At 41.7% G+C, this 144179-nt stretch overlaps 5 protein-coding genes across 5 annotated transcripts; 2 read left to right on the top strand and 3 right to left on the bottom strand.

The window, feature by feature from the left end:
* Positions 1 to 10: 10 nt before the first annotated feature.
* UCP2 (uncoupling protein 2) lies at positions 11 to 6856 on the top strand. The gene is made up of 8 exons (XM_055423652.2): positions 11 to 165; positions 957 to 1113; positions 3746 to 3969; positions 4126 to 4336; positions 5251 to 5445; positions 5527 to 5628; positions 5908 to 6088; positions 6410 to 6856. Exons 3-8 carry the CDS (start codon positions 3844 to 3846, stop codon positions 6522 to 6524), a joined length of 930 nt encoding a protein of 309 aa, XP_055279627.1. The 5' UTR covers positions 11 to 165; positions 957 to 1113; positions 3746 to 3843; the 3' UTR covers positions 6525 to 6856.
* Positions 6857 to 9895: 3039 nt separating this feature from the next.
* DNAJB13 (DnaJ heat shock protein family (Hsp40) member B13) lies at positions 9896 to 22348 on the bottom strand. Its single transcript, XM_055423651.2, has 8 exons — positions 22232 to 22348; positions 18264 to 18367; positions 17075 to 17236; positions 14071 to 14228; positions 12640 to 12753; positions 11164 to 11277; positions 10796 to 10872; positions 9896 to 10208 (listed from the first exon to the last, which is right to left on the bottom strand). Exons 1-8 carry the CDS (start codon positions 22297 to 22299, stop codon positions 10055 to 10057), a joined length of 951 nt encoding a protein of 316 aa, XP_055279626.2. The 5' UTR covers positions 22300 to 22348; the 3' UTR covers positions 9896 to 10054.
* An 8323-nt stretch (positions 22349 to 30671) lies between these two features.
* On the bottom strand, positions 30672 to 71837 carry PAAF1 (proteasomal ATPase associated factor 1). Its single transcript, XM_055423650.2, has 12 exons — positions 71740 to 71837; positions 70430 to 70470; positions 66346 to 66449; positions 62648 to 62737; positions 54005 to 54103; positions 53238 to 53388; positions 47077 to 47271; positions 43126 to 43217; positions 41662 to 41777; positions 40052 to 40134; positions 34202 to 34284; positions 30672 to 32183 (listed from the first exon to the last, which is right to left on the bottom strand). Exons 1-12 carry the CDS (start codon positions 71784 to 71786, stop codon positions 32106 to 32108), a joined length of 1179 nt encoding a protein of 392 aa, XP_055279625.2. The 5' UTR covers positions 71787 to 71837; the 3' UTR covers positions 30672 to 32105.
* Positions 71838 to 71916: 79 nt separating this feature from the next.
* Positions 71917 to 75301, top strand: COA4 (cytochrome c oxidase assembly factor 4 homolog). The gene is made up of 2 exons (XM_088843182.1): positions 71917 to 72068; positions 74677 to 75301. The coding sequence occupies exon 2, from the start codon at positions 74689 to 74691 to the stop codon at positions 74938 to 74940; it is 252 nt and encodes an 83-aa protein (XP_088699308.1). The 5' UTR covers positions 71917 to 72068; positions 74677 to 74688; the 3' UTR covers positions 74941 to 75301.
* Positions 75302 to 83246: 7945 nt separating this feature from the next.
* MRPL48 (mitochondrial ribosomal protein L48) lies at positions 83247 to 142316 on the bottom strand. Its single transcript, XM_055423649.2, has 8 exons — positions 142098 to 142316; positions 132067 to 132119; positions 130677 to 130714; positions 112260 to 112348; positions 96750 to 96919; positions 86978 to 87080; positions 85369 to 85458; positions 83247 to 83545 (listed from the first exon to the last, which is right to left on the bottom strand). Exons 1-8 carry the CDS (start codon positions 142116 to 142118, stop codon positions 83471 to 83473), a joined length of 639 nt encoding a protein of 212 aa, XP_055279624.2. The 5' UTR covers positions 142119 to 142316; the 3' UTR covers positions 83247 to 83470.
* Between the last annotated feature and the right edge of the window lie 1863 nt (positions 142317 to 144179).

The following is a 144179-nucleotide window of genomic DNA, read 5'->3' as shown; positions in this document are numbered from 1 at the left end:
GCAGGCCCCGCCCCGAGCTCTAAGTCTCACAGCACCCTCCTCCTACCTCTCTGCAAGCCCCGCCGGCCGCGCCTTCGGATCGAGTACTGTCTGCGCTCCGTGGACGCGCCCTCAGCCCGCCGACCGACAGAACTGCCTGTACCCGCTTGTTCTCCTTGCGGCCCGGTGAGCCCGGCCCCGGCCCGCCCCAGTCCCGCACCCGCAACACCTGCCCTCCTCCCGCTACTCCAGGCGAGGGGACCCACGCAGCAACTTTAATTTCCCTCCTCGCCTCCCACCCTATTTTGTATTTTACCGTTTTGTCTTTTTTTTTTTAATCTCTCTTCTTTCACTCTTTTCCTGTTTTGCCTTTGTTCTTTACCTCTCGCGCTCAAAAGGCTGTAATATAAGCCCTCTCCTCTGCCAGGGTGGGAGGCCTTCAGCGATGATCAGAAGGACCTCTCCCATTCCAGGCGGCTACAGGCCTTCCTAGGGCTCTTTCTGCTGATAGGAGGCTTTGAGCTGCTTGATGCGGCCTCCGCTGGGCCCACTCCAACCTCTCTAACCTTCTCAAGCCCTGCTCTGGGCCCTAGTCTCTGAACCATCCTGATGCCCCCCCACCTCACTTCCAGCACTCCCACTCACCAGAGTCTGCTGTGTTGTGGGATGCTTCCGCAGAGTACTGAATTACACTAAAGCAGAAATCTGAAAGAGCAATGTGTGATACTAAGAGATCAGACCGGGGAGGGAGGACTTCTGGGCTCATCCCTTCCTCCCATGTGTCTGCCCCTCTCCTCCACTGTGTGGACTTAATTAGTCCCCAGCTGCCCTGTGGGAAATGGACCCTGTTCCCTACCCTCACATCCCCCAGGCAAGGACTGAATATGCTAATGTGCCTTGGGCCTTTTACTTTTGCTGGGTTTGTAGTCCTTTTAAGGCCCATTTCCCTGTCTAAACTCTCTTCCTTTTCTCTTCAGGACACATAGTATGACCATTAGGTATTTCGTCTACCAACCATTTTCTATGGAAAACCAAAGGGATCAGGCCATGATAGCCACTGGCGGCTTTGAAGAACGGGACATCTTTAGAGAAGCTTGACCTTGAAGGCCTCAGTGTGGGACCTAACAAAGCCGGGTAAGAGTCCAGTCTAAGGGAGGAGTCTTCTACTGCCTCAGCCCTATGGTCTGGGGGCGGGGTCAGCAGGATATTAACAAAAATAACTAGCACCACCATCCCAGTAAAGTCACTCCTGGAGTTCACAAAGCACCTTCCTATATCCTTGGTCTTCTTCTGGCCCTTAAACTGACCCTGACAAGCCAAGGATGGTAATCCCCATGTTACGGAGGAGTTCAGTGATGCCGCAGTGGGACAGTGATTAGCTCCAGGAAATCAGCAGCAGAGGACCTAGTGTTCTAAATACATATTGTTGACTCAAGCTTTTGACTACCCTTGAGATTTCGATTAGGAGTCACCTAATTGATTAGGATGTATGTTTTGGACTGTTCCTGAGACTGCGATAATCAGGTGAAACTGGTTATTTGTTGGCGAGTAATACATGCGACGAGTTGACTCACTGGAAAAGACTCTGATACTGGGAAAGGTTGAGGGCGGGAGGAGAAGGGGACGACCGAGAATGAGATGGCTGGATGGCATCACTGACTCTGTGGACATGAGTTTGAGTGAACTCCGGGAGTTGGTGATGGACAGGGAGGCCTGGCGTGCTATGATTCATGGGGTCGTGGAGAGTCGGACACGACTGAGCGACTGAACTGAACTGAACTGAATATATGATTAATTCTTTCCAGTTAGACCTTAGTTTAATTTAATCTTCTTAGTAGGGTCTTTAACACAGGGACCTTTGCTTCCCATACCTATGCCTCTGAAGGACCTGACTGATGGCAAACCCAAGGCGATATTCAAAATGGCAACTTAGCCTTTGCACTTGTCTCCAAGATGGGCTGGGTCTTATATTTCTCTGACCCTAGATCAAGGTCAGGACATGACCTTTGCAACCTAGATCAAGGTCAGGACATGATTGACTCATGTTGTTATCATGTCTCCGATGCCCAGAAGGGATGCCTTTTTTGCCTGAACCACCCCAGAACTGTCATATTGTCACAAGAGAATTGGGATGTTGGACTTCCTCATGAAAGGCCCTGCCTGGGCCTGGGGCTGAGAAAACAGGAAAGAAATGACCTGGGCACCAGTGTAAAGCAAATTGTATAAGCTTTGGAGCCTGCAGACAGGACTTTTACTAAGTTCCTTCACAGGGCTGCTCTGAGAAGTAAGTGAGCTAATAGAACGTACAAGAGGGGTGAGGAAAGGTGTGGAGCACTTCCTGGGGGATGAGAATGTCAGAGCAGGGACTCTGGGGCTTCGGGAACACCTTCACCAACCCCTTCCGCTGCCTGAGTGCAGCCTTCACTGAGCCTCATGTGGGCCAGGCTCCAGGGAAACAGAATAAGGCCAGCAGCCGAGTCGTGAATAGCCTTTAGATTTCCCGTTTGCCCAGCCACCTGGGATGAGAGGCCCAGGAGGAAGAAGCCTGGTGAACATTTTGCTTCCATCGGTCTGTATGTTCACTACTGTCGCCACATCATTCCTCTGTTGGCCAGCTCTTTCCTCGCAGCCCCAGCAACAGGGATAGCCAATTAGGTGGAGCTCAGAGTAGCCACTCCTCGTCAAAGTAAACTCAGGGGAGAGAAGCAGGTCACCCTCCCCCACTGGGGTGCTGGGCTCACTTCCTCCCAAGGCAGGGGAGGAGGGTGTTGTTCCAGTTCTGAGAACAAAATGGAGGTTTTGGTTTCCTTTGTCATTCTTTATAGCTCTGACCTGCACCACTTCCCCATCCCCACCTCTCATGAAGACATGGCTCCCCCTGTATTATAGGAGGAGAGGAAACTGGCCAGAGAGGGAATAGTTTTCCCGGTGTTACACAGTAGGCTGGGAAAGGAGGAAGATAATCTTAGCACTAAGAACTGTACAGTATCCTTCAAAGCCCAGCTAAATGTTACCTTTCCTAAGTCTTTTCTGACTACCCACCCTTTCTTCTCTCACAGTGGAGGTGGATGTTCCCTCTTTTGAATTTTGAGAATATGTTTCTGCAAGCCCCAAATGCAGCTTGAAACACCTGCCAACCCCCAGTGCCAGACAATAAGCCTCCCTATAGGGTAGATACTCAGTGAACCAGCACCCGGCAAAGCGAACTCATTGAAAGAGTGACTCTAGAGAGCCCAAGCTGTGTGTGGGCTGGTGGGGAAGAGTGAGACCAAATTGAAGGGGCTGAATAGGTTTTGTTCACTCCTTTTCTTCTAGACTTAGACCATTCCAGATTCATAGGAACCTCTTCTGCTTAAGACATCCAGGGCATAACGCCTGTGGGTTTGTACCTGTCAGGTCTTAGTCTGGCTGAAACCTTTCCCCCTTATCTGCCTGCCCTCTAGACAGAGAACAGAATCAGGAACATGGGCATCAGTGAAATCTCTGTAGCCAGCAGACAAAGGGCTAGGCCAGTGCCTGTTTGCAAGGCAGTACTAGGGCAGCTGTGATCCAGACACTCCACGTGGTGAAGGAGAGGACTTCTCAGGCAGGAATTACTTCTCCAGCCCCTGTTTGAGTACCTGTAGAGCTCACTCCTATTTGCCCTCAAGGGACAGCTCTGAGCCCTTGCTTAGGGAGGTGATGCTATCAGAGAAGGTAGGGGCGGGATAGTAAGAGAAGTTCTGGAGGTTTGGCTGCTGATGGACCTTATCTCTCCTTGGCTTAGTCTTCGGCAGAGTTCCTCTGTCTCGTCTTGTTGCTGACAGAAGGTGCCCCCTTCTCCAGTTTTTGTTCGTCTCCTGGGAGGTTGCGGGAATCGTCATTATGGTTGGGTTCAAGGCCTCAGATGTGCCCCCTACAGCCACTGTGAAGTTCCTGGGGGCAGGCACAGCTGCCTGCATTGCTGACCTCATCACCTTTCCCCTGGATACTGCTAAAGTCCGGCTACAGGTGAGCGGATGAAGCCTGCATTTCTGAGGGTGGCTAGTCTGCTCCTTCCCCAAGATGCAGACTCCTCAAGAGCCAGTGGGGTTTTGGGGACCGTAAATTTTAGAGCACAGGGATAGCAGGAGATGGGGAGGGCAACCACCTGCCTTGGCCTTGCAGATCCAAGGAGAAAGGCAGGGGCCAATGCAGGCTGCGGCCAGTGCCCAGTACCGCGGGGTGCTGGGCACCATCCTGACCATGGTGCGCACCGAGGGCCCCCGCAGCCTCTACAGCGGGCTGGTTGCCGGCCTGCAGCGCCAGATGAGCTTCGCCTCTGTCCGCATCGGCCTCTACGACTCCGTCAAGCAGTTCTACACCAAGGGCTCTGAGCGTGAGTGTGGAGCTGGGCCATAGGCCTCTTGGCCTCTTCTCAGTGATGGTCGATCCTAGTTCTTCCAGCAGCACAGTTCCTTTAGGCCTCAAGACCTCTAGGAGGAATTTCAGATCAGAGGTCCCTGATTCTTCTGATGATTCCTGGGCTGAGTCAGGCTCTGAGCAGGCCATCAGCTCGTGACAGTTTTCACAACCACTTCGGGAGCAGATGGTATCATCCCCATGTTCCAGCTGGAGAGGCTGAGGCTTACCTGGGGTGGGGGAGGGGACTCGGCCAAGGGCTCACAATAAAGAGCCAGAAAACTCCCAGGACTTCTTCTTTCAAGGCCAGTGCTCTTCCATTTCACCTTCTCAACATGCCACGTCCACCCTCCATTCTACACTTGTGGAAACTGAGAACCCAGATCGAAAGGTTTCCTTGTTCCAAGATCACGTCAGGGAAAAGTAGATGAGGGATGAGAACCCAAGTCCTGTGAATCCCAGTCTGAGAAAGCCTTTCATGTTTGTCAAATGGAAATGATTCTTGGGAATTCCCTGGTGGTCCAGTGGTCAGGGCTTTCACTGCTGGGGCCTGGCTTCAGTCCCTAGTCGGGGAACTAAGATGGCACAAGCTATGCAACTCAGCCAAAGAAAAAAGTTCCTGATTTCTCAGGGCCATTTAGCAGGTGAAATGAAGGGAATAGATGCTTTATGAAAGAAAACAGCATTAAGCCTCATTTTGTCCTGTCCCTTGCTCTGTCCCAGTGCCCAGCACATAATAGACTCTGTGTGATGCAAGACATGCTTAGAGCAGAGCTGGTCTGGGTCTTATTAACGGGACAGTGAAGACAGATCAGTGATGTGGTTCTGGTGAGGAGAGCTGGACACCAGTGGCAGCCCAGCTGGCCACTGACCCCCATGGCTTTCCGACAGATGCCGGCATCGGGAGCCGCCTCCTGGCAGGCAGCACCACCGGTGCCTTGGCCGTGGCCGTGGCCCAGCCAACGGATGTGGTGAAGGTTCGGTTCCAAGCGCAGGCCCGGGCTGGAGCTGGCCGGCGGTACCAGAGCACTGTTGAGGCCTACAGAACCATTGCCCGAGAGGAGGGGTTTCGGGGACTCTGGAAAGGTGCGTACCAGCTGTTTTCTCTTCCCTGTCTTCCTCTTCCCCTACTCCCTGGTCTCACGTAGACACCCTTTCCTCCTGTAGGGACAGCTCCCAATGTCGCTCGCAATGCCATTGTCAACTGTGCTGAGCTGGTGACCTACGACCTCATCAAGGACACTCTCCTGAAGGCCCACCTAATGACAGGTGAATTAGGGGAGATGATGCTGGGTCTCATCCTTCATCCCATTTCCCCTTTGCTGATGCAGTGAGTTTCTCTCACTGAATTGAAATCAGTTGGGGTGAAGTTGCCACCATGCACCTTGAGTCCCGGAGGCTACATGGGCAAAACGACTCTCAGAGGCACTGGGAGAGGTTCCCACTGGAGTCTCTGGGTCTAAAACCACGAGACCATAGTTACTTCAGTTATCTCCTTCTGAAATTATCTGGGGAGGAGTCCTGATGCCTTCTGCTCCTCTTTGGCAGACGACCTCCCTTGCCACTTTACTTCTGCCTTCGGGGCGGGCTTCTGCACCACTGTCATCGCCTCCCCTGTCGACGTGGTCAAGACGAGATACATGAACTCTGCCCTGGGCCAGTACAGCAGCGCTGGCCACTGCGCCCTCACCATGCTCCAGAAGGAGGGACCCCGAGCCTTCTACAAAGGGTGAGCCTCTGACCTGCCCCTCCCAGTTCCAGGCCTCCTGCCCCCCGTACCTGTCACACAAATGAGAGACAGCCACTGGGACTGAGTGGCAGCCACATGTCAAGTTTCTGATTCCGGTCCTGGCATTCTCATGCTCTTACCTCCTCCCTCCTGGAGCTGCTATCATGCCTGTTTTATGGGTGTTAAAATGGAGACTCACAGGGGACTGTTGCCCACAGCCCACAGCTCCATTTCTTGGGCCATCCCGACTTCCTAGGAGACAGAACATCTGTCAGGATGCCAGGGTGAACTGGAGATGACCTGTATTTTCTCCCCCTCTAGGTTCATGCCCTCCTTTCTCCGTTTGGGATCCTGGAACGTGGTGATGTTCGTCACCTACGAGCAGCTGAAACGGGCCCTCATGGCTGCCTGTGCTTCCCGGGAGGCTCCCTTCTGAGCAGCTGCTGACCTAATCAGCTTTGGCTCCGGCTGCAGCCTGGCCCTGCTTCCTTTTTCTTCCTCCCTTTCTCCCCTTCCCTCTCTCCCCATCCCTCTCCTCTGCTCCCTTTCCCACCATCTCCCTTCCCCCTCCCCATGTTCTCACCCCTCAGCTCCCCGTACCCTCTCATAGTCCAGGTGGAGCTGACCCCAGCTGCCACTGTGGAAAGCCTGGCACCAGCCAGGATCTCAAGCCCCCAGTCCCCTAGAAAGCCCTCAGCCTGACTCTTTATCCTGCTTCCTGCCCCCGAGCCCAACTAGCACGTCACCCATAAAACAAGCTCAACCTTGGCATCTCCTCCCTCTCTATCACCACAGGTCTTGGTCTACTGGGCCCTTTTGGCACCTGGTGGGCAGGGGAGGAACCACTTGCCTTGGAAAGGGGGGCAGGCCCAATCTTCCTCCAGCAGTCCACTATAGGTGGAGGCCATCTGGTCCACCTCCGTCTCCAGACCAGGCCAGGGCTGAGATGGGAAGTGAAGGAGCGGCCTGGAGTCTGCAGTTGCCTGGCTCTCTCGCCAGACCACTTGAGCTTTCACTCACCAGCTCCTGGTACTCCAGCACCTGCCTCCAAGCCCCCAGCAGGCCCTGGGCCTATTATTCTGCAGAATGAGTGTTCCTGTTTGCCCTGCATCTCCTGTGCCGCTTGGAAGATTTAGAGGAACTTGGGGATCTTAGATGCTATGACTTATTTTATTCCACTTTACAAATGGGAAACCCACCTCCCCCAAGTCCCAGGCCTAGTGAGGGCAAGTCCATCCTCCACATTAACACCCTTAGGAGGCAGCATGGTCTATAGCAGGCTGCAGAGCAGACATCCAGCCTCAGCCTGAGGAGTCTTTCCATTTAGAGTCTCACCCTCATCCCAGGCTAGAGATCCCAGGCAGGGAGGTGGTGACAATGACAAGCAGGGGTGTCAGCCTCCCTGCCCCTCTTCCTGCTACCTGGCCTCAGTCAGGAAGACAGATGGGCAGAGCTATTCTGTTTCAAGGGTTTGGGGACTCTGAGGTTCCAGAATCTCGAGGCATCTCATGCACAGCTGGGCCCTTGGAATTAAGCCATCCAGGCCCGTTTTATAGATGTCTGAAGAAGCTGTCCCAGCTGAAGGCTGGGACAGGTCATGCAGGCAAGGACACATAGGAGATCTGCAGCTGAACTGAGTCTAGGAACCAGATTCCTGCCTCCCCCTGTTCACCCTTCCCCAAGGAGCCAGTGCTGGGGTCCTTCAGAAGTCCTGTTAGGCGGCTGTGGAGCCAGGCCCAGAGACCTTCCTGCTTCAGTCAGCTGGTGCTACCTGGCCTTCCCCACCAGTCAGAGTTGGAGGCTGGGCCCTTCAGTGCTCAGGCAAGGGGTCCAACGTGTTAGGGTTGTGGAGAAGGAAAGAGGGCCCAGGATTCCTCACCTGAGCTGAGGTCTCACAGTCCCCAGGAGGGACAAGGTTGGGTGTCATGAATCAGGCCAGGGTGGCAAGGGGTCAGCCTAAACAGGGGATCCAGTCAGTGTGCCTAATGCACCCTAATTCTCACATTAATTCTGTGAGACAGGCTATTCACTGTTTTGCCCCAGAGGAAACTGGGGCAGTTTGTTGCCCCAGGCGTGTCTGTCAGCTGGCACATTGACCAGTCTTGTGTTTCAGACACTCGCTTGGGCATGAGACCACCAAACTTCATTGTTCTAGGAATGATCCTGAGACAGGAGCTGGGAAAGGTTGTAGGAACACTGAACAGCATACCAGTAGGCCTCAGTAACTCCTCCCTCACTTCTTGTAAAATACCAGACAAAATAGCACTAAAGACCACACTGACCTAATAACAATCTCATAAATGGCTCTCATCAGGCCTGAAACCAGGCTTCCCTGAGAATCTCACCATGAGGAAGAGGTTAGGAGCAGGCCTTGCTGCTGGCCTAGAGGAGAGCTAGACTGCCAGAGTTTGCCCGGGCAGGTCCTCACCCACTCGCTGTCAAACCAGGGCACCTGGTACCACCTCTCCACCCAGGTCCTGCCTCAAGGCAGAGTCTGCTCCACTCCTCTGGTTTCCACTCATAACCTAACCCTGTCCTTGGGGACTATAAGACCTCAGCTCAGAAGTAAGGTGTGGAATCCTTGGCCTGCAAGATAGGGATTGTAAACAGCTTCAGAGAGGTGAAGCGATTTGCCCAAGGGCACACAGCTGGCAAGTAGAACCCCTGGGGGTGTACCTAACTCCGAAACCCACATTCTTTAATGAACCGTGGGTCAGATTCTACATCTCAAGGTCTGTGGCCTTCTTCCTGATGGTTTAAAATGGCTTAAGCTAATATGATATTTTGAATGGTGGAATCGAAGCAATATCTATTCTATGGGGCTCTCTTCTGGCCCACCTCTTTTTTTGGGGGGTGGGGGCTGCACTGCAAGGCTTGTGGGATCTTAGTCCCCCAACCAGGGATTGAACCCTCACTCTTGACAGTGAAAGTGGAGAGTCCTAACCACTGGACCACCAGGGAATTCCCTCTGGTGTCTCAAGTCACTCCATGTAAGTGGCCAACCTCTGTCATAAGCTTGAATCTCCTAGCCCAAGCCCAGACTTCAGTGAGGGGTGCCTCCGAGGCACAGAAGGCAGATGGAAAGCAGGTGTGGTCTGCACAAGCCCAGGTGTGCCTGGAGGCTGGCAGTCCCATAGGCCATATTGGCAGCAATGCTGTAACCCTGATACCTATGCCACGAGTTCACCAAGCACCTTCACATCAGTGAGCAGCCTGAGGAAGGTTATGGGTTCTGCTTTACTAACAAGATGGATAATAATGTCCAAAGGGGCAGGGGCAGGATTAGAAGCAGAGCCCAGTTCTGAGAACCTGCCTAGTTCTAGCTCGGGACCCACTGTACAGAACCAGCAATGGAGACTGGCAAGGCAGAAACCTAAGCCATTTCTGGCACTGTGTCCTTTGTGCTGCCTCTAAGCCGAGTAAAGTTGTGAGAAGTGGCCTTCAAGGTTCTGATGTAGCTTTGCCACTGAGCCCTGTGTGACCTGGCACAAGTGTTTTGCTCTCTTTGTGCTTCAGTTTTCCTGAGTACACTGTGACTCTATCACACTAGAGGCTGCCCTTCTGGAGAGCATGTGTCATGAGAAATAGATCTGGGGACCCTCAGAGATGATGCAGCACTGCACCCCACTATCAAGGTGGGAGCACAGAGGCTCTGAACCCTCAGAGACCTGGCCAGGCTCACATAGCCAGGATGGGGTCCCAGCTCTTCAATTTCTTGGGCCATGCCCTTGCCTCTGCTGCTCCACGAGAAGGGCTGTACGAAGCTCTTCTCCATCTAACACATAACTCACCTGGGTATAGCTGGAGGATAGGAAATAAAACTTTATTGTGTCAGTTTAAAAGTCCCATGCCATCCAGTCCTCATGTCCTGTCTGTGCAGCGGGCAGGCTCCCCTGCACACCCTGAGGCTGGGTAGGGGTGGGTCAGGCCCCACTCGCTCAGGCCCCAGCGCACCCGAGTTACAAGTTATGTCAGCAATGCCTGGCGCAGCATCTGCTTCTTCTGGGGTGTGAGGCGGGTGGGGAACTGGATGTCGAAGTAAATGAAGAGGTCCCCCTTCTTGGTGGGGTCCTCCGGCAGCGGCATCCCCTCCCCTGGCACCTTCTTGAAGTACTTGGGGCTAAGACAGGGGAGGATGAAAGAAGGGAACTCAGAGGGGACAAGAGCCAGACATCTGCCCCTGCTCACACAACCTCAGGCATGCAGCAGTCACCAGCTTCTAGAACCAGTGGCAGGGAAGAAAGACTGGCTTGTTCCAGACAGCTTGCTCCCTGGAAATCCATTTACACTGAGTCTCTGATTCCAGGAATCTCATTTAGATGGAAAACAGGACAAGGAGGGAAGGAAAGTGAGCAGACCCTGGGTTGGAGTGGGGAGTGCTCGGTTACCAAGCTTCCCACACAGAGGACCTTGCTGGGGAAAGGGCTTGGGGGATGCAACTCAGAGCTCTGGAAATACTAGAGGATGCAGACAACAGGGATTTCCTAACACTGGGGGCCTCTAGCCTCCACGATGACTTCATACAAGTAAGAAAAATGCACTCCATTTGTCAAATGAATGCAACACACAGCTTGGCCAGAGTGGGGGCTGGATTTCAATCCCTCTCACCCCCTTGTGCTGGGTGCCACCTGAACAACTGTACCAGGCAAGCCTCTAAGGACCAGGAAGCCCTTCTCCTGTTTGTTGGGGCCCAAGTAAATGACTCACTGGACAATGTCATTGATGGGGATGTTGAGCAGACGGTCATCTAGGGTCTTCACCTCTACGGTGCAGCAGGTCAGAGCCTAGGGGACATGAAGGCCAAAAGTGGGAGTGGGGAAGGTCCCTATGTCCATCCTGTTTAGTAGGTACTTTAGAAGAGACTATCTGACACCAGGCTCTAAGCTGGACCTCAAGGAGACAAAAGGATGTTCAAGGACTAACAGGTGAGTGAGCTGAGCAATTACCTGTCCTCAGGAGTTCACAGTCTGGGAGAAAAGAGTGACATTGATATATGTTATGATAGAGGGAGGTTAAGGGGTTGGTGGAGCCCAGGTGATCTGCCCACCCTTTGCTCCTCCACTTTGCCCACTCACCTTGCCCAAGGGGATGGAGTTCACAAAAAAGAGGTTGTCATTCTCCCTGCGGAAGCGAGGGTGTAGCTTCTCTTTTACAATGAAGATGATGTCGGCTGGGATGATGTTGGGACCCTGGGCAGGGGAGGGCAAGGGGTGACAAGGACTAATTGGCTATGTGACCTTGGCCAAGTTCCTGTCTCTATTGTCTCCAAATCTTCATCTGAACAACAAGGAGATTAGACCAGTATTTTCTGGAAGGGCGTTTCCATTTTGGCCTTAGAAAGAAACCTACCCCAAAGACTACACACACCCACTCCCCGCCCATCACCCTCCCCTGGCCATTACTCTGCAGCCCAAGTAGATGCAACATAGCTGGAGGGCAGAATACCAGGTTGGGGTCAGAGTACTGCCTGCAAGACTGTCCTGCCAAGCTTCATTAAGTCCCAGAACTCTGCTGGAACTCCTGTGGGCACTCGGAACAGAAGAATCAGACTGGCCCCTACCCACCAGGGCTTCCAGTCTGGGGGAAACAGGAACACAGTGAATCCTCAAGACTGGGATAAAGGGAACCCAGAGGCGGGAGCTCAGAGAAAGGTCAGGGAAGGCTACCTGTCTTGGGAGCTTTAGAACTGGGTGGGTTTCTTTTTTTTTAATTTTATTTATTTGGCTGTGCTGGGTCTTGGTTTTGCGACATGTGGAATCTAGTTCCCTGACCAGGGATGGAACCTGGGCCCCCTGCACTGGGGATGCAGAGTACTAGCCACTAGACCACTAGGGAAGTCCCAGAGGTAGGTCTTGAAGTGGGTTTTCAGAAGTAGGTGTTTCATAAATGAGAAAGAGGGCAGAGATATGGGCAGAGGGATTCATCTCTCTGGCTCCAAAGATACCATCATTCTTTCTCTTTTCAGAACTTGAGGAATCAGCACGTTTTGGACAATAATTTTATATTTTTATTTAAGTATTTAATTTAAAATTATTATAAATAAATGGCTTCTGAGTAGCTCCTACAGTTGGGCTTTACTCAGAGAAACACACAAGAAAATCAGGAAGGGTACTACCCTATGGTCCAGTGTCCAAGATTCCACATTCCCAATGCAGGGTCCCGGGTTTGATTCTTGGTCAGGGAACTAGATCCCACATGCTACAACTAAGACCCGGCACAGCCAAATAAGTAAATAATTTTTTGAAAAGAAAATCAGACACTGATGTTAGGACAGGGATCTCCTTTCTGCTTTGGTGCTCTTGCCCTGGGCAAGTCCCTTCTCTCTCTGGGCCTATTTCTCACACTGCAAAATGAGGAGAAGTCCTGGGTGACCCACTCACCGAGGCACTGTGGGAGGCTCTGTCCCTCAGAAGGGGCATTAGGGATCAGCTCATCTCCCCTGCAGACTGGTCTCCCTTCCAGACCAGGGCTCCCAGGGGCCTCCTCCCTCCTCAGTCTTCCCATCACACGAACCCAGGTAAATGACCTTAGACAGCTTTCCCAACCCTCACCTGGTCCCCTTCCTTCTCGAAGGTGATACGTGTGCCCTGCCTCCAACCAGGTTTTACGTCGATAGTGAGGATCTTGTCTTTGATGGTAGAGGAGTACCCATCCTCGTTCAGCACCTGTAGCAAGATGATGGGGAAGCAGGCAGGCTCAGGATCTCCCAGCTGGCTTTTATACACGTGAAAGATGCTCCATGGGATCTGTGTGCAGCTCAATCCTCCAGCACTGGAGAGAACCTGTCTGAGCCATCCCCACTCCCATCCTATTCCACTGGAATCAAGAATTTATGATTCCAGGACGGCAGGACATGTCATGGGGTTGGGGCCTGAGGTGCCAAGCAGTCCCCATGAGTTGATCAAGGTCACGACTCCAGCCCGAGAAATTACGTGGTCTTAGTGACTAACAGCGGAGAAGGCAATGAGTACTCCAGTACTCTTGCTTGGAAATCCCATGGATGGAGGAGCCTGGTAGGCTGCAGTCCATGGGGTCCCTACAAGTCAGACATGACTGAGTGACTTCGCTTTCACTTTTCACTTTCACACATTGAAGAAGGAAATGGCAACCCACTCCAGTGTTCTTGCCTGGAGAATCCCAGGGACGGGGGAGCCTGGTGGGCTGCTGTTTATGGGGTCACACAGAGTCAGACACGACTGAAGTGACTTAGCAGCAGCAGCAGTGACTAACAGACACACGGTGAACACGCACTCACTTGCTCTCTCACCCCAGAAGCTCTGACTTGGAGCCTCTGGCAGATCTCTTAATCCCAAAGGGAGAAAAACAACAGAGGGCAACATGTCTTGGCCTCTCCCGAAGCAGTCCTCTGTCATCCATCTATTTCCCAGTCACATGCCCAGATGGGTGCCCTCCCTCCATGGAAAGCATGGCTGCAGCTGGCATCTTCTCTGCTGCGGAGAGGTGTGAGGGGTCTTGCTTGGGTGCCTAGCACAGGGCTGGACCAAGGGACAGGGCCAGGGTGGGATCTGGGACCTGAGGCACTGAGGGTCTTCAACCAATCCCCTTGGGAAACGTGCCCTGGCCCACCCTCCATGCCCACACGGCTCCTTCTTACTCCTGAGGCAAACACCCAGATGAAACCTGGAGGGGACCATCAGGAAACACCCAGAGGGCAGAATTCACAGGAGATTCCTCCCGTCCAGAGCCTTCCCAATTCCCTCAGGGATGGGGCTGAGCTGAGAAGGAAAAGAGTTGGTCCCAGTTAGAAAAGCACACAGAGGGGATTCCTACAGGAGGAAAGAATCAGGCTAAAACCCTCAATTGTCCCTTCCAAACTTCAGATTTTAGAATTCGACCACCCTAGGGCTCCAAATCTAAGATTCCATGCTTCTGTGAGACCATAGCTGAGGTCTCCACTTAGGATCAGGGAGGAGGTGACCAGTAGGGTTGGAGGGGATAGGAGATGGCTCCCAAGTACTCACCCTTCGGGAGATCTTAATTTTCTTGGTGCAGCCAAAAAATAGGTCCTCCAGGGACAGGTAGAGGTCTCGTTCGATTGGAGGGTCCTGTTTCTTGACCCCTCGGCCCCGGAGCCCCCCAAATTTCAAGTCTACCTCGTTTCCTTCTGCATCAAAAAACTCTGCAGGTGGGGAGAGGTGAGGAGTAAGAGAAATTGTGTCCAGAAACTCAGATTCACAGACTATCCCTCACCTCTTCAGTCCCCAAGTGTAATACCTAGCCTCCCATTCCCACCTCGAAGACTCGAGGCCTGTTTGGCCAGGCCAATGTGCTGCCCTTGTAATAGGGGAGCACCTTTGTATTCTATTACAAGGTAATCACTAAAGGGATATTGCCTATAAGCTTAAATTATACATAAAGGCCCATCTCTGGGAAAAGGAAATGGCTACCCACTCCAGTATTCTTGCCTGGGAAATCCCATGGACAGAGGAGCCTGGTGGGCTACAGTCCATGGGGTTGCCAAGAGTCAGACACAACTTAGCAACTAAACAACTGGGAACCCTGCCTCCCAGGTGATGAACATTAAGCTCACAGGAGACATGCTGACTAGGCTCACCTATGAATGACTGCAGGGAGGAAGAAATGAACACATCCTCTCCTAAGACTGACCGAAACTAGGAGATGTTTGACTTTCAGTTCAGTTTAGTCGCTCAGTCATGTCTGACTCTTTGCGACCCCAAGAACTGCAGCACGCCAGGCCTCCCTGTCCATCACCAACTTCCGGAGTTTACCCAAACTCATGTCCATTGAGCCGGTGATGCCATCCAACCATTTCATCCTCTGTCATCCCCTGCTCCTCCTGCCCTCAATCTTTCCCAGCATCAGGGTCTTTTCTAATGAGTCAGTTCTTTGCATCAGGTGGCCAAAGTATTGGAGTTTCAGCTTCCAATGAACACCCAGGACTGATCTCCTTTAGGATGGACTGGTTGGATCTCCTTGCAGTCCAAGGGACTCTCAAGAATCTTCTCCAACAGCACAGTTCAAAAGCATCAATTCTTCAGCAATCAGCTTTCTTCCCAGTCCAACTCTCACATCCACTGGAAAAACCATAGCCTTGACTAGACGGACCTTGGTTGACAAAGTAATATCTCTGATTTTTAATATGCTGTCTAAGATGGTCATAACTTTCCTTCCAAGGAGTAAGCGTCTTTTAATTTTATGGCTGCAATCACCATCTGCAGTGGTTTTGGAGCCCCCAAAAATAAAGTCTGACACTGTTTCCCCATATATTTTCCATGAAGTGATGGGACCAGATGCCATGATCTTCGTTTTCTGAATGTTGAGCTTTAAGCCAACCTTTTCACTCTCCTCTTTCACTTTCTTCAAGAGACTATTTAGTTCTTCTTCACTTTCTGCCATAAGGGTGGTGTCATCTGCATATCTGAGGTTATTGATATTTCTCCCGGCAATCTTGATTTCAGCTTGTACTTCTTCCAGCCCAGCGTTCCTCATGATGTACTCTGCATATAAGTTAAATAAGCAGGGTGACAATATACAGCCTTGACGTACTCCTTTTCCTATTTGGAACCAGTCTGTTGTTCCACGTCCAGTACTAACTGTTGCTTCCTCACCTGCATACACGTTTCTCAAGAGGCAGGTAAGGTGGTCTGGTATTCCCATCTCCTTCAGAATTTTCCACAGTTTGTTTGATCCACAGAGTCAAAGCCTTTGGTATAGTCATGTTTGATTTTACTCCTCCCCTTTTAGTATAAAGGAAGGCTGAATTCTAACTCAGGCAAGATGGTTCTTTGGGACAATGGGTCCCACCGTCTTCTTGGTCTGCTGACTTTGCAAATAAAGTTGCTATTCCTTGCCCCAACAACCCATCTGTCAATTTATTGGCCTGTCCTGAAGTGAGCAGTACAAGCTTGGACTCAGTAAATCCTCAATTGCAGATCCAAGGATAACCGTCTCTTGAGGCTCTCCACTGCGTCATCCTCCACTTTAGACTCCCTTCACCCACACTTCCCTACCTCCCGTCCCACCCCTCCCCTCCCCCAACTTCGGGCAATTGCTCCTCAACTCTGGCTGCCTCAGGAGAGAGAGGAGTGTCCTCTGGTGGCAGTGGCTGGTAGTGCCAGAGATGATGTGTTAGCTTTTGTGGAAGACGGGTCACAGCATGCCGTCCTCCCTACTCTCCCCCAGACTTCATTTCTCCTCACTGTTCAGCCCAGCTCAAGACCACTACAGATCTCAGACTCAAGTTCCTATAAAGTCAGCAGCTGAGACAGGGGAGAGGCAGGGTTAATCACTAACCAGTTAGAGAGGTCACCAAGATGTCCCCAAACGCCTCTTTCCTCAACTTCTTCTACCCCTGCCCAGCTCTATGCTGTACAATGGAATTTTATATGCAGCTATTAAATAAGGTAGATCTGTATGTAATATAAAGTATAATAAGAGAATCTCTAAGATATAAGTGAAAAAAATCAGTATAAACAGCGTGGTCCCATTTCCTTAACACGATGAAAGACTATGTGAAAATAAATATAAGCTCATAAATGCACAGAATATTTCTAGAAGGATACATAAACTGTAACAATGAGTGGCTACTTCTGGGGAAGGAATGGAGGGCTGAAATTTATTTCTTTTTCAATAAATAGGGTTTTTTTAAAATACCATGTACTATATATATGGGGCTTTCCAGGGGGCTCAGTGATAAAGAATCCACCTGCCCTTGCAGGAGACAACAGGAGATGTGGGTTTGATCCCTGGATCAGGAAGATCCCCTGGAGAAGGAAATGGCAACCCACGCCAGTATTCTTGCCTGGGAAATCCCATGGACATAGAAGCCTGGTGGGCTACAGTCCACAGGGTCACAGTCGGACACGACTTAGCGACAGAGCATGGATGAGCACGCACACACACTGTATATATATTTCTTAAAGTAAACAAAACTACTCAAAGAAAAGCATCTTCTACAGCTACATCCTTCCCTAGTAAGGCGGAGGGGCAGGCAGGGCCTCTTACCGTTAAAGGGGTTATCTCCTCCAAAGAACTCATGGAAAACTTTTTCTGGGTTGCCATGGAAGACGTAACCAGTTGTCCATGGGGTCTGCGATCCAAACTCCAGAGGAATTCCGCCCTTCAGACCCTCCTCTCCAAACTTGTCATAGATGCCTCTTTTCACAGCTGTGGATATGCGTCACCTCGAGAGGGTGCCAGAATGGGGCCGAAGAGAGCTGGAGGGCTGGGGAGCCAGAGGATACGGGCAGAGAGGAAGAGGCGGGGTGCAAACAGCCTTATTTCTAAAGTGCCTGCTCTCTGGAAGTCTTTGGAGGGAGACACTAGAAGTTAGGGATTTAATTTCACCCTGGGTGGACCTACATATGGCCCCATAGACCAGAGGAGAGATGAGAAAAACTGAAACCTGCTGGGGAGGGTTGGGGATTGGAGAAGAAACCAAGAGACTGAGGGTCGGGCTATTATCCTAGGATTTGGTTTAACTCAGTCATTACAGCTACTGTCTTATGTGGGTAAATACAATCCTAGTGCCTTGAGACTGTAGGATAGAAGAATTCAAGAGCTGCCAAATTCTAGAGCTGGGAAATCTTAAGAGTCCAAAATCTGAAAACTTGGGGCTGGGGAAACTTTAGTGATCTTCTGGCCACTCTTCTGCACAGTATCTACACAGCCTCCAGGACAGTATTTAGGGAACCCATGTGGGCACTGCACCCCACAGAGGCAAGGATCTCTTTCCCCAGGCTTCAGGTTGCCACAGCAGAGAGAGATTTCCTAATCACGGACCTCTCTCCATCCCTTGGTACATATGCTATCCTCAGGGAGAGAGAGATTTGGCTTCTTGGTAATCTGGGAATAACTGGGTGTGTCTTCTAGGAAGAAGCCCTAGCCTTCTTCCCTGGGCAGCAAGCATCTCACTTTGCATCCCTGCAGGGGACAGGTGAGGCCTGGTGGGTGTTGGGGAGCCCCTGCCCTGGGTCCTGCACTGCTGAGACTCGGGAAGCAGGTCAGCCTAATCTGGGTGCTCTCCACACCATGTCCTCCACCTTAGCTTAGATTCTGGATTCTGGGCTGGGAAGAGGAATGCTTGTTCTCCATTGGGCCCCCCCAGAAAGCCTGACACTCTTCTGAGTGAGGAATGACATTAAAAGGGACGGGGGACAGACAGCCGCCCTCATGCTCAGCCCCAGTCACTCACGGTCGCTCAGCACATCGTAGGCCTCTGCTATTTGCCTGAATGTCTCCACTGCACCTGGCTCAATGGACCTCAGCGGGTGGTTCTTAAGGGCAAGTTTCCGGTACCTAGAGAAGAAGGATTAATACCTTGAGGCACAGTCCAAGGCTCAGAGCTGACTCTGCTGTCGGCTGCCTGCCATTTGTACAGAACCTGAAGTAGAAAAGCTGAGTATCTTTGGCTCCAAGTTTTCCTTTGTCCCTTACACCCCTGTTCCAATGAAAACTTACACTGGCTTTTCGTTCTAGATAATGTTTTCTTTTTGCCTCTTCATTTCCACAACTATTGCAGAACCATGTCTTCCTATTTCCAGTGTTCCCCCCACTCCAGTTTACTCTGTGTGCTGCCACCAGTTTGATTTCTCTTTTTTTTGTTAACTTGCCCTTTAAAAATGCTCCCTGACCAAGTCACTCTCCTGCCTGAACCCTTCACTGGTTCCTCCTTTGTCTTTTTTTTTTTTTCTTCTTCTTCAAGGAGTCAGGATTCAAATCTCATGCAGCTCCAGAGCTTTTCTTTTTAAAACAAAAAAAAAATTTTTTTTAAATATCTATCTGGCTGTACTGGCATGAGAAATCTTTAATCTTAATTTTGGCATTTGAGATCTTTTAAATGATGCTTTCAAACTCTCAGTTGCAGCCTATAGGATCTAGTTCCCTGACCAGGGATCAAACTTGGGCCCCCTGCATTAGGAGTGTGGAGTCTTAGCCACTGGACCACTAGGGAAGTCCCATAAAATCTTAAAAAAAAATTTTTTTTGGCCATACTGCACAGACCAGGGATTAAACCCAGGCCATGGCAGTGAAAGTGCTGAATCCTAATCACTAGGCCACCAAGGAAATCCCCGCCCATTGAATCTGGTATAAAACCCGAGTGTCTCTCAGATTCGACTCCTCCTCACTCTGCCCTTCTCACTCACTCCCCTTCCCTGCTGCCACAACCTCTCCGGTTCTTCTCTCCAGGCTCCCTACTCTGCACACTGCACTGCTCATGCCTTCAACACTCTCCCACTTTTACCTGGAATAATCAACCCTCTCCAGCCCCCTTCGTCTCCTCCTGGCAAATATTTATTCATCTTTCCACATTCAACTCAGGGGTCCGCTCCTTAAGGATGCCTTCCCTGACTGCAGCCTCCATTCTAGATTAGATTTCCTTTCCAGCAGCGCCAGTGCCTTTGATGCTGGTATTTAGCACACAGTGCTCCAGCTGTTTGATGGGTCTGTCTCTCCCACCAGCCTGTGAGTGAGTCCCTCCAGCTTCTGTGTCCAGTTCTGAGTCCTCAGCGCCTCTCACCAAGTGCAATGAGTAAATGAATACAGGAACTCAGCATTCTGCTATGGGACCACTCTGACTCTTAAGTAACACTTTTCTCTTACTGAGCTGGGTCTGCTGTTCTGCAACTCTGTCTCCATCCACAAGGGTCATAGTTCTGCCCTGGGGCCTTGCAGAGAGAATCTGCTCTACCTTCAAAGACTTGAAGGCAATTGTCACAACCTCCCTGAAAGTCCTAAATCAGCCCTTCTCACTTACAAAGGTTGTAGTTAAGTATGAGAATTGCAGTAAAACTCTAACAGTGAGTAAAAGTAATGAGGTTTGAGAAGAGTTCAGTTTTTCATATAAACTTGAGGGATTTTAAGATGATTCTTGTGGCACCTGCTTTCCTGAGTGGGAGAGAAAGGGGTGAAGTCACAGCCTAGAAGTGGCAGCCTAAAATGAATAAGAAGTTAATAGCTGGGTGATTATGAATCACTTTGGCACTTTTCTTCATTATATGTTTAGTCTTTTGGGGGTGTGTGTGTGTGTCAAAATCTAGGTACTCCCATAAGGGAGTGTCTCAAACAAGTGATTCATGCTTTAAGAGTTGTTTCAGGGAAGAAGGGTTAAAAACTGTTGTTTAGAACATAAATTGTTTTTTTAATCACTCTTTATAAGACATGGTTTCAGATGCAAATGATTGCTCTGCATTTTCATCTCATTATCTCATATAATTCTATTTCAGTACCACAACTTTTTTCTTTTTTTTGAGAGATGGGAAGACTGAGGTTCAGAAAGGTTAAGTAATGTGCCCAGGTCCTACAGCTAGCAGGTACGAGAACCTAGGATCAGACCTGGATTTTTCTAATGCTTCAGTCAGTTCAATTCAGTCACTCAGTTGTGTCCGACCCCATGGACTGCGGCACGCCAGGCCTCCCTGTCCATCACCAACTCTCGGAGTTTACTCAAACTCATATCCATTGAGTCGGTGATGCCATCCAACCATCTCATCCTCTGTCGTCCGCTTCTCCTCCTGTCTTCAATCTTTCCCAGCATCAGGGTCTTTTCCAATGAGTCAGTTCTTCACATCAGGGGGCCACAGTATTGGAGTTTCAGCTTCAACATCAGTCCTTCCAATGAATATTCAGGACTGATTTCCTTAAGGATGGACTGGTTGGATCTCCTTGCAGTCCAAGGGACTCTCAAGAGTCTTCTCCAACACCACAGTTCAAAAGCATCAATTCTTCAGCTCTCACCTTCCTTTATAGTCCAACTCTCACATCCATACATGACTACTGGAAAAACCATACCTTTGACTAGACTGACCTTTGTTGGCAAAGTAATGTCTCTGCTTTTAAATATGCTGCCTAGTTTGGTCATAGGTTTCCTTCCAAGGAACAAGCATCTTTTAATTTCACGGCTGTAGTCACCATCTGCAGTGATTTGGGAGCCCCCCAAAATAAAGTCTCTCACTGTTTCTATTGTTTCCCCATGGAAACAATGCTTCTAATGCTTAGGTTGGGCTTATCTTTCTACTTTCCAGCTGCCCTTTCTTATTGTGATATTTCCCTAGACAGATCTCACTGGCCAACCAAATGTTATGAACAGTGGGTGACATCACACTGATTGATTCATGAGTTTGTGTCTTGTTTCTCAACCACACTGTAGACTCTTTCCAGTTAGCTCACTGAGATCCCTTACTGGATGTGACCCATGGTAGGCAACAATAGTAGGCAAGGTGTCTGAATACTGGTTCATGCAGTTACTAGGCACATGATCCTGGGATAATAATGGTTCCTACAACTCAGGCTGTTGTGAGGATTAAATGAAATGATAGAAGGTTCTCAGAACAGCATCTGCACAATTCAGTGGAGTGCAACTATTGTCACTAGTCCATTAAATTATCCTAGATTCCTCCCTTTTTCTTTGCCTACGATGATCCAATTAATAACTAAGTCCATTCTCTCCTCTCTCCAGCTAACTGCCCTGCTTCAAGCCTCATCTTTTTGCCTTGATTATCGTGACAGCCACTGAAGGGGTCTCTCTCCTTCCAATATAGCTTCCACATGCCCTGTATGTTCCCTTTTATAACATTCATCAAGCTTACTGTGACTTATTCAATATCTGTATTCATCAACAAAATTAAGCTGCACGTCTGACTCACAATTGTATCTCCAGCTGCTGCGACCACACTGAACCCACATAATATTCACCAAAAAACATTTTTTTCAGAAAAATGTTCTGATTCCTGCCCCAGATTTCTCAGAAATACCACAAAGTCCCTGAGACTTGATGAAACTATTCAGAGATGGGATTTATTCAATATCAAAACCCCAAGTGGCAGCAGAATAAAATTTGTAATACATCTATCTGGCCAGGTCACACTCCTGTTTGCAATCATGTGGGTCTCTACAATATTCAGGGTAAAGTCTCCTTTGTTCTCATTTTATTGCTAGGAAGACCACCGTACCCAGGAGAGCAGACAGGGCATAGAGGGTAAGGGATGATGAATTGGGAACCCTGACCCAACCCAAAGCCAGGATGTGGGTGTGCAAGAAATAAGAGAAGGAACATGGTTTACCTTGCCTGCCCTAAACTGTGCAGGAAAGTTCAGTTTGGAAGAGATGAGGGTGGGGCCTGTCCCAGCACAACCTAAAAGCTTTGCTCCTGCCCCAACTTACGCATTCTTGATCTGAGCATCTTCTGAATTGCGAGTGATCTGGAGCACAGAGTAATAATCCTGACCCATGGCTGGCTGGTTGACAGTCGGTGGATAGTCCTGACTCCAGCTGCAGGTCTGTTAGTCTGCATTCCTTGGTTGCTCCTGACAACCACACAGGGGCACTCTGGGAGTTGTAGTCCTTCCTTCCTAAGCAAACCCCCTTCTCACCTGAGCCTGTAGAGGAGGGATTGAGAGAACTAGGACTGACTCTGTGAGCCTGATAAGAAACCAGAGTTTCTAGGGAGAATAGAAATTGGTTTTAATTAAGTTTTCAGAACAAACAGATTTGGCTATTTTTAAAAAATAATCTTTATTTTAGAATGTTTTCAGATTTTCATTTTTTTTTATTTTTTTTCCTTATTTATTTATTTATTTGCATTACAATAGTTTAATATGAACAATCAGAACTAATTAACAGTATAACAATATTTTACAACTGAAATAATTAAACTATAAAATTACTACATAAAACAGGTCTGATCTAGCTTATTTACTTTCTATAATCTCTTCAGTGCTGCAAAACCATTTATTTCTTTTTCTTTTTTCATGTTTTAATAAACACTTCATCTTTTTGTATTGTTTTCTTTTTCATCACCAAATATAACACCATATATCACTGTAAAACACATTTCCACATAAATGCTGATAAGCACAAAATATTTTTCATCATTTACATTTTAACTGTAATAATATATGGCAGGATTAAAGCTGCATCCATCATGTGTCTAATGAATTTTTTTTTTAACTTTTAACAATATATAAGACTGTGCTGTTTATTTTTTATTTTTTTTTAAATCAAATAATCCAATTTTATTTATTTTTCTTTTTCAAGTTGAACAGACTAAATTTCTTTAAACAAATTTACTTATACTCCAGAGTCCTTTAAAAACTTAATAGCATTTATACATTGAAGGTATTTGATTTTCTTGTAACTAGCACTTCAAATGCAACAAGCATTTGAAGCAACAAGCATTTGACCCAACAAGTAAAACTTCCTACAGTTCATAACTTTAATAAATAAAATAAAACAAATAAATAAATAAAAGTTTTCAGAACAAACAGATTTGGCTATTTTTAAAAAATAATCTTTATTTTAGAATGTTTTCAGATTTTCAGAAAAGGTGTGAAGATAGCATTCTCATATGCCCCATACCAGGTGTCCCTTATCATAAACACATTACACAAGGATGGTACATTTGTCAGAAATAATCACCCATATCCATTCATAATCTATGGGGGCTTCCCAGGTGGCACCAGTGGTAAAGAATCCATCCACAAACGTAGATGACACAAGAGAGGCGGGTTCAATCCCTGGGTCAGGAAGATCCTCTGGAGTAGGAAATGGCACCCCACTCCAGTATTCTTGCCTGGAAAATTTAAATGGGCAGAGATGCCTAGTAGGTTACAGTCCATGGGGTCGCAAAAAGTCAGACATAACTGAGCGATTGAGCACATACATAATCTATAACGTAACTCCATACTTTATTCAGATTTCCTAGTTTTCACCCTACTGAAAAAAACCCTAGGGTTTTTTTTTCCTCCTGTTCCAGGATCTGATCCAGGAAATAACATTACAATTACTTGTCATGTTTCCTTAGGCTCATCTTGTTTACAGTTATTTCTCAAAATTTCCATGTTTTTGATGACTTTGACAGTTTAAGAATATTGATCAAGTATTTTGTGGAATGTCTCTCAATTGGATTTGTTTGATGATTTTCTTATGATTTAGACTGGGGTGGGGGTGCTTTTGGAAGGAAGACCATGCAGATAAAGTGCTATCCTCATCACATCAAGTCAAATGTGTGTACCATCACGACTTATCGCTGAAGACGTTGACCTTCCTTGATCACCTGCTGAGGCGGTGTTTCTCAGGTTTACCCATTTCTGGCTTGTACTCTTTGAAAGGAAGTCATTTCATAACCCACCATTAAAGAGCGGGGAGTTCCATTGCACCTCCTTGAGGGCAGCAGTGCCATTTTCCTCTCAGTCACCCACACCCAGCCACCAAGCTCAGATCATGTTACCTCCTAGACATCTCTCAAGCTCCTGCTCTGCTTGTCCTTCTCCTAGCCATGGCCTTGCTTTGGCTTTCTTCTCTCAGCAAGACCACCACGACTTCCTCGCTGTCCTGCCACCTTATCTCACTAAGACCTCACTCCACTGACTGCCCAGTTGATCCAAGCTGCGCACCCTGGCACAGACACTGTGATCTGCCCCCTCATGCTTGCTCTTGCCTCTCACACCCACCTGTAGCACCAGCAGTTGCCGAACTAGCCATTCTCTCTCATACTCATGTGTGCTGCCACCTCGGCTCAGACCCTCCTCACCACACCCACCATGGACCCTGGCTTCAACCCAGGTATTTCTTTCTTATGAAATAGTCTACATGCACAAGAGTAGCATTAGAGCATTTGTTATTGAAGGACAGTTGCCCCTGTGTTCCCCTCCTTACTTATCATTCTCTTGCTCTATTATTTTATTATTGAGTTGGCCAAAAAGTCTCTTTAGGTTTTTCCAAATCATTGAAGAGAAAAACTAGAATGAACTTTTTGGCCAACCTAATACTATGCCTTGTATCTAGTGGTGTACTGGTAAATGTTTAACAGGCTTTCCAGAAAGAAAAAAAAAAAACAGCCCTGAATTATAGCACTTACCAATTCCTCTCAGGTTGGCACAAGCCATCTCCACATGCTGCTGCATGGATCCCAAACATATTTACCTTTTCCTATTTTTAAACTTTCTAGAAATGGTATAACCTATGCAAATGGAAGGACTTATGCTAAAGCTGAAATTCCAATACTTTGGCCATGTCATGCGAAGAGTTGACTCATTGGAAAAGACTCTGATGCTGGGAGGGATTTGGGGCAGGAGGAGAAGGGGACGACAGAGAATGAGATGGCTGGATGGCATCACCGACTCTATGGATCATGAGTTTGGGTGAACTCCGGGAGTTGGTGATGGACAGGGAGGCCTGGCATGCTGTGATTCATGGGGTCGCGGAGAGTCGGACACGACTGAGAGACTGAACTGAACTGATGCAAATGGTATGTGTGTGACATCTTCATAGTGGCTGTTTAGCATTCACTGCTGATCCTGAATGGGCATGTGTGTCAACTCTGCACGATAATGTCAGTTTTCTGGTGTGGAGATTCTAATTTACAGTGGCAATGTAGTAGTATGTGTGTGTTCCCTTCTGCTCCACATTCTCAAAATTCTTGGTGTCAAAGTTTTAAATGTTTGCCGATATAGGTGAGATATAGTGAGATACAGCATCTTACGGTGGATTTGAACTTGCATTTCTTGGCGGAGGTCTTTTCATTTTTATTGCCAATTTTTTTCTTCGTTGTGAAATGCCTATTTACATCTTCTGGCCATTGTCTTTCTGGGCTGTCCTTTTTTAGAAAATTGATTTGTTACTCTCTATGTTTTATGTCTCTTTGTTGATAATAGAAAATACACACCCCTTCCACCTTGGAGCTTGTCTTTTTACCATTTTTTTTAATGGGGTCAAATTTATCAATCTGTTTCTTTTGGGTTATACTTTTTATGTCTAGTTTAAGAAATATTCCCTATACAAGGCCATAAAGATCTTCACCTGTATATTCTTCCAAAAGTCCATTTGACTTTTAAATCTTTAATCCACTTAGAACTTATTTTTCTGTATATGGTTCCATGTAGGTTTTTTTCTTTTTATATCCCATTGTTTCAGAACCATTCATTCAACAGTCTGTCCCACAAGTCTGTATGACTGCTGTGTTATATACAGATAATACATAAATGTATGGTTTGTATCTGGACTACTGCTACTGCTCCATGGGTCTGTCCCTGGGTCAGCACCTCACTACAGCCCTTCCTCTTCTCCCCCATCTTCCTCAGGAGGAATTTCTCTAGGTACTTAGCCTCCTATTCCTCTCAAAGGGAAGTGTATTCTTAAGAAAAGAACTAATATCAGTCATACAGGGAAAGACAGGTGCTACATTTTAAAACTCATCTCTCATTGGGGATGGAAAATCTTGATGGTTCCCTGATGACATTTCAGATACTAATGACTGAAAGAACTCTCCTGGGTCCTCTGAAGCCACACTACTACAGAGGAGGGCCTGCCTTAAAGTATTATAGAACTTTCATGTTGTTTGAGGCAAAAGATCTACTTTAGGTATATTTGGAAGTGACAAAACAAACTTTTGGAATTGGGTCAAAGGACAGAGAAATCAACTAGAAAGCTAAGAAGTAAAGTGTAGGTGTTGTGTGAGTTGTCAGAGTGACCATATCTTGATGTTGCTGAGCTCACATGCCATCTGTGTGACTTGAAGGAGGTTTACTTAGTGGCTCCAAGTTTAATTTTACTTGAATAAATGGGATTATTACCTCCACCACTGAGTTGGTGTGAAAATATAAAACTATGCAAAAGCATGTATCACATGGAAGATGCTCCCTTAGCACTGATGCAGCAGAGTCAGAGCCAAATCCTATTAGCTGCTAGTTTTATGACCTTAAAACAATCTAGCTATAGTTGTCTGCTTGTAAAATGAACATACAAACATACATACAAATATACATAGTTGTCTACTTGTAAAATGAAAATGTGGAATTACTCTTTATATTTTTTGCATTTCTGAGCTTTCTCATGGATTTAATTTGTATTTTTATTTAACTACTAATATTGAACATTTTTTCTTGGGTACTGGACATTTACCTTTTTTTTTTTTTTCTGGTCATGCGGCTTGTGGGATCTTAGTTCCACAACCAGGGATCAAACCTGGGCTCCCACAGTGAAAGCACTAAATCCTAACCACTGGACTGCCAAGGAATTCTGTTTTACTCTTATTACCAGAAAAAAAATGTTATTAAACTCAGAGGGTTGGGGGAAGGCTTTGCTTTATCTGGGACTGGCTGAATGGAGAGGAAGGAGACTCTACAGGAACACCAGGGGTGCAAGGGCTGTGGTGAAAGGGAAAGAGATGACCTGGGTGGGTGGAAAATTGGTTACTCACAGTGGTATTGAGCAAATAAGTGAATATACTGAGAATTATGAGAGCCAAGCTTCTCATTGTTGGAGAAAGGAGGTATATATGTAGAAGGTGGAGTTGGATTGGAATTGTTGACATCAGTGTGAACTCATGATTTTTAATATATGATGGACGATCTTCTGACAGGGCCTAGAAGCAATAATATCCCAGGAGTAAAGAGCATATTATTGCCCAGATCTTGATTTCTGAATACAATTCTCCACTAAAAGAAACCAGGGCTATTGAGACAAATGACTGACTCCAGGCCTGGAGTGGGAAATCATAAGTTGAGGCCTGACTATCTTATGGGGCCAGAGAATGTGCAACAGCTCAAAGAAGGATGGAAAAATGTTAAAAGGACATAAGATACAGCTTGGAGGAGCCTCCACTGGCCCAAATGGGACAATTTCAATATCAAAATAAATCACAGTAACAATGGATTATAATCTATAGAATAAAAGATGAATCTATCAGTTATTTATAATAATATATCTATGACAAATGAGTGAGTGAATGAATAAATAAATCAGCGAGAAGGGAAAGTTCTTCCTTACAGTAGAATGCTGATTATAAATGTAAAGAGAATAATGGAATTAGAAAATCACCATTTGGCAATTATCATAGGAATAACTGATTCAGACAGAAATCATTAAAGAATGCTAAAACTAGTTGATACAAGATTGTTGAGGAATAGGATATTTATATAGTCTCAAAGTAGCTCTCCCTCAAATACGTATTAACTTTGCTGTGGAGAAATCTCATAGATACCATTTTAATTGAGTTAACATTATCTGACTAAAATAAAAGGGATGGACAAAAACAAGAGTTGGCAAGGACATGAAAAAATTAGAACCCTTATGCTGGTGGGAATGTAAAATGGTGCAGCCACTTTGGAAAATAGTTGGTAGTTTCTCAAAACATTAAACCTAGAGTTACCATATGACCAAGCAGTCCCACTGTTAAGTATATACCCAACAGAACTAAAAACGTATGTTCACAGCAGCACTATTCATAATAGCTAAAAAATGTAAACAACCCAAATGTCTATCATCGGATGAGTGGATTACAACACTGTAGTATATCCACATACTGGTGTATTAGGATTTTCCAGAGAAACAGAGCCAAAAAGATATGTTTGCATGCATATAGAGAGATTTATTTTAAGGAATTGACTCATGCAATTATGGAGGCTTAAAGAGTCCAAAATCTGCAGGACAGGTCTGCAGTGTAGTAGGAGACCCAGGGAAGAGTTGCAGTTCAATTCCAAGGCAATCCACTGGCAGAATTCCTTCTTGCTTGGTGGAAGTCAGTCTTTCTCTATTAGGGCCTTCAACTGATTGGATGAGGCCTTATATTATGGAAGGTAATCTGCTTTACTCAAAGTTCACTGACTTAAATGTTAATAGCACCCAGAAAACACAGAAACATCCAGAATGTTTGACCAAATATCTGGGCAACATGGCTCAGTCAAGTTAACACATAAAATTATCCATCACTAGTGGGTTAAAAGAATGAAGTACTGATGCATGCTATCAATACAACATTGATGAACCTTGAAATTTTTATGCTAAGAAGCCAGACACAAAAGGTCACATATATTCCATTTATATAAAACATCCAGAATAGGCACATCCACAGAGACAGAGTCCGCTGATCAGTGGTTGCCAGGGCTGGAGCATGGGGAGTGACTGTTGAAGTATATGGGGTTTCTTTCTGGGGTGATGAAATGTTCTGAACTGGTGGTGATGGCCGCACTACCTTGTAAATAAATATACTAAAACCCACCAAACTGTGTAATTTAAAAGGGTGCATTTTTTGGTTTGTGAATTATATCTCCAAAGGGAAAAAAAAAAGTTAACATCACCAGTAGAGAGACAAATCAACATTGCCTGGCTCCCAATATCATGCTCTTAGGATGGAGAATTACTCTGGGAATATTCCTGCCCAACTATATAACCTGAATCTAATCATGAGGAAACATCAGACAAACCCATAGTGGCCTATGTTCCAAAAATATCAGGGTTATAAAAGGAAAAACTGAGGAAGTACTCCAGACAGAAGCCAAATAAACACAACGTATGATCCCGGATTAGACCCTGGACCACAAAGGAAAGAGTGATTATAAAGGACACTGTTGGGAAAACCAGCAAAATTTGAATGGGGTCAGCAAATTGGATGGTAGTATAGGATTAATGGGGTTTCCTTGTTTTGATAGATGTACTGTGGTTATACAGGAGTGTGCCTGATTTCAACAAATGCATACTGAAGGACTGAAAGCTGACAGGACACAACATTTGTGTATTAAAGTGATTCAGAAAATATATATATAGCATATATAACCTGTGTTAAAATATATATATAAAGAGGGAGTGAGAGGGTGATAAAGCAAACATAATAAAAAGTTAACATCTGGGAGATCTGTGTGGGGATATACTGCAATCCTTTGAACTATTCTATAGCTTATCTGCTAGTTTGAAATTATTTCAAAATAAAAAGTATATTTAAAATATATCCACAAAGAGATCTGTTCAAGAAAAATAAAACTTTACAAGGCTATTGTGAGGACTGTGCCTGGCACACAGTATACACTCAATAGCCACTGCCACTGCCAGTTTTTCAGGTCTGCGAAACAGTGGTACTTTTCACAGGAAGTCACAAGGGGGCATCTGAAAACCAAGAAACAAAGTCTAAGCACAGAGCTCCCCTGGGCCTGCAGTGTTCCAGATGGGGGTTGTCAATACTTCCTCACCCAGAATGCACTCCTTGACCCAAAAGAAAAAAACCCTGCTGCAAACTGGGGATGACTCCATTCACAGTAAATAAAGCCTGGGGTACCTGAAAGCTAGCCTTTGCTCCTTCTGTTTGGGTTTGGATTTCAGAACAGCTATCAAGAGTCATTGCATCCATCACAATCAGGATGTCAACTCTGGAGACCTGTGAAAAGGGGTTCGTGAATGTGACGGTAATAAACAAGAATGAGTTCTCGAATGGGAACTCAAGAGACACACTTGCTGTGTGAACTCAGTCAAAAACCTTCCTCCTCCTGTTTTGTTAATCTGACTTCTTAGAGGTTCCCCCAGACCTCCTAGCTTTCAATGTTTCTGAGCTCTGGAATATGTCCTCGAGTCTATCTGACCCTATCACAAGTCATTCCATGAATGAAACTGCTCTAGTCTCAGGTTTCGTGACCACACGGTGTAGTGGAAGGAGCACAGGCCTTGCAGACACACTGAGAAAGGTCCAAATCAAGGCTCTGGTACTTCATTTCTTGAGCCTCAATTTCTTTATCCTTTAAACAGGAATAATACCATTTTCTTTTTAAGAGTGTTATGAGGATTAAGTATCTAAATACAGTAACTAGAACAGAGTAGATATCCAGTAGATATTCAATGAATTACAATATTTTATTTTCAATTTGGTTTAGGTAAAAGCAACCAGAAGGAAAATATAGAATTTAAAGTTCAACTGTGTTCAAGTTCCTACTCTCTATGACCCTTGGCTACCACTAGATCTCTTTGAGTTTCACTAGCAGTCTTTTTTTTTTCTTTCTTTGGTTGCACTGGTGCAGTATGCAGGATCTTATTTCCCCAACCAGGGAACAAACCCATGCCCCCTTGCAGCAGACATGCAGAGTCTTAACCATTGGACTGCCAAGGAAATCTACACTTTTTATTAAAAAGAATGAGGAAAGTCCAACTGTACTGAGATGGAAAGAACTCAGAGATACTAAGTGAAAATAAACCATGGAATACATATAATTATGATTCCATTTTTATGTTTAGGGAAAAAAAGAAGTGACCACGTCGTACCCTTGCTTAAAAAAGTGTTCTGTGATTCCCCAATGCCAACCAAGTGAAGCTCAAGCTCCTTACCTGGCATTTAAGCCCCTTCACTATTTGGACCCTGTCAACCTCTTCAGCCTCATCCATGAGCACTGAGTTCCATCTATGACTGAATTGCCCTTCACTATCTCTTTTTGTCTCTCATATTTTAGCAGGAATTAGAATCACCTGGAAATCATTAAAATACTGATTGTGGGACCCATTCACAGGATTTCTGATTTAAGTCTGAAAAGGGGAGGCAGTTCCCATAATTTCTAACAAGTTCCTGGGTGATCTGATACAGCTATTCTAAGAATCACACTTTGACAGCTGTCACCTTTACAATGATGATTCAACTTCATCACCTGTATAAAGGCTGACCAATCATATCAGTTTGCCCTGGACAGAAAGTCCCATGTAGCAGAAAACCCCTTAATCTGAGGAAAACTGGGATGGTGGTTACTACCCTTCCTGTATAAGAATCTTTCCCAGGTTGCACATGGGATACTTACTGCTACTGCTACCTTCCCTATAGCCAGGCTGATAGGAAGTGCCTGAGAAAGGAATCCCATCACCGTGACTGACATTTTGCTACAGCAAGAATATTTAACAAAGTTTCTCAAATTCAGACTCCTCCATATTCTCTTGATTTCCTCCAGAGAACAGGTTTTAGTCCTCCAGTCCTTGTAAACACTGAACACAATCGGTGTGGAATCACACTATAAGCATCCATTTCCTTGCCCTATGTTGCTGGGCTAAGTTTAAGGGAAAAGTTGGGACAAATGCAGCAAGCACATGTGAGCTTCTTACTCAGTTCAAAATGGGTCTTGTCATGGAATGACAGCTCCACATGGGCCAAAGCAGCTGATTTTCTATTGTTTCCAAAGGGTACCCAATACAACAAAGGTCACTCATGGTCCTTCCGTGGTCCCTGATGATGTTTCTGCTCACTGTTGATCAGAGTCAATCTTTTTCATTGACTGGGACTCCTCTTCCCAAGGGGTCAGAGGTCTGAGAGCTGATAGCGTCGGACAAGACCATCTCGACAACATGTGTAGATCTGCTTCTCCCATGTGGCTACCTGGAACACAAAGAGTTCACAGCTCAAAGGAAGCCTGGGATTCTTCCACTTCCAAAACATAAGTCTTGTCATTGACCCCTACTAGTAGAAGGGAGTCTGAGAAGATTTACTGACTCCAAAGACAAGAATTATATCCATGTTATATATTTAAAAATTAGCTGACCAGAATCAAGGGAGCTCATGAGTACAGAACAGAGAAACTATGTGGCCAATTGGAGAGAAAACGCCCTAGTGCTGTGCATGGCTTAGAGCAGAGGCCCACAGAAAAGCCTGGGTAGAAGGGAGTGGCAGAGGATGAGATGGTTAGACAGCATCACCAATTCTACGGACTTGAGTTTGAGCAAACTCCGGGAGATGGTGGTGAACAGAGGAGCCTGGTATGCTACAATCCATGGGTTCTACAGTCAATGGGGTCATAAAGAGTCAGACTCGACTTAAGGACTGACAACAACACTGCCTCCTCCAGAAGAGGGCGGTGTCACATTAAACCCTAAAATCGCCTTTGACAGAGCTTAGGAATAAAGAGGGGGTGCAGCTAAAATTAAGTTGGTCCCTTACATCTGTTATTAAATTATACTTGGAAGCCTTGGGGGGAGGAAAGAAAAAAAAGGAAGGCCTGGGTATCCCCGAACCTCATAAAATCATATGCAAAGAAGTTCTCAATATGTGCCTTTTTTTCCTGATGATTTCATCAAATTCTCCAAGCAGTCTCAGACAAAGGAGATTAAGAACCATTAATTTAACGCAAACAGCATGAATTCTGGAGTTAGCTTTAATCACAGGTGTGCCAATATGTAGCTGCGTGATCTAGGGCAGCTTTCTCAACCCCTTTGGTCCCGTTTCTTCATTTATAAAATGAAAATGATGTGTTAATTCACAATTTAGAACACTATGCAGGAATTTTTTTAAATGAAGTATATCTATAAGCATTTGTCTGGAAAGAGCTCTAAAATGTTAAGTAAAATAACCCAAGTCATACAGCAATACAAAACAGAATGATTCCAATTATATATAAAGATAAAACTATATTATTTATATAACTACATAAACAAAGGTCTAAGTACAAATTCTCCAAAAACAGTCTTAAAAGATACACGACAAACTATTAATGCTAGTTACTTTAGGAAACAGTGGAACCAAAAGTCTTAAAGCATACTTTTAAGTCTGCACAGTTTGAATTTTTATACATGTGCATAAATTATAAATTTTATTTAAATATAAGAAAATAATAGGAGTAATAATATCTATACCTCAAGGTATTATAACAACTATTAAATCTGATATGTAAAACAGCTAGAACAATATCTGGTCAACAAATATTATTTCCCCTTTCATTTTTCTCTCTTCAGTTCAGTTCAGTAGCTCAGTCGTAGCTAATTCTTTGGGGCCCCATGGACTGCAGCACACCAGACCTCCCTGTCCATCACCAACTCCCGGAGTTTACTCAAACTCATGTCCATTGAGTGGGTGATGCCATCCAACCATCTCATCCTCTGTCGTCCCCTTCTCCTCCCGCCTTCAATCTTTCCCAGCATCAGGGTCTTTTCAAATGAGTCAGCACTCCGCACCAGGTGGCCAAAGTATTGGAGTTTCAGATTCAACATCAGTCCTTCCAATGAATATTCAGGACTGATTTCCTTTAGGATGGACTGGTTGGATTTCCTTACAGTCCAAGGGACTCTCAAGAGTCTTCTCCAACACCACAGTCTAATCAAATCAGTCTTAAACTTATAACAACAACAATAAAAGCTAATATTTACAGATTAGAGTTTTCATATGCGTTATTTCACTGTTATCCTCATTTTATAGATAAACAGACAGACTGAGGAAGTAAAGTGACTTTTTCACTTTCCAGAGCCAGTAAATGATGAAGACACTCTGACTCATTATTTCTTTCTGTCCCACTCCTAAGTATTGTATTACCCCTAGTAATCACAAAGTTTCTGGATTCAGTTCCCACCAAAGCCCTGGTTCCCAGGTGAAAATCACCCAGGCCTGGTTTTGTCTCGGGTCTGTACCTTGTACACAGGGTCACAGTCAGCCCCAGTGAGCTCAATCACATAGTCTAAGTCTTGCTGGACAATGAAACAGCTTCCATCACCTAAAAGACAGAAAGAAAACTTAGATAACTAAAGAGAAAGTTGCATGCAAAGTTACTCTCAATATTTTAATTTATTTCTGTACATCACTCAGTTCAGTTCAGTTCAGTTCAGTCGCTCAGTCGTGTCCGACTCTCCGCGACCCCATGAATCACAGCACGCCAGGCCTCCCTGTCCATCACCAAATCCCGGAGTTCACTCAAACTCATGTCCACAGAGTCGGTGATGCCATCCAGCCATCTCACTCTCGGTTGTCCCCTTCTCCTCCCGCCCCCAACCTTTCCCAGCATCAGAGTCTTTTCCAGTGAGTCAACTCGTCGCATGAGGTGGCCAAAGTATTGCAGTTTCAGCTTTACTAGCCTAAAGAAAATTGTCTTAAGACCCAGAGTGGCAGACAGGACTCATGGTGGGCCAGATATGAGGTCCTACAATGACTCCCTAAAAGGCTGGGCTCAAAAGGATTTGAAGGCCAAGTGCAAGCTCAGTGGGAAGAGTTGTCTTTGATTAGCAATAACTGCCAAGAGCACAGAACAAGCAACTACAGGCTTATACAAGTATTTGCAAACTTATCCTAAACAATGATGTTAACAGGGAATTTCCCTATATAAATGCTTTCTTTAACTATGCTCCCAGGGACTTCCTTGGTGGTCCACTGGTTAAGAATCTGCCAATGCAGGGGATGTGGGTTCAATCCCTGGTCAGGGAACTAAGATCCTGAGTGCTGAATGGCATGGTATCCAAAAAAATTAAAAAGAAAAATGAACAGAAGTTTAAAAAATCATTCATATTTACCACTCAAAGATAAATACTATTCACAGTTTAGTGTATTTTTCTAACCTTTTCTGTATAAATTTTTCTTTTATATGGTTGAGAGCACATTCCCCTTTCATTTTTCTCTCTTCAGTTCAGTTCAGTTCAGTAGCTCAGTCGTAGCTAATTCTTTGGGGCCCCATGGACTGCAGCACACCAGACCTCCCTGTCCATCACCAACTCCCGGAGTTTACTCAAACTCATGTCCATTGAGTTGGTGATGCCATCCAACCATCTCATCCTCTGTCGTCCCCTTCTCCTCCCGCCTTCAATCATTCCCAGCATCAGGGTCTTTTCAAATGAGTCAGCACTCCGCACCAGGTGGCCAAAGTATTGGAGTAGAAGAATATTTTTATGCATAAAGTTTTTTCTATATTAATACTATGACTTTGTATAGAACTCTAGAAAAGAATCAAAAGACATTAATTACCATTTCAAACATTTAAAACTTGAAAAACTGCTTTCCAAAATTATATATAAGTTAATAAATTTTATCTGTTAATCAATCTATACTGGAAAATTCTGAAAGAGATGGGCATACCAGACCACCTGACCTGCCTCTTGAGAAACCTGTATGCAGGTCAGGAAGCAACAGTTAGAACTGGACGTGGAACAACAGACTGGTTCCAAATAGGAAAAGGAAAAGGAGTACATCAAGGCTGTATATTGTCACCCTGCTTATTTAACTTATATGCAGAGTATGTCATGAGAAACGCTGGGCTGGAGGAAGCACAAGCCTGAATCAAGATTGCCGGGAGAAATATCAATAACCTCAGATATGCAGATGACACCACCGTTATGGCAGAAAGTGAAGAAGAACTAAAGAGTCTCTTGATGAAAGTGAAAGAGGAGAATGAAAAAGTTGGCTTAAAGCTCAACATTCAGAAAATGAAGATCATGGCATCCGGTCCCATCATTTCATGGCAGATAGATGGGGAAACAGTGGCTGACTTTATTTTTCTGGGCTCCAAAATCACTGAAGATGGTGACTGCAGCCATGAAATCAAGACGCTTACTCCTTGGAAGGAAAGCTATGACCAATCCAGACAGCATATTAAAAAGCAGAGACATTACTTTGCCAACAAAGATCCGTCTAGTCAAGGCTATGGTTTTTCCGTTGGTCATGTATGGATGTGAGAGTTGGACTATAAAGAAAGCTAAGCGCCGAAGAATTGATGCTTTTGAACTGTGATGTTGGAGAAGACTCTTTAGAGTCCCTTGGACTGCAAGGGAGATCGAACCAGTCCATCCTAAAGGAAATCGGGCCCAGGTATTCATTTGAAGGACTGATGTTGAAGCTGAAACTCCAATACTTTGGCCACCTGATGCAGAGAGCTGACTCATTTGAAAAGACCCTGATGGTGGGAAAGATTGAGGGCAGGAGGAGAGGGGGACGACAGAGGATGAGATGGTTGGATGGCATCATCAACTCGATGGACATGGGTTTGGGTGGACTCCAGGAGTTGGTGATGGACAGGGAAACCTGGCATGCTGCGGTTCATGGGGTCACAGAGTTGGACATGACTGAGCGACTGAACTGACTGTACCCAGCAGTATACAGAAGATCTTCTTTCCTGCATTCTCATTATTACAAATAATCTTTTCCAAAAAAGAATCCTTATATTTTAGAGGTATAGGGAGGTAAGAAAGTACAATTACTATAGCTCTTCCTCTGCATTCAAGTTTCCACACTGCAACCTACTTGATAAGCCCAAGCTTCATTCCCATTCTGTCTAGGAAGCCATCTCTAACCAACCCATATAGTAAACCCTTTCTCCCATTGACCTCTTGTAACACTTATTATTGCTCTGACACTTCCACATATCTTTCCCTATACCATAATTCTAATTTTGGTGAGTGTGTGCTCCGCCACTGGATCATGATGATCAGAAACACTCTTTTAGGAGGGCATAGGGCCAGGGTTCGGAGAAGGCAATGGCAAGCCACTCCAGTACTATTGCCTAGAAAATCCCATGGATGGAGGAGCCTGGTAGGCTGCAGTCCGTGGGGTCGCTAAGGGTCAGACACGACTGAGCGACTTCACTTTCACTTTTCACTTTCACACATTGGAGAAGGAAATGGCAACCCACTCCAGTGTTCTTGCCTGGAGAATCCCAGGGATGGGGGAGCCTAGTGGGCTTCCGTCTATGGGGTCACACAGAGTCGGACATGACTGAAGTGACGCAGCAGCAGCAGCAGCAGCAGCAGGGCCAGGGTAATGAGCAAAGCTTTCCTGATAGCTCAGTTGGTAAAGAATCCACCTGCAATGCAGGAGATCTGGATTCCATCCCTGAGTTGGGAAGATCCCCTGGAGATGGGAATGGTTACCCACTCCAGTATTCTAGCCCAGACTGTAGAGTCCCTGGGGTGGCAAAGAGTCGGACACGACTGAGCAACTTTCACTTCACAAGGGCAAGGGTTAGTTACAAGAAGAGTAAGAAGAAACTATCACTCACAGAATATTTACTTTATGTCAAGTACGTATTTTATCTCTAAGTAGAGACTTAGAAAAGTGAACTGGTTCACCAAAGATCATAGGATGATTAGATTAAACCATACACAACTGCCATTTTTATATAAACATAAATTAACAAATAATAAATGAAGACCTATTCACTAGGTCTTCACTGCTGCATGCAGGCTTTCTTGAATTACAGTGAGTGGGGCTACTCTTCATTGCAGTGCTGAGGCTTCTCACTGCGGTGGTTTTTCTTGTCATGGAGCACAAGTTCTAGGCATGGGGGCTTCAGTGTTTGCAGCATGCAGGCTCAGTAGTGTGGCACATGGAGTCAAGAGCACAGGCTCAGAAGTTGGGGCACATGGGCTTAGCTGCTCTGGAGCATGTGCAATCTTCCCAGATCAGAGATCAAACCTGTGTTTTCCTATCCACTGGGCCACCAAGGACGTCCAACACCACATCTTCTTAAGCAAGTCACCTGCTGATGGACACTTGGGTTGTTTTTACATCTTGGCTATTACACATATTGCTGTTATGAACATGGGGGCACTAGAGTGCCCTAGACAAAAACTAGAGCTTTTGTCTTTTCTATATATATGCCCAGGAGTAAGTAGGATTGCTGGATCATATGGCAACTCTATTTTCAGTTTTTTAAAGAACCATCACACTGTTTTCCATGGTTGCTGTACCAATTTAGATTCCCACTAACAGTGTAGGAGGGTTCCGTTTTCTAAACACCCTCTCCAGCATTTATTCTTTGTAGACTTTCTGACTGGTGTGAAGTGACTCTTCACTGTGGGTTTGATTTGCATTTCTCTAATGCTGGCATTGCTGAGCATCTTTTCATGTGCCTGTAGGCCATCTGTATATCTTCTTTGGAGAAATGTCTATTTAGGTCTTCTGAGCATGGCATATATTACATAATTCTGATCAATGACGTAGGAGATTAGTAAGTCAGCCGGGTTGCTCCTGAGGAAATGTTTCTCATTCTTAAAAAGGATAACAATATGCATGTTATGTGAAGATAAGATTTGCTGCAGCTATCCTGCACTGTAACCTTGAGGGAATAAGCCTGAGGACAAAAGCCAGTATGCTGAGGAGGAGAGTGCCAAAAAACAGAGAGAAGCTGCGTTCTTGATTTTATTTCTTCTCTTCTTCTTAAAGCTTTCATTTATTTTTTTAACTCAATACTTTTTTGGATTTTACCAGTCTTTAAACATCCTGGATACAATCCAGGATACCACACTGAGTTAGCTGTCAATTTTTCTTAGTTTCTCCACTGAATTTGTTTTCAAATCACTAAATTAATATAATCTGGAGCCACCATAAATCTGGATGTCTTGTAAATGAAGTACTACATTTTCTGAATTACTGAAGCCATTTTCAGTTGAGTCTTCTGCTACTAACAGCCAAAAACATCCTAACTGATACACTGAAGTACTAAGGTAAGATGGTCCCTCCAGGCCTATAGGCCAGTCCTCCTCACCTAAATCATTCCTTTGAGGATTCAGTGTCCCTTAATGGACACCTTCTTCCATGCATTTCTCCCAACCCCACTCCCAAACTCCATTCCAAATATTCTGTACTGCTTACAACAAGGTACTCATTCTACCCAGACTGTCTTTGTAAAGAATCAAACACAGTACCTACTGCATGGTAGGTAGGCACCTAATAAAGGACAGATCCCTTCTTTTTGCCCTCTTTCACTCATCAATGACTTTGAACACACTACAGCTTTGGCTGTCAATGTGCATTTTTATATCTCCAGTTGGCAAAATAGTCACTGGATTACATGTTGCTTAGTCCATGAAGGAGCTTCCCAGGTCGCTCAGTGGTAAAGAACCTGCTTGCCAATATAGGAGATGTGGTTCAATCCCTAGGTGAGAAAGATCCCCTGGGGTAGGAAATGGCAACTCATTCCAGTATTCTTGCCTGGGAAATCCCATGAACAGAGGAGCCTGGCGGGCTACAGTCCATGGAGTCACAAAGAGTCAGACACAACTTAGCAACTAAAACAAGCAAACAAGTCCACAAAGACATGGCTGCAATACTCCTACCACTCAAGTTAGCTGTTGCCCACATTCCCATACAGTATTCTGCTGCAGTACTTATCAAACTGTATTCAAGCACATGTCCACATGTCTGTCTGCCTTACAATGAGCTCCTTTAGAGCAGAGACTGCAACTGATTTGTTAACTGAATTCTCAGTAATTTGTAATAAGAGCCAGTATATTTATTCTGACAATGTTTATTGAGCACCAGTTACATGGTGAACACTGAACTAAAATGGGGGCAACATGATGAGGCACAGTCACTCAAGGAGCTTAGATTGGAAAGGACACAGATAATTACAATTAGGGTGTTAAACGTTATGTGAAAAAGCACAATATGCCAAAGAATCATGGAGGATGATGCCCCTAGCCCTGCCACAGACCAGGAATTAAACCTGTGCTTCACTAAATGATATAGAACCACCTCCCTCAATTGGCCCCTGGACCCACCTTGGCTCGCAATGAATCCATCTCTGAAACTCAGCAGAGACATAACTGGTGCTCCTGATCTGTGGATGACTTGTACTGGAGTCCTAGGATATAGAATAAATACAGCGATTTTACTGTTTCCCTTAAAAAGCAATACTTGACTACATTCAACCTACAGTACTAACTGCGGAACAGCACACTGGACAAATGTGGACAGAGGTTAAACATTCACATGGTTTTTTTCCTGGCAAGATCCTTACTTAGATGGTGGATCAAAGTAGTCCATTCAAAACCACCTTGGAGGGAATCTAAACATGTCTCTAAATATGTTAATGAGCTGAATAAACTAAGTAACCACTGATATTTCCAGTTTTTAGGGGAAGTCTGACAAGGGTTTAAGATAACAATGTTAACAATATGTTAATCTCTTTATAGACAGAATTAAGTCAGCTGTGATATATTAACATTGTTAGGACTCTGTAAAATCAAACAGAAAGATGCGAATAAATTTTTATAATTGATGATTTTATAATTTTTATAGTTATGAGATTTTATAACAATGATCAGATTCCCTATCTCTATGGAAGCAAAAACAAGTACAAAAATAAAGTAACTTAAATTATGGAAGAAAAGGTATATGCTAGTCACTCTTTAGTCGAAATTTTTTCACTGCTCTTGGAATAAACTGCTTGGGATGGTATATAAGTCCTTTCTAAGCAAATTCCAGTTTTCCTGTCTGGCATCACTTCTCATCACTACTCCACTGGCAGGGTATATATTTGTCCTGTCAAACTACTTCAGAGATACCTTACAGAGCCATACTTTCACATGCCTTCATGCCTCTCTATATGCTATTCTACCTAAGGCAGGTCTTTCTTTTCTTTACTTGGTAACTTTCTGCTAGACAAGATCGATTAAAGCTGCATTTCCTCAGAGCAGTCTCACTTTTTTTTCTCTCTTTCTCGGTGCTTCCTCAAATTCTTGAGATCACTGATCACACTGTCCTAACAATCTTTTACTTGTCCATCTTTATTATTAGACTCCAAATGCCTCAAAGGCAGAGCCTTTATCTTTTATTTCTGTTGTATGGTGCCCTGAACAAAGCCTAATGCCTACGGGAGCCATTCAATAAGTATCAGTTGAACAAAGGAAGGAAGCAGAAAGAGGAAAGTGACAGTAGAAAATGTTAAGTCCTGGGACAAACAGGTTATGGATTCTTTTTGGATATTTGTAAGACCAGGATAAAGCCTGTATAAGATAGGTTATGATCACAGCCAAATAAAGAATCAGAGCTGGCTTACTTGAACTATAAATGATCAATTTCAGCCCAACCCAGATGTAATACCATGAAGAAAATTACTAAAAGGTTTTATACAATTATTTTGAGATGTTAGTTCATTATTTAAGCTTAATTTACAAAGCAATCATGACAGTATGAATCAAATTACCTTTCAATGTGATTCCAGGAATAATAAGAACAATCTGACAATTCACACTGGAAAGCCTTTATAAATGGAAAAATATACCCTTGATTCAACAGCCATCTATATGCCAGATTAAATCACTGTGAAAGCCAATAAAAATTTCCACTCTGCAGAAGACCTGTATCATGCAAATGAATGGTGACTCACCTTGGACTCCTTACATCCAGCTGATAAATGTTTCCATCCTGTGTCCCAGCCAATAGCAAGAAGCCAGAGAGAAAAGTACAGCAGTTGAAGGAATCTGAGCCAATAAAGAGGAACAGCTGGGAACAAGTAGGAGACAAAGATGCTGTTTAAAGGTTCATTTGTTTCCAGGAATAAACAGGCACCAAGAAAAGAAGAATTTCACTATTTTTAGTATAGAATTTCTTTCTTCTCCTTTTAAGAACTCCTGATCTAAACTAAGTATTCACCAACAACTGAGGGGGAAGCACTCCCAGGATTTCAGGAACCTGAGGCTGGCTGAGGACTTAGGCAGGTTATATAATATCATAGTCTAAGGCAGCAGTTTTCACACTATTTCCCCTCAACACATTGACTCATGGGATCCTCAACACCAAAAATCATTCTTTCCCTGTTTTCAGCACAACCTTCCATTTGCTAAACACTTGCAATTCACACATTTAAGTTTTGCTTCAAGACACTGGGGACAATCTTTTGAAGGTAAAGAAACATACTTAATGTGGCAATTTAAGAAATCACAATTTACCCATGTACTTAAGAAAATAAAAAACTATTAGATTTTTATTTCTTACTATTAGTTCAAAGAGTAAAGTTTGAATGTTCTAAAAAAAAAAGAAACAAACAAAACAAACAAAACCCTCTGACTTCCCTTTGGAAGTAAAAGCCAGCATGGAAATTCAGAGTGCAAAGGCAGTATGATCAAAAATAGCGATGCTCCCAGAATAAACTTTGAAAATGGAAACATCACCAGCACAACGAAGTAATGAGATGAAATGAAAATACAAAGTCTGTGGCCAAACCAAATCATTAATGTTGTCTGGGTGATGATGACAGCAACTGGAAAGAAATTTAATCAATCTAATCTCAAGGAACTCCAAGTTTAATTAAGAACATAGCCTGCGTGGCAAAATCTCAGGAAATGAAGGAAGAAAACCCCATTCTTCTATAAGAGGCATTCTTGTCACTAATTAATTGAGAGCCCTGAATGCATAAGACCTTTACTAAAAAAATCTCCACATTACCTTAGAGGAGGAAGAAAATCTATAGAACCTCATCATTTTACATGTAGCACACTAAGGGCCTGTGGGAAAGTGACTTAATAAAGGTCACAAAGCAGTAGGTCATTTAATATTATCACATAGCCCTACGTATAAGTCCTACTATGACAAGTTTAGTGATGAGGAAACAGGCTCAGAGAGGTTAAGTAATGAGTCCAATGTCATAGCCATTAGGAAGAGCTAGAATTTAAATGTTGCCCTTATCCCATACCACATGCTCTCAATTACTATACTGTACTGCCTTTCACACATGCAGCTTCCGCAAAAGGTGAATATACAGAGAAATCAGAAATGTTTTCGAAACAGCTTTCCAAGAATCAGCGTGACCCAGGTTGCCCCAGTGTTCAAAGGTCTTAGAGGAACCACTTGCCGGCTGCCTGCTCTGCAGTCCCAAGCACTGAAGTTTCTTATCTTCTCGAGCCAACAGCAGCATTTTCGACTCTGTTCCAACCTCTCGTTCACCTGCATGACAGATAAGCTATGTCAATAATGGGCTAGGATGATCAGCTGGCAGTACTCAGAAAGCATAGCTATTGACAGCTGTTTACTGAATTACTCTGCTAGTCATTCACTTAATTGTTTTAAAAAACATTTATTATGTTCTATATCTTGACACTGGTATTGTTTATATGACTGTACATATTTATCAAAACAGAACTGTGTGATTTAAAAAAAGTGACTTTTACTATATGTAAAATATACCTCAATAAACCCAATTTAAAAATATTATGATTATCAAGTCCTTTGTAATACGGAAAGATACCATACTTGGAACAATGTACAGAGTACAATGCTAAAAAAGTAAGGCCAAACATATGTAACAATATAAAAGGAGGCTGCTGGAGGAGAGGAGGGACACAGGAGAGTGATACAGCTCAATTTACCTTTTCTAAAAAGTAATTTTATTTATTTTTGGCTGTGCTGGGTCTTTGTTGCTGTGTGGGCTTTTTCTCTAGTTTTGGCAAGCAGGGCCACCATCTAGTTGCGGTACGTGGGCTTCACACTGCAGTGGCTTGTCTTGTGGTGGAGCACAGGCTCAATAGTTGTGCATGGGCTTAGTTGTCCCACGGCATGTGGGATCTTCCCGGACCAGGGATCAAACCTGTGTCTCCTGCACTGGCAGGTGGATTCTTCACCACTGAGCCACCAGGGAAGCCCTGAACTTATGTTTTCTAAATGAGCGTGATGATTCCTATGAGAATGGATTACAGAACAGAGCAGGCAACAGGTAACGGCAGACTGAATCAGGATGCTGGCAGGAAGAAGAGAGACCTGGAGGGAGAGGGTGAGGTGGAAAAATAAGAAACATTCTGAAGGCAGAGATGACAGACTTTGCTGACGTGGGACAAGAGGAAAGGTGGCGGTGGATCTTCAATGACTCTTAGGCTTTGGGTTTAAGCAAGGAGATGGTGGTATCATTAACTGAGATGGGATAAAACAGATTTTGGCTTGGAAAGAATCAAATGCTCCATACAATAAGTTCAAGCTGTCTATTAGACATTTAAATAGAGTCTAAAATGTAAGTAAAAGATCTATGCTTTACATATATTTTTGGAAATCACCAGCTTAAATACAATATTGAAAGTCATGGAAATGATAAGATCACCTAAGAGAGTAACTGCAGGGCTGAGTGCCCTCCATATTTAACAGTAGAAAAAAGGAAACATACAAAAGGAGACTAAGAAGCAGTAGCCAATGAGCCATAAAGAAAAGCAGTGTCGTGTGGTATTACAGAAGCCAAGAAAGAACAGTGTCCTGAAAAGAAGAGTGTACTATGCTGCAACCTATTGAGAATTTGGAAAGATAACCACAGAGAAGTAACACTGGATTACACAACATAGAGTCGCCGGTGACCTTGACAAGAGCTGCTGCCAGTTAAGTAGCTGGGGCACAAACCCACCTAGGACAGGCTGAAGAATAAGTAGAAAGTGAGGAAACAGAAAACAAGAATACCTTCGTTTAAATTACTTTAAACCAACTGATTTTTAAAAACTCAACCTTATTTTAAGTAATATCTGTGAAATCTTAGGTTTGAAGTGAGATGTGTGTGTATTAATATTTAACTTAAAAATGAGTACTGCCTGAAATGATCTTGTTTACCACTAGCTGCACATGCATCACACTTTGGGGAACAGACATTTCCTATTAATCCGTTGTGGCGCTAGTGGTAAAGAACCTGCCTGCCAATGCACGAGACACAGAGACACAGGTTCAACCCCTGGATCAGGAATCTCCCCTGGAGAAGGAAATGGCAACCCATTCCAGTATTCTTGCCTGGAGAATCCCTTGGCCAGAGGAGCCTGGTGGGCTACAGCCCACAGGGTGGCAAAGAGTCAGACACAACTGAAGCAACTTAGCACACGCACATCCCATGGCTATTCAGTTCCTGTATCTTGGATTTCCTTTCACAATCCATTAATTACCAAAGAGGGGCCAGGCTAGTAATCATAACCGTTTTGGTTCTTGGACCATGGTGCATCTATATGGGAAGTTTAAGAGAATGAGAATACCGTCTATAATGATGGGCAAAATTAACCCAAATATACAGAGGAATACTTAGAGCAGTTTTATTCATAATTGCCCAAACTTGGAAACAACTAAGATGTCCTTCAGTAGATGAATGTATGAATAAACTGAGGTACATTCAGACAATGGAATACTGTTCAATGCTTAAAATACTGTTCAATGTTTAAAAGAAATGAGCTATCAAGGCACAAAAAGACCCAGAGGAACCTTAAACGCATACTACTAAGTGAAAGAAGCCAATCTGAAAAGGCTACATAGTTTATGATTTCAAAATTCTGGAAAAGGCAACATCATGAAGACAGTAAAAATATCAGTGGTTGCCAAGGGTTATAGGAAAGAAAGGAACAAATTGGTAGAGCAAAGACAATTTTTCAGATAGTGAAATTTATGCATGATACTATAATGACAGATACATGACACTGTACATTTGTTCAAACCCACAGAATATACAACATCAAGAGTGAATCGAAATGTCAACCTTGAACTTTGAGTGTTAATGATGTATCAGTATAGGTCTATCAACATAACAAATTTACCACTCTGTGGGGGATGCCAATATCAAGGGAGGGTATGCATTTGTGGGGGCAGAGGGTATACTAGAACTCTGTACTTTCTGTTCAATTTTATGTGGACAGGGAGGCCTGGCGTGCTGTGATTCATGGGGTCGCAGAGTCAGACACGACTGAGCGACTGAACTGAACTGAACTGAACTGTTCTAGAATTGATGCTTTTGAACTGTGGTGTTGGAGAAGACTCTTGAGAGTCCCTTGGACTGCAATGAGATCCAACCAGTCCATTCTAAAGGAGATCAGTCCTGGGTGTTCATTGGAAGGACTGATGCTAAAGCTGAAACTCCAATACTTTGGCCACCTCATGTGAAGAGTTGACTCACTGGAAAAGACCCTGATGCTGGGAGGGATTGGGGGCAGGAGGAGAAGGGGACGACAGAGGATGAGATGGCTGGATGGCATCACCAACTTGATGGACATGAGCTTCAGTGAACTCCGCGAGTTGGTGATGGACAGGGAGGCCTGGCGTGCTGTGATTCATGGGGTTGCAAAGAGTCGGACACGACTGAGCGACTGAACTGAACTGCTCTAGAGGCAGAGATACTGGGAGAAAAACAGTCCTCTGTTTCCATCAGAGAAGCAAATATGTTATAATCACAGGAAAATAAGAAAAGAACACAAGTTGCCTTATCAAGATCTCTATCATTCTGACTCACCAGAACTATCCTTCTACTCACATATTTCCCTCTACGAAGCTTATAACAACTTCTGGCCCAGGCAAGCATACCTCTACCCAACGGATAATTTTACCTTCATACTGTTTTTTAATGTGAACTGACTACCTCTACCCCTGCCTTAGGTCCCATTCTCCCATCTTTCCCAGTTCAACTTGAATCCATCCTGCAAGGTTCAAGTCAACTTCTTTTGTGACTCCTTTCTCATCTATACTAACCTAAAACACTCTCTTCTTGAAAAAAAAAAACAAAACTTACTATATTTGCATTCAGTGAATCATTATTTTAGCTAAAACTGCATTGCTCTCTGTTTTACAGGGATTAGCCTCAACTGCTAAATTAAACTGTACTTACTCAAATGTAGTAACTATGACATATACTTCCTTTGTAAATTCAAAGCAACACAAACGTAGTAGATGTGCAATATATATTAGTCTTATGATGAAAACAGAAATACCTACAGAGCAGGAAAGGAGGAGGAAGAAAAGGAGAAACTAAGGCAAACACTGGAGGAATCTAAAGAAACAAATTCATATACTGTCATCAACTCACTGGGCATCTGCTCAGGGGAGCCGAGGTTTATCGAGTTGTCAGCAGCACCCACAGCCACTCCATTGATGGAAGAACCACAGTCTGCAATGACTCCCAGGCAGGCTGAGCGCCCACAATCCCAAAGTCGTGCTGTCCCATCACGAGAACCAGATACCACATTCTTCCCCCGATCAACAATGGCTGTATCCAGGATACCTGGCGAGAGAAAAAATAAAAGACCATAAGAAGGAGTAGATAGTAAAGGAACTAAAGGGCAGAGTACATGCATGGATCTGCATAAATGACTATTTCTTTACAAATGAGTACTGGATATGTACTACATGCTAGGCACTTTCAAGTGCCAGAAAAACAGAAATAAACAGAACAGAGTCCCTGTTTCAAAGACTAGCTATGAGAAACAGACATGGAAAAAGGAGCTTTGGATTTAATTTTTAGTGGCATGTCCTAGAGCTGTGGTTTTCCAGGGTTTTTGAGGGGTTTTTTTTTTGGCTTTAAAACATGTTTTTTAAAAACAAAAGTTAAGAAGTCATTTTAGGCAGTTCAGAATGAAAATTACTGTCTTAAAAGCTCCTGCAGATTCCACTGAGGAGTAACTAAAAGGGTTAGTCTCCTCTTCATAAAAAAGGATGTGACTTCTCATCTGGCCAAGATCAAATAGCTCCATTCCTCCCAGGTCCTTCCCTTAAAACTGAAAAAACCTGGACATAAGACAACAAGCAAGCTCAGGCAGGTTGAAAGATGTAGGAAGAAGGCAGTTCACCTGGGGACCTCAGGATTTGAAGAACAACAGGGAAATGAGTTTCCCTGCATTTCCTTACTGCCTCCCATATATCCTAGACAGGACACTGCTGAAGCCTCTAACATAGAACTGATTTTTTTTTTAAGTCACAAATTAAAAATAATAGCAAAAAACAAACAACTCCAAGGAAAGTCTGTTGCTTCTAGGCAGAAGATTGAGAAAAGGGTGGCCTAACAGAATAGAAAACATTTTGGCAATATCCATCTTCCCCAAAAAGCAAAAGAAAAATTGCTACCTCCCCCGCTTAAAGTTTCACTGGGGCTGAACAGGGAGAGATCTTCTATCCCAATCCCACAAAGAAGGAGACAGAACTCCAATTTTCCCCACCAACGAGGCTGAGCAGGTCCAACAGGGTACTGTCAGTGGGGAACTGAGCCTCTACTCTCACCCATGGGGGAAAGAGGTAATCTTTCCCGAGGGAGCAGGAAGTAACACTCCACTATGCCCAACCCCTCCCTTGGTGTCAGTCCGCAGGGAACAGAGTTTATAGGCCCACAGGGAGGCAAGGAAGTGGTGTAAAGTTAAGGTGATGCAAGTTGGTGCCCCACTTTCACCAGGAAGGCATCAGCACAGTCAAGGGGAAGCTGAGCTTCTACCTCACCTGTTTGGAAAGAGATAGTGTGAGCCAGTGCTCCACTTTTGCCAAAGCAGTGTTATTAGAGGAACCCAGCAGGAAGCTGAGTATATACACCTCCTGGGCCCTTGCATCATACCGCGACAGGGGACTACCTGCTAAAAAAGATCAAACAAGATCCAGAGTGTTATAAGATCCAAAATGTCCACAGATTTTATAATTTTCGAAGCCCTTGTTGCCTGTTATCTATTTGCTATGATGCCTGGCCTCAGGAGCACACAGCATAAAAAGGTAGAGACAGTCATGGACATAAAGAGCTACAATTCAGAGACATATGTGTGGTAACACAGGACTGCAGAGTAGAAAGGGAATCCGACCCTACGGTGATACAGGCAGGGCTAGTACTCACTTTATTAAAACCCATGTAATTATCCTATTACAGGTGCCCAATAAACACTTGCAGGCTGAGTGATGAGTACCTGACCAAAGGTTACTGAAGTAATAAACACATGCTCTTTGGCTTGTTCCTATTTCTCTCAAGATGAGATGACTTCATATATACAAACCTTGACAAAAACTCAACATAAGGCACAAGAGATGCATGACCCATGCAGTTAACAAAAGGCCTCAAGTCCTACTGAAAATTTTACTCTGAAAGCCTTTTTCAGAAAAAGATGTATTTATAAAAAATGCCACAAATTGAAAAAGTAGCCAATCTGGGGGCTGTTTGAGAAAATATGATTAGAGACAACTCAGGTAGGACTTAAGTCACAGGGTAAGTTACCAAATATATCCAATTTAAAATAAAAATTAAATACAACTTATGTAGCTGGTTATAGTTATCGAAAAAATAAAATGTAATCCTCATAATTATATATCACCTGGACAAGGGCCAAATAGTTAAGCTTTCAAAAGTAGCCTTTCCCTCAGAAGTAGATTGAAGGAGGCAACATGTCTTATTGCTATTTTACAGTTCTTACTTATAACATACTTTGTAAGTCACCTTTCCGGTCTATTTCCACAACACAGCATTCTAGCTAGAAAAGGATTTTAATCTTTTTAAGAATCATGGAGAATCACCAATAGGAACATAAGGAAGGGCCTTCAGCTCTTACCAAGAAATCAAAGATTTATTTATATCCTTATTGGAAAGTTCCAACCACTATTTAAAAATACTGAGTCCCATGGAAGTGATACAAACTTTAAAGAACAAATAGTTATGAAAAATATGTACCCAAGGAGGATGCTACTGTGGCTAGGGAGCTGTGAATGGTATTAACTGTGTACAAATTTCAACTAATACTCAATAAAGAGGTTGAAAGTCTTCCCTTTTTATGAAAAGTAGAATGGAAAACTATCACCCCCTCTCTAATAAAATGTCACTCACAACATAGAGGCATCTAGTGTGAGTCTCTTCACTCTTAGGTGGGAAGAATAAAAGAAAGAGAAGCCTTATAGGAGCAGGAATCTGTGAGGAATGACTTTAAGAAAAAGCTGTAAAAGGAGTAGGAATGTCTTTGTAGGAGGAGTAGCCATACATAACGACGTAACAGAGCTGCCAAGGCTTTAGTTAATCAAACCAAACAGAGTCTTCAACATATAAACCAAGAAGAAAAAAAATTGCATTCAAGAAAAGATTCAGCTGATTGACATAAAACATCCTAACCAAAGTCTGGGAAATAAGAATAAGATTAAACTATGCCTGAATAAATATTAGTAAAAAACAGAGCAAATTTCATCTTTCTATACAGGTTTCTAACAAGTTTAATCAATTCAGTTCTCAGAAAATAATGAGTCTTGAAGCATCTTCTATTACTTGGAGGCAGCATATCCTATTTCAGAGAAAGTATATTAGAGTTTGAAAAGAATGGCCCAAGTGCTGAAAATGTAACTTGGTTTCTAAAATGTAAGTATCTTTCCTACATTTGTAAGCAAAAAACCTCAAACAATCAACTGAAATGGCACTTCATTTTTTCTCAATATTTTCAAACATTATGAAAGATCTGGTGCTTACTACAAAAAGTTAAGATTATGAATATATATATCCAAATTCAGCAACCTTAATTAAATGGGCTGGGCAAGTAAAAAACTTCAAACTGATTAAAGTACACTTTAGAGCTACTTAGTAAATTCATACATTACAAACAGAACACTACTCTTAGTTTATTTTTTCATTAGAAAAATTTAGAAACACACAAAAATCTTACCTCTGCTTGTTAATTAAATAATGAACACACTAATCCCTTAATTAAATATAAAATATGTATCTAAAAGTATTAGAAAAGACCAATTACATAACAACTAAGATCAAAAATGTCTATTCTTCTATTAGAAATAAGTTTCTGCTTTTCACAATTGACAAGCATGTTACAACATCACAAGGTTCAACTTGCCTGGCAGAGTTTAAAGTGCAGTGTTACATTTTTAATGAACAACAATAATAATATTCACTGTGCATTTATCTTATACCAGGGACTATGCTAAATCGCTCATATGCACCATCTCTTTTAATACTACTATCCCCATTTTACAGATGAGGAAATAAAGACTCAGAAAAGTTAAGCAACTTTAAAAGGCTTCACAGGTTGTCAAGTGGAAAATTAAGATTTAAACCAAGATTTGTATGTCTCCAAATCCTAAGCTTAACCACTCTACTATACTGCCTCCCTTACTACCATGTTTCCATTTACTAGAAGTAATAAACAAGCCAGGGATTTAAGCTAACAAAAGATTATCCTTTATAGCAGATCTCTATACAAAGCTGCTCTATTAGTGTCCTAATGATTCTTGCAGTAAGCATCAGGTGATGTTCAGTCAAGTCTTCCTTTCATATCTTGCTTGCCAAACTTACCTAGGCAATAAAAGACCATGTTCACTTTTGATACTATCTTCTGCTTTTCTTATTTAATCACCAGCTGTGAAACTACTAAAGATCACAAATGCAGGTAATAATTCTTTACTCTGTTTTTTACATGGTAATCTCAGAAATAGAAAGACTGTAGAAAAGGAGTCACACAGAGCAATCTGGAAGTCAACTGGGTAAAGACAATGACACACATGCTGCTAAGTTACTGGAGACTAATCTTGATTTCGGCTCCATACTTTTTAAGAACTGGGGGTAGTGGTTTGTTCAGTCGCTAAGTTGTGTCCCACTCTTTGCTACTCCATGGACTATAGCCTGCCAGCCTCCTCTGTCCATGGGATTCTCCAGGCAAGAATACTGGAGTGGGTTGCCATTTCCTTCTCCAGGGGATCTTCCCAACCCAGGAATCGAACCCGGGTCTCCTGAATTGCAGGCAGATTCTTTACCAACTGAGCTATGAGGGAAGCCCTTTTTAAGAATGAGCAACCCCAAACCAGTCAGCTAAACAGAACTAACTCAAAAGGAGTATTCAAGACCTGACAGACATTAGCCTGGATCTGACAAATTTATGCTATTTCCCCTAAAAGTTTATTTCTGTTCAATCTAATTACAAAAAAAAAAAAAACCTCTCAAGGAAGAAGAGTCAGTGTTGTTATACTCTGGAGAAGCCCCCACCCCAAAACTTTTCTCTTAAAATAATGGAACAATTATACGAATAAAAGCTTCATTTAGATCAGTGAACACTCTGTATAGTTCACTCAGAGAGACATGTAAGGATTCTTAAGGAAAACTGGGAGACTTAGGATTCATATGGAGGGCACAGTCCATAACTGCAGTAATCCAAAGGTATTCTGAAGTTGAGCGTGCACTGATACTGAATATACATCTTGCTAAGTTCAACATGCAGGGCCATGCCTTGTTTCACTGGAAAGTTGCCCCGTGCCTCACATCTTCAAGGTGGCCAGATTTGAGGTGAATCCCTCAGTGTTCCTCTAGACTCCCCAACTGTACAGGCCACTTTGATGCTTCAGACCTGTCAGTTCTTTGGCCAAAGCTCTAAACATCCCTTCCATTCCCTCTCCACACCCATGTACTTGAGTCTAAGAAGAAAATTCATTTATTTGCCAAGGTTAACATATGTGTTTGCTAGATGATCTATATGTAATCTGACAAACCATTATGAAGAAAAATATTAAAACTTAAAAAATCAACACACAAGTTATTTATAATATAGTCAGATACACAAGGCAAAAACACTGGATTAAATACCATAAGTATAGAGTGATATACAACAAATTCTCAAATGGGTGATGTAGATGATGTGTCTTATGGTCCCAAAGGAGGGATCAAGGTAAGAAATTACTTGAGGATGTTTTTACAGTTTCAAAAATATCCAAACCCGTAAAAATTAGAATGACATATTAATCACTTTTTAAAAAAATATTCCTAATTAAGGATAAAATGTCTAAATATCTTTTTTTCCCAACAAACCAACCAATCATTTAAAGAGGGAAGATGTTCTCACTCTATCTCTACAATCTGATATCAGCAGGTTAGGACCAAGGTCTGACTCATATCTGGTGAGGCAGCCATTTGCAACCCAGCTTTAATTTCAACTCAGCCAAAGGACTAACAAAAACCAGTGGGCACACCTTTCTTTTTTCCCTGCACAAAGCAGATGATCTCCTGTGGTGGTTTTTTTTATCTTATCAATTGCGGAAAACAACTATCTATGTAGGGCAGTTAGTTCTAGATAGCAATAACAAAACTGGGTAGGAAAGGAATTTTTAATCCCTGGGGAAAATACCAACTAGCCAATTAGATAAATTATTTCTGTTTTTGTGAATAACTAGATTCTATCTTTTTGGTGCTTCATTTCTGGGGATCTAATTACAGAAGCCTTTAGGAAAAATCACTCTTCATACCTCCTTTGTGACCTTTGAAGGTCACCACACAGCTAGCATCTTCAGCTGACCATATCTTCAGCTGGGCATCCATTCCCCCACTCAGAACCACAAGGCCTGATGGGAAAAACCTGCAACAATTCACATCAAACACATGTCCTTCCAATACTCTCTGGAAAAACAAAAGAGAATTCCATGCTAGTTCTCCTGTCCATCCCTTGATGTCCTCTTACCTCCCATATCCTTGGTCCCTTAAATGATACATCTACATGCTGGATTTTAAGACAAAAGAGATCCAAAGAATCTGTTTAGTTCATCTGTCTACCAGGTAATGTTCTAGGAGCTGTTGGCTCTCTTTCCCAGACTTTGGCTGTAGATGTTGTGAATTTGAACTCCAGAGCTCTCGCAGCTATCCATAAGTCCATTTCTACACATAAGGAGCTGAGGAGGTTTGAGGGCTTTTTTACTTGAAATCCCCTGTACAGGTTGAGGGGCTCAGCCATACAGTCAGTGTAACAGCCTAGCTACTCTGTCTTAGAAAAGTATCACTGAAGGCAGTTCATATCAAGGTACCATCCAGACATTCACTACCGGGTTCTCCCACTGTTTCAGCCCCAATTTGTTCTGGCAAATCATCAAACTTGAGCCTGGTTCTCATATTACCAAGTGGAAGAACAAAGACCAATCAAAGTGTAGTGTTCCTACATTCTCAGAATGGGCCACTCTTCTTTCCATGGCCCAGTCTAAGGTTTCTCAGACCACCCTAAAAGTGTATCCAAAGCCTTTACTCTGAGCTCTCCATTGGAAGCCTGCCAGATCTTCATGCTCCCATCAGTGCTAGAAGACACACCAAGGCCTCCTCCGCTGGAAATGTCCAGGCATGTTATCTGTTCAAAAGACAAAACCAGTGTTGTAACCAGTGTTACAAATAATGAAATACTCTTCTTTCCTTGAAATGTTATAAACCTCTCTCAGTTCACACTCCTCTAAGACTTCTTCAAATCTATGCTTTCCAACACAAAGAACATGTATTTCACGTGAAGGCTGAGTTATCGTCACTGATCTCCCAACAAGGCTAGAGCCAAAACCCTTTATTTCTCAAAAGAAAAAGATATTCTTGTAGTCATATATAACCTCCTGCAGTTTATATAACTGTAAAGTCCCTTATTCCCATATCATTTCCATAGTTTCCACCTTTTGCTATTTTTAAAATACCTCTCCTGATTCTTAGGAACCCACTTACACAAAAGACAGACTTCCAAGATGCACCAGAAGGATTCAAGGAAAAGCAAAGATGCTTCCAATTCACTATTTCACACTGCCTCTGTAAAACCTTAATTGTTTTTGTGTATTTCAGAACAAGTAACAGAAAATTCAAATTGCCAACATCCCATGGATCACCGAAAAAGTAAGAGAGTTCCAGAAAAACATCTATTTCTGCTTTACTGACTATGCCAAAGCCTTTTGACTGTGTGGATCACAATAAACTGTGGAACATTCTGAAAGAGATGGGCATACAAGACCACTTGACCTGCCTCTTGAGAAACCTGTATGCAGGTCAGGAAGCAACAGTTAGAACTGGATGTGGAACAACAGACTGGTTCCAAATAGGAAAAGGAGTACGTCAAGGCTCTATATTGTCACCATGCTTATTTAACTTATATGCAGAGTATGTCATGAGAAATGCTGGGCTGGAGGAAGCACAAGCTGGAATCAAGATTGCCGGGAGAAATATCAATAACCTCAGATATGCAGATGACACCACCCTTATGGCAGAAAGTGAAGAAGAACTAAAGAGCCTCTTGATGAAAGTAAAAGAGGAGAGTGAAAAAGTTGGCTTAAAGCTCAACATTCAGAAAACGAAGATCATGGCATCCAGTCCCATCACTTCATGGCAGATAGATGGGGAAACAGTGGCTTTGGGGGCTCCAAAATCACTGCACATGGTGATTGCAGCCATGAAATTAAAAGACGCTTGCTCCTTGGAAGGAAAGTTATGACCAACCTAGACAGCATATTAAAAAGCAGAGACATTACTTTGCCAACCAAGGTCCATCTAGTCAAGGCTATGGTTTTTCCCGTGGTCATGTATGGATGTGAGAGTTGGACTATAAAGAAAGCTGAGAGCCGAAAAATTGATGCTTTTGAACTGTGGTGTTGGAGAAGACTCTTGCGAGTCCCTTGGATGGCAAGGAGATCCAACCAGTCCATCCTAAAGGAGATCAGTCCTGGGTATTCATTGGAGGGACTGATGTTGAAGCTGAAACTCCAATACTGATGCGGAGAGCTGACTCATTTGAAAAGACCCTGATGGTGGGAAAGATTGAGGCCAGGAGGAGAAGGGGACGACAGAGGATGAGATGGTTGGATGACATCACCGACACAATGGACATGGGTTTGGGTGGACTCCGGAAGTTGGTGATGGACAGGGAGGCCTGGCGTGCTGCGGTTCATAGGGTCGAGAGGAGTCGGACACGACTGAGCGACTGAACTGAACTGAACAGAAAATTCTCAGATTCAATATTCAATGCAATTTCAATATTAGGAATCACTTCATGAATAAGCCATGATTAGAATGCCAAGTCTTCTTCATATACATGCATATGTATTATCCCCTTTATATTAAAAAAACACCAAGTTGCAAATATTCCAGAAATGTAAGACTGAGATAAATAATTCCAGCCATATTCCCAGCAACTATGATTCTCATATGACCTAAATTATTTTTTAAAAAGTAGGAATTGTGGCTTTAATTATTCAACTTTCCAGTTTACATTTCTATGCCAATTAACCCATAATTAATAGGTGTGCAAAACTAGAGGGATTATATAGGTCAGCTCTAACACGAAGATTTTTTCTTCTTTATTTTGATTCCTCAATAAAAGGATTGTTAACTTAATTGTAGTTCTTTTAATTTAAGGATTATGACAATTAACATTTATACCATGATTCATCATTTATAAAACATTTTCAAATACACTGAAGCATTTGATCCTCATAATCCCATTCGCTCCTAGCTTCTCATTAGTGGATTCTGCTTTCACACTCATGTCTAGGAGACATTTCTCAGATCTTTCTTCTCCCACCGCTACCACCCTAATCCTTGGCCTGACAGTGACTAGGAGTACTGTCAATTTCAACTCTGTTCTGGCTTCCCAATTACATGATTAGCTTTATAAGTGTCAGAACCATGTCCAGCACCACTTTCTTACACAATTCATAGGCTATGTACATAGTAACTATTCAACAAATACCTAATACCAGTTTGGGAATAAGGATGAAGCACCTCATCAACAGGTAAGAAAGTAAAGCCATCTGACCTATATCAAGGAGATCAACTACTGTCCCCATTCACAGGGTCTCAGAAACAAAACATATTTAACACTTTCCTACTCACTCTTAAATCAATTTAATCCCTAAGTAACACAGCCAAACATCTTTCCTGACTCAGGTGGCATCTACCTTTGGCTTTATAAAAGACACCTGAAATTTAACCTGTCCAAACAGAACCCTTATTTTCCCCTGAAAGTGAAAGTCGCTCAGTTGTGTCCGACTCTTTGTGATCCCATGGACTATATAGTCCATGGAATTCTCCAGGCCAGAATACTGGAGTGGGTAGCCTTTCCCTTCTCCAGGGGATCTTCCCAACCCAGGGACCGAACCCAGGTCTCCCACATTGCGGGTCAATTCTTTACCAGCTGGGCTACAAGGGAAGCCCTCTGCTCCCTACCAATACAACTACTTGTCCCCCACTTAGTTAATGACACCAGAATTTACCTAATTCTCAGCCCAAATCTTTGGGATTATCCCAACTCCTCATTTTCTCTCTCTCATATCCAAGTCATTGACAAATCCTATCTGGTCCCACAGCCTAGTATATAGGCTCTACACCACCGTTCTATTCATTGCTATAGCTCCAGTGCCCAGAAGAGTATCTGGAATACAGTAGGTGATTAGTAAATGGGTGAACCAAATAATAATGAGTTCAAATAAGAGAAAGAGAATAAGAAATAGAATAAAGGAACAATTAATGTTTGTTTTTTTTTAATGACCTACTCTACAAAAGGTAAGTGGTTCTCCAAACACCTGAAGGAGTTCACCACTTCCTCCCCTCGAGGTCTTCAGTTCTATATTCACATATTACAGTGGCTGTCAACAAGGAGCAATTTGTTTCTGGGGGGACATGTGGTGATGCATAAACATTTTTAGTTGTCACAACTGGGCGTGCTATCTAATTGGCCACTTGTAGGCAGAATCCAGGGATGCTGCTAAACATCCTAGAGTGCACAGAACAGCCTCCTATGAAAAAGAATTATCTAGCTTAAAATGTCAATACTGCCAAGGTTGAGAAACTCTGACATACTGTTTGGTACCCTCTCAGTTAATAAACTCTCCCTGGAGGGTATGGGAACATTGTGTTATCATCTCAGTTATAGATCTTTGAGGCCCTAGTTCCTTGACCTAAAAGGTAATTAAGTCTTAACTATCCATTTCTTCCAAAGTGATAGAACACTGAAAAGTAGATTATAGATCATACCAGATGTCTTCTTCCTCCAAATTTTTATTAAAGGAGGAAAGAGAATTAACATTTATTGAACTGCTACTATATGCCAAACATGTAACAGACACTATTCTCATATAATCCACTCAAAAATCTTTTAAGCATTAGTGAGAAATCAGATGAGAAACCTGAGGTTGAAGAGGTAGTTAAGTAACTTCCCTAAGGTGACAGAGCAGAGCCAGGATACAAATCTAAGTCAGAGTCTAAAGTTAAACATTTATTCCAAAGTTACAGCAAAAGAATAGACAGATCAATAGAGCAATTATAAATATTGGATATAGATGACAATTCATGTCCTTGAGGTAAAGGATGGATTATTTTGTAGTACTGTAACATGCTAATCATTTCAAAAAGAATTGTTACAAACACTGTAAATCAAATATACTTCAATAAAACAATTTTTAAAAAATTAAATTAGACCCCTACTTCAAATCAAATAACAAAGTTTGAAATGTAAAAAATAAAACATAAAAATTCAAAAATTATCATACTTATAATTGTATTTAACAAACACTATTTATATTGTGTTTGCCAGGTTCCAAGGCTTCCCTTGTAGCTCAGTCGGTAAAGAATCTGCCTGTAGTGCAGAAGACCCGGGTTCGATCCCTGGGTTGGGAAGATCCCCTGGAGAAGGAAATGGCAACCCACTCCAGTATTTTTGCCTGGAAAATCTCATGGACAGAGGAGCCTGGTGGGCTGCAGTCCATGGGGTCACAAACAGTCGAGCACAACCGAGTGACTAATACTTCAGTTCAGTTCAGTCGCTCAGTCGTGTCCAACTCTTTGCGACCCTATGAATCACAGCACGCCAGGCCTCCCTGTCCATCACCAACTCCTGGAATTCACTCAAACTCATGTCCAACGAGTCAGTGAAGCCATCCAGCTTAGGCCCAATCCTAATTGCTTCAATCCTCACAACAACCCTAAGAGATAAATACTTTTACTCCCACTTTACAGATAAGAAACCTATAGCACAGGAAGGTTAAACAACTGGCCTGAGGTCATACAGTTAAAGTGGCAGAACCGAAATTCAAATCCAGGGGATCAAATCCAATGAGCCTGACTCTAGAGTCCCTGCTCTTACCCATTACACTGTGTAATTTAAAGTATGTGTGTGTATATATATATAAAATCATATATATAAATAAAATCATAGACTACCCTAAGCAGGATCCCAAAGGCAGTCATGATAAATTGATAGGTTTTATTATCTAGAAAATTAAATATTTTATATGTCAAAACACCATAAACAAATAACAATGAATGATAAACTATAAAAAAGCTATCTGCAAAATACATGGCAAAAGATCAATACCCTTAATATAAGAAGAGTTCTTATCAATAAAGAAAAAAATTCACTTAGAAAAATGGGCAAATGACATGAAGAATGGTCAATAAATATATGAAAAAGTGGTCAATTCATAATTAATCAAAGGAAATATAAATTAAAATAGCAATGAAACATCATCCCTCAATGGTAAAACTTAAAACAGTTTGAATAGCCAGCATTAGCAGAGAATGTCAAGTCAGACTGGCACAAAAGCGATATAGTAAAAAAAGTCTTTTTAGGCAATAGATAGGGCCCAGCTGTAGGTCAATCAATCAGAAAATTCAGTACAAGTAGAAAATAATAAAAAAGGATATAAAAATATCCTTACATTTTATTTTAACTCAAATACTAATATTTTCATGAGTCCACTAACTACTATAAAGACTTGACTTTCTTGTAAAAAACTATAACCAAAAGGTACACAACTTCCAGTTTCTTGAAAGCAAAGCAAATCTTTAGTCGCACTTACAAAGCAATCTAAGAGCAAAAATTTATCCAGGGTTTTTTAAAGAAATCTTTTCCCTAATACTGTACTACATTTATTTTGTCCAAACATACCAAAATAGCAGGTTTTAAAAAACTCTTCTTGGGAATTCCTGGTAGTTTAGTGATTAGGACTCCACTCCAGGGGGCACAGGTTCAGTCCCCAGTTGAAGAACTAAGATTTTGCATGCTGTGTGATGTAGCCAAAAAAAATCCTCTTCTGTATCAAGTCTCTATAAAGCAATCAAACTTAGTTTCCAAAGACACAGTCACTCTGCCTTTCACACTTTTATTTCATTGGCTTAACATATTTAATTCATATAATTTCAAAAACAGTACAACAGACATTGTAATGGACCCTTGGTAAGCATTCAACTTAACTGGTAGTGTCAGCATGCAAACGTCAAAGATCTTACAAGCTGCAAATGTGCTGTGAGCATGAATCAGAATGGTTTACAAAGGAAATGCAGAGCAACAGTTGACTCAATAAATCAGTTAAGTAGAAGCCAGGTAGAATATACCAAAAGCCTTATAATGTACATTCCCTGTGACTCAACAACATTTACTTTTATAAATGTACTCTAATTTTTTCTTACCTTTGTGAGTAAAGGGTTAGCTATAAATATATCATCAAAACTATGAAGTCACAAAATTAGAAATAAATGAGCCCAGTAATGTAAGATGAGAAAAATAAATTATAGTAAAGTCATACCCTGCTTATTTAACTTATATGCAGAGTACATCATGAGGAACACTGGGCTGAAAGAAGCACAAGCTGGAATCAAGATTGCGGGGAGAAATATCAATAACCTCAGATATGCAGATGATACCACCCTTATGGCAGAAAGTGAAGAGGAACTAAAAAGTCTCTTGATGAAAGTGAAAGAGGAGAATGAAAAGTTTGGCTTGAAGCTCAACATTCAGAAAACGAAGATCATGGCATCTGGTCCCATCACTTCATGGGAAATAGATGGGGAAACAGTGTCAGACTTTATTTTTTTGGGCTCCAAAATCACTGCAGATGCTGATTGCAGCCAGGAAATTAAAAGATGCTTACTCCTTGGAAGGAAAGTTATGACCAACCTAGACAGCATATTAAAAAGCAGAGACATTACTTTGCCAACAAAGGTCCGTCTAGTCAAGGCTATGGTTTTTCCCGTGGTCATGTATGGATGTGAGAGTTGGACTGTGAAGAAAGCTGATCGCTGAAGAATTGATGCTTTTGAACTGTGGTGTTGGAGAAGACTCTTGAGAGTCCCTTGGACTGCAAGGAGATCCAAACAGTCCATTCTAAAGGAGATCAATCCTGGGTGTTCATTGGAAGGACTTATGCTAAAGCTGAAACTCCAATACTTTGGCCACCTCATGCGACGAGTTGACTCACTGGAAAAGAGTCTGATGCTGGGAGGGATTGGGGGTGGGAGGAGACGGGGACGACAGAGAATGAGATGGCTGGATGGCATCACTGACTTGATGGACATGAGTTTGAGTGAACTCTGGGAGTTGGTGATGGACAGGGAGGCCTGGCGTGCTGTGATTTATGGGGTCGCAAAGAGTCAGACACGACTGAGTGACTGAACTGAACTGAGAATACTATGTGATTCTTAATTCACATAAAGTAAACACAGTATGATGTACATATTAAGAAATAAAAAGTAACTTATAAAACAGCATGTACTGTAAAAATCTATTATGGTAAAATATTTAAAGAAAAGACTGGATCAAGGAAAATAATGATATGGAAAGTATGGTGCTGGCACATATCAGGCAATCAATAAATGTTAGCTATTACTAATATGATTATTATTAATTTTACTTTTTAAATTATTAATTTTACTTTTTAAAGTTTAGATATAGTTAATAGACAATATTAGACAGTTACAGGTATACAAAATAGTGATTCACAGTATTTTAAAGGTTATATTCCATTTACAATTATAAAATACTGACTATAGTCCCTGTGTTATACAATGAACCTCTTAATCCCCTACCCCTATTTTGGCCCTCCTCACTTCCCTCCCCCTATTTATATCCATTAGTTTCTAAATCTGAGAATTTGCTTCCTTTTTGTTATATTCACTAGTTTGTTTTATTTTTCAGATTCCACATCATACAGTATTTGTCTTTTTCTGTTTAACATATTTCACTTAGCATACCCTCCAAGTCCATCCATGTTGTTGCAAGTGGCAAAATCACTGATTATTATTAGTAAGTGCCATATAACAAAAGCTCATGTTATCTTTATATTATAGAAATGAATGATTTTCACTTTCTTTTGTATTTCCTAAATTTTGATCACAAAATATATATTTGTTTCACAATAGAGTAAAAACAGCTATTTCTGAAAATGTATCACACAATAAGAAGCAGTAGGCTTTAATATAATCCATCATTTCTGCTTCCAAAAAGCCTATGGTACTAGAAAGGGCTTTATCACAAAGATCTCTGAAAATTATCCCTCAATATGCTGTCCCTGGAATTTAGAGAAAATGCCTCTTTCTATAGGCAAAGGGAGAGAAATTTAAGCAGTAGCAAATTACTCAAACATCAAGTACTATTATCATTATCCAAAAGGCGGTAAGTAGCACTAGAGTAAAGCATATTTAAGAAAATCTCAAAAAAAAAGAAAATTTCACACAATTCCTCTCTTGAAGATTACCAGTAATTGCATGCATCGCTTTGAATTATAGTTTTGTCCAGGTATACGCCCAGGAGTGGGACTGGTGGATTATATGGTAATTCTATATTTAGTTTTCTAAGGAACCTCCACACTGTTTTCCATAGTGGCTATACTAACTTACATTCCCATCAACAGTAGGAGGATTCCCTTTAATAATAATAATAATAATAAAAATTATCAGCGAGTGGATTTGTACATTTATTCTAAGGACCCAAGTACCAGTTTTGCCAAACATATAGCACTTAATCGGCTGTGTTATAACACAAAGTAAATGAAAACCACATTAATTATTAATATGTTTATAGCACTAGACAAGCAGATAAAACGAAAAACTAACATATTATTATGTTTTCTCCTCATTTTATCAAAATACTTACACTCTTCGTATGAATTCTGGAAAAAGTAGTATATGGTGCCAAAAACTTTGAAGATACATTTTCCTTTGGACATGAAACATGAATGCTTTTCTAAACAGAGAAGGAAAGATGAGATCCATCAGTAAAGCTACACCAATGAACTAAATAAAGATTTTTAAAGAAAACATTAGGATGAAAGAAACTCTAACCTTTTAAGTGTACCCTCCCTCTCTAACCCTCTTTCCCCAACCCATGAAACTATCACTCCCCTATAGATAAGCAGTCCCAAAGACTTATCTAAAAGTAAACTTGCCACCTACAAGAATTTTCAGAAAGAATGTTAGACTACTGACATGTATAGCTACCAGAGTAAGAAAGCAGGTAAATTATGGTATACTCATACAATGTGTAGATCCTGGTCAGGCTTGTGGTGTCCAATCCCATCTAGGCTTAAACTGATTATATATGTTCATAGACTGGTCATTACCAAATAACTGGTCATTACCACTGTCTTATGGTGTCCTATGTGTTCTGCCTAATCATTACAACATATATTTCAGCTACTGTAGCAAGAAACCACTAGTGACATAGTATTAAATTATACCTAGGACCAAACATAACCCACTCCAGTACTCTTGCTTGGAAAATCCCATGGACGGAGGAGCCTGGTAGGCTGCAGTCCATGCGGTCGCTAAGAGTCAGACAGGACTGAGCGACTTCACTTTCACTTTTCACTTTCATGCACTGGAGAAGGAAATGGCAACCCACTCCAGTGTTCTTGCCTGGAGAATCCCAGGAATGGGGGAGCCTGGTGGACTGCTGTTATTCGGGTCACAGAGAGTCGGACACGACTGAAGCGACTTAGCAGCAGTAGCAGCAGCAGGACCAAACATTAGATTCAAGTGACATGACTTGCTAAAGGAAGACTGTAACCATTTAAGTATGTTGGTGTTTCAAGGCCAAGATATAAAAGGCTTGGTAAACACTTCCTCAAGGATTCTTGCAACACAACAATCAATCTACTCTAACACTGTCCCCTAAGTGTGTATCTCCTACATAGAGCTGAGGAGCTGCTCTCACCAAACGGACCCTAATCTGTTATCCCTTATGCAATAGTACTTAAAAGTTTCTGAAAATTCTTCTGGACAATGAAAATGTCTTCAATAATCAAGACTTTCTAAACCTCTTTATGTATAAGCACAGTCCTCACAGTTCATGAGAAAGAATAGTTTTAAAGTTATAATATTCTCATCACTGAAAATCAATATTCTCTTATTACAGATATTCCATTCCTTTAAAAAGACAATTAGGTTATCTATATGGACCTTTCTTTCTTAGCTAGCATATCTATGCCTGGCTGCTTTCAGGCCTTTTATTAAATGAGTTTTTGCTTCTAACCGCATGACAAAGCCCATACAGCTGCAAGAGAGCTGACCTGGATTTGGAATTGTCTCCTGTACCCGAAACTAAAGTGTCAGCTAAACTTTCCTGGCTAAATATTCATACAAAGAAAGGACATGAGGAGCTCTAAAAGCTTAGTGTTCGAGCCTCTGTAAGACCTGGGTTTTCTCTCAGGAAATTTATTTCTTTGGAGTTAATTATATAAAAGATTTCAAGAAATGAGTGGCTTTCTCCTGCTCATCAATCCTGCAAATCACACTTTAATCCACAAACAGACTATGAAGGGAGATAAATGTTGAATTATCTTCCAGCAGTAGAAAATGTTCATGAGAAGATTTAAAAGAAAAGCTGTGGGAGGTATCAAAACAGACAAAATTCAGTGTGAAGGGGAAGAGTGAATACTTCACACTAAGATAAAAATAAAAGTAAAAACTTTTATCTTTCGAGGGGTTAGGTTTTTAAGCATAATGAGAGATCTGTTTTAACAGGACAATGCAGCAACATCAAATAGCAAAGTGACTCATGGTAGTTAGGAAACATGAATGTTCAACCATAAGCACGCACTGTCTGACCCAGCAGGTATTCAGCAATAATTAGCAATGATGTTGGATGGGCCTGAGTACAAAGGGAAGAAAGGAAGTCAGCATCCAGGCTGTGAATGGATACTGGCAAACCACCTGGAGAAAATGTAAGCTTGCAAGGTGGTGTTATACTTGAAGTTAATAGAAATGGGTTTCAATTCTGACACAGTCTAGCCAGCTTTGATTATTAAGGGTTAATTAACCTCTCTGAGTCTGCTTATCTGCAAAATGGAAATTTAAAATGCTAATCTGACAGGATTGTTACGATAAACAATAACTCACTTTTGAAATACCTTAGTTTCTTTTATATGCATTCACAATCCTCACTAATCAGCCTATGAAACAGAATACAGCCTCTGTTTTACAGATGAGGAAACTGAGGCTCAGGTAACCAAGTTATTTATCTAAAATTATATAGCTAGTAAATGTCACAGTAACTAAGACTTGGACTCAGATCTTCTGGCACTTTCTACAATACTGTTTATGAAAAACAAATATAAAAATATATAAAAACATGCAGCATATTTTGCACAGAGGGTAGTAAATGAACATTTACTAAAAATCTTATGTAAAAAAACAAAGTATTCTCTATTCTTGTCAGTACACCTGAAACATCTTATAACTAAGAAAGCTTAATTACACCAAAAAAAGAAAAAAAAAGGCTGTTTCACCCTTTGGGAATAATCTCCCTGGAGCACAATGACTGCAGCCATCAGAATGAGGAAGGAAAGTCAGATCATGAGTTCTGCAACACTTAGATGGCCATCTACTCATACCACTAATACAGGCCTTCACCAAGGTGTGGCCAAACACATAATGCTATATTGTACAATATGAGGTACTAGCTACATAAAGCTACTGAGCACTTGAAATGTGGCTAATACAAATGAGTGACTGAATTTTTAATCTTATTTAAAGTTTAATTTAAAAACTGATACTTGATCCAATTATTGGAAAACTTTTTAAGTATGTTTGGAGCTACTTAGGTACATGAACCATCTGTTTTCAACTGTAAATTTTTTTAAACCTAAATACATATCAAGTATTTCCAATTAAAAAATTAGAGTTTCAATTGAGAAACAATTATACAAAGGAGCGCAAAGACTTAATAAGAAAAAAAAAGAGTAAGAAGAAAGAAGTGTAAACTATTTCTAATAATTTTTTATATTAATTACAGGTAGAAATAACATTTTAGATATATTGGGTTAAATGATATATATTATTAAAACTAATTTCACCTATTATTTTTTTACCTTTTATATGTGGCTACTGGAAAATTTAAAATTACACATCCTGCTATATATAAAATAGATAAACAAAAGGACCTATTGTTTAATACAGGGAACTATACTCAGTATCTTGTAACAACCTATAATGGAAAAGAATCTGAAAAAGAATACATATATAATATCCATATACATATATACATAACTGAATCACTTTGCTATACACCTAAAACACTGTAAATCAACTAGACTTCAATAAAAAAAAATTACACATGTGGCTCACTAGTGAACAGCACTAGTATAAGGGAAGCAAGAGAAAGTTTGCATTTAAAACCATGTCTAAGTATAAAAGAAAAACTCTTGACATTCAAAGGCAGTAAAAATTATGATTATTATATGAATGGAATGGAGATGACAGTTATACACAGATGAGTATAAATATTTAAAGTAGATATATAAGATACTACCATAGTTTTGGACATGATGCCATCTAGAAGACATAAAAACCTACCTTATTTATTTCATTCACAATAAATCCTTCAGAAGCTGTAACCTCTGGGATGCCATCAAGGCCAATTCCTTGACAAGTTAGGCTGCCATACAAAGTTGGTTTCCCTATATAGACAAAGATGCATGTTTCAAAAAATAAGAAGAATTAAACATTTTTCTCATTGAAGGCCCAATTCAGGCATCTGTATATATGGGAGGAAACTGGCTCATGAAAGAAAAGCAGGTACTTGTGTTAGTAGTGAGGTGAGCAGAAAGAAAAATAGCCTAGATGAACCTAATTTGGAAGAAATATACTCAAGGGCTAAAAGCCAGGAACAAAGATTTTGAGAGATAATATAGTATTTGTAAAGCTACTAGAGTAATCTCAACCTCAGTTTTACTGCCTGTGAAATGGAATTTTCCCAAGATGTAAGATGAAGATCAACATGAACATACGCATTTATCCACCGTACAGACATATTAACACAGAGTAAAGAGTTAAGCTTCAATAACTGGGAAATCTGCTTAAGCAGGACACTGCTTTTGCAGTAACATGGGCTAAATAAGATATTATCCTGCACGTAAATGTTAAAATGTTCTCTTCTATCCTTCTTCTGCACTATATATATATATGTTGTTCTGTAACAGCCCACAATATGTTGTTTACATTTCTGGCCTCCCTACCAGACTATAAGTCCTTGAGTTCAGAAAACTAGCAAAGTGCTCAAATTATTCAGTAAATAACTGGTGCACGAAACTTAAATTCTAGGAGTAAGAGGAAAGTAAAATCATCATGCAAAAGTCATTCATGCAGAGTAGGAGAGCTTCCTAGAGAGGGTGGGACTTAAGTAGGATCTTGAAAGATACAACTAGGCAGAAAATAAGGGAAAGGAATGGGGAAGGAAATGGCAACCCCCTCCAGTATTCTTGCCTGGAAAATCTCACGGAAAGAGAAACCTGGTGGGCTACAGTCCACGGGGTCACAAAGAGTTGGACAGGACTGAGTGAGTACAAGGGAAAGGAAACTGTCAGGGAATAGCATGTCAAGAATAAAGAACAGTCACATAGGAATAAGGGGGGAGGAGGCATCAATTAATATACTAGTTTAGTCACTGAAAGATATTAATGGAATAACCTACAATCTAGGGTAGAAGTTTGGACTAGAGAAGATCTAGTGAAGAAGGTGTGGCAGGGAAGTGGCATGAAATGTTAGTTCAGAAAGATGCCACAAAAATAGGGTTGAGTGAACTCTGCTTTTTGTCCCACTCCATGATTCCCTCCTGGCTTCTAATTATCCTAGGAAGTCTGGCCCTTTCGGTATATTATTTCTACCAATTTCCTGTCAGCACTGTCAATGACTTCTACATTTACAAAGTCACTAAAACGATCTCAGTCTCAGTATCTTGTCTGTGTAACAAAAGTGGGATTAATCTAACCATTCACCTTTCTACATTTCTACATATAGGCTGCTGAGGACAGATACAGAACAGGACACAACTGTGCAAACTGGCACCGGTACAACTTACCACAGTTTTCAAACTCTGTATAGTTTAGGAGTCCTTTTGCCCCTTTTGTTCCCAGAGCAGCTAATTTTCACTATACCTAGCCTATCATCCGGAGAAGGCAATGGCAAGCCACTCCAGTACTCTTGCCTAGAAAATCCCATGGACGGAGGAATCTGGTAGGCTGCAGTCCATAGGGTCACTAAGAGTCAGGCACGACTGAGTGACTTCACTTTTCACTTTCACACACTGGAGAAGGAAATGGCAACCCACTCCAGTGTTCTTGCCTGGAGAATCCCAGGGATGGGTGAGACTAGTGGGCTGCCATCTATGGGGTCGCACAGAGTCAGACATGACTGAAGCGACTTAGCAGCAGCAGCAGCAGCCTATCATCAAAACCTTCTTCCTTCATAACAGCCAAAAACTGGAAACAATTCATATGTTCATCAGCTGGTGAACAGACAAAAAATGTGCTATGTCCTTACAACAGACTGTTGGCCATAAAAACATATGAATGCCACATATGGATGAACCTTGAAAATGTCATGTTAAATGAAAGGTGCAAAAGGCCACATATTAGGACTCTATTTATAAGAGATGTCCAAAACAGGCAAATCCACAGAGAAAGTCAATTAGTGGTCGCTAGGAGCTAGGAGGCAGAGAAGGCAATGGCAAGCCACTCCAGTACTCTTGCCTAGAAAATCCCATGGATGGAGGAGCCTGGTAGGCTGCAGTCCGTGGGGTCGGACATGACTGAGCGACTTCACTTTCACTTTTCACTTTCACACATTGGAGAAGAAAATGGCAACCCACTCCAGTGTTCTTGCCTGGAGAATCCCAGGGATGGGGGAGCCTGGTGGGCTTCCGTCTATGGGGTCACACAGAGTCGGACATGACTGAAGTGACTTAGCACCAGCAGCAGCAGCAGGAGCTAGGAGGAGGGTAGAATGTGGAGAGACTGCTAAACAGCATAAGGTTTCTTTTAGAGGTGATGAAAATGTGTAGAATTACTGACAGAAATACAACTCTATGAATATACTAGGACCCATTGAATTGTACACTTTAAAAAGATAAACTTTACTGTATGTGAATTATATCTGAATACAGTTATTATCTTTAAAAAAAATCAGAATCCTAATAGTACCTACATGTTATGGTTGACATCTAGCCCATAGATAGCATACATTTTATTTCAACAAAACTGCTATTTCAGGAGAAAACAACAACAAAAAAAACCTCTTCTTTAAGACCTGACCCTAACTCCAACATCACAAAGAAAATTGAGGCTATAAGAAAATTTCATATTTCTATATCCATGTCTATGCATGTATCTATTAATACATCTACACTTACCCTCACCTTCTTTCATCTTAGTCTTTTAGACTTAATTCAATCTCTTTCTCATCTAAGATACTGATTTTTCAGTTAATCTTCTACCTACAACCTATATATTTTTTTCTTTTTTAAAAATATATTTATTTACTTTTAAATAAGGGCTTCCCTGGTGGCTCAGACGGTCAAGAATCTGCCTATAACGGAAGAGACGTGAGTTCAGTCCCTGGGTCAGGAAGATCCCCTGGAGGAGGGCATGGCAATCCACTCTAGTATTCTTGCCGAGAGAATCCCCATGGACAGAGGAGCCTGGCAAGCTACAGTCCATGGGGTTGCAAAGAGTCAGACACAACTAAGCAACTAAGCACAGCATTTTAAAATGAAACAAAGATGAATATTTTTAATGTATAACCTGTATTTTAATTGCTCTCCAATTAGTTCCCATCTTTAAAAATAAGACAAAAATCCTTGATTCTGAGACCTTCCAGCTACCACCTTTCTTCAATGCAGCACCAATTTCCTCAAAAGAAAACTATTTAAAACTATTTCTCCTAGAAACTCTTATTATGGAGAGACATCAAAGGTCTCTGAAAATGAAAAATAATCAGCAAAACAAAGCTTTCTTACAAAAAGGAAAAAAAATTTTTAATGTTACCACACTAACTGAAAACAAATGGATGAGAATAATACAGGAATGTCATTGAAACGAAAAATTTGGAAAACTTTGGAGCTAACTATATATGGTAGGGTGAGGTACCAGGTTTTTCACTCTGATGTCTAGAATAGCGATAACCTAAGAACTGAAAAAATCTAGAAAGAAAACCTGTTTGACAACAGAAGCGCTCAGCTTCAGATTTCGGATCTGATAAGCTCAAAACGGTAGTGAGAGTTTTAACCAGAAATGTTTAGCAGGTAACTATTCAATCTCTGCTTGAAAATGAAGAGAGGTCAGAACTAGAGCTGTAGACCCAGGAATCGTAATCAGGAAGGTCACAGCTAAATCTGCAGAACTGCTTAGAATACAATAATATATGGCAAAGACACGGATTAAGATGCAGCAGCAATGTCTGCATAAATGTCTGTGGCTCCCAATGGAACATCAATTGGAAGTTCTTCCCCTAGAATGGAGGAGCTGCAGCACAGAAAGGTCAGAGAACATCTGAAGACTGAGCCCTGTTCAAGCAGTCTGGGCCAGGACAAAGTAGGAAGCTCTTTCCTAGGGGTTGTAAATCCTTTCTCTAAAGGGAAGGCATACAGATTTAAGGATATTACCTGGGGGGTGACAGCTCAGCCAGGCCTCCCCTTCGTCCTTCCTATGAAGAGAAACAAAAACCTAATTAGACTCACTCAATGTCAAAATGGATGTTATTGATGAAGGGGAGAAAGAACATATAATTTCCAGTTTAGCCACAGCACTTACACAAATCAGTCTAATACCTTATCCAGGCATAGACAAATTTTATTGGCTGAAGAAATACTTATGGATTGTGTTTAATGCATAGACCTGCTAGTTAAATGAAGCTCAAGTACTTCTTCATGAAACACTTATTACTTGCACAATCTTGAGCAACTTACTTCTCGATTCTGGACTTGTGTTCTCTCAAAGGTGGTCCTCAATAAATGTCAGTGTTCTTCCTATTACACATCTGGTATTGTAGTAATAAGGTTTATTTTATTTCAGCTCACCTAGTAAGGCATAAGTTTCTTAAATTCAGGAGACTATGTTTCATTCACCTTCACCATTGTTTCCATTTTAAAAACCTATAATAGTTGCCATTCATGGCACTGCTGTTGGAGAAGGAAAAGGCAACCCACTCCAGTATTCTTGCCTGGGAAATCCCAACAACAGAAGAGCCTGGCCGGCTATAGTCCACGGCAGACACGGCTTAGCCGCTGAATACCGCGGTACCGCTGTACTCCTTCTGGTGCCTAGCAAAATAACTTGCATAGTATATGATCCATAAATAAATAAATGAATGGTTTGCTGTTCATTCCAATTAAGCTGTTAGCGTCTCGAAGGCAGGAACCATCCCTTAAGTTTAGACTACACATCTGAACTCCGCCGAGCATCTATTTAGGTCAGATCTGGACATGCTGGGCGTTACACTGTTCCCTGAAAAGACCTGTGAAGTGAAAGTCGCTCAGTCGTGTCCGACTCTTTGCGACCTCATGAACTATACGCAACATGACTAACACACCACTAGGGGTCGAGAAGCATGTCAAGACTCCTGGTGATGCAGATTGTTGGAACTTTTGGAAATAGCTGAGGGCCAATAAGTATTTGCTAAATGACCATGACTATTTGGCCAAGAGTCTTCCTGCCTCTCAGTTTTCCTGTCGTTCTCCAACTCATTGACCCTATTCTGCCTCTGCCATCACACGACGCATACGTGTTCCTGGGATTCAGCACTCTTCCGAGAATGAAAAACAGTGACCATGTGGATTTGAGATTTCTTCTAGGCACAGGGTTCCATGTGAAGAGGCAACCCATATGGACATCCTGGGTTGGGGATGGCGCTCCTTAACGTAAAGGCCACATCCGCTACCCGCCTCCTATGTCCCAGTTCTGGACCTAGATTCACCTGAGAGCCTGGGCCCAGTCGCTCTGAATCCTCAAAGGTGCCGCCATCTTGACCCGCCTCCACCAGCCCGCCCCTTCCGCTCTCTCCCGGAAGTGGATTCCCCACTGAGGCTGCGTCGAGAACGAAGGGCGGGATCTACCCCTAAAAGCCGTAAATGAAAATACGCGGTGGATTCTTTTTCTCTCCCCGCCCCTTTGCGCGCGCGCTCCCTGCAGGAAGCTGGTTCCTGATCGGAGGTTTACCGGGTAACTCTGTAGAGTTACAACTGCCTGCAAAACCGACGCCGCTGTGCAGCAGCGCGCGTTCGAGTCCTCCTGTCTGCCTGTTCGGTGAGCACTGTGTGCCGCGATCTTACGCGGTGAAGCCTAGCGGGCACAGCGCGGTCTCGCGAGTGCGCATGCGTCTTCTCCGGAAGGTGGTCGAGGAGAGTTTAAGTGACTTGACCGCCTGAGTTTTTCTGCTTACCCATCCTTTCAGTGCCTTCTTAGTCCCGGCTGGCCTTCGCGAACCAGCTGCCGACCATCCAGCCTGCCCTGGTCTCTGACTGAGGGTCTTCCGCTTTTTACTCATGAGAGACTGAAGCCAGGTTGGGGTGGGGAAAGAATATGACACCATTTACTTAAGTCCTTTCGTAGCCCAAGCACTTGTCCCTTATTAGCATCTTATTCCTTGCAGTAACTCTGTGAGTTAAATATTACCTTAAGAAGGAAACTAAGGGATTTCCTGTGTGGTCCAGTCGTTAGGATTGCCCTTCCGCTGTAGGGGACACCAGTTCGCTTCCTGGTAGGGGAACTAAGATCCCACATGCTAAAAAACTTAAAAAAAAAGAATGCATGCTAAGGGGTGTGCACAGTAAAACGAGGTGCCAGTATTTGAATCCGGATTTCTTGGCTTAGAATCCAAGGCACTGTTCTTTCCACTATACTGTTTCAAGAGGCTTGCCCTTGCCTTTAAAGAGCTCATAGTATGTTTAGAAAGAGGAAACATGTATAGTAATAGGAGTTATCATTTATTGAACTCTGGACGTGCCAGGCTCCTTACGTGCATTATCTCATTTAGTCTTCAGTCCTGTGAGATAGATTTCATCTGTGTTTTTCAAGAGAGATTATAAAGTGTAATTTGCTCAAAGTAAACCAGTGAGTCAGTGACCAAGCTAATTTTCCGAGCCAAGTTTGTTTTCGAAGCCCATTTTCTCCCTCCTCCCTTGCCTTCAAAGCAAATGAATTTTGTGTAGGGCTCTAGAGTTCTTGGGCTTTCCTGGTGGCTCCGAATCTGCCTGTAATGCAGGAGACCTGGGTTCAATCCCTGGGTCATGAAGATCCTCTGAAGAAGGAAATGGCAACCTGCTCCAGTATTCTTGCCTGGAGAAATCCATGGACAGAGAAGCCTGGCGGGCTACAGTCCATGGGGTATCAAGAGTCTGGACAGGACTGAGCGATTAACAATTTCACTTTCATAGAGTTCTTAAAACCTTTTTGTGACTTCCCCATTGCCCTCTTGATACCTTAACATGTGCTCTTCCTATGATCAGATACTTTCTCAACTCATCACTTTCATTAATTTTCCTGTTCTCATACTTTATTCTCCAGTCATGTAAAACTTTCAGTTCATCTCATGTCAAATTCTGTCTCAAATCCCCACCCTGCTCTTCCATTGACTAGGAATATTCTTTACATCTCTGGCTCTTCCCTTTTCATCTTTCAAGTCTCAGTTTAGAAATCACTTTTCTGCAAGAAGGCTTCCCTGCCTGTTTGTCCGCTTGTCTGGCTTAGGTAGTCTCCACTGTCTTCCCAATTTTAGCTGTTTATACACACTGTACGCAAGTAAACAGCCTTTTAACTTACCTAAATTATAAACTCTATGAAGGCAGGAAGTGTATCTGTCTTGGTCACTCTTGTATCCTCAACTGTGGCATAGAGCTTGGTACATGATAGATACTCAGTGATAATTTGTTAAATGAATCGGAGACCCAGGAAAGGCATTAAGGAGTCTTAGCTTATTTATCAGAGAAGGCAATGGCACCCCACTCCAGTACTCTTGCCTGGAAAATCCCATGGACGGAGGAGCCTGGTAGGCTGCAGTCCATGAGGTCACTAAGAGTTGGACACGACTGAGTGACTTCACTTTCACTTTCATGCATTGGAGAAGGAAATGGCAACCCACTCCAGTGTTCTTGCCATGAGAATCCCAGGGACGGGGGAGCCTGGTAGGAGGCTGTCTGTGGGGTCGCACAGAGTCGGACACGACTGAAGTGACTTAGCAGCAGCAGCTTATTTATAGCCTGTCATGGTTAAATTTGTACAAAGGCTGAGTCATTTATCTTCAAACCTCTCTTAAGTTCCTTCTATATGCTACCTTGTGCTGGGTGCTCTGAAGTGGGTGATCGTGGAAAGGCAATGTGGGCAAGTGCACCCCACATTAAGTATTCTCACACCTCACAAACTTAGTTCTTGCCCTGTACCTTGTATGCTCTCTGTTCTCCACACAACTCCCCATTCTCCCAAATGTCAAACCCTACCCATATATGGTTACTCAAGTTCTAAACTTTGTTCTTCTCTAGCCACAGAATAAGGCTAATTGGAGAAAAGAAGATTGCTTCTCCAATAGGAGAAAAGAGATAGCTTTCCCAGAAATGTGACATTTCACCTAATTCCAGTTCTATTAGTAGAATCCATTTGAGCTTATTAGTGCTGTGCGGAGCATTCTCACATACTTTATCTCATTCTGTTCAGTTGAGACCATTTTGCAAGCCTACTGCTGGGGGTACCAGGATGAATCAGGCCCAGTATTTGTCCTCAAATAGCTCACAATCTCCAAGGGGAGACATAGTCATAAATAGACTATAATGGCTATAAAAGTGCAGTGGTCAGTGTTGTTTATAACAGGAACATATATAATCATGTCCGTACTCTAACCTTGCTCCCGTTGATATTCTAGAGACTCCAGAAGATGTCAGCTCAAGGCCATGCCTGGTCCCAACAGGTGAAGAAGGATGAAGAAGAGGACCCGCTGGACCAGCTCATCTCCCGCTCAGGCTGCGCCGCTTCCCACTATGCAGTGCAGGAGTGCATGGCCGAGCACCAGGACTGGAGGCAGTGCCAGCCACAGGTGCAGGCCTTCAGGGACTGCATGAGCGAACAGCAGGCAAGGCGACGGGAGGAACTGTTGAGGCTGAAAGAGCAAAGCAGCACCCACCCCTGAGACCCCAAACCACCTATCCCCAGAGGCTGGCCCTGCAGAAACTAGCACCCAGACAGATCATGGGAGAAAGAAATCCTGAACAGTGGAAGTATGGGCCAAGAACTGTAAGACTTGGGGATAGTATTTGGGCCTGAGGCTGAGAGCCAGGCAGCCATGGGTTTGGACATGAGCTATCATATTGAGATCCCACACTTCCTCACCCATATTGTGTCATCAATATTAAATATTGACCAGTATTTGCCATGTAAAACAGTGGGGTTAAGGGATGCTCTGCTATGCTATATCTTGGGTCAGTATGCCAAGTACTCTGCTGATTACATGAACATTTAATTTTAAAGTAAATTCACAATATAAAGGTAAATTGGTTACTCTTAATCATTCATTTATTTGGTCATAGGTTCAAAAACAACAAGGTTTATGAGACCTCATGTCCCATGCACTGTTTAGGAAACTGGTGTAATGCAAATATATCTCCCTTCATATTGCTTTAGTCTGGTTTGAGAGAGAAAACACTAGAACAACTAATTTCTGATAATGATACAAATGACTTTATCTTTCATCAGTTGTTCTGGATATTTCAGTCAGTCTAATGGAAGGAAGAAGGCAAATGGGAAAAAAAATACTAAGTGCCTCTCACATGTCAGACTGTTGTATTAACAGAGTCTGATTTGAGCATGCTCCCAACCAAAGAAATACATAATGTTGACTTGATGTTTAAAAAGTAATTTAACATAACATACAGATTTTCAGTTTTTGAAAAGTTTGGAGAATCTGTCAACATGGAGCTTATATTCCTACTTTAACAGCAATTTGCTGGAGCTGAATGAATGATTCTTCTTTTAGGAGGATGTGTACTGCAGCTCACAACAGTTGCCATTGCTTTTCATTTTTCTTCCATATAAGTGCATTACCCATTCTATTATTTTGTCTCTGACATTTGGGAGTGGGAAGGGAGTTGAAAGGGTGACCATTGTTATAGAACTAGAATGCAAAGGGACATATGCTCTCATCATCATCAGAAACATTTCTTGAGCATATATATATATATTAGAAGCACAAATCTGAAATAGAATAGTCCCTAAAACTACTTTGAGCCTTTCTGTTGGTATTTGGGAAGGAGAAAAAGAGGAAAGAGGAATTCATGTTCGAAGAACCATAAAATCCCATTTCAAGCAGAAAGACATGACTGTGTATGTGTGTTAAAGGACGAATGAATCTGTTGGGCCATGTGTGCTGTGCTGTGGGTCATCAGAGGTAGCAGTGTGAACTACATCTGTCAGCAAGAATCTCAAAGAGAACGGAGTTAGTTGACACTGTTAAAGATGAAGTAAACATTACATATTTGTAATATATATAGCAGAAAGGATTACAATCTGCAACAAATAAAAAGTACCTAGAGGGATTTCCCTGGTGGTCCAGTGGTTAAGACACCACGATTCCATTGCAGGGGCATGGATTTGATCCCTAGTCAGGGAACTAAGATGCTGCATGCCACTTGGGACAGCCAAAACAAACAAACAAAAAATGTACCTAGAAATCAGCAAGAAAAAGCAAATAGCCCAACTGAAAAGTGAACAAAGTTAACTATGCCCCCAAAACACAGGAAAATGTAAATGTATTCTACATCACTTAAAATCAGAGAAATACAGATTTTAAAAACAAAAGTACAGTTAGGTCATCCTGTTGACAAAAAAGTATAATGACCAATGTTCTTGGGGAGGGAGAGAGACACATTCACACTATTGTAGGGATCATAAATTAGTAAACTTTTTTCAGGGCAATTTGATGAGATCTACAAATATTTTAAATATTTAAAAGTAATTCCTCTTTTAGGAATCCTCTTAAACACCTTATAAAATGTGTACACTATTATTTTCATTGCAGCATGTGTTTAATAGTGAATAAATGGTCACAGTATGAAGTTCGATAAGTGAGGACTATTTGCTTATACAAACACTACAAAAGAAACATACCTATTTATTAATTTGTATAATTAAAATAGAAATAATAGGCCATGGCGGGCAGGGAATTCTAACAGAGAGAAAGAGTAGGAGAACCTTCTCAGCAGGAGGAATGGCTTTCACACCAGCTAAGTGTATGGAACAGGTTTGGAAGGATTCCAGTCTAACAGCCAACACTGGGAGGGTCACAGAATGTGTTTGGGCAAAGAGCGCCCTATTGACACCCAAGCCTGTTTCCTTAAGTATAATAAATGGGGGTAATTCCTATTTAATAGGCACACTAGGAGAATTAAATGAAGGGGAATATGTAAATACCTGGTAATAAAAGTTGTTAGCTTTTATTGAACTATTATAACTAATATATCTGGAGCATTTAACCCTGGCTATCTGATTCCAGAGTCTGTGCTCTCAGTCCCTATGATATGCTGCTTTCAATCCCACTATGCCACTTACTAGATTAGGGGTTGGTATAGTTTCGGGCAAACTACTTAACATCTCAGGATCTGTTTTTTCTTCTGTAAAAATGCAGTTAGTATTACCTTCCTCAAAGGCATCAAAGCTAGTAAGTGTAGATCTTCTCTGTAGGGTTGTTGAAAGAATGAGTTAATATTGATAGCTTAGAAATAGCATCTGGCACATAGTAAACCTTCACTAAATGTTAGCTGTTATCATCACTATTGTGTGCTAGTCACTGTCCTGAGTTACATTACCTCATTTAATCTTCATAACACTACTAACTCCCCTTTACAGAGGAGGAAGTAAAAGGCAGATTGCAGATCAGACTCCAAGTAAGTCTTAAGCCTATGTTATTCTCCACTCTGCTCTCTCACAAGCATCTCGTGCCTAGCACAGTGCTTAACACAGTAAGTAATCATACTTACTGTGTAAGTACTACTTTGCTTTTTCTTAGTGCTTCATAAAAAGGAAATTAACCAGTGCAAGTTGCCCACAGTGTTCTAGATTAGTATGGTGTTTTTAGTCTCTCAGTTCTGCAGCCCACAGCCATGGAGCTGGAGTTTAGGGTGGTCCATGCCTGTCCCTGTGGAGAAGGCAATGGCACCCCACTCCAGTACTGTTGCCTGGAAAATCCCATGGACGGAGGAGCCTGGTAGGCTGCAGTCCACGGGGTCGCAAAGAGTCAAACACGACTGAGCGACTTCACTTTCACTTTTCACTTTCATGCATTGGAGAAGGAAATGGCAACCCACTCCAGTGTTCTTGCCTGGAGAATCCCAGGGATGGCGGAGCCTGGTGGGCTGCCATCTATGGGGTCGCACAGAGTCAGACACGACTGAAGCAACTTAGCAGCAGCAGCATGCCTGTCCCTGTACACTCTATACCTACCTCTGCAGAGAGGCTCGGTGCCATGGATGAGCAGAGAGACCTTTTGGCTGGGTGCCACCGTTGGCTATGCCTAAGGTAGACTCATGATTTGGCTCTTCCCTGCAAGGTCCTTGACTGGGGACGTGGCCAGTGCCCAGTACAAAGGTGCACTGCGAAGTGTTCTACTAGCTGAGTAATCAGATACTCCTCCCACTTTCCTCCCTCAGGTAAAGTTGCAGACTAAGTCCTGGGCTGCTGACTTTAGAAATCCAAGGAGAACTGGAGGGAGTCCAGGTTGAAACCCTGTACTTTCCCCACTGTTTGGAAGGGTAGGGCTCCCTGCTCTGCTCCAGCAGGGACTTGAAGCAGGCAGAGGAAGCAGGGGGGATTCTTTCCTTTGCTAGCAGTTATCTTCTGAAGAGTTTTCATTCCTCAGAGCCTGGACATCTTGCCGAGCCTTACTACTCTGTCGCAATGTGAAGCTGATTCTCTAAATCTGAAATGTCTGAGAATGCAAGTTACTCCAAGGGGAATATAAGAACTAAATGAATCATTTCAAATTCTCCAGGGAGATCAGACATTTGAAGACAAAAATGGCACAAAGAGATCAAAGTACAGATTGAGCCAAGGCACACTGGCTGCTTCTACCTGTAGTGCCTGGTCAGCAGTTCTAGTTCCAGACATGCCCAATGCATGCTCAGAGACCTTTCCTCCCCTGAATATACTTTCCATCCTAGAACAGTGAGGACTGGGGTCTGTGAGCATTGTTCCAGTGTCTGAATGCCCAAAATATCCAGATTCCATTTTTCTCTGCAGCTAAAAAACACCCTTTCAAAATCCACAGCTGGCTTGATGGCAGAGGAATAAGGCATTCTCAGCCAGAAGAAAAGGACTAACGTATGAAACTGAGAAATCCACTGCCTTCATGAGGAAAACTGTCCATTTAACCTGGGCATTCTGTCCTTGAAAGTTACTGATCCACATAAGAATCCACTTCTAAAAATTTCAGCAATGTGTACTGAACCAGGAATCTAGTGACTTAAAGCTATCCCTGTGAGTGACCTCGGACAAGTCTCTTTCCTTCCTGAGCCAGTTAACTCATCTGTAAAATGAAAACCAGAATGGATTATCTTAAAGATTATATATTGATAGAGCCAAATCTAGAACCCAGCTACTCTGATTCCTAATCCACTGACCTTTCCTTTCTTCTCTCCTGCCTAGCCCTCATGTTTTTACAGCAGTACTAGACATATTTTAACCCTAACTGGGTCCAAAACTAAAGGTATGCTAAAGGCATGAACTATAGTTACATGCAACAACATGAGTAAAAACATCAGGGTAAGTGAATGAATTCAAACACAAAAGGGTATATACTCAATGCTATTTATATATTGTCAGACAAAACTAACCTATGGCAATAGAAATGAGATTAGTGGTTGTTTCTGGAAAGAATGACTATCAAAGAATGTAGGGGAACTTTCAGGGGGGTGGAAATGTCTTTTAATTTCATAAAAGTGTAGGTTTCATAGGTGACAGCATTTTCAAAACTGATCAGATATACACTTAAGATCTTTGTTTCACCATATATAAATTATACCTCAGTGAAAACATATTTGAAAAAGTATAGTGAAGTTTAGATGGGAAGGTCATCTAACATTTACTGAGCACATGCTTGCCCATTTTATACATTATCTCCATCTCAAGTTCCTAAAAGGGATTACCCCCATTTTACACATCAGAAAACTGAGGTTTGATGAGATTAAAATAACTCCCTGAGGCCTCAAAACTAATAAATGTAGAAATTAGGAATAACTCAGTTTTGTCTGCCTCTTTTCTTTATAATAGGTTCTTTCAGGAAGGCAGGAGAAGGAATTATTTTCAGCCTAGAGCCCAGAGACTTGTATTCCATTTTATTTCATTGCCATGTGTTCCTAAGGAAGTTCACTTCCCTCTAAAGAGTCAAATGAAGCTCATAATTGTTTTGTTAACTCTGAGTTTCTAGCAATCAGAATATCTGTCCCTTTTACCAGGATAAGGCATGATGAGTAATTTTCATCTGTTTTCAGTTCAGTTCAGTTCAGTTCAGTAGCTCAGTCGTGTCCGACTCTCCGCGACCCCATGAATCACAGCACGCCAGGCCTCCCTGTCCATCACCAACTCCCAGAGTACACTCAAACTCATGTCCACAGAGTCGGTGATGCCATCCAGCCATCTCATTCTCCGTCGTCCCCTTCTCCTCCCGCCTCCAACCTTTCCCAGCATCAGATTCTTTTCCAGTGAGTCAACTCGACGCATGAGGTGGCCAAAGTATTGGAGTTTCAGCTTTAGCATCAGTCCTTCCAATGAACACCCAGGATTGATCTCCTTTAGAATAGACTGGTTGGATCTCCTAATCACGAGCAACCAAAGTCCTTTGGCTCTGGTGAGAGAATAAATCACTAACTAGGTCAGTGACACAAGAGCTCCAAGGTGACAGAACCCAGAAGCCTCTTGTTTAAGAGGGAAGCCTGACTCATCCCTCATGATGTAATGGAAAGAGATGGACTGGGAATCAAGAGATCTGAATCCTGCTCCCAGCTCTGCCGATGAGGTGCCCTGTCCCCTTAACTAAAGCACTGCCCTTCCTGGGCCCTAACGTGCACTTGCAGGATAAAAGAGGTTAGGCTGGCTGGGTCTCAAGTCCCTTAGCTCTAGTATCTTGTTCATTTGTGAAACCTTGCGTCTTGCTTTCACAAATTATTAACAAGGAAAGGTGAACAACTGGAAAATACCACTGTATTCCGCATTCCTAAATGGGGCCCACATGACATTGCCCATGTGATAATGCAGGCACTGTGTGTGTGTGTGTGTGTATACTTGTGTGCTAAGTCGCTTCAGTTGTGTCCAACTCTGCGACCCTATGGACTGTAGCCCCCTAGGCCCTTCTGTCCAGGTGGGTTCTCCAGGCAAGAATACTGGAGTGGGTTGCCATGCCCTCCAGGGCATCTTCCCAACCCAGGTATCGAACCCTTGTCTCTTATGTCTCCTGCATTGGCAGGCAGGTTCTTTATCACTGGTGCCACCTGGGAAGCCCGTCTGTGTGTATACATGTGTTTAATTCACCTTATTTTCAAGTCACTACATATCCTCCAACTTTACACTCATCCATTAGCTGCTGCTCTCTCATCTTCCCTCTTCACCTGGCAAACTCTGCCCATACTCCCAGTGGGGTTCCCTTCTAAGTCCTGGCCTGCTGAACCTTCAATCTGAATTCAGAAAAGCATTTTAATTGAGGGCACCTGCTATCTTGACAGCCCTCCCCAGTGTTACACCTTGAGAAGAAATCTGAGTTTCCCCTTGTTGCTTTTGGAAACCAAGTCAAAGAAACCAAAATAACTTCAGAGTTTAAAATTTTTGAAAAGTTTCAGGAAAGTACATGCAATACTAAGAATGCTCTAAGCTCTCCCAGACCTCTATATAGGTTATCCAACAGAAGTAGGGGGTAACAGAGGGGAGAGGTATGCCACTTATTAGCTATGTGACCCTAGGATGTCGATTCAGCTCTCCAAACCTCAGTTTCTTCACCTGTAAAATTGGAAATAATACCATCAACCCCAAGGATAATCTGTATAAAGTATAGAGCATAATTCTGTTCTGTTCCGTCGCTCAGTCGTGTCCGACTCTATGCAACCCCATGGACTGTAGCCTACCAGGCTTCTCCATCCATGGGATTCTCCAGGCAAGAATACTGGAGTGGGTTACCGTTTCCTTCTCCAGGGGATCTTCCCGACCCAGGGATCGAACCCGGGTCTCCCACATTGGAGGCAGAAGCTTTAACCTCTGAGCCACCAGGGAAGCCTATAATTAGAGTTCAATAAATGTGGGATGCACTCACACATTTTCACAGTTACCATCTGCATGCACACACATATGAAGTCACTCAGTCGTGTCCGACTCTTTGTGAGCCCATGGACTGTAGTCTACAAGGCTCCTCTGTCCATGGAATTTCCAGGCAAGAATATTGGAGTGGGTTGCCATTTCCTTCCCCAGGGGATCTTCCTAACTCAGGGATCGAACCCGGGTCTCCCGCATTGCGGGCAGACACTTTACTGTCTGAGCCACCAGGGAAGCCCTTAAGACTAGTGGTTCTCAAAGAGGCAACTCTGACCAGCAGCAGCAGCACCCTTGCTCAAGATCTAATTCAGAAAATCGGAATGGAGTCCAGTAATTCGTGTTCTTAAAAGACTTGCAGGTGATACTGATGCATGCTTAAGTTTGAAAACCAATGACTTAGATCCATGTTTGACAAACTATTTTTATAAAGGGCCATGCAAAAATGTTTTAGCTTAACCATCTTTGTCACAGTGACTCAACTCTGCCATGGCAACATAAAAGCAGCCACAGACAATGTATAAATGAATGAGCAGGGCTCTGTTCCCATAAACCTTTGTCTATGGGGGTTTGAAATAGGGTTTTGGAACTGGATAGAGGTTGCACAACACTGCAAATGTATTAAATACCGTGTGATTATTCACTTCCAAATGGTTAGTTCTGTGACACATGAATGTCACCTCAATAAATTATTTTTAAAAAGCAAATAGGCAGTTGATGGGATTTGGCTCACAGGCTGCAGTTTCCTGACACCTGACCAAGATCAACCTTTAATTCTTTGCTTAAACTTATTCCAGGCAACCCTAATTTGCAGTTATGTAACATCTACCTGCATACTTATGACAGGTCACTCACTACCCCACAAGGTAATTTTTTTTCACTTAAAAACAGACCCTGATTCTATCTGGAGGGTTTTTTTCATATACAAAATCTCCCTCCCTGTGCCTTTTATCCATGGAGGGTTTACTTATGATTGTCTGCCTCATTAAAGGGACTCCATGCCAGGTTGATTTAAAGGATGAGTTCACTCTTAATTGGAGAAATTCTGAAGGGGAACACACTTGTGTGCTAAAGCACCAGGCAAAGAGAAATCCAATCCCTTAGTTAAAGATACTCCACAGGATGGACTGACTTCTCACATACACACTCACATCAATCAGCAGCAGCTTTTTATTAGATGGAGGATACCCAGGGTTGGCTCAAAGAAAAGTGGTGACAATTGGTAAGCAAGGAGAGGAGACACTCCTGGCAGTGGAGATGAGTACTTCTGATGTTGAGGGTCAGGGTCTCCTGGTTAACTCTGGCCACACAGGAAGCTCTTCCCCTTGCCACTCAATATCACCAGTGCTGAAAGGCATGAAAGGTTCTGCAATGAGCTAGTTCAACTTGGCTAACAGTTCTTCCAGTTCTGGCCGAGCTTTGAACCTTCCCTTAAAGTCTTCTTCAGTGTGCTGTGGAGAAGAAAAAGAAAAGAGGGAATTACTACAGAGTCATTCAAATATGCCCAGCATCAGAAAAGGATACATCAGCCAGCTCTGTAGAAAATTATTTGGATTCAACTAACTTTTACTGAGTAGCTACTATGTACCAGGGTTCGATCCCTGGGTCGGGAAGATCCCCTGGAGGAGGGCAGAGCAATCCACCTCCAGTATTCTTGCCTGGAGAATCCCCATGGACAGAGGAGCCTGGCAGGCTACAGTCATAGTGTTGCAAAGAGTCGGACACACTGAAGCGACTTAGCATGCACACACACACTATGTACCAGACTTATATTAGGTATCAAGGACGCAAATTTGAATTGGACTTCTTACTTGCCTTAGTACATTTCCCTATTTGTGTTCTGATTCCTTACGCTGTATGTGATCTTAAATCATTCTTTCTGCTATACAGCTGCCTCAAGGGAGGGAATTTGGGGGTATAATTGGTTACCCCTAACATCTATTTCTGCTTCATTGACTATGCCAAAGCCTTTGACTGTGTGGATCACAATAAACTGTGGAACATTCTGAAAGAGATGGGAATCCCAGACCACCTGACCTGCCTCTTGAGAAACCTGTATGCAGGTCAGGAAGCAACAGTTAGAACCGGTCATGGAACAACAGACTGGTTCCAAATAGGAAAAGGAGTGCGTCAAGGTTGTATATTGTCAACTTGCTTATTTAACTTATATGCAGAGTACATCATGAGGAACGCTGGGCTGGAAGAAGCACAAGCTGGAATCAAGATTGCCGGGAGAAATATCAATAACCTCAGATATGCAGATGACACTACCCTTATGGCAGAAAGTGAAGAGGAACTCAAAAGCCTCTTGATGAAAGTGAAAGAGGAGAGTGAAAAGGTTGGCTTGAAGCTCAACATTCAGAAAACAAAGATCATGGCATCTGGTCCCATCACTTCATGGGAAATAGATGGAAAACAGTGGAAACAGTGTCAGACTTTGTTTTTTTGGGCTCCAAAATCACTGCAGATGCTGATTGCAGCCATGAAATTAAAAGACGCTTGCTCCTTGGAAGGAAAGTTATGACCAACCTTGATAGTATATTAAAAAGCAGAGACATTACTTTGCCGACCAAGGTCCGTCTAGTCAAGGCAATGGTTTTTCCCGTGGTCATGTATGGATGTGAGAGTTGGACTGTGAAGAAAGCTGATCACCGAAGAATCGATGCTTTTGAACTGTGGTGTTGGAGAAGACTCTTGAGAGTCCCTTATACTGCAAGGAGATCCAACCAGTCCATTCTAAAGGAGATCAATCCTGGATGTTCATTGGAGGGACTGATGCTAAAGCTGAAACTCCAATACTTTGGCCACCTCATGAGACGAGTTGACTCACTGGAAAAGACTCTGATGCTGGGAAAGGTTGGGGGCAGGAGGAGAAGGGGACGACGGAGAATGAGATGGCTGGATGGCATCACCGACTCTGTGGACATGAGTTTGAGTGTACTCCGGGAGTTGGTGATGGACAGGGAGGCCTGGCGTGCTGTGATTCATGGGGTCGCGGAGAGTCGGACACGACTGAGCGACTGAACTGAACTGAACTGAACTGAACATCAGGATGCTCTGACAGAGTTCAGTTTTCATGGTCTATGAAGTATCATCCCTGATGCATTGGAACAGTCAGACTAATGATCACGGTAAAGCCGCCTGCACCCCTTTCCTGATTATTATCTGGGTTAAGTTATCCACATGCCTTTGCTGTTTCTTAAGTCAACCAGTCCAGGTTTTCTTATCCATATTTTGAGCCCACCAGTGGGCCTCTTCTGAAATTAGCACCTACCTCCCTCACTGACAATTTGACTCCTTCAGGAAGATTGCTTTGGATTATTTCCAAGAAAATCTCTGCAAACGTAGCACTCAAACCGCTGATCTGCAAAAGGAAAGAAGATGCTCGAAGAGAGTCACTGAAAGTTAGGTGGTTGGGCAGAAAGGGCAAGGGCTCAAATGTCAGCTCCAGTAGAGCCTGAGGGCCTCTGGGTGAAGGATTAACACCCAGAGCTGGTTTTGGAGCTCAGACTTCATAGGATTTCGATTTCTCTTGCTGATCTGCCAAGTTGTCTGATTACTAAGATGGTCATGGCCAATATCTGCTTTTTTTTTTTCTTCAATATCTGCTCTTGTAGGCAATGAATGTCATAACTGGATTAAGAGGTTAAGTCCAGGATGACTTTCTGAGTCAACTCAAGTTTACCCACATAGACCACCACCTGATTGTCGTCAGACCCTGTGCTGAGAATCCAAAGATAAATCAGATGTGTTAGAAGAAGGGCATGCAGGGGTCAGGCAGAACCGAGAAGAGAAACATCTACCTAACTTAATCAGGGAAGTTAAAAAAAAAAAAAAGCTTCCAAAAGAGGCAACGTCTGGTTGGTGTCTTGAAAAATAAAGGTAAATTGGGAGAATTCAACTGTAGTGTGGAGTTTTTCTTTTTTTTTTTTAAGGCAGAGGGAATAATATTCAGTAAAATGTGAAGGAATAGCACAGTACTAGGGAATTAAAACTAGTTCCATGTGTGACTGGAACAAATGAAGGTGTGAAGAGGAAAAGCTGGAGAAGAATCATGAAGCCACTTAGGAGCTAATCAAAAGAGTTCAACCTTTATCCTATGGGCCTTGGTGGCAAGTTAGATCTGTCATAAAATGAAGCTAAAGTAATTTATTCCTGATAATATTTAAAGAACCAAGATTGTAAGTACTTTAATCATTTAAAAATTTAACATAGATTTAGGGTGTTACTATCTTAACATCCTGCTGGTTATCTTCCTTATACATTTCTTGAGTGGATCAAAAAGGGTGAAGTCCATGTGTTGGAATATTACTTGGCAATAAAAAGGAATGAAATATTGATATGTTCTACTACTACAACATGGATGAACCTAGAAAACAGTATGCTATGTGAAAGGAGATAGATATAAAAGGCCAGATGTTATATAATTTCATTTGAAGAAATGTCTAGAAGAGGTAGAACCACAGAAATGGAAAGTAGATTAGTGGTTGCCAAGAGCTAGGGGAATGGAAAAAAAGGAGTGACTGCTAATGGATACAGAGTTAAAGGGAAGCCACTGAGGGGGTCTATGTGGGAAAATGACGTTATCACATTGACATGAGTGTAAAGCAAAGTGGATGGATCTGAAAGGATTTTAGGGGTAGAAACCATAGAATCTGGAGAATGAGGACAAAGAAGGGTCAAGCATTAAGCTCAAAAGTGAGGAGGATTATATGGGAAAGAAACAGTCCTCCTACAATTAGTCTTGTATACATTGAGTGTAGGGCACCTGTTGAACATCTTTGTGGAGAAACCCAGTAGACAACTGGATATCAGGTTTGAAACTCAACCAAGAAAGAACCAGAAGAGGTAGAGACATTTCAAGTGTCTTCCAGAGTACCTACCTGAACCACTCGCTCATGGGTGGTAAGAACTGAGTCAAGTAACATTTTGTTGCCTTGGTCCTGAAGCTGCAACACCTCCATGGTTTTGGTGGGCATCGCATAACTGTGGGAAGGAAAAGTCAGCTATTGGGAGGTTTCCTTTAAGCCAGACACACCACTTCAGTCAGGGTAGTCCCTGAGTGCAGCCACTACTGCATGTAGTAGCTCCTGCAACTTTGGGCTGTCTATCTGCAGCCAGGGGTAAAGTAACCAGATCCTCTTACACCTTCTCCAGAAGTCTTTACACTCTGTGAGGGGACAGACCACGTCTAATATTTTTATGCATTCCTAGTCATGCTTAATATAACACTCTGAGTAAAGCCTGGTGATTAACAAGTATTTGCTGCTACTAAATAATAGCCAGTTCTAAAAGAATTAAGCTCACCACTAGGTACACTCTGGAGGCTAACCTTGGGTATTTCATCTCTTCTGAAGAAATGAAGCATGAAACCCAATCCTGCTCCAGTTGTATTTTTATTTTACTTATTTATTTTAAAAAAATTTTGGCCATGCTGTGAGGCATGTGAGATCTTAGTTCTCTGACCAGAGACTAAACCCATGTACCCTGCAGTGGAAGAACAGAGTCTTAACCACTGGACCACCAAAGGAGTCCCCTGCTCCAGTTCAACAGCAGGATTTCGTAATATCAGCACTATTCACCCTTTAGAACAGATAATTCTTATTGTGGGGGCCGGCCTATACATCCCTAACCTCTATATCCAGCAAATGCTAGTAGTACCCCCAAAGTGGTAACAATCAGAACTATCTCCAGACATTGTTAAATGTCTCCAGGTTGAGAAACATTGTTGTAATCTATGCTCATTATAATCAGCTAGATTAGTGCGTCAAGGCTGTATATTGTCACCTTGCTTATTTAACTTATATGCAGAGTACATCATGAGGAACGCTGGGCTGGAAGAAGCACAAGCTGGAATCAAGATTGCTGGGAGAAATATCAATAATCTCAGATATGCAGATGACACTACCCTTATGGCAGAAAGTGAAGAGGAACTCAAAAGCCTCTTGATGAAAGTGAAAGAGGAGAGTGAAAAAGTTGGCTTGAAGCTCAACATTCAGAAAACAAAGATCATGGCATCTGGTCCCATCACTTCATGGGAAATAGATGGGGAAACAGTGGAAACAGTGTCAGACTTTATTTTTTTGGGCTCCAAAATCACTGCAGATGCTGATTGCAGCCATGAAATTAAAAGACGCTTGCTCCTTGGAAGGAAAGTTATGACCAACCTTGATAGTATATTAAAAAGCAGAGACGTTACTTTCCCAACCAAGGTCCGTCTAGTCAAGGCAATGGTTTTTCCCGTGGTCATGTATGGATGTGAGAGTTGGACTGTGAAGAAAGCTGATCGCCGAAGAATCGATGCTTTTGAACTGTGGTGTTGGAGAAGACTCTTGAGAGTTCCTTATACTGCAAGGAGATCCAACCAGTCCATTCTAAAGGAGGTCAATCCTGGGTGTTCATTGGAAGGACTGATGCTAAAGCTGAAACTGCAATACTTTGGCCACCTCATGCGACGAGTTGACTCACTGGAAAAGACTCTGATGCTGGGAAAGGTTGGGGGCGGGAGGAGAAGGGGACGACGGAGAATGAGATGGCTAGATGGCATCACCGACTCTGTGGACATGAGTTTGAGTGAACTCCGGGAGTTGGTGATGGACAGGGAGGCCTGGCGTGCTGTGATTCATGGGGTCGCGGAGAGTCGGACACAACTGAGCGACTGAACTGAACTGAACTGATATACCACAATGAAAAGAGTGCTGGACTTGGGGTCACATCTTAGCCCTACCACTTATTAGCAATATTTACTTAGGCAAGTCCCTTCCCCTTCTTGGACTCAGTTTCTTCATGTATAATGGGGATTACAATCCAGGCTTATATCAATAGGCAATTATGAGAATCAGATATGGTGATGAGATAGAACTGATGATTACACAGAAATATGATATTAGTATTGTGTTCATCTTATAAAAAAGTTCCTCAAACTGAATACTCAAATGGAATACTAACAACAGTAGGATTGCTGAATTTTCATGCTACACAAACTTCATGAATTAAGAGAAAGGAGCATGACCCTCTACAGATGGACTGCTCCAAAAAGAAGTCTGGTGTAATGGAAAGTGTTTTGGAAACATGAGAATCAGTACTGGATTTAAATCATTTAATGATTAATTTAAATGATTTAAATGCCACTTATTACCTATTTGACCTTAGACAAACTAATTCAGCTCTCTCTGGGTCTTTGTTTCTTCAGCTATTAAGTGAAGATAATAATACTTAGTTCATAGGGTTTTAGCAATAATTAAATAAGATTACATAAGTAATTTGCCTGGCACACTATGCCTACAAATGCCAATTCCCTTGCACTTACAACAGTGAGTAAATGCTAGGTATTGCAAACTTCCAGGTAAGCTGCCCTAAATAACAACCCCTTCCATTTTATAGTACAAACTCTGATCACTTCAAATTTACACTTGGCAATAACTTCTTTATAAAAAAATCAGGGATGTCCCTGGCGGTCTAGTAGTTAGGACTCCAACACTTCCACTGCAGGGGACATGGGTTCAAACCCCGGTCAGAGAACTAAGATCCCGCATACTGCATGGCACGGCCAAAAATGGGGAGGGGGGCACATTCATAAACTTGTTATGGAAAATCAAATAAAGTAATCATGTAAAAGCTTTCAGAAAAGTAAACAGCCTCTAAAATGTTCTTTTTTTTTTTGACATTTCACAGATAAGACTGAATAAAGTGGGACTTGTTCATTCCTACCACTGAGCATGCATTTTATTCTTCAACACTTACTTCAGCAAGATTTCACTGATTTGTTTATTTATTCATTCACTTACTCAACAAACATTTACTGAGATCCTATTCTGTCCTAGGCGGTCTGATGGACACAATGCAGTTTATGCTTTCAAGAAGCTTGCTAAGAATGTTTTGGAGACAGGTAAGTACACAAACATTTGCACTATAGGAAGACAAAGGCAATATAGGTATATACCAAATATTACAGAAACAAGAGGGAAAAAAGGGGGAGAGCATGGGGAAGGCTTCATAGGTGAGGCAGTGCTTTATCAAGACGTAAAGAATGAACATAGATGTTTGCCTGGAAGGCATTCCAAAAGAGGGCAGTCTACAAAGGCAAGGAGGCATGAGGCCCTCAAAGAGAACCAATAGAAAAATCATACATAGTTTGATTAAAAAAAAAAATACTGGGAACTCTAGTCATTTTAAAGTAGAACAGACCTTTGAGTCATAACAGCAAAGGTTATTTTCCTTTAGTATCTACATATTTCTGTACTTCCCCAGTTTTCTGCAATAAACATTATTTGGATGATCAGGTAGTGAAAACAGAAGAGAAGAAATGAAGTAGTTGAATTTCAAGAGTCAACCTAACATGACAAAACAGTGCTGCTTTTGAGGAGTACTGCCTGGAGAATCCCATGGACGGAGGAGCCTGGTAGCCTACAGTCCATGGGGTCGCTAAGAGTCGGACACAACTGAGGGACTTCACTTTCACTTTTCACTTTCATGCATTGGAGAAGGAAATGGCAACCCACTCCAGTGTTCTTGCCTGTAGAAACCCAGGAACGGAGGAGCCTGTTGGGCTGCCATCTATAGGGTCGCACAGAGTTGGACACGATTGACGCGACTTAGCAGCAGCAGCAGCTGGGATAGGACACAAGGGGGCCTGCTAGGATGCTAGGGAATTTAGAATCTGTGGACTCTAGTAAAAATGTTATACCTCCATTTAAAAAATGGAAGTGGATTTTTTGAAAAAAGGAAAAAGCAGCCTTACAGAGAATGATGCTTTTACTCTGAGCTGGTCAGCTTCAGGCTTGGAAGCTGCTCCCAGATAAATAAGATTTCCATCTCTTCAGACAGCTGCTCGGCAAGGGAGACAGGAAAATTAAAGGACCCACAGGAAAGGCTTCTTTCTCTCCTCCTCTGGGTGAGCTGCAGCTGCAGTGATGAAGACCATATATAGAACAAAAGCTAGCACACAGCTCCCTTGCTCAATTCAATCTCAAGGTCAGAGCCCTATTCCCAACTCCTAAAGGAAAAATGGATCAAGATAAAATGAAAATCAGAAGAAAAGATCATTTTATCTCTGAAAAGCTGGGCAGCAAGAATACCTGATATAATGGTCTGAAAACCTCAGTCAATGCAAAGAAGTGAATTGCTAAAAGTGAACATTTCTTTATGCTCTGCACTATTTGGAGCAAAGAACAAGGAAAGAGGCAAAAAGCAGCATATCGTTCATTCTGTTATACTAAGAATTTACGTTTATGCCTATTGGAACGAAATCCAAGGCAACAAGTAGTCATCCAGTGCCCACTATGTGTCAGGTACTGTGCAAGGTCTTAGCATGACTGCTGATAAAGATAGTCCCTGCCTCACAGATCTTAGAGTCTAGTAATAGTCAAGTAATTATGAGGGCAAGGAATTAGCATTATAAAAGGGAAGTTTTATACTCTTTCAGTTCAGTTCGGTTTAGTCGCTCAGTCGTGTCCCACTCTTTGCGACCTCATGAATCACAGCACGCCAGGCCTCCCTTTTATACTCTTTACTTCTCCTAAATATATAACGTAAAGACCTAACTTAATGAAGTTCTATGAAGAAGTGACATTCAAAATAAAGCCTAAGAAAAAATAGGGGTTGATCAGCTGAAGGGGAAAAAGTATCCCAGGTGTTACAGAGCATATGCAAAGGTCCTGAGGTGGGAAAGGACAAAAAACAAAGTCAGTGTAACTGAAGATAGAAGGAGGAAAGAGAAGTGTGAGTTAAGGCAAGAGAGACAAGCCCACACAATGGAGCACCTAGCAAGACATGTGAGGAACTTTCATTTTGATCTTAAAGGAATGGGAGTGACACGATCATATTTCCATTCTAGAAAGATCATACAAATAGCAGAGTGGAGAACCAGTTAGAGCAAATTAAGACTTTGAAGGAAAAGAAGTGGGTTCAAATCAAGACCTTGCCACTGATTAGATGTATGACTATAAGCAAGCTTCTATTATACTACTACTACTACTAATAGCAGCCAACAGTTTCTAAACTTAATTGTAAGCATTTTAAATATATTAACTCCTTAATTTTCACTGCAGGCAGACGCTTTACTGTCTGAGCCACCAGGGAAGCCCCCCTACAGCTTTATTAGATAGGTACTTTCATTAACCTCATTTTACAGATGAGGAAACCAAGACACGAACTGGTTAAGAAAACTGCCCAATGTCTGTCACACAGTAAGAATGCAGGAGAACAAGGGAAAAACTGAAGCAATCTGGCTCCAAAGTCAATGCTTGGACCCACTATGGCAAGGTGCTTATATGAATTAAGTAAAATAATATACAGAAAAGTATTTGGCAGAGTGGCTGGCTGTTGTTGATGCTCAACAAATGCTACTGCTTCCTGCCTTTACTCAAATGTAGTCAGAGCTTTTCACAGCCAGTTTTTAAAAACAAAATATTTTTAAAAGTTCTTCTGAAAATTTAAAACACTACTTCAAGGAGCTGATTCACTGAAGGTATGATAACATTCTGTAAATGGCATTTAATGCCCCTTTGCCACCACAGCTTCTGAGATGCTACCCCTAAACCGTGCCAGTTGAAAAAAATCTCATTAATTATTAAGAACAATAATATTTTTTACAGAGTGTTTACAATGTGCTATCATATATTTTCCTATTTAATTTTCAGAACTCAAAAAAATAGGAAAATTATCATCACATTATAAAGACAAAGAAACCAAGGTTCAGAATTTCTCAAGGTCATCTTGATAATAATGGGTAGAACTAGGATTTCAATGCAGGCAGTTTGATTCCAGAGTTTTCACTCTTAACCATTTGTTACTCAGTATGATCCTAAGACAAGCTGCTGATAAGCAAACTTGTTATCAATTCAAGACAAGATAAGAAGCATGAAATGGACACTAAACACACTTTTATTCAATCAACATTTTGTTTTCAATAGCTTCCAACAGAAAGTCTTTCTATTTATAGCAAGACTTTCTTGATGAAGGAAGCAAAGTGATAATGTTCATTTTGGCACAAGCTTGTAATAGCTTCATGGAGTGGTACTTTGAGAAACATAGCCCTAAATTATTATGCTACTCTGTCTCCTTGAACTGACATTAAACTTTATCTTTCACTTACCACTTTCCCCATTATAATTATTTTTATGTGTGTGTATGTGTGCACACACATGTACACACACACACTCTCTTTGAAATCAGAGGCATTTACCTTTGTATCCTCCAGACACAAAGTGCCTACATTACAGAGCAAGAAGTCCAGTGCCTCCTAGTCCACTGAGCATGTGGACCACAGAGCAAAAAGAGGCTCAGCCAGTAGTTTTTGATTAATTAAAAATTCATTCATTAAACTTTAGGAAATGTATACACAACTGGATTGTGCAATCATATTCAAGGACCTGTCGTTCTTTCAAGAATGGCTTAATGATCCCATGGGACAGTCTTTATGCTAGGTACTAAAGAAATAAAGAACATAATCCCTATGTAGTCAGTGGGGAAGGAATCTGACATATGAATAGATCATTACAGCCCAGAGCACTAAGTGACATGATAGAGATATGTGTCAAGTGCTGAAAGAGCAACCAACTCTCCCAGGCATCAGAAAAAAGATAAAGCACATCTTTAGGCCTAAAACAATTGAAGTACTGTCAGCTATGAGCGCTTAAGTCACAGCTGATTATCCAGTCTTCTAATGAGCACATTTAGTGCAGTTATACTGTAAGTAATAAAGGTTTAAAAGTTCAAATTTGGCTTAAAGAGCCTCTTGATGAAGGTGAAAGAAGAGAGTGAAAAAGCTGGCTTAAAACTCAACATTCAATAAACTAAGATCATGGCATCCGGTCTCATCAGTTCATGGCAAGAGATGGGGAAACAATGGAAAGAGTGACAAAAATTATTTTCTTGGGCTCTAAAATCACTAGAGACAGTGACTGCAACCATTGAAATTAAACGACACTTGTTCCTTGGGAAAAGCTATGACAAACCTAGACTATCTATTAAAAAGCAGAGACATTGGTTTGCTTATAAAGATTCGCATAGTCAGCTCAGTTCAGTCACTCAGTCGTGTCCGACTCTTTGCGACCCCATTAACTGCAGCACGCCAGGCCTCCCTGTCCATCACCAATTCCTGGAGTATACCCAAACTCATGTCCATTGAGGCGGTGATGCCATCCAATCACTTCATCCTCTGTCATCCTCTTCTCCTCCTGCCCTCAATCTTTCCCAGCATCAGTCTTTTCTAATGAGTCAGTTCTTCGCATCAGATGGCCAAAGTATTGCAGTTTCAGCTTCAACATCAGTCCTTCCAATGAACACCCAGGATTGATCTCCTTTAGGATGGACTGGTTGGATCTCCTTGCAGTCCAAGGGACTCTCAAGAGTCTTCTCCAACAGTTTAATTCTTCGGTGCTCAGCTTTCTTTATAGTCCATCTCTCACATCCATACATGACTACTGGAAAAACCATAGCCCTGACTAGACAGACCTTTGTTGACAAAGTAATGTCTCTGCTTTTTAATATGATGTCTAGGTTGGTCATAATTTTCCTTCCAAGGAGTAAGTATCTTTTAATTTCATGGCTGCAATCAGCATCTGCAGTGATTTTGGAGCCCAAAAAAATAAAGTCAGCCACTGTTTCCACTGTTTCCCCATCTACTTGTCATGAAGTGATGGGACCAGATGCCATGATCTTCGTTTTCTGAATGTTGAGCTTCAAGCCAAACTTTTCACTCTCCTCTTTCACTTTCATCAAGAGGCTCTTTAGTTCCTCTTCACTTTCTGCCATAAGGGTGGCATCATCTGCATATTTGAGGTTATTGATATTTCTCCTGGCAATCTTGATTCCAGCCTGTGCTTCTTCCAGCCCAGCATTTCTCATGATGTACTCTGCATATAAGTTAAATAAGCAGGGTGACAGTATGCAGCCTTGATGTACTCCTTTTCCTATTTGGAACCAGTCTGTTGTTCCATGTCCAGTTCTAATTGTTGCTTCCTGACCTGCATACAGGTTTCTCAAGAGGCAGGTCAGGTGGTCTGGTATTCCCATCTCTTTCAGAATGTTCCACAGTTTATTGTGATCCACACAGTCAAAGGCTTTGGCGTAGTCACTAAAGCAGAAATAGATGTTTTTCTGGAACTGTCTTGCTTTTTTGATGATCCAGCGGATGTTGGCAAGTTGATCCCTGGTTCCTCTGCCTTTTCTAAAACCAGCTTGAACATCTGGAAGTTCATGGTTCATGTATTGCTGAAGCCTGGCTTGGAGAATTTTGAGCATGACTTTACTAGCATGTGAGATGAGTGCAATTGTGCGGTAGTTTGAGCATTCTTTGGCATTGCCTTTCTTTGGGATTGGAATGAAGACTGACCTTTTCCAGTCCTGTGGCCACTGCTGAGTTTTCCAAATTTGCTGGCATATTGAGTGCAGCACTTTCACAGCATCATCTTTCAGGATTTGAAGTAGCTCAACTGGAATTCCATCACCTCCACTAGCTTTGTTCGTAGTGATGCTTCCTAAGGCCCACTTGACTTCACATTCCAGGATGTCTGGCTCTAGGTGAGTGATCACACCATCATGATTATCTGGGTCATGAAGATCTTTTTCATATAGTTCTTCTGTGTATTCTTGCCACCTCTTCTTAATATCTTCTGCTTCTGTTAGGTCCCTACCATTTCTGTCCTTTATTGTGCCCATCTTTGCATGAAATGTTCCCTTGGTATCTCTAATTTTCTTGACGAGATCTCTAGTCTTCCCCATTCTGTTGTTTTCCTCTATTTCTTTGCATTGATCACTGAGGAAGGCTTTCTTATCTCTCCTTGCTATTCTTTGGAACTCTGCATTCAAATGGGTATATCTTTCCTTTTCTCCTTTGCTTTTTGCTTTCCTTCTTTTCACAGCTATTTGTAAGGCCTCCTCAGACAGCCATTTTGCTTTTTAGCATTTCTTTTTCTTGGGATTGGTCTTGATCCCTGCCTCCTGTATAATGTCATGAACCTCCATCCATGGTTCTTCAGGCACTCTATCAGATCTAATCCCTTGAATCTATTTGTTTTATTTATTTATTTTTATTGAATCTATTTGCTTTATTCATAATTACCAATAAACTAGAAAGAATCCAAATGTATATCAACCAGTGAAGGCATCAACCAATTAAAGTTTACCATTTAATGGAATACTATTCAGAATTCTGAATAGATATTCAGAATTAATGGAATACTGAATAGATATTCAGTATGGAACTCTGAATATCTATTCAGAATTAATGGAATACTATTCAGAATTCTGAATAGATATTCAGAATAAAAGAATGTCTGCAAAACCCCAGATAAATCTTAAACCCATTATGCTAAGTGAAAGAGGCCAGAAACAAACAGCTACATACTGTATGATTCCATTTTATATGATATTCTGGAGAACTTAAAACAAAAGGGACAGAAAATCAATCAGTGGTTGTCAGGGACTCTAGAGGCAAGACAGAGGAGATTAACTACACCTCAGGCACCAAGGAACTTTTTAAAACTTAATGGAGCTGTTCGGTATTTTGATTGTGGCAAACTGTATACTTAAAAAGAGTGAATTTTACTACATGTAAATTATTTCTCAAAACAATTATATCTCATTTAACAACAACAAAGTAGAGCATGCTACCCACACCAAGAACATCCCAGGCAAAGGCATCTTTCATACCTTTCCTCGACTTTAATGGAGAGATGATTGCAGAGGTTGTGCACATACTGGGCGTAACTCTCTGTCAGGGCCATGTCGTATGAAATCAGGTGAATGTTTAAAGCCCCATATTCATAATCTGTCCCCAAATTAATGGGTCTCACTTCCACTTTTCCCTTCTTCTTTTTGGGCTGAACACAAAACAAAAGAGAAAGAAAAGTGAAAGTATTATACAAGAAATTCTAACAATACCATCTTGATATATATATGTATATATATAAATCAATCTTTCAGTTAAATTTGTTTACCATGTTTCTCTCTGATTACCATACCTACAAACTGAACTTTTCCTGCGTAGCCTCCCTTGCCATTCTGGGCTGTAGCATCAGTCAATGAAAGGAGAGGAAATATTGCTGGCAGTTATTTAACATAAATACATGTGACTGTCTTCTGCCATTAACTCGTTTTGAGACTCACTTTCCATCTCTGGCCCTCAGTTTCCCAATTTTTATATCACTGGGGTTATACTAGATAACAGATTCTTGAGGAGTTTCTCTTTTTTTTGGCTGCCTGAGCAGCTTGTCAGATTTTAGTTCCCTGGTCAGGGATTGAACCTAGGCCCTCTGCAATGAGAGTAGAGTCCTAACCACTGGACCACCAGGGAATTCCCAACAGATTATTATTATATTTTTTAAGAATTCTTTCTCTTTTTAAAAATTTTGTTTATTTATTTCGGCTTCCCTGATAACTCAGTTGGTAAAGAATCCACCTGCAATTTAGGAGACTCTGGTTCAATTCCTGGGTTGGGAAGATCTGTTGGGGAAGGGATAGGCTACCCACTCCAGTATTCTGGCCTGGAAAACTCCGGGGTTGCAAAGAGTTGGACGTGAACCTAGGCCCTTGGCAGTGAGAGCACAGAGTCCTAACCACTGGACCACCAGGGAATTCCCAACAGATTATTTTATTTTTTTAGGAACTCTTTCTCTTTTTTTACGTTTATTTATTCTTGGCTGCACTGGGTTTTCACTACTGCATGCAGGCTTTCTTTAGTTGCGGTGAGCTACTCTTTAGTTGTGGTGCGTGGGCTTCTCAGCGTGGTGGCTTCTCTTGTTGTAGAGAACGAGCTCTAGAGTGCAGGCCCAACAGTTGTGGCACCAGGGCTTAGTTACCCCGTGGCCTGTGGATTCTTGCAGGACCAGGGATTGAACCCATGTCCCTGCACTGGCAGTGGGATTCTTAATTGGACCACCAGGAAAGTCCCAACAGATTCTTAATCTAGAAACCATAGAGGAATTTTGAGGGGTTTGTCAACCCCAAAACTTATATGCAAAATTTTACATATGTGTGTATTTTTCTAAGGAGAAAATCCTTAACTTTCATCAGAATATTAAAGAAATCAATCACAAGAAAGCATAGAATTAGTTCTCTGCAAGCCTTCCTAGCTTTGAAATTCTGCAGTCCAATTATTTAGACAGCCTTTCTTTTAAAAGTTTAGAGGTTGAAAAATTATTTTATTTCTATCCTTTTATTTCATATAAAAGTACTGCTTTACTACAGATCAACCTGTTCAAACTGCTGTAAAAAGTTAAAATGAGGCCTGGAAAAATAGATATGTAACACAACATAGAGGAGAAGGCAATGGCATCCCACTCCAGTACTCTTGTCTGTAAAATCCCAAGGACGGCAGAGCCTGGTAGGCTGCAGTTCATGAGGTCGCTAAGAGTCGGACACGACTGAGCGACTTCCCTTTCACTTTTCCCTTTCATGCCTTGGAGAAGGAAATGGCAACCCACTGCAGTGTTCTTGCCTGGAGAATCCCAGGGACAGGGAAGCCTTGTGGGCTTCCGTCTATGGGGTTGAAGAGTCGGATATGACTGAAGCGACTTAGCAGCAGCAGCAGCAACACAACATAGATCAGGATCAAGAAAGCTTCTCAACCAGAAATAATTTAACCTAAATGCCCATCAGGAGGGGAATCTATTAAATAAATCATGGCACATTCTTTCAGTAGTACCTCATGCGACGAGTTGACTCACTGGAAAAGACTCTGATGCTGGGAAAGGTTGGGGGCGGGAGGAGAAGGGGACGACAGAGAATGAGATGGCTGGATGGCATCACCGACTCTGTGGACATGAGTTTGAGTGAACTCCGGGAGTTGGTGATGGACAGGGAGGCCTGGCGTGCTGTGATTCATGGGGTCGCGGAGAGTCGGACACGACTGAGCGACTGAACTGAACTGAACTGAAGAAGAAATAAGGAACTTCTTTATGTACTGATATAGAAAATTTTTAAGATAAAGGACAAAAGCAGACTGTAGAATAATGTGTTCAGAATATTGCCATACATATAAAAAGGGTAAGTGGGGAAAAATAGATGTGTGTATGTTTAACTACTTATGTATTTGCTTGCATATTAAAAAATAATTCTGGAAGGATACACAAAAAGACTAATACTATTGGTTACCTATGAGGAAGGGAACTGGATGGCTGGGCAACAGGGGTGGGAAGCAGACTTTTAAACTATTTCCCTTCTATATTTTTTGAAGTTTTAATAATATGAATCTTTTATCAATTCAAAGTTAGAATCTTAAAATCTACCTTGTTTTTTAGAATTTCTAAGTCAAAATGTTTTTACAATATAATATTCTTGTGATATTAAAAGATGCTTGCTCTTTGGAAGGAAAGCTATGACAAACCTGGACAGCCTATTAAAAAGCAGAGACATTTCTTTGCTGACAAATGTCCATACAGTCAAAGCGATGGCTTTTCCAGTAGACGTGTATGGATGTAACAGTTGGACCATAAAGAAGGTTGAGCACTGAAGAATCAGTACTTTTGAATTATAGTACTGGAAAAGGCTCTTTAAAGTCCCTTGGACTGCAAGGAAATCAAACCAGTCAATTCTAAAGGAAATAAAAACCTGAATATTCATTGGAAGAAGTGATGCTGAAGCTGAAGCTCCAATACTTTCGCCGCCTGATGCGAAGAGCTGACTCATTAGAAAAGACCTTGATGCTGGGAAAGATTGAAGGCAGGAAGAGAAGACGGCGGCACATGAGATGTTTAGATAGCATCACCGACTCAATGGACGTGAATTTGAGCAAACTCTGGGAGATAGAGAAGGACAGGGAAGCCTGGCATGCTGCAGTCCATGGGGTCACAGAGAGTCTGACACAACTTAGCAACTGAACAACATTCATATGAAAATTGCATAAATAAGTACACAGCTCAATGAATTTTCACAAACTGAAAACACCTGTATAAACATTATCTTGAATAAGAAACATATCACTACCAGCACCCCAAAAGTATCCTGTCCCCCAAATCGGCAAACCACTATTCTGACTTCTAAAACCAAAGGGTTATTTTGCCTGTTTTTTAAATTTGTGAAAATGGAATAATATACTAGGTTCTCTTTTGTGCACAGCTTCTTTAAATGATTATGTTTGCAAGATTCATCATTTTTAGGTGAAACAGTAGTTCTTCACTTCCCATTGCCCTAGTAGTTTACTTATATGAATATGCTATAACTTATTTATACTTTTTACTGGAGGTAGAAATTAGAGTTGTTTCAAATTAGAGTTGTTTCCAGTGTGGGCCACTATGAACAGTATTGCTACTAATGTTTCAGCACGTATCTTTCAGTGAACATGTGTATGCATTTGTGTTGGGGATATACCCAGAACCTGAAACTACTGAGGTATAGGCAATGCAGAGGTTCATCTTTAATAGTTCTCTCACAGTTTTTTTAAATCGTTTCCAATTTAGACTCCCACCAGAGTACATAAGAGTTCTAGGTGCTTTACATTCTTGCCAGTACCTACAAAACCTAGTGTAGTCAGGTTTTCTGTTTGGTTTCTCTTACTCATTCTGGTTGGTATGAAGTGGTAATGCACTGAGTCTTTAACTTGCATTTCCTTTAAGTCTACTGAACTTGAGCACATTTCCATTATGTCCACCGGCCATTTGGATATTCTCTTTTGTAACCTGTCTAATGAAGTGTTTTGCCCATTTTTTAGATTGGGTGGTCTTCCTTTCTCTTACTGATTTGTAGAGGTTCCTTCTATATTCTTTAGATATGATCCTTTGTTAAATGTACATGTTGCAAATATCCTCTTCCTCCTTGTATCTTCCTTTTTCACTTTTTAATGGTGCATTCTGAGCAAAAATTCTTGTTTTTTAATGTAGTCCAATTTACTTATTTTTTTTCTTGTATAGTTATAATGACTTTTGTGTCCTATTTAAGAAATCTTTGCTTAGTTTAAGATCATGAGTACATTTTTGTATGTTACCTCCCAGAAGTTTGATAATTATAATATTTACATTTAGATCTACAAAAATTTTAAATGCTTTTTGTGTACAGTGTGCAGTAGGAGTCAAGTCAGCTTTTGTCACATGACTGTCCAATCCAGTTGACTGGACACCACTGCAATCAGTGTTGTCATATAATGAACGGTCATATGCTAAATGTTCATAGATACTTGGATCTTTTTATTCTGTTCCAATGGGTTATTTGTCTATTCTTCAGCTGATACCACACTGTCCTAATTACTGGAGATTTAATATAAGTCTTGCTATTTGGTAGAAAAAAAAATTTTTTTTAAGAAATAGTGGGGAGGGGCAATCTATTTACATGTCTTAAGTCACCACTATTATTAGCCAGCAGCCTAGTTATTGCCACAACAGAGTTGTTTCTGGCTGAATACCTAGAATGGGTCTCTCAGATTGTTGCTCTCCAGGTCAGTCTAAGAGAGCAGGGGCCCAACCTGGGGGGGCAGGGGGAGGACCAAGAAATGGTCCTTTCACAAGATTAGTAAAACTGATGACAAACCCAGTCTCATAGGGATATTCTGAGAACGGAACAAAACACTGTATATACTTAATTCAATCTGTGGCACATACTTAAACACTCAGTACACATTAACTTTTATTATTATTTTTCTGTTTTCATATTCCTCATATCTAGCACAGGGGCCAACAGAGACAAAACATGCAATGAATCACTAGTTTAGAATTTTAGAACAAGATGGCATTTAGAGATAACTTTGTCCCAGTTTTTCATCTTTGGAGGGAAAGAATATGAAGCCCATAGAGATTAAATATGTCCCCCAGAGTCACAGAGCCACACAGGACAGATCCTAGGAATTAACCTAGACCTCCTGACTCCCAGTGCAGAAATTTTTCCATTGAAGCCTCTGCATTATTAAAGTTCTTAACAGGGTAGTCACCCCAGGGTCCTAGACTTTGCTATGAGTGATATCAACCAACCATCAAGGTACAGGCGTAGTGGTGCAGAGCCCACCATACCTGAGGCTAAATGCAGCAATTCAGACTTCTCATCATGACAGCACTGCAGTAGGAGCTGTGAAGAATATTAAAGTCAGAAAATGCAATAAGGTGCGGCTGAAATTTTCCAGCAAAGAAGGGAGGAGCTTCTTTGAAGCCTGCAGGAGGCTTTTCTTAACCAGGGAAAATGCCAGGGCTCTTCAAAGGTGTCACTTTAGGAGAACAAAAAGAAGAAGGTTGATTCTAGTATCCCTCTTGGCATCTCTCTTGCTTTTCCATGTTAACCTAGATCTGTCTGGACTGATCCACACCATCAGGAGCCCATTGTGATACTATATTTCAGTTCTGAGCCAGGGCACAAAATAGTCAGCAAGAGTTTGAGTGCATGAAATTTCAGATACCAGTTCCTATCATTTTACCTTCACAATATTTCTTATCCTTTCCTTTCTATTCTTACTGCCTGAGTTCAGACCTTCATGACTGCCATGGGGAGCTATTAAAGATATCTGCGCTAGGGATGTATATGACTAGAGCTGTGTTTTGGGAAGGTTACCCTGCCTGCCTGTGAAGGAGAATTAGGCAGGAAATGAATGAAGGCTAGGAAAAAGGCGATAGGGAAGATGGACTGCTATCTACCATCAAACTGTATACTGCTGTGACTGACCTGGATTCACTGTGGGATGGCCCAGGGCAGACATCCTTAGATCCCTGTAGGAGTACACTATGATGCCCCAAATGGGTCATGGGATAAATCACTAAACCATTTTTGTACAAAAATATCCATATTACTCCTATTTTACAGACAGAAAACTGAGGTCCTCTGAAGGGTCCTCTGAAAGGATGTTGTATTTGGCCAGGGTTACTGGGAAACTTTTCTGGCAAAGAACAGATAGAGAAAGGAGTCAGATTAGAATCACGGACTGTTATAGTTGGAAGGTATCTTAGTGATAAATTAGTTTCTCCTTCCTTTTTCCCCTAATTTTATGTAAGGGGGAAGTCAAGGTCTAGAATGGGGAAATGACTTGTTTAAAGGTTATGACAGTAAGGAAGTGGAAAAGGCAACCACTTTATGTCTAGCCATGGCTAGAAGCTGAGTCTGTGGCCCCAAACCCAAGCTCTCTCCTCTAGCTTCCCCCAAAATTATAATAATAGTATCCACCAATCACTATATGCGGCATTCTCCACGGTGGGAAAGTTGGGAAGAAATTGTATCTTCTTAATCCTCAAATGAAAAGCTGACAGGCCTGTAGCATATATAGCTTCCAGGAATTCTAGTGATGGAAATTTTAAAAATTACACCTGGGACTTAAATGATTTTGGTGATGGTACTCTGAAAAGTCCATAATAAGCTGTAAGGTACATAGACATCAAATGGTTATGTTTATAACTAACATAAACATGCTAACTTGAGTGTAGCGCACTCAAGAAACATACACCAGACAAAAGGCATGGCCCTGACGGGGTTGGCAGCCTGGTACTGCATAAAGAGCACTTGACTAAGATGGAAGCCCAAGAAAATCTGGGGGGCTTCCCTGGGAGTCCAGTAGTTAAGACACCATACTTCCACTGCAGGGGGCACTGGTTTGACCCCTGGTTGGGGAACTAAGATCCCACATGCTGCGTAGCACGGTCAGAAAGAAAGAAAGAAAATCTTGGCTCAAATACTGTCTGCTTAGTCACTACATGACACTGAGTAACCTCTCTAGGTGTCAATCTCAACACCTAAGGTTTATGTGAAGTTCAAAATAGTGAATTTTTGGGAAAGGGAAATAGTGTGGACATTAGATGGATTCTGACCACCCTTATTTCAAATATTGGCTCTGGAAATTATTGTCACGTGGGCAAGTTATTTAATCTAAGTCTTAGATTCCTCAAACAGGGCCCTTAATTACCTCAGTATATCTGAGGATTCAATGATATCATTTGTAATATTATAAAATGAAATCATGCTTTTAAAAGCCTGGCGCATAGTGATGACATGATCTAGTACATATAGTAGGTGCTCAATAAATGATATCTTTAAAGAAAGACTGAGTAATGTACACAGGACAAGATAGGACATTATTATTATTATAATTGGACATAAGCATGCTCTTATTGGTATGTTTTACAGAATGAGGCACTCATTAAACCCCTGTTGTATGCAAAGTACTGATTCAACCATTCTAAGGAAAGACACCAAAGAGAAAACACAGTCCCCAACTCTAAAGGAGCTTACAGCTGAGAGAGAGAGAGATACATACAAAAGAACCAATCCTCTCAATTTAATCATAACAAGTAGGCCACCTCCCATGGCAAGTTCAGCATAAGCTACCTTGCTGCACCATGGCAATTAAAACCCAAAAGCAATGACCTCAGGTGGTTGAGCCTGAAAGGACAATGAGCAGGTCAATACTCCTAGGTTTTTTGTATAACATATAAGAGTATACAGCAGTTACTCAATATAAATGGTATCTTTTAAAAAAGTTGATCGAGTCATGTCTACTTCTCAGGTCTCAAGTCCCATCATCTTTCACGTGCCTCCTCAAGATTCTAGGATTAACACAAACTGCTTAAAGTTTCCCAACTGCATTTCCAGAATCAATGACTTCCCACTTTTGCCCAGAATGTTCCCCCTTCCTGCAGAGAGTTTGACCCTTCACCCAACACCCTCAATGTGAGGAACTCCCAGTCATTTTTTCCCCCAACCAGGGATGGAACCTGTGCTCCTTGCAATGGAAATGAAGAGTCTTAACCACTGGACCACCAAGGAAGTCCCTCCTAGTCTAGTCATTTTTAAGACTCCATTCATGCTCTTTCAGGAAGCCTTCCCTCATTCCTCATGCTGAGGTGGGTACTATGCTTACATGTGCCCATAGCAACCCTCTTTCCCTTAGACACCACTATCACTTAGCACACGTATCCATTTATTCAACAAATATTTTCTGACCACTAGTGATAAGCCAGGGCTTCCCTGGTGGCTCAGATGGCAAAGAATCACCTGCAATGTGGGAGACCTGGGTTTAATCCCTAGGTTGAAAAGATCCCCTGGAAAAGGGGATGGCAACCTACTCAGGTATTCTTGCCTGGAGAATCCCCATAGACAGAGGAGCCTGGAAGACTACAGTCCAACCTATGGGTTCACAAGGAGTAAGACACCACTGAGGGACTAAGCACAAGTGATAAGCCAGACCAGGGTTAGCAATGGGGATATAATAGTAAATAACACAGCCACAGTTTCTGCTTGCTGAAACTTGCAATCTATTGGAAAAGGCATATATATAACAAGTAATTATAAGAAGATGCATAATTTGAGGGAGAAAAATAGAGTACTATGGGATTGTAAAAAGGACTAATGCTATCATCAACATCATCATGGTAACTACTCATGGGCTCCATGTTTCAGACACTGTGTTAAGTACTTAAAACTTTCTTTTTTAATTTAATCTTCACAAAACATTTAAATAACATAGCTATTTAAAGGCAAGAAAATTGCAGCTTGGAAAAGTTAAGTAACTTACCCAAGGACATACACTAGTAAGCAAAGGACTGAATCATTAACTTGGGTCTGCCTAGTTCCAAAACATTTCTCCTAATCTCTGCCTTTCCCTTTAAGGATGGTGTGCAGAGCCTGCCAGTTTTCTTAATATTCTTTTTCCTTTAATCATGGAACTGCTGAATTTTTCCTGGGTACATGACCATTCATAATAAAAGTAACATTTCCCAACCAATCCTGCAGCTGGGTATGGTTCCATGACTGAGTTCTGGCCAGTGGGATATTAGCTCATGCATGTGCTTTCCCCTTCCCCTGCCTACAGGCTGGAATGTGGACATGCAGGCTGAAGTGGGAGCAGCCATCTCAGACTACGAGATAAAGGCAGTAGGATATGTTTGCAAAACAGAAAGCTGGACTATCTACCTATACTTTATATGACAGGAAAACAAACTCTGTCTTATTTAAGCCCCTTGATTAAGTGAATTTCTATTATGACAGTCAAATCATTATCTCAACAAGAAGGTGTTATGTCTCATTCATTTCTCTATTCCTAGAGTCTAGCAACACCCCACTCCAGTACTCTTGCCTGGAAAATCCCATGGACGGAGGAGCCTGGTAGGCTGCAGTCCATGGGGTTGCTAAGAGTTGGACACAACTGAGTGACTTCACTTTCACTTTTCACTTTCATGCATTGGAGAAGGAAATGGCAACCCACTCCAGTGTTCTTGCCTGGAGAATCCCAGTGATGGGGGATCCTGGTGGGCTGCTGTCTATAGAGTTGCACAGAGTTGGACACAACTGAAGTGATTTAGCAGCAGCAGCAGTGTCCAGCAACATTAAATGTTGAGTTGAACTTAATTAAATTCTGGTTCTAGTTTGTTTATTTACTGGCAGAATATATATATTGTCAGAGAGAAATCACTTATCCTCCTCGGTTTCCTTTTCTGCCCTGTGTACCTCACAGGATAGTTGGTGAATCGAAAAGCATGGTTTTCAAATTTGTTGGTTACAAAGGGCCTAAAAAAAAATCATGTTTACCTTTGTGAAGCACATGAAATACTCATTAATGTGCTTTCATCATATAAAACAAGAATGACTTAACTAGCAGAAAATATGGTTATATTATATAAATGGAGTTGTCTGCATTTCAAAAAATATGAAACCATATGAGCTTCTCTGTTAACATTTATTTTCATCAAATAAAACTGATGGGAGAAAAATTTGAAATTTAGAAAACTCTATCCATTAGCTTAATATCTTCTTAAATATGGCAGATTGCCATTATTAAACTTGAAGAGGGGTTCTACTCTAGCATCACCAGTGTTCCAAGGGCCTATGGTTTGACAGGCAATGAGATAATGGACGTGAAAGCACTTTGAAAATGGAAAGAGATCATTATTTTTATTCACATCAAATATGAATCTCTCTAAAACTGACACTGTTGTAATTTAGCAGAATAGGCAAGGCAGGATGAGAGCCCAGTGGGCTGGAGACCAGGGCACTCTAATGGCGCAAGCTAAAAGTCAGGTCTTCACAGAAATCACTCTGTACCTGGAAAAGCCCTGGGAAACTCTAAAATAGTTTTTACAGCCCCAGTGTTTCCCACTACGCCAAGCAACTGGATCCTCCTAAATAAGTGTCAGTTCACTTTATGTACTCAGTGCAAGAATACAGGTGGTATTTAATAAATGTTTGTTGAGTAATTAGCCTCCAATTAAAATAAATAAATAAATTTTAAAATAAATAAGTAAATGTTTGTTGAGCTGAACTCTGTAAGACCTCCACTGACCCTTTCAGGGAGAACTGCCCCTTTAGCTTTGCTCTACTGATATTTAGTTCATTCCTCTAGTAAAGCATTTCCATTACGTATTTTAGTTACATTTTTGAGCACTATCCTTCCCAGCCCACTTTATAGTTTTTGTAAGAAGAGACTGTGCCCCACTCACCACAGCATTATCTGTGCAAAGCACTGTGCCTGACACACAGCAGATGCTCAATGCTGGTTGTTCTTTTCAGTGAGTTACAAGAGGCAGACTTGAGGGAAAACATGGATGCCAGTTTAAAACAGCTCTCTGTAAGCCAGTCCTAAAATCCATGTCTAGCCCTACAGTCACTAGGCCAGCAAAACCAATCTTTCTGTTTCAAGGAAGCGAGGACTGTCACCATAAAGTGGTTTTGATCTGCTGATTTTTCTGGGAATGATGCCACAGGCTTCTCACAGACTTGTGGCTGTGAGCGCTGATCAATCTATGAGTGCTACAACAAAATAAGAGGGTGTCAGAAATGACAAATACCTCCGCTATGTCAACAGTCAAAACAGCATGACGTTTCCAAGAGAAAAGACATCTTGATTTCCTAGGGGCCATTCTACAAAGAGGAAGTAAATTGTCTGAGTTCAAAAATCTTACTCTCTTGCCCCAGAGCCTGAAAAATAGAACGTATGACAGCTAAAACTGACAGCCATTTACACTGCCTCTATTTCATCCTCCCACATCTTCCTCTTGGCATTGCTTTTATTCTTCAGCTGCTATTACCCTAGGATTGGAGGTTGAACAACAGCTGAGGGCAAGTAAGTGGTCTTGGGAGATATGACCTCAGTTCAGTTTAGTCGCTCAGTCATGTCCGACTCTTTGCGACCCCATGAACCACAGCACGCCAGGCCTCCCTGTCCATCACCAACTCCCGGAGTTCACTCAAACTCATATCCATTGAGTCGGTGATGCCATCCAGCCATCTCATTCTCTGTCGTCCCCGTCCTGCTGCTGCTGCTGCTAAGTCACTTCAGTCGTGTCCGACTCTGTGTGACCCCATAGACGGAAGCCCACCAGGCTCCCCCGTCCCTGGGATTCTCCAGGCAAGAACACTGGAGTGGGTTGCCATTTCCTTCTCCAATGTGTGAAAGTGGAAAGTGAAAAATGAAAGTGAAGTCGCTCAGTCGTGTCTGACCCTTAGCGACCCCATGGACTGCAGCCTACCAGGCTCCTCCATCCATGGGATTTTCTAGGCAAGAGTACTGGAGTGGCTTGCCATTGCTTTCTCCAAGTCCTAGCACTATACAAATGTGAAGGACTACATTCTTTTTATTTTTATCAAATAAAAATCACTCTAAACAATCTGAAGCCTTTTAAATTTTAACAGAATGATGCAGGGCCCTTGAAGGAATAATGAGATCTACACACAGACACAGTGCTCTGTCTGGAGATATGCTTTGAAGTATGGTCCCTCACTGCCATAAGTCAAGGTGGGTCTCACATGATGAGACGGAAAAAAAGGAAGATATGCATGTAGAAGGACACAGAGGCATGAGAGAGCATGGACGTATGAGAAAATGCACCTGAAGCACAGGGTGAAAAATGGGAAATCACTGAGAAGGAGGCTGGGTCTGTGCTGAGAGACCTGGAATCCCATGATTTGCTATCATCCTCATGCTGCCACCCAGGGAGAAGCTTTGTTTTCACCTCTGCTGTCACTAACTCCTCAGAGAGGCATCAAGGACAGGGCACAGGATGGAGGGATGGGAACGAACCTAGAGTTATAAACCAGGCCATGCAAGAGAGAGATAAAACCAGTATTGAAAAGGAAAGCTGAGTGAAGTAGATGTGCCTTTTCCTTCCCAAGGTTCAGGAGTCATAAGACTGAGTGTGAGACCTTTGGAAGGAGGAATGAAGAGATTACACTAGCAGAAAAGGGACAAGCGCTAGCCACTTTGTACATAAGAATTAACTCTTGTCTCTGGGCTGTAGTGTTCAAGAGAGTAGAGAAGTCAGTCTGAATCAGAGAAGAAAAAATGGAAATCTTGCTGTTTATTATTTTTTATAGGTTCTTACTTTAGGGAAAGAAAGGAGGCCTAAGATATCTTTTAGCTTTTCCAGCCAATTTACCAGGGGAACAAGAGACAGGGACTTGGGACAGGGCCTCTGAGAACTAGCAGATGAAAGTCTTCACTGTGCTGTCCTAAGCAGGAAGTAAGAAGTCTCAAGCAGCCTCCACCACTATCCAGCACTATTGTGCTAGCCACCCTGGAACATGAATAGTATCCGGAGAAAAGCCTACAGCCCTAACAAAAAGGAGCATCACTCCTTTCAAGTAAGCAAGGTCAGCTGGAAACAGCTGTTTACAGACAGTGGGTCGTGTTTGCCAGTTCTGATTTACAAAACCTCGGGGCAGCTCCAATAACCACATTTAGATTCAGCTCAATCAATGTTTATTGTCCTCTGCTTGATGCCAGGCCCTGGGCTGGACACTGAGGATACAGAAGAAACATGAGACAAGGCCTCTACCCTAAGGATGCTCATCGTTTCGGCGTAGAAACAGTCATCAAAACAGGGTTAAAATAGAGCAGCAAGTCCTACAACAGAGGAAGCACAAGGAACCCTTTGTTCATGGTAGGAGAAGTAACCCAGTGCAGGGAACTGGAGGTTTCTCAAAGAGGTAGATTTGTTTTTCCCCTCCTCATTCTATATTCCTCAATGGGACTTAAAGGTTCAGGATGTATTAACCAAGAAGGAAAGTCTTGCAAGTAGACAGAACAGCATGTGAGAGGTCTCAAAACAGTATGATGATCCACGAGATGGGAGAGGAAGCTGGAGAGAAAGATAGGACAGATGGCATTAGATATGTCATTAAGCTTCGTTTTATAAAAAGACAAGGAGTGGGTCAGAGCATGGTATACACAGAAAATTATCTATGAGAGAGGATCCCAAGAAATTTAAAAAAGCAAAAAACTCACACCCAAACAAAACTAATTTTATTTCCTGCTAATTTATGTAAGACTTTTAGGAGGATATCCCAAAATAAAACAACTTCAAGAACTTACTCTAAGGCGTCACAACTTAGAAAGGGTGTAAATCACTCCTTCTTCTGAATTTTAAAAGCACTTTGTATCCTCCTTTTAGCACTTGTCACTTTCTGCTTGGGAGCATAATTATTTGTGTCTTATCTCTAGTGGTTTATCAGCTCCCTATGAGCATGAACCAGGTCTTGCTCTTTCATACTATAAAACTTTATTGCAACTCAGTCTGAATAGGCAAGGTACCCCCAACGGTACCTAGCACCTAATAGATCTTAGAAAAAGATAGCATTATGTAGTTACATGATATCAGAGCTAAGAGACTCTTGAAGATATTCTAATCCAGAGTTTCTCAAACTTTGTGAAGAATCTGACAAAAGCTATGGATTCTCTTCCCAGAAAAACTCATACATAGAAAACATTTTACATACAACTTCATGGCCAGCCATAACCAGAGAGGTATGGTTAACTTGCCCCAAACCACAAAGCTAATAAGTAGCAGAACCAATCCTAGATTACAAGTTTCCTGGTTCCCAATTCAGTACTCTTCTCATTACAAAGGCAAAAATTTAGTAGGGTTGTTTCCAGCTGGGACAGTGCCTGATATAAGCCTCAGGTGTGGCAATGTTTCTCGTACAAAATTCCTTGATAAAAGGATGATGCTCAGAAGAATGTGGCAAGTTTAGTGGCTTCTGAGGTCCAAATGCAATGGTCCTGGACCTCTGCTAAGGTGAGAAACAATGGGAGATGTGCAGGGTTTCGTGGGACCATCGAACTAAGCTAAAGAACCAAAAATGACATTGAAATCTCCCCAAGTAAGAATAGCAAAATCTTCCTAACTATACTGTTTGCAGGTCAAAAAGCAACAGTTAGAGTAAAACAACAGACTGGTTCCAAATTGGGAAAAGAGTACGTCAATGATATATATTGTCATCCTGCTTATTTAACTGATATGAAGAGTACATCATGAGGAATGCTGGGCTGGAAGAAGCACAAGCTGGAATCAAGATTGCCAGGAGAAATATCAGCAATCTCAGATATGCAGATGACATCACCCTTATGGCAGAAAGTGAAGAAGAAATAAAGAGCCTCTTGATGAAAGTGAAAGAGGAGAGTGAAAAAGCTGGCTTAAAGCTCAATATTCAGAAAACTAAGATCATGGCATCTGGTCCCATTACTTCATGGGAAATGGATGGGGAAATAGTAGAAACAGTGTCAGACTTTATTTTTTGGGGTTCCAAAATCACTGCAGATGGTGACTTCAGCCATGAAATTAAAAGACACTTGCTCCATGGAAGGAAAGTTATGACCAACCTAGATAGCATATTAAAAAGTAGAGACATTACTTAGCCAACAAAAGTACGTCTAGTCAAGGCTATGGTTTTTCCCGTGGTCATGTATGGATGTGAGAGTTGGACTGTGAAGAAAGCTGAGCGCCAAAGAATTGATGCTTTTGAACTGTGGTGTTGGAGAAGACTCTTGAGAGTCCCTTGGACTGCAAGGAGATCCAACCAGTCCATTCTAAAGGAGATCAGTCCTGGGTGTTCATTGGAAGGACTGATGCTAGAGTTGAAACTCCAATACTTTGGCCACCTCATGTGAAGAGTTGACTCATTGGAAAAGAGGATACTGGGAGGGATTGGGGGCAGGAGAAGGGGACAACGGAGGATGAGATGGTTGGATGGCATCACCGACTCGATGAACATGAGTTTGAGTGAACTCCGGGAGTTGGTGACGGACAGGGAGGCCTGGCGTGCTGCAATTCATGGGGTCGCAAAGAGTCAGACATGACTAAGCGACTGAACTGAACTGAACCCTTTTCTAAAGGACCCCTGGGGACTTCCCTGGCAGTCCAATGGTTAAGACTGCACTTCCACTGCAGGGGGCATGGGTCCAATCCCTGGTTGAGGAACTAAGATCCCATGTGCCTCAGCCAAAAAAATTTTTTAAATAAATAAATAAAAGACTACTGCCCCCTTTACCTCTTCTGGCTTAACTAGGTGCTTGTATCTTCCAATGCCATGTGTGGGCTTTGACCTGTAGTGCCGACTGGTGGTCAACAGAATGCCACCTGAAAGAAAATAAGACAAACCTGTTTCAAAATTACGTAGGGACAGACAGATCATACATGAGGAGATAAATTCTCCACTGCAAGATGGAATATCTGGGGACAGCAAGCCTTTCGTTGGTTTAAAGAACCAGTGTTATTTCTTAATCCTGAGCTGACATTCAGTTTACCCATTTTCTCTCTCCTTTTGGCCCCTGGACTACATCTAGTCCCCACTCCTCTCCTCTTAGAGCCATTGGTGTAGGGGGACAAAATACATTCTTACAGGACTCTCATTTTCTCTTGTCCCTCAACAGGCAATAATCCTTTTGAAGTTTTCCAGTGAGGTTTGTTCAGAGAGAGAGGTGGCAAAAATAACCAGCAGAAAGGATTACAAAGTTGTTAAAACTATCCAATTTGCTTTATTTGTGTTGATATATAATGATCTCCAACAGGCTTCAAATGAATAACAATAAAAACTAAAAACATAAGGTACAGAACAGTGTGGAGGTAAAAAATAGAATTGCTATATATTGACACTCTACATTAATACTCTATATATTACATATTAATACATATTCATTGTGATAGAGTCAGAGATGTGTCACCCAAATCCCCTTCAAAGAAGGACTTGCTGATATATACGTATTCTCCTTTAATCCCTGTTATTTTTATCTTCATTTACAAACAAAGAAACTGCAGCTCAAAAAGTAGGAATTGGAGGGAATGCCAAGGTGATCCAGTGGTTAGGACCCTGTGCTTCCACTGTGGTGGGCATAGGTTTGATCCCAGGTTGGCGAACTAAGATCCTGCATGCCATGCTGCAGCCAGAATAAATAAATAATAAAATTAAAAATAATAATCAATTAATATAATACATAATAATAATATACTAATAATATATTTTTAAAAACAAGAATTGGCCAAGGTCATCCAGCAAGTAAAAGGCAGAACTGCAATTTAAACCCAGGTCTATCTCACTAAACAGCCTGTGCTCAGATGTGTTATAACATCTGAATTTCTAGAATACAGAATCTAGCTAGACTTGATCATTCCCATATCTGATATCAGTTCCTTATTTTTACCATTCACTGGAACCAGCTCTGTTATGTCTGTGTATCTCTCTTGCTCACTCCCCACCTTCTGGAAAAGTATTGGTAATAGGTTCTGCCCTCTTTCCTCCTAGTTCCTGTGGTCCTGCCCTCATCTCCCCAAAGCCACCACTTTGTGGGGTGTTAAATACAAAATGATGTGGAAAAGTTTAATGACACCTAGTAAAATATTTCTTAAGTTTCTCTTTTCTAAAATGTGTTTCCAAGTAGTCTGCTCTGTGTTAGGCCAATCAAGAGTTATGGCTTCAACTATGGAGAACAGTATGGAGGTTCCTTTAAAAACTAAAAATAGAGCTACCATATGATCCAGCAATCCCACTCCTGGCCACACATCTGGAGAAAAACATGGCTGAAAGGATACATGGACCCCAATGTTCACTGCAGCACTATTTATAATAGCCAGGACATGGAAGAAGTCTAAATTGTCCATCAACAGAGGAATGGATAAAGAATATGTGGTACATATATACAATGGATTACTGAGCCATAAAAAGAATGGAATAATGTCATTTGAAGCAATAGTGGACCAAAGAGATTGTCATACTGAGCGAAAGAAAGAAAGAGAAAAACAAACATATATCACTTATATGTGGAATCTAAAAAAAAAGTACAAATGAACTTAACTACAAAACAGAAACAGACTTACAGATGTAGAAAAACTCATGGTTACTAGGAGGCAAGAGTGAGGAGAGGTAAATTGTCAGACTGGGATTGACATACACACTACTATATATAATATAGATAACTAATAAGGACCTACTATAGCACAGGGAACTCTACTCAGTATGGGAAAAGAATCTAAAAAGGAGTGGATATATGTGCATACATAACTGATTCACTTTGCTGTACATCTGAAACCAACACAACATTGTAAATCAACTAAACTCCAATAAAAAGTTAAAAAAAAAAAGAGTCATGGCTTCAGAAACTTTCCCTGCATTCACAATCCACAACATTTCATCAAGACAACCCTAGGATATCATGGATCCCTTCCATGATATGCATTAGCCTGCATTTACAATTACATGCCAAGAACTGTACAGATACTGAGACAGTTACAAAGATGACTACAATATGCTACTTTCCCTTGAGACACTCAGTATGTACTGGCAAAGGATAATGGGAAAGCAGATAACTGCCTTATGGTGTACAAAATACTTTAATGGAGATAAAAGCAAGGAACCTAGATGAAAGAACAACTAACTCTGTCTGGGGCGTGAGGTGGGGGCGAGGGAGTGAAGGAGGGTACAGGGGAAGGGTTCAGAGAAGTAACAGCTGCATTCTTGAAAGAGAAGTAAGAGTTTACCATGCAAGGAAGAAGGAAGTATTTTTGGCAGAGATTTCCAAATAACTGAGGTATCTTCTGGTCATGGTCCCAACTGACCCTCTGAGCCTTCGGGTTCCAGACTCTGCAACCGAGGGTACCACCTGAAGAGCTAATATGCAAAACCCCTTGATGGGTACACAATCATTCTCAGACCACAGCTTTGAAAATGAATCCATCCACCAAGATTTTATTATGACTTTAATACATGACCTTCTAAAAGTACTGAACTCCCCAAAGCATGTTTATTCATTCAACAAATATTTATTACTACCCAACAGAGTAGCCAGCAACAATTATACCCTCTCAACCATGTGACTTGCACGTACCAAGAGTTATGCAGTGCACAAACCACCCAGTATCCATGGAAGACCTGGTTGGTACTGCTCTAGATGCTGGAGCTCTAACAATGGACAAACACAAACTCCCTGCAATACAGAACCTATGATCTGTTGGTGAAACTAATATCAACGCTGGATGAAAAGGGCTGTCTATGATAAGAGCCATATACATCGGAGGAGCATTAAGACTGGACTTGTGGTGTCAGGAAACGATTCTTAGAGCAGGAGACTTTTAAGTAAAACCTGACAGGTGGCTTGGAGTTAGTGAGGCGAGAACACAGTACAGGAAGAGGAAGAGCCAGAGAGAGAATTTCAAGGCAGAGTATGAGGAGAAAGGCGGCAAGAGACGAGCTTACAGGCAAAACTTAGGAACAGCTTAATTATTCAGTACTTATGATGTACCAGACACTGTGCAAAGAGGTGGAGATATAACAGGGGACATGACCGAAAAAACTCTGCTTATGGAGCTTATAGTCTAGTTCAGTTCAGTTCAGTCGTTCAATCGCGTCTGACTCTTTGCGACCCCATGAACCACAGCACGCCAGGCCTCCCTGTCCATCACCAACTCCCGGAGTTCACTCAAACTCATGTCCATAGAGTCGGTGATGCCATCCAGCCATCTCATTCTCTGTCATCCCCTTCTCCTCCTGCCCCCAATCCTTCCTAGCATCAGAGTCTTTTCCAGTGAGTCAAAATAGTAAAAAAAAAAAAAAAAATTTTTAAATTATGAAATTACAAATTGTGAAGAATGATAAAAAGAGCTATGGCAATTCAATCGGTGGATCTGTTTTAGACTGAAATATCAGGAAAGGCCTCTCTAAAATAGAATGACCTATGAACTGAAACTAGATGTCAGAGGAAAATAATAATAGTGGTTATCCCCAGGGAGAAGTGGCTAGAAGGCAGGAGAGAGAGATTTACTGCTGACTTTATACTATTGAATCTTTAAAAAATTTTTTTCGTGTACATGTATTATCTACTTAAAAAAAATAAAATAATAAATTGAGACCCGAAAGACAGATATGGAGCTTATTAGGTAAAAGATAGAGTGACTATTCCAGGAAGAGGGAATAGCATGTGCAAAGGCCTCAGTAGGTGACACAGATTGGCATATTCAAGGAACTAAAAAGGCTGTCCATGTGGCTAAAGCAAAGCAAGAGGGACTGCATGCACCAGCAATTAGGGTGGTAGGTTGGAACCCACCACTTTGGGCCTTGGTTGTTGTGGGGGAAAGGCGAGTGTGAAAGGAAGTTCAAGCAAAGATTCAAGTAGTTGCCTTGGCTGAGTTGTTAGTCTTCCTGTATCCACACCCCCATCTCTATTCCATCCTCTAAAGCTGACAAATGAATCCTTCTAAAACACAAACCGAATCATGTTATTTTCTTTCATTAATTCAACCATTTATCCATTGCACACACACAATTTTTAAAAAGGTCTTTGCTGTATTTCAAAATGTTTGATGATTTTCCACTGTCTGAAGTTTATACTCCTTAGGCAAGCTTTTAAGAACCTTAATTTTGTAATTTAGTTCCAACCACTTGATGTCCTCACTCTCCATCCTCCAGGCCTTTAAAACTTCGCTTCTCAGCCACAGAGCTACACTTGGCATTCTGTATAAACCATGAAGTTCTCCTGCCTCTATGCCATGCCAGGCTGTCCCCCGTGCCGGGACTGCACCTCTCTGATGATATCCTTCATCGCCTCCAAGGCCAGTGTAAAGGTCATCATCTCTGTGCTTCCCTAAACATACAAACGTCATCAAGAGTTTACTTTATGGTTACAGCTCTCCCATGCCTCCATTGTAAAATATCTCGTGTAAATTAAAAAACAACAACCCAGGTACTAGTCACCATCTTTAAGTACATAGAAACTCAATCACCCACCACCAGTTTTAAATAACAGAACCAAAAGTGATCTTTGAGATGATGACACATCTTAGGTGAAAATGCCACAAATGCTTGCCTCAGCTTCTCATCTACTGAAACTCCTTGGCAAGGAGGCATTTTCAAATTCAGTCTGGGGCAATTCCTATAATTAGAGCAGCTGGTTAATTAAGAAGTTATTTCAAACTGCTGTTAAATTAACCATTTTCTCTCTTAAATGAACGGTTTTGGTTAAATTACCAATGGTTAAACTGCTTAATTAGCCAGTTGTTTTAATTATAAAATGTACAAGTTTGAAAGCCTCTGATTTCCATTAAGTTCAACTGAATTTTTTCCCCCTGGTTGTGTCATTAAGCTGGTTTCCTGCTGTCATATTAACACTGCAGCCTCCTGAGAGAAAAGGCAACTCTTTTCATTGAAGAAGACACAAAACCCCAGGACTTCAAAAGGAGGCTTTGAAAATCTTTCAATTGGTACAATTATAGAATGTAATCATGTATTGAGTTTTCCCACAACATGTCCCTTCCCTTTATATATGCCAGCGTCAACTGTCCTTCAATGTCCTTGTTTACTAAACTGGGAACTAAACTCATCAATCCAGGATGAGGATAAACAACTTCATTTTAATTATTTCTCCTTCAAGATTGGAACAAGCATTTGGAGCAGGGCTATGCAGGACAGAATGAGGGAAAAACTGGGGTAACCCCAGCCAAGAATCTAATTACAGGATATTTTTTCCATTCAATAGACCACAAGTCCCTGAAGGGCAGATACAATCCCCAGCACCTGGCAAATAGTGTGTGTTCAGTAAGTGTTGGGGTGCTTTTGTTTGCTTGTTTTGAAATTCTAGAGATATTTTAACAAGGCAATCTGCAATGATTTGGCTCTGGCAGCTACACACTTTTTTCAAAATCTCTTTTCAAACTTCTTTCAGTTTTTCTAATTACACTGAACTTCTTGGACTTGAATGTACCATGCTGTGCTGACTCCACCTTTTTGCTCATGCTTTAATAAGAGGAGTCTGAGTTCCCTTCATTTAACCTCCTTATATATTTATCTCTCCGTGTACATTTAAATCAGTAAAAAAAATAAATAAAAAAGATGGTCACTACAATCAGGCTTTTCCCTTAGAGAGAGCAGCTGGGATGGTAGCCAGGACCCACAAAGTATGATGGGTAAAGGTAGGAAAGGGACACTGCTTCCTCCTTATTTTTTCTGAACACCATTATAATTCAATTTTTAAATGTCTGACTTTATAGAAATGTCAAAGACCCATGAAAAATGCCAACAAAGCTGTGTCCTTTCAAAGAGAATTACCTTGGCATGCAAGGTAAGTTACCCTGGACCTGGGAGCCTTCTAGGCACTGAGATTCCACAATTGAAATGGGCAAAGGAAAGGATCAATGGCCTTGAAAATAATGTTTGTAAATGTTTGAAAATATGTTCAACCAACTAGTAATAAAAGACATGCAAATTACAAATAAAAGGGATGGCATTTTTAAACGTATTAATATCAGTAAACATAAAAAAAACAACACTCAATATTGATGAGTATATAAATAGGGATTCTAAAATACAAAAAAACCCTACAAAAGGGTGCAATCTTTCTGAAGAGCAATTTGGTAATACACATCAATAGCTGTAAAAACGTGCATTTTCAAGGACTTCCCTGGCAGTCTAGTGGTTAAGACTTCAAGCTTCCAATGCAAGGGGCTCAGATTGGATCCTTGATTGTGGGGGAACTAAGATTCCAAGCGCAACCAAAAAAAAAAAAACCAAACCTAAAAATGTGCATTTCCTTTGGCCCGACAATAAGACTTTTAGAAATATATATCCTATGTAAATAATCACACAAGGGCATAAATACTAATGTGCAAGCATGTTTATCATAGAACTGTTTACATTTCAAAATTTTGGAGACAACTTAAAATTTCTCCAAATAGGAAGCTAAGTAAACTGCTACTGTCCATCTTTCTTTTCAGAAGGATCTTTTTTTCAATTGGACTTTTTTCAATAGCATTTAACATGTCCCCATTTGATCTAGCTTTAAAATCGAGAATAAAACAAAAAGTTACCTCAGAATTAGGTAGCTACTGCTGCTGCTGCTGCTAAGTCGCTTCAGTCATGTCCGACCCTGTGCGACCCCATAGACAGCAGCCCACAAGGCCCCTCAGTCCCTGGGATTCTCCAGGCAAGAACACTGGAGTGGGTTGCCATTTCCTTCTCCAATGCATGAAAGTGAAAAGTGAAAGTGAAGTCGCTCAGTCGTGTCCGACTCTTAGTGTCCCCATGGACTACAGCCCCCCAGGCTCCTCCATCCATGGGATTATCCAGGCAAGGTTACTGGAGTGGGTTGCCATTGCCTTCTCCGGAATTAGGTAGCTATCAGATACTAAAATACATTACAAAACTATAGTAACCAACAGTATTAAAACAACTTGGGGCGAGAGACGCCCGGCTCCCGGCGGCGCAGACGCGAGAGACGCCCGGCTCCCGGCGGCGCAGACGCGAGAGACGCCCGGCTCCCGGCGGCGCAGACGCGAGAGACGCCCGGCTCCCGGCGGCGCAGACGCGAGAGACGCCCGGCTCCCGGCGGCGCAGACGCGAGAGACGCCCGGCTCCCGGCGCAACCGACCACGTGCAGAATCGTGGCTGAGAGGAGCTGCCCCACGCCCAGGGTTAGGGCGGTGGCCGAGAGGAGCTGTACCACGTCCAGGAGGCAGTGGCTGCTTGGGCACCGGAGGGCCGGGAGGAGCTGATCCACATTCAAAGCAGGAGGGGCGGCCTTGAGGAGATACCCCTCGTCCAAGGTAAGGTGCAGCGGCTGCGCCTTGCTGGAGCAGCTGGGAAGAGATACTCCACGACCAAGTGGAATATAAGAATCCAGTGTTCTGGGGAGGAAGGAACAAGACGGCGAGACCACTTTCTTCCCCACAAATTCATCAGAAGAACATTTGAACGTGGAGTAAAGTCCACAAAACAACTTCTGAATACTGGCAGAGGACATTAGGCTCCCAGAAAAGTAGCCCATTGTCTTCTAAAGGAAAGAGAAGAAATCCAGCTCCACCCACCAGAACACTGACACATGCTTCCCTAACCAGGGAACCCGGACAAGTCACCTGTCGAACCCCACACACAGCGAAGAAACTACATAATAAAGAGAACTCCACAAACTGCAGGAAGAGGGAAAGGACACCCCAAGCAAAGCAATATAAGCAAGATGAAGAGGCAGAGAAATACCCAGCAAGTAAAGGAACAAGATAATTGCCCACCAACACAAACAAAAGAAGAAGATATAGGGAATCTACCTGATAAAGAATTTCGAATTTTGATGGTGAAAATGATTCAAAATCTTGAAAGTAAAATGGAGTTACAGATAAATAACCTGGAGAAAAGGATTGAGAAGATGGAAGAAAGATTTAATAAGGACTTAGAGGAAATAAAAAAGAGTCAATATACAATGAATAATGCAATAGATGAGATCAGAAACACTCTGGAGGGAACAAACAGTAGAATAACAGAGGCAGAAGACAGGATAAGCGAACTAGAAGATAGAATTGTAGAAATAAATGAAACAGAGAGGAAAAAAGAAAAACGAATTAAAAGAAATGAGGACAATATTAGAGACCTCTGGGACAATGTTAAACGCTCCAACATTCGAATCATAGGAGTCCCAGAAGAAGAAGACAAAAAGAAAGACCATGAGAGAATACTTGAGGAGATAATAGTTGAAAACTTCCCTAAAATAGGGAAAGAAATAATCACCCAAGTCCAAGAAACCCAGAGAGTCCCCAACAGGATAAACCCAAGGCGAAATACTCCAAGACACATATTAATCAAATTAACAAAGATCAAACACAAAGAACAAATATTAAAAGCAGCAAGGGAAAAGCAGCAAATAACACTCAAGGGGATTCCCATAAGGATAACAGCTGATCTTTCAACAGAAACTCTTCAGGCCAGAAGGGAGTGGCAAGATATACTTAAAGTGATGAAAGATAATAACCTACAGCCCAGATTACTATACCCAGCAAGGATCTCATTCAAATATGAAGGAGAAATCAAAAGCTTTACAGACAAGCAAAAGCTGAGGGAATTCAGCATCACCAAACCAGCTCTCCAACAAATGCTAAAGGATCTTCTATAGACAGGAATCACAGAAAGAGTGTATAAACTTGAACCCAAAGCAATAAAGAAAATGGCTACGGGATCCTACTTTTCAATAATTACCTTAAACGTAAATGGGTTGAATGCCCCAACCAAAAGACAAAGGCTGGCTGAATGGATACAAAAACAAAACCCCCATATATGTTGTCTACAAGAGACCCACCTCAAAACGAGGGACGCATACAGACTGAAAGTGAAGGGCTGGAAAAAGATAGTCCATGCAAATAGAGACCAAAAGAAAGCAGGAGTAGCAATACTCATATCAGATAAAATAGACTTTAAAACAAAGGCTGTGAAACGAGACAAAGAAGGAAACTACATAATGATCAATGGATCAATCCAAGAAGAAGATATAACAATTATAAATATTTATGCACCTAACATAGGAGCACCGCAATATGTAAGACAATTACTAACAAGTATGAAAGGGGAAATTAACAATAACACAATAATAGTGGGAGATTTTAACACCCCACTTACATCTATGGATAGATCAACTAAACAGAAAATTAACAAGGAAACACAATCTTTAAATGATATAATAGAAGAGTTAGACCTAATAGATATCTATAGGACATTTCACCCCAAAACAATGAATTTCACCTTTTTCTCAAGTGCACACGGAACCTTTTCCAGGATAGATCACATCCTGGGACATAAATCTAGCCTTGGTAAATTCAAAAAAATTGAAATCATTCCAAGCATCTTTTCTGACCACAATGCAGTAAGATTAGATCTCAATTACAGGAGAATAACTGTTAAAAGTGCTAACATATGGAGACTGAACAACACGCTGCTGAATAATGAACTAATCATAGAAGAAATCAAAAGAGACATCAAAATATGCATAGAAATGAATGAAAATGAAAACACAACAACCCAAAACCTCTGGGACACTGTAAAAGCAGTGCTAAGGGGGAAGTTCATAACAATACAGGCATACCTCAAGAAACAAGAAAAAAGTCAACTAAATAACCTAACTCTACATCTAAAGCAACTAGAAAAGGAAGAAATGAAGAACCCCAGGGTCAGTAGAAGGAAAGAAATCATAAAAATTAGGGCAGAGATAAATGCAAAAGAAACAAAAGAGACCATAGCAAAAATCAACAAAGCCAAAAGCTGGTTCTTTGAGAAGGTGAATAAAATTGACAAACCACTAGCCAGACTCATCAAGAAACAAAGGGAGAAGAACCAAATCAATAAAATTAGAAATGAAAATGGAGAGATCACAACTGACAACACAGAAATACAAAGGATTATTAGAGAATACTATCAGCAATTATATGGCAATAAAATGAATAACCTGGAAGAAATGGACAAATTCCTAGAAAAGTACAAATTTCCAAAACTGAACCAGGAAGAAATAGAAAATCTGAACAAACCCATCACAAGCACGGAAATTGAAACTGTAATCAAAAATCTCCCAGCAAACAAAAGCCCAGGTCCAGATGGCTTCACAGCTGAATTCTACCAAAAATTTAGAGAAGAGCTAACACCTATTCTACTCAAACTCTTCCAGAAAATAGCTGAGGAAGGGAAACTTCCAAACTCATTCTATGAGGCCACCATCACCCTAATCCCAAAACCTGGTAAAGACCCCACAAAAAAAGAAAACTATAGGCCAATATCACTGATGAACATAGATGCAAAAATCCTTAACAAAATTCTAGCAATCAGAATCCAACAGCACATTAAGAAGATCATACATCATGACCAAGTGGGCTTTATCCCAGGAATGCAAGGATTCTTCAATATACGTAAATCAATCAACGTAATACACCACATTAACAAACTGAAAAATAAAAATCATATGATTATCTCAATAGATGCAGAGAAAGCCTTCGACAAAATTCAACATCCATTTTTGATAAAAACTCTCCAGAAAGTGGGAATTGAAGGGACATACCTCAACATAATAAAAGCTATATATGACAAACCCACAGCAAACATTATCCTCAATGGTGAAAAACTGAAAGCATTTCCCCTAAAGTCAGGAACAAGACAAGGGTGCCCACTCTCACCACTACTATTCAACATAGTTCTGGAAGTTTTGGCCACAGCAATCAGAGCAGAAAAAGACATAAAAGGAATACAAATTGGAAAAGAAGAAGTAAAGCTTTCACTGTTCGCTGATGACATGATCCTCTACACAGAAAACCCTAAAGACTCTACCAGAAAACTACTAGAGCTAATCAATGATTACAGCAAAGTTGCAGGATATAAAATCAACACACAGAAATCCCTTGCATTCCTATACACTAATAATGAGAAAATAGAAAGAGAAATTAAGGAAACTATTCCATTCACTGTTGCAATGAAAACAATTAAATACTTAGGAATATATCTACCTAAGGAAACAAAAGACTTGTACATAGAAAACTATAAAACACTAGTGAAAGTAATCAAAGAGGACACGAATAGATGGAGAAATATACCGTGTTCGTGGATTGGAAGAATAAATATTGTAAAAATGAGTATACTACCCAAAGTAATTTATACATTCAATGCAATCCCTATCAAGCTACCAACAATATTTTTCACAGAACTAGAACAAATAATCTCACAATTTGTATGGAAATACAAAAAACCTCGAATAGCCAAAGCAATCTTGAGGAAGAAGAATGGAACTGGGGGAATTAACCTGCCGGACTTCAGGCTCTATTACAAAGCCACAGTCATCAAGACAGTATGGTACTGGCATAAAGACAGAAATATAGATCAATGGAACAAAATAGAAAGCCCAGAGATAAACCCACGCTCCTATGGACACCTTATCTTCGACAAAGGAGGCAAGAATATAAAATGGAGAAAAGACAGTCTCTTTAACAAGTGGTGCTGGGAAAACTGGTCAGCCACTTGTAAAAGAATGAAACTAGAACACTTCCTAACACCATACACCAAAATAAACTCAAAATGGATTAAAGATCTAAATGTAAGACCAGAAACTATAAAACTCCTAGAGGAGAACGTAGGCAAAACACTCTCCGACATAAATCACAGCAGGATCCTCCAAGACCCACCTCCCAGAATATTGGAAATACAAGCAAAAATAAACAAATGGGACCTAATTAAAATCAAAAGCTTCTGCACAGCAAAGGAAACTCTAAGCAAGGTGAGAAGACAGCCTTCAGAATGGGAGAAAATAATAGCAAATGAAGCAACTGATAAAGGATTAATCTCCAAATTATACAAGCAGCTCCTGCAGCTTAATTCCAGAAAACTAAGTGACCCAATCAAAAAATGGGCCAAAGAACTAAACAGACATTTCTCCAAAGAAGACATAAAGATGGCTAACAAACACATGAAAAAATGCTCAACATCCCTCATCATCAGAGAAATGCAAATCAAAACCACAATGAGATACCATTTCACACCAGTCAGAATGGCTGCTATCCAAAAGTCTACATGCAATAAGTGCTGGAGAGGGTGTGGAGAGAAGGGAACCCTCTTACACTGTTGGTGGGAATGCAAACTAGTACAGCCACTATGGAGAACAGTGTGGAGATTCCTCAGAAAACTGGAAATAGAACTGCCATATGATCCAGCGATCGCACTCCTGGGCATACACACCGAGGAAACCAGAATTGAAAGAGACACATGTACTCCAATGTTCATTGCAGCACTGTTTATAATAGCCAGGACATGGAAGCAACCTAGATGTCCATCTGCAGATGAATGGATAAGAAAGCTTTGGTACATATACACAATGGAGTATTTCTCAGCCATCAAAAAGAATGCATTTGAATCAGTTTTAATGAGGTGGATGAAATTGGAGCCAATTATACAGAGTGAAGTAAGCCAGAAAGAAGAACATCAATACCGTATATTAACGCATATATATGGAATTTAGAAAAATGGTAACCTGAACCCTGTATAAGAGACTGCAAAAGAGACATAGACATTTAGAACAGTCTTTGGGACTCTGTGGGAGAGGGTGAAGGTGGAATGATTGGGGAGAATGGAATTGTAGCATGTATATTATCATAAGTGACCAGTCCAGGTTCGACGCATAAATTTTCCTCTGTTCATTTCTTTGCATTTGTGCTTTTTTAATAAAATTCTTTTTTAGAAATAAAAAAATAAAAAAAAAATAAAAAAAATAAAAAGAATGTTAAAAAAATAAATAAATAAATAAAACAACTTGGCACTGCTATCAAATATACAGATAGATCTATGAAACAACACAAAGTTGAAATACAGTAGGTTCTACATCTATATGGAAACTTAGTATATGATAAGGTAACATACTCAAATGTATGGGGAAAATGTTGGATGTTTCAATAAATGTTAAAATAACTGGCTGCCCATTTGCAGGGGAAAAAACTGCATCCATACCCACTTCTCATTCCAGATGGACCATATGTTAAAAAAAACAAAAACAGAAGATAAATGAAGGATTTTTAAAAATAATCTTGAGGAGGGGAGTAGAGATCTTTCTAAGCATGAAGCAAAATCTAGAAATCAAAGATTAATGAACTGAGCTACACAAAAGCTTTAAACTTCAATTCAGCAAAAAGCAAAAAAACAAAAGTCAAGGGATAAATGACTAGAAAAAACACAAAGCATTTATGATAGGAAAATGCTTATTTCCTTACCATATGAAAACTATATAAAAGTTCTTACAGATCAAAAATGAAAAAGCATACAATTCAAAAGTAAAATGGGCAAAAAATATAAACAGACAGTTCACAAGAAAAGAAATACAAATGGCAAAAAAAAAAAAGATGACAAATTTTCTCAAGAAATGCAAATTAAAATCAGACATAATTTTCACCAGCAGAAAAGTAAGATGTTTTGTAAAACCCAGTTTTGGGCCAGAAGATAGAAATGTAAATTAATACAGCTTCTCTGAAGGGCAATCTGACAATACTTACCAAAATTTTCAACTCACAACTCATTGACTCAGCAATTTCAATTCCAGGAATTTATCTTACAAATGTACAGGAACAACTTTACAAAGATGTATAAAAATGGTTTGTGCAGAATTTTTGAAATAACAAAAACTGAAAACAACCTAAATATCCAGCATTAAGATATAGTAATATACATACATAACATATATATTCATATATCATAAAACTTTCCTGAAAAATATACAAGAAACTGCCATCAATGCATACCACTGAGGAGTAATACCTGGAAATGGAAACAAAATCTTCCATCATATACCCTTTAGTACAATTTCTATTTATTTTTAACATCTGCATGCTTTTATAATTTTCAACAGTTGATAATTTTAATATATTTTTAAAACCTTCCTCAGAATACATATCAGTTCAAATGAACTTATTATCTGGTTATGGGATAAGGGATGAGTCCAAGACTAGGGGACAAACTGGTCTTGAACATAATCCTTATTTTTTAATATACAAGAAAAAAATAAAACAATGAAAGTCTAACAAAATGTGCAGTGCTTAGTCATATCTGACTCTTTGCGACCCCATGGACTATAGCCTGCCAGGCTCCTCTGTCCATGGGGATTCTCCAGGCAAGAACACTGGAGTGGTTTGCTATGCCCTATTCCAGGGGATCTTCCCAACCTAGAGATCGAACCCAGGTCTCCAGCATTGAAGCCAGATTCTTTACCATCTGAGCCACCAGGGAAGTCCACAAACAAAATGTGAATAATTGCCAATTCTGGGCTCACTGACATATTACCTTTTCACTTTTCTATAATTTTTTTATATCTTTCAGAATTAAGTGTCATTAAGAGAAACATAACCATTAAAAAAAATCTTTCCAGACCTCCCTGGTGGGCAGTGTATAAGAATTCACCCGTGGATGCAGGAGACATGGGTTCTATCCCTGGTCCGGGAAGATTCCAACTACTGAAGCCCAAGCACCTAGAGGCTCTGCTCCACAACAAGAGAAGTCACTGCAATGAGAAGCCCGTGCACCACAACAGAGAGTAGCCCCTACTGGCTGAAACACGAGGAAGCCCACACAAAGTAACAAAGACCCACTGCAGCCAAAATAAATAAATATATATAACATTATTATTTTTTAATCTTCCCTTAACCCCACATCCCTCTCCAGCTCCTGCCAGTTCTCTCTCCTTCCATTCAAAAACAAACTTCTTAAATATATTGTTTTAACTTTCTCTAACTCCTGAATTCCCATTCACTTGTTAACGCAGTTGATTTTCACAACTGACCTCACCACACCTACATAGACACTACTGTCCCTAAGGTCACTTCTATGTTGTTAAAACCAAGGGATGTCAATTAGTCTATATCTTTTGCAAGCCACGCTCAGCAGTACACAGCTGAAACTGGTTAACCACCCTCTCCTTCTTAAAGTATTATCATTTTGGTTGCCATGAAACTATACCATCCTGGTTTTCTCCTACCATGCTGGCCTCCCTTTTCAAGCTCATTAGCCATCTCTTTCACCCTCTACCCAATCGTTTAATGTTGGAGTTTCTTAGGGCCTGATCCTTGGGCCTCTTCTCTACTTGTGTTCCCTGGATAGTCTAATTCATTCTCAAGAAAAATCAACAGTATGATGACTTTCAAATTCAGTTTCAACCCAGATCTATATTGTGAGCTCAAGATCAGTGTCTCCAATGGACTACTTAGTATATTTTCCTCATAAGCACTCCAACTTAACATATTCAAACACCAGACTCAGATTCTTGCCCTACAAATTGTTCCATTTAAGGCAGTATATTCAAAACAAGTATGTAGAATATTTATTTATTATAGTGGAAACATATAAGCAGATTATGAAGCATTATATATAATTTGTTCCCATTACTGCAAGACAAAAAAAATACATATATACACACAGAGATAGAAAGAGAAAGAGAAAAGGCTAGAAAAAGATCTGGTAGGATATACACCAAAATGTTAAGCAATAATTTCTGGAGGATAGGATAGTATTACAAGTGATTTTTATTTTCTTCATTTCCTTCAGTTTCTTCATGTGTGTGTGTGTGTCTGTGTTTGTGTAGTATTTATTTTCTATATTCTCTAAAATGCATGCTTTTCACTTTTATGATCAGATTTTCTTAGCTCTTTTTTCCTTTCCTGATAGGATGTAATATAAAATTCACAGCATTAATTATTGTTTTCTTGCTAAAACTATTTAATTTAAATCTAGTAAAAATTTTAGATCTAACTTCCAGTTTGCAGGAAGGGGACAGAAGAACATGTCATAAAATACCACAAGGAAATAATCAGAAAAATTAAAAAGCAAGGACATTCTATAAGTCAAACAGTCTAGCCTAATCAAAAAGCATCTGCTGCAGAAATAAAATAGTGAAAGAACTGTTCTATATTAAAGGTGACATTATAGCAAAATGCAAAGCATGACCCTTCTTTGGGCTCTTGGTTATAAACAATCTCATAAAAGACTTTTGGGGGACACCCAAGGAAGTAGATAGAGTATTAGATGACACTGAGGCATTATTAATTTTCTTCAAGGAGATAATGCTACTGTTGTTCTTTAATAGAATGGAAAAAACATCCTTGTTTCTAGAAATGCATGCTTAAGTATTTAGGGGTGAAGCATCATAACATCTGATCAAGAAAGCCAAACCTGACAAAATGTTAACAATGGTTGAATTTAAGTGATGGATCTAGAAGTGTTCATTATATTATTCTTAGGGAAAAAATTATTTCTTACAACACTGTAAGTTTTCAAATGGCAAGGACCATATCATCTTAATTTTGCACCCCCAGCACCTAAAACGCAGCCTAGTCCAATAAATATTTGTTGAGAGAATGAATAAATAAAAAGCAGCACATATTTTGAGAGGTTTGGCTTTAGGTCTGGGGGAGGTGGTGATTCTCTACACATTGCTGCCATTGTCTGGAATAATTAACAGATGTAAAACTTATGTCATGTATGGCACATAAGCACTCAGTAAATGTTAGTTCCCTTCCTTACTCCAATTCTTTTATTTCTGATACTTTTTTTTGGCCACACCATGTGGCTTGTAGGATCTAATAAATTTCCCCAACTAGGTATCGAAACCATGCTCCCTACAGTGGAAGTGAAGATTCCTAACCACTGGACCACCAGGGAATCCCCTGTTTCTGACACTCTTTAGTCATATAACAGATGTCATTATCTAATGGCTGCTTTGAAATCTGTCACATAATAAAGTAAAAATGGCAAGTAATAGGATTGAAACATTGAAATTCATTGAGTTAACCAGATTGAATGGATTTATTTTGGATAAAATCCTGTAGAAAAAGCCTTAGCCTGGTAGATAATGGCCATGAAAGACAGGTCTGGAATAGGAGCAAAAATAATAATAACAATAGTTAATATTTTTGAGCACTTTATATGTTTTACCTCACTGAATCTTTAAATAATTCACTGTCAGTTCAGTTCAGTTGCTCAGGCGTGTCCAACTCTTTGCAACCCCATGAACCGCAGCATGCCAGGCCTCCCTGTCCATCACCAACTCCCAGAGTCTACCCAAACCCATGAATATTGAGTCAGTGATGCCATCCAACCATCTCATCCTGTTGTCCCCTTCTCCTCCTGCCCTCAATCTTTCCCAGCATCAGGGTCTTTTCTAATGAGTCAGCTCTTTGCATCGGGTGGCCAAAGTACTGGAGTTTCAGCTTCAACATCAGTCCCTCCAGTGAATACCCAGGACTGATCTCCTTTAGGATGGACTGGATGGATCTCTTTGCAGTCCAAGGGACTCTCAAGAGGCTTCTCCAACACCACAGTTCAAAAGCATCAATTCTTCGGCTCTCAGCTTTCTTTATAGTCCAACTCTCACATCCATACATGACCACTGGAAAAACCATAGCCTTGACTAGACGGACCTTTGTTGGCAAAGTAATATCTCTGCTTTTTAATATGTTGTCTAGGTTGGTCATAACTTTCCTTCCAAGGAATAAGCATCTTTTAATTTCATGGCTGCAATCACCATCTGCAGTCATTTTGGAGCCCAGAAAAATAAAGTCAGCCATTGTTTCCACTGTTTCCCCATCTATTTGCCATGAGCTACAAATTCCCCTCATTTTTTAAAGTGAGAAAACCAAGTCATAGAGAGATACTTAAAGGTCACAGAACAGTATGTGATAGAGCTGGAATCTAAACCTACTACAGAACTCTTGCTTTTAACCCACAATTTATGTTCTGGCCCATTGTCCAATTCCATGTGAGAGGTAGGACTTGGTCCCGGCCAATCTTCCCAAAGATATACTTGGCAACTTTTCAGACAAAATTATACTAGGGAGGGGGTGGTGGTGGTGTGTGTGTGTGTGTGTGTGTGTGTGTGTAGTCGCTCAGTCGTGTGTGTGTGTGTGTGTAGTCGCTCAGTCGTGTGTGTGTGTGTGTGTGTGAAGTCGCTCAGTCGTGTGTGTGTGTGTGTGTGTGTGTGTAGTCGCTCAGTCGTGTCCGACTCTTTGCGACCCCATGGACTGTAGCCCACCAGGCTCCTCTGTCCATGGGATTCTCCAGGCAAGAATACTGGAGTGGGTTGCCATTTCCTTCTCCAGGAATACTAGTGCTAGAGGGTCATTTAAATCAACTAGACCACATCAGGAAATAATTGCTTACCTGCAGAACAGATGGGATTCTCTCCTGAAGTTCTGAACCTAAAAAGAGGGAGAAAGCATGTTCAGTATAGTTAGATAGGCACATTTTACTTGCACAGCCACCAAAACTTGTATGCTCCTCATTACAGATATGTCAATACTACACTTTTCTTTATTCTATCCTTCCCTTCTTTCCATAAATATTATTAAGTACTTACTATGGGTCAGACAATGTGTTAGGTCCTGAAGATGCAAAAGTAAGTAAAACATCTCTATCTATGGTCTAGTTGGAAGGGAGATGAGTAAACAGATGTGAGCCAGAATATAGTCCTGGTACAGAACAAAAACACATACAAGATTTAGTGGAATACACAGGAAAGTGTGATGATTTCCACCAGGGAATGAAACTACTGGAGCTGAGTTTTTAAAAACAAAGAAGAAGAAAGAAAAAAAAAAAAAAGAGAAAAAAAAAAATAAAAACAAAGAACTATTCTCAATTGTTTAGCCTTACAGAAAAAGCATTCTAGGCAGAGATATGAAAGCAGTATATCTGGGAAACAGCAAGCAGGTGGGTGTGAGTGGCACTTCAGCAGCAGGGAAGGGGGCAGGGCAAAAGAGGTAACCAGGGACCAGGTTATACCAGGTTATGAAGACCTCATAACCTGTGGTAGGGAGTTTGGTCTTTGCTCTGTGTAGGCAGGCAGTGGGAAGCTCCTGGCAGAGTTTAATCACAAAAGTGATGTGATCAGGTCTAAGTTTTGGAAAGTTAACTCTGGTGAGTAATGAATGGGAAGAAGTGAAACTGAGACAAGAGAAACTACCAGTAAAGTGGTTCTTACAATAGCCTTGCATCATTAGAACATATTTCAAAAGTACGACTGATGGGATTTGTCCAGGAATTAGATGTAGAGTAAGAGAAACAACAGTATCAAGAATGACTCCAACGATTCTGTCCTGTGCAACTAGATAATTGGAGTTGTCATTGACTGAGAATGGGAAGGAGTAAGGTGGCAGGGAGTTAATGCTTGAGATGCTTAAGAAACATGTGAGGGGAGATGATGAAAGAAGAATGCAGTGTGAACATCCTGCTGCTGCTAAATCACTTCAGTCGTGTCCGACTCTGTGTGACCCCAGAGACGGCAGCCCACCAGGTTCCCCCGTCCCTGGGACTCTCCAGGCAAGAACACTGGAGTGGGTTGCCATTTCCCTCTCCAATGTGTGAAAGTGAAAGTGAAGTCGCTCAGTCATGTCTGACTCGTAGAGACCCCATGGACTGCAGCCTACCAGGCTCCTCTGTCCATGGGATTTTCTAGGCAAGAGTACTGGAGTGGCTTGCCATTGCCTTCTCCGGTGAACATACTAGTGGGATGCAAATATTAGCTATATTTAATTACTATTATTAATATTCTTACCTCAAGAGGGAAAAGGCTTGCTTAAAAATGGTGTCATTCTTCAGACACAGCACCTATAGCAAAACAGCCACATTAGACCAACCATAAGCATTCACAGACCTCCAAGTACCTCTTCACCAAGAGGCTAGAAACCCACAGTGCACAAACCAAAACAAAACCCAAGTCTCTTGTCTAGCAAAGAAGCTTCCCTACAGTTAATACCAAATATGCAGGCAAACCAAGGCCATGTTCTTTCCTATTTCACCCACTAGAGAAAATGCTGAAAAGTAGAAGCCCCTCTTTTTGGGGCTGCTTTTTTAAATTAACCCTATTTCCCCTTTCTAATTTGATTTATATTTTCTAATATCAACAACCATTATGCATGCCTCAAGCACAGGCACCATGCAAGGGACTTCTGAATTCTAATTCTCAAAACACTGCAAGGCAATTCTACAGGTGAAGCAACTAAGGCCCACAGAAGTTATATTCCAAGAAATTACAGCTAACAAGTGGCTAAAATGACTGCTTTACTCCAAAGACTATGTCTCTATTACAGCATACTGTCTCTTTTAATAGTAACAACAGTAATAACTATACCAACATGAACAAAATAATAATAATGAAAGGAAGTAACTGCAGTGGCACCTTCCCTTACCAATCATACCCCTAATAACCCAGTTATTTCTATCTCACTCTGCCCTGCTGGCACTCACTCGAAAGATCACTAGTATAGCTTTACTAAGGTAGTCCTTAGTAGAGGAGGACTTTTTATAAAGTAACTGGATAATAAGTAATAAATGGCCTTAAGGTTCCATAACATAAAGAGAAAATCCTGTCCACTATGATGACAATTTCAATTACTTCAACATGTATGTGTTAAAAGCCCATTATGTGTAAAAGCCTTCAGAAACAAAGGAAAGTCTGAGAAACTGTCAAAGACAAGAAGAGTCTAAACAGACATGACTAAATGTAATATACTAGGTAGGAACCTAGAACAGAAAAAGGACACTGGATTTTTAAAAAATGAAAGAAATATGAGTAAAACATGGACTTGATAATAATATACCAATATCAGTTCATTAATTATAAAAAGTAAACCATACAAATAGGGAAAATTGGATATGGGGTATGTCCAGTATTGTCTCTGCAACTTTTCTGTAATTCTAAAACTATTCTAAAGTTTTGTTTTGCCTTTTTGGCCGTGCTGCATGGCACGTGGGATCTTAGTTTCCCCACCAGGGATCGAACCACTGCCCCCTGCAGTGGAAGCACAGAATCCTAACCACTGGACCACCAGCGAAGTCCTCTAAAGTTTATTTTTTAAAAGCCTAATGCTGCTGCTGCTGCTGCTAAGTCACTTCAGTCGTGTCCGACTCTGTGCGACCCCATAGACGGCAGCCCACCAGGCTCCCCCGTCCCTGGGATTCTCCAGGCAAGAACACTAGAGTGGGTTGCCATTTCCTTCTCCAATGCATGAGAGTGAAAAGTGAAAGTGAAGTTGCTCAGTCGTGTCCAACTCTTCGCAACCCCATGGACTGCACCCTACCAGGCTCCTCCGTCTGTGGGATTTTCCAGGCAAGAGTACTGGAGGAGGGCCTAATAGGTGCCACCTATTGTGGTGACTATGAAAGGGACTATAAGAACAAAATGTAACAATATGAATGAACTTGGAACCATTATGCTAAATAAAAGAAGACAGTCATAAAGGGCCAGTATTGTATGACTCCATTTATATGAAATATCCAGAATAGCAAGAAAGACTAGTGGTTGCCTTGGGGTGGGGGGTTTGGGAAGCTGGGGATGACAACTAAGGGATATGGGACGTCTTTGGGACTTCTTTCTGGGATGATAAAAAAGTTCTAAAATTGCTTGTAGTGACGGTTACACAACCCTGAATATATTAAAAGTCATTGAATCATATACTTTAAATGGACAAGTTGTATAGTATATGACATATCTCAATAAAGTCTTTTTAAAAATGTAAGCACAACCCCCATTTTATAGGAATTGGAATGGCTGGAGATATGAACATACATTTGTATTAAACAGCTAAGTAATATCACAGCATCATATGATTAAGTCAAAAGAGGCAGCACAAACAACTGACACCTCTAGCAGGAAATCCAGGTGTTAATGGCAAGGAGAAGTTCTCTAGCTTTGAAGATGTTACAGATATTGTTGAGAATCTGCCCAAAGTCATGAACCTTCTCCCAAGACATATATAGACACAAATATACAAAAGGCTGCATACTGAGCACAGAGAATTATATTCAAAATCTTCTAATAACCTATAATGGAAAAGAATATGAAAAAGGACCTGAAACACTGTAAACCAACTATACTTCAATTTTTAAAAATGCAGAAAAAAAATGCAGGATGTAGAACCAAATAAAGTGAGGGAGGAAAGAAAGTTTGCATACTACTTCAAGAGATTCACTGAAACTCTTAATATCCCCCACAGACCACTATGCTAAAACAAGAGATCCTCAAAGGCAAGAGTCATGTCATCTTCCTCTCAGGCACACTGTTCTTTTAATAAATAGATAAATGATTAGGAAGAAGTGAATGACTGCTAATCATTGCTACCATTTATTACTACCCATATCTATTTTGTTGAGCACCTACCATGTGTCTAAATCATAATTTCATTACCAGATAAATATTATTATCCCATTTTACAGTTGGGGAAACTGAGATTAAGTACAATTAAGTAACTTTAATCGTAACAAAGTCAAACAGCTACTATCAGAACTAGCATAGGATATTAGGTTTCTGACTCCAAAGCCTGTAATTTTCCCCTATTCTACACCCTCTCCCCCATAAATGAAGGTGTTCGTGCTTAGGAAATCAGGAGGGAAATGTTCAAATTTAGGAGAAGTCTCCCAGAGTATGTGAGGTCATGAAGATTGGGATATGAATAGACAGAAGGAAGGACAAAGTATACAGACAATCCTAAAAATGACAATTAAATCAGATACTAAAAGACTCTGTAAACATGTCTACTATATTCTTAACCTAATGTTGGCCAGCATAAAAGAGCAGTCACAGGGGCTCCAGCTGGCTCCCCTACCACTGGCCACCATACCTTGGTCAGTAATTTTCCCCTCTCTGGAGTTAGAGCCAATGACTCTAAGTTCCCTCCAGGGCCAAGATCTATCAACCACAACACACAGAACAGAAATCAGAGTGAACAGAATGTACTCTTAAATGGGTCACTTCATACAGAAGAGGTATTGGATGGGAAGAAAGATCTAGATAAGACTGATCTTTCCTCACTATAAATGTTCAGATTTCTGAGTCTTCACAACAGCTATGAATTTAATTATCTAAAAGCCAACCCTTTTTAACGGTGGACAACTGTCTGGAAGACAACCAAATTATGGCAAGAACTCTTCCTTTCAGCTTTGGGAAATGTGCTTCCTCTTCCCTACAATGCTCGGCATTATTTATCGGGACAAAAGTAATCTATTTTAGGACTGTATCCACAAATACTCTGTCTCCCCAGTCAGCAAAGGAAGAGCAGCTCCAGCTCCGGAGCTAAGGGAAGAGGAGGCCAGTGACTCTAGTGAATGAATGAATGAGGACATAGATGCCCCAGGGGGTTACATAAACACTTGTCCTATAAGTTTGGGAGTCAGGAACCAGGAAAGGACTACCCAGAGACTTAAGAACCAGTCATGGGGCAAAATCTATAGGGTGTGAGTAGCTTCAGACACCAGAGTCCTGGGGTGGGTGGTGACAGCAGTGGATAAGGGTCCCATGAGGCAAGCACCTGAGAGCTGTTCTATGAGTATTAATAGAATATATTTGTATACTAACAAATATTACTTAAAATAGCATTGTTAGTATCACTTGCAGAGTAATCCTTTGTTCTAAGCACTTTGCTCAATTTTTCATCAATCCTCTAATAGAAGCATCAAAATAATTGCCTCTTTTTATAGAGACTTGATTTTTTTGGGATCCAAAATCACTGCAGATGGTGATTGTAGCCATGAAATTAAAAGACGCTTACTCCTTGGAAGGAAAGTTATGATCAACCTTGATAATATTTTAAAAAGCAGAGATATTACTTTGCCAACAAAGGTCTGTCTAGTCAAGGCTATGGTTTTTCCAGTGGTCATGTATGGATGTGAGAGTTGGACTGTGAAGAAAGCTGAGCGCCGAAGAATTGATGCTTTTGAACTGTGGTAGTGGAGAAGACTCTTGAGAGTCCCTTGGATGGCAAGGAAACACAACCAGTCCATCCTAAAGGAGATCAGTCCTGGGTGTTCATTGGAAGGACTGATGCTAAAGCTGAAATTCCAATACTTTGGCCACCTCATGTGAAGAGCTGACTCACTGGAAAAGACTCTGATGCTAGGAGGGATTGGGGGCAGGAGGAGAAGGGGATGACAGAGAATGAGATGGCCGGATGCTATCACCGACTCTATGGACGTGAGTTTGAGTGAACTCAGGGAGGCCTGGCATGCTGTGATTCATGGGGTCACAAAGAGTCGGACACAACTGAGTGATTGAACTGAACTGAAAGAGGAAAAATATAATTTATATAATAATGTCCTTTTCATTATAGGGGACTGGAATGCAAAAGTAGGAAGTCAAGAAACACCTGGAGTAACAGGCAAATCTGGCCTTGGAGTACAGAATGAAGCAGGGCAAAGGCTAATAGAGTTCTGCCAAGAGAACGCACAGGTCACAGTAAACACCCTCTTCCAACAACACAAGAGAACACCCTACACATGGACATCACCAGATGGTCAACACCGAAATCAGACTGATTAAATTCTTTGCAGCCAAAGATGAAGAAGCTCTATACAGTCAGCAAAAACAAGACCAGGAGCTGACTGTTGCTCAGATCATGAACTCCTTATTGCCAAATTCAGACTTAAATTGAAGAAGTAGGGAAAACCACTAGACCATTCAGATATGACCTAAATCAAATCCCTTATGATTATACAGTGGAAGTGAGAAATCCACTTAAGAAACTAGATCTGATAGAATGCCTGACGAACTATGAACGGAGATTCATGACATTGTACAGGAGACAGGGACCAAGACCATCCCCAAGAAAAAGAAATGCAAAAAAGCAAAATGGATGTCTGAGGAGGCCTTACAAATAGCTGAGAAAAGAAGAGAAGCAAAAAGCAAAGGAGAAAAAGAAAGATACCCATTTGAAGGCAGAGTTCCAAAGAATAGCAAGGAGAGATAAGAAAGCCTTCCTCAGTGATCAGTGCAAAGGAATAGAGGAAAATAATAGAATGGGAAAGACTAGCAATCTCTTCAAAAAAATTAGAGATACGAAGGGAACATTTCATGCAAAGATGGGCACAATAAAAGACAGAAATGGTAGGGACCTAACAGAAGCAGAAGATATTAAGAAGAGGTGGCAAGAATATACAGAAGAACTATACAAAAAAATCTTCATGACCCAGATAATCATGATGGTGTGATCACTCACCTAGAGCCAGACACCCTGGAATGTGAAGTCAAGTGGGCCTTAGGAAGCATCACTACGAACAAAGCTAGTGGAGGTGATGGGATTCCAGTTGAGCTATTTCAAATCCTGAAAGATGATGCTGTGAGAGTGCTGCACTCAATATGCCAGCAAATTTGGAAAACTCAGCAGTGGCCACAGGACTGGAAAAGGTCAGTTTTCATTCCAGTGCCAAAGAAAGGCAATGTCAAAGAATGTTCAAATCACTGCACAATTGCATTCATCTTACAAGCGAGTAAAGTAATGCTCAAAATTCTCCAAGCCAGGCTTCAACAATATGTGAACCATGAACTTCCAGATGTTCAAGCTGGTTTGAGAAAAGGCAGAGAAACCTGAAATCAAATTGCCAACATCTGCTGGATCATCGAAAAAACATCCATTTCTGCTTTATTGACTATGCCAAAGCCTTTGACTTTGTGGATCACAATAAACTGTGGAAGATTCTGAAAGAGATGGGAATACCAGACCACCTGACCTGCCTCCTGAGAAACCTGTATGCAGGTCAGGAAGCAACAGTTAGAACTGGACATAGAACAACAAACTGGTTCCAAATAGGAAAAAGTATGTCAAGGGTGTATATTGTCACCTTGCTTATTTAACTTATATGCAGAGTACATCATGAGGAACGCTGGGCTGGAAGAAGCACAAGCTGGAATCAAGATTGCTGGGAGAAATATCAATAACCTCACATATGCAGATGACACCACCCTTATGGCAGAAAGTGAAGAAGAACTAAAGAGCCTCTTGATGAAAGTGAAAGAGGAGAGTGAAAAAGTTGGTTTAAAGGTCAACATTCAGAAAACGAAGATCATGGCATCCGGTCCCATCACTTCATGGCAAATAGATGGGGAAACAGTGGAAACAGTGACTGACCCAGGAACTGAACTTATGTCTCTTGTGTTTCCTGCACTGGCAGGCAGATTCTTCACCACTGCACCACCAGGGAAGCCCATTCTGCCATACTATCTATCAAAAACACAGTAGCAATTAACAGCAGCAAAATTCATATAATAATAATAGCCTAAACTGATGCTAAAGCTGAAACTCCAATACTTTGGCCACCTCATGCGACGAGTTGACTCACTGGAAAAGAGTCTGATGCTGGGAAGGATTGGGGGTGGGAGGAGACGGGGACGACAGAGAATGAGATGGCTGGATGGCATCACCAACTCGATGGACATGAGTTTCAGTGAACTCTGGGAGTTGGTGATGGACAGGGAGGCCTGGCGCGCTGTGATTCATGGGGTCGCAAAGAGTCGGACACGACTGAGCGACTGAACTGAACTGAACTGAAACAGTTCTACCATTTTTTGAGTACTTGCTATATGGCAAACATCATTTCCATTAACCCTCGCAACCATTCTATGAAGCAGGTATTTATACCCCCATTTTACTGTGAGGAAACCAAAGCTCAGAAACATGAATTAACATGCCTGATGCACATAGCTAGTAAGTGATGTTTGAGCTGACCTTTTACTAAGTTCTTTCAAAATTGCTTTTGTTTGTAGTTTTTCCTTTGGCCATTCTTCTGAAGATGTATAATATTGTGACTATCAAAGCCTGTCTTTGCACTGAGTCTTTATAGTAGTTAGAAACACAAATTAGAGATTCACACAGACCTGTGTTTGAATATCAGCTCCTCTGTGTTACTAGATGTACGATCCTTGGCAAGTCTCTTAAAAAATATTTGGCCTCACATACTATATGATTTCATTTATATGAAAAGAGCCAGATCGTTGGAAAAGACCCTGATGATGGGAAAGATTGAAGGCAAAAGAAGAAAGGGACAGCAGAGGATAAGATGGCTAGGTATGATCACTAACTCAGTGGATATGAATCTGAGCAAACTCCAGGAGACAGGGGAGGACAGAGGCTGGCCTGCTACAGTCCAAGAGACGGCAAAGAGTCAAACTTGACTTAGTGATAAACAATATCAGCAACTTTAGGCTAAGTATACTGTAGGCTGGGTACCTACAGACATGAAGAAAATACAATTGCCACACACAATCTTTCTAATGAGGAAAGCAAATGTGCAAATTACTATATTGCAATGATAGATCAGTATAATGGGCTGCACAGGTCACAGAGAAATGAAGGACTGACAGCTGGGAAGATCAAGAAAGGTTCTCATTCCTCATTTCACAGATGAAGGAAACCAAGATTATTATCAAATTAGGGAGATGTATTTCCAATGGTCATGTATGGATGTCAGAGGTGGACTGTGAAGAAAGCTGAGTGCCAAAGAATTGATGCTTTTGAACTGTGGTGTTGGAGAAGACTCTTGAAAGTCCTTTGGACTGCAAGGAGATCCAACCAGTCCATTCTAAAGGAGATCAGTCCTGGGTGTTCATTGGAAGGACTGATGCTAAAAATGAAGCTCCAATACTTTGGCCACCTCATGTGAACAGTTTACTCATTGGAAAAGACCATGATGCTGGGACGGATTGGGGGCAGGAGGAGAAGGGGACAACAGAGGATGAGATGGCTGGATGGCATCACCGACTCGATGGACATGAGTTTGAGTAAACTCACAGGAATTGGTGATGGACAGGGAGGCCTGGCGTGCTGCGATTCATGGGGTCACAAAGAGTCGGACACAACTAAGCGACTGAACTGAACTGAACTGAAAATACTCAGAAAAGGAAAGGCAGTGGGGTTTTGGGAGGGATAGAAAATCTAGGCTCCAATTCAGTACTACCACAAAAGAGACTACTGACCTGTAAACAAGGCATTCATTCATACAGGCATTTGGTAAAGCATTTGAGAACTATTATATATCAGGTATTGTACCAGTAGTTTCCATCTCTTTATTTGTTGTGCCTGCCAAGATTATCTCATAGCAAGATTAAATGAAATTATGAAAATGAAAGCAGTTCATTAGCTGCAGAATAATGTTAACATTCCTATCTGTATAGTTCTTCACACAAAATACTCTTACTGACATTATTTTCTATAGTTTTTATAATTCCATATGATGGGCATTATCACTTGCATTTTACATATAAGAAACAGAAGCAGAGAGGCCAAATTACCTGCGTAAGGCCACATAGCTAGCAAGAGGTAGAACACAGCTCTGATGCAAATCCCATAAATGTAAAGTATTAACTAAAACTTTAGACAAACAAATACAAGACTGCATATGATTAGGTGCCAAAAGATAATAGGAGCTAAGAGTTCAAAAAATAAACAAGCACTTTGGCTAGAATGATCTGAAAGGTGTTAAGGAAAAGATGAGATCTGAGCTGGGCTTTGAAAAATGGGGCATTTGGAGGTGGTGAAAAAGTAAGGGCATTCTGAGAAAGCTCCTGGAAATCAAAGATTAGAAATTCAGTATTGGGTAAATAAAGAGGACACTACCTGGTCAAAAGCGACAGGTCAGAATAGAAGAGGGAAATCAGTAACAAAGGAATCTGGAAGGGAAAAGTGGCATCGGACTCAGAGGGGCCCTATATACCCTTATACCTTAAGGTGAAAGCCTATGGCAGATTTCCATGGGTTCTTCAGGAGTATGTGTGTTGTGTGCTGTGCTTAGTCGCTCAGTCGTGTCCAACTCTTTGCTACACCATGGACTGCAGCCCTCCAGACTCCTCTGTCCATGGGGGTAGAATGGCTAAAAACAGTACTCCTTGAACAATGATCCCTCCCTTTCAGCAGCATTCCTCAGATTCAAAGCTTTTAGAGTAGGACCTTGGAGTCGTCAATCTGACCGTCTTTAACAATTAAATTTAGAAATTTTCCAGTTTTTTTTCCTATAATTCCTTTCACCAGATCTAGTCAAATTCTCACAATCTGGCTAAAGTGAACAACTAGGAGTTATTTCGTTAAGAATAAACTGAGGTTTGGGATCTTAAGGAAACAAAGTTGCCCCAAAGTAAGGTCTAGTAGATCCGTGAGCGACAATGATCATGTTGACTTATGTATCATGGAGGTATATTCTTCAAATTAATTCCTCAAATAAAATTTTAACATAAATTGCTAAAAAACAAAGTCATTATTCTAAACAGTATGATACAACTGAAAAAGCGCAATTTTAATCTGTTGGGAGGACAAAGGAAAGCAAAGGAATGCTTTATGGTGGTTCATACTGCAGTCACGTAACTAAGGCTTTGTAAGTCAAAACGTTCTTTTTATTATTGCGCTTCCCTATCGCCAAGTAGCCTCACATCCCAATCTGTTCAGCGAATCAAAACGGTATTCTTAGAAAAAAATCTGGAAGTTGATGACTTAAAGCAAAAATAAAATGACCTGCTCAAGGTCATAGATACTATCCGGACCTATACGGGTGATTGCCATTGCGGGTCTCCTCTCTTTCCACGCCAATGTGCGGCGAGGGTAGCACGGAGGGGGCGTGCCGCGCGAATAACCGCAGCCGAATCCTCCCCGGAACAGAGGAGAAAGGGCAACCCTTTGACAGGGCGCCGCACGCGCTGCCGGGAAGAAAATGTTCTTGCCCAACTCTCTCACCCGGATGTCGGCAGCCGCGTGATAGCCCCGCCGCCCCCCTCCCTGCTCCGCTCTCCTCACCACCTCTCCCGCGCCCAGCTTGGACGGACTGCGTTACCTTTCCTAGTGCTCCGTTCATCCTTGGCGGCAGCACGGCCCGTACTTTTGCCAGATGAAGATGGGCACAACAAGCCGCGACCCCAGGGTGTCTGAAAACACTGACGGAACGGCCTCGATCCGGTCCGGTAACAATATCCGACCGAGACTCACTCCCGCAGCACCTTGGTTCCGGCAGCTTCTGAGACTCAGTGTCTAGAATTCCTCTCACTCTCCGTTCTCATTACAGCTCAGATGTCACTTTCACTGCTACTTCTCCAAGCAGAAGTAACTGCCATCTCTGTTTTGCCCCAATAATTTGCAGACAATTCGGCTGTTTGATCTATATATTATCGGTTTCCCTGATAGCTCAGTTGGTAAAGAATACGTCTGCAATACAGGAGAACCCGGTTCGATTCCCGAGTCGGAAAGATCCGCTGGAGAAGGGAAAGGCTGCCCACTCCAGTATTCTTGGGCTTCCCTTGTGGCTCAGCTGGTAAAGAATACCCCCGCGGTGCAGGAGACCTGGGTTCGATCCCTGGGTTGGGAAGATCCCCTGGAGACGGGAACGGCTACCCACTCCAGTATTCTGGCCTGGAGAATTCCAAGAACTGTATAGTTCGTGAGGTCTCAAAAAACGTCGGACACGACTGGTCGACTTTCACTTCACTCGCTATATGTTAATTATTCGTTAATTTCTCTTTCCCGTGTTTAATTGCGAGTTTCTCACAGGTAATACTAGAGGTAAAGAATCTTCCTGCCATTGCAGGAGGCGCAAGAGAAGCAGTTAAGATCCCCTGGAGAAGGGAATGGCAACCCACTCTGGTATTCTTGCCTGGAAAATCCCATGGACAGAGGAGACTGGCAGGCTACAGTCCTTGGGGCTGCGGAGAGTCGGACACGACTGAGCAACTAAGCAGCAGCAGGGACTGAAATCCTGCCTGATTAATTCATTCCAGGGTCTAGCACAGGACATGGAAATCTGACTTCTAACCTCTACTTAAAAGCTGAATGACCCTAAGTGAGCCTTCCTGACATTCAGTTGGTTCATAATAATTGATAATAGCTATTTTTTAGTGCGTGACCACTGTGTGCAGCGCATTATGCTCAGAGCATCAATTTATTCCTTATAACAAGCCTATTAGTGAGATATTATCACTGGATTTCACAAATAAGGATTTTGAAAGAGGTTAAAAAGGCTTGTCTAGGGCCAACCAACCGAGGCAGAACTGAGTTTCAAACTGTTTCCTTTATGCAAAGTGTTTTCCCTCTGACAGACACCTTTTCACGAGATAATAATGTCACAGCACACATTCATTTACTTATTTACATACATCAACCATTTACTTAGTATGATTTTGTGCCAATCCACTGCTTGAACATTGGGAAAACAGAGATGATTATTATACAGTCCTTGCCCTCAAGTGAGAGCTTCCCAGAGGGTGCAGTGTTAAAGAATCTGCCTGCTAACGCAGGAGGTGGAAGAGACGCGGGTTTGATACCTGGGTGGAGAAGATGCTCTAGAGTAGGAAATGGCAACCCGCTCCAGTATTCTTGCCTGGAAAATTCCATGGACAGAGGAGCCTGGCAGACTACAGTCTACAGGGTCACAAAGAGTAGGATGCAACTGAGTATCCTACTCTTGTAGAGATTAGTGAGCTTCCCTGGTGGCTCAGTGGTAAAGAACCCACCTGCCAAAGTAGGAGAGGCAGTTTCAGTCCTTAAGTAGCTGCTAGAGGATTGCATCAAACTAAAAGTTTTCTGTGCAGCAAACGAAACAACAGAGTGAAGAGAATGGGAGAAAATGTTTCCAAATAATACATCTAATAACAAGTTTATATGTATATATATGGAACTCAACTTGATAGCAAGAAACCTGGTTTGAAATTTGACAAAGGATCTGAAGAGACATTTCTCAGAAGACGTACAAATGGTCAATAGGTATATGAAAAGAGGCTCAACATCACTAATCATCAGCAAAATGCAGATTATAACCACAAGGAGATACCTCACACCTGAGTGAATGGCTATTATCAAAGAGATAAAAAATAAGCATTGGTGAGGATGTTGAGAAAACAGAACCCTTGCACGTTGTTGGTGGAAA

This window comes from Moschus berezovskii, chromosome 14, assembly GCF_049115385.1.
Source record: "Moschus berezovskii isolate FMDL1 chromosome 14, NW_MosBer_1.0, whole genome shotgun sequence".
In the NCBI taxonomy this organism is placed as follows: domain Eukaryota; kingdom Metazoa; phylum Chordata; class Mammalia; order Artiodactyla; family Moschidae; genus Moschus; species Moschus berezovskii.
The sequence above is the reverse complement of the archived record's forward strand: the minus strand, read 5'-3'. Positions and strand labels throughout refer to the sequence as shown.

Coding starts and splice junctions, on each gene's coding strand:
- UCP2 (XM_055423652.2), top strand. CDS start 3,844: ATGGTTGGGTTCAAGGCCTCAGATGTGCCCCCTACAGCCACTGTGAAG. Junction 4,337..5,250: donor CTACACCAAGGGCTCTGAGC/GTGAGTGTGGAG, acceptor GCTTTCCGACAG/ATGCCGGCATCGGGAGCCGC. Junction 5,629..5,907: donor GAAGGCCCACCTAATGACAG/GTGAATTAGGGG, acceptor CCTCTTTGGCAG/ACGACCTCCCTTGCCACTTT.
- DNAJB13 (XM_055423651.2), bottom strand. CDS start 22,299: ATGGGTCAGGATTATTACTCTGTGCTCCAGATCACTCGCAATTCAGAA. Junction 17,237..18,263: donor CTACGATGTGCTGAGCGACC/GTGAGTGACTGG, acceptor GCATATCCACAG/CTGTGAAAAGAGGCATCTAT. Junction 12,754..14,070: donor AAATTAAGATCTCCCGAAGG/GTGAGTACTTGG, acceptor ATCTTGCTACAG/GTGCTGAACGAGGATGGGTA.
- COA4 (XM_088843182.1), top strand. CDS start 74,689: ATGTCAGCTCAAGGCCATGCCTGGTCCCAACAGGTGAAGAAGGATGAA.
- MRPL48 (XM_055423649.2), bottom strand. CDS start 142,118: ATGAACGGAGCACTAGGAAAG. Junction 132,120..142,097: donor TGAACGGAGCACTAGGAAAG/GTAACGCAGTCC, acceptor GTTTTGCTATAG/GTGCTGTGTCTGAAGAATGA. Junction 83,546..85,368: donor TCAAATTGTCAGTGAGGGAG/GTAGGTGCTAAT, acceptor TCTTCTCCACAG/CACACTGAAGAAGACTTTAA.
- PAAF1 (XM_055423650.2), bottom strand. CDS start 71,786: ATGGCGGCACCTTTGAGGATTCAGAGCGACTGGGCCCAGGCTCTCAG. Junction 43,218..47,076: donor CTCCCCTGAGCAGATGCCCA/GTGAGTTGATGA, acceptor TCTGTCATGCAG/GTGAACGAGAGGTTGGAACA. Junction 34,285..40,051: donor TGGATTCATTGCGAGCCAAG/GTGGGTCCAGGG, acceptor TCTGTCTTTTAG/GTGATGGAAGCTGTTTCATT.